Below are 121,896 nucleotides of genomic sequence, written 5' to 3'. Positions count from 1 at the left end.
TGCTTTATTCAACTGCTCTTCGTTTAACGTTAAGAGTGAAAAATCCCACCTGGCAAAAGAGGATGTTTTTCTACATTGGGATGGGAAGTAAACTATTACACCAGGTGATTCTTAATGATTTCTGAGGACCGGTTCGGTCTTGCAACACTGTGCCTCACTGCAGATTCTACACACCTGTGATTCTGCGCACATTGCGCAAAAATCTTGAGCTTTCCAAGGAAAGTGTAGAGTCATCTACCTGGTGGTGTTCTTTTTAGTCTTTATTTTCAGGGTTTTGTGCTCCACCTTTGCACATCTGGGAAACAGTTGAGTGCAAATACTAGGGAAATATATGTGGTGTTCAGTCTCCGTTTTAAAACAGAACAGAGGTGCAATACCAGTTACTTAGTCTACACATGTCTTATTGTAATTTATTCAGAGGAAAAAATAAACTTTCTACAATTTCCAAGGTAACTTAACATTCTTGGCCTTAAACTGCGCATTGCCACAACAACCAGGTCTGAAAAAATGCAATTGAACTTCTTGAGCTGTAAATCTTTAAATGTGAAACCAGTGCCTCTTGGAGCACTCAGGGTGAAGATTAATTTGCTTGACATGCACGTTAAAAAAAAACAAAAGTCAGTGTATCAAAGTTACACATCCTGCCGTCACATCTTTCATGTCTTTCTTCAATCTGCAAAAAAATGGGAGGAAAACCCCTGGCATGGGAAAATTAGAAAACCTGACATACCATTAACAGATTACAAACTCTCACTAAATACATGCTGGCGGCCTGGTGTAAACATGTCATTACTGAAGTTAAACCAAAGATGTAATTATAGGGACAGTCACCAAATCTTTTTATGGCTGCTTCGGGGGAATAATCAGTAATTAAACGTCATTGAATGAACTGCTGCAGAAATAAAAAGAAAATGCACGTTTTCAAAGATTTACTAATAATTTACCACCAGTGGCGACTGCTCTGCTCCTGCCCACCACCAATGCCCAATCACAGGGGACGCTGACCTGCCAGCCTGTCTGCCTGAACACAACACAGTGTGATTTAACAACTGAATTATCAACATAGCCTTCTTTTCAAGGTGCTGGCGTAAGATTTGTGTGTTTGTCCTGAGCGGACACAGCAACTGACCTCTGTTATTACACGATGTTTCCAACCTGCTTTGCTTCAATAACAAAGGGCAAATGGTTGCTTAATTTAACGCATGAAATGTGACCCGTATGGTACTCATATTGGGTTTCAACAGACTCTCAGAATGAAATTTGAAGGAAAAAAAAACGTTCACAGCTGGAAACAAGTTTTGTCTGGTTTATTTAGCACAAAGACCAAACTTAAATATGCCATTGCCAAAACAGAGAGGTGCTGGCACACGATGGCATGTTTGTTCTGATTTCAAGGTGAGCGATCAGTGGAAGACGCCGACTGTCTGTAATTCAGTTGAGAACATTCAAGGCAATCAATATTTACATGGACCCCATAGTAATACAGTCTAAATAATACTAATATAGTTTTGAAAACAATTAAAATCAGTTAATATCAAGAATTCTTATTCTTTATGACAGGAAAAATAAATGTTATGAAGTGGGAAGGTTTCTGTCAGAGTGATTTGATTTTTTTCCAGGAAAGCTGTATTTTGAAATGACAGTCTTCCTTGAGGACTCGCTCTTACAAATTAATGTCATTTAAAAAAAATAAAACTTAAATTATTTTATTTTTTGTGGGAAATGTTTCTTAAATAAGTTCGTAAAAGGCAAAAACTTAAACTTAAAATAATTATATGGTTCTTCACCAGATATCGCGATAGTTCCAAGGACGTAATATTGACGTAATAGTACGCGCGAGATAAAGCTACAGCGCGTCTCCGGACTCAAGGGCACCTGGTCGGCTGAAGGAGCAGAAAGGACCTAAACTTAAAGACTCCTGGTGCAAAAGAAGAAAGTAGTCAACCTGTTCTAGCTGTGTCAAGTGAAGGTGAGCTATTTTAGTATTTTTTAAGTATAATTATACCAAAAACGGGACCAAACTCCCAGATATTATTATTGACTCATTCATTATAATATAAGCACCTCGTGGATACCGCGTTTTGTGCATTACAACAATTCCATTTGTCCTGGTTTACTTTAGTGTTCATAGCAGTGTTAGTGAACCGCATGCAAAGCATCCTAGCGTGCTGTCATGAGGAGTTAGACCCAGTTTGTCGGTACGCCATGTGTCACTCGCTGTCAGGCACATGGAAGCCATGAAGGTGTTCCGGCAGTCACGTTCACATCCCCAGTTAAAAGCGACATCCGGTTCTGCTAATGTCAGAAGCCGGTTAGCCTCGGTGAACCCATTTGCCTGACCTTGTCCAGCACGACACACTGTTCACATGGTGCTGGAGCAGCAACAACACCCCTTCTTCCCTAGATGGAACTGAAAAGTGTCTGATATAGACACGTGAACGCATCATTGTGCATATGTGCAGAGCACGCGAGGCATTTAGGAAAATCGTAAAAGTATAAAAATAATTTTATTTTTTTACTTCTTTTAGAAATCAAATCGTCCAATTTATTTCACTAATATTTATAGTAGTCACAAACAGGTGACATTTTTAGGGATGCTTCTCCTGTCTATAAATGAAATTATGATGGTGTTTGACCGTGCCTCTGCAGGCATAAGCAATAGGATTTGACTCAAACCTCGTTTTCCCATGCAGTAGTCAGAGAGCTTTTCCACAGTGTGACCCTCACATGATTCTCCACAGCACAATGACTCCGAAGTTTCTGCCCCCCCCCCCTGTCCTTATGTTTTTTTTTATTTTTCTTAGCTTTTTTCTTTCTTCTTATTTCCCTTTTTTGCTTTAACACCTGCTTTTGACATCGTTACCCCCCCAAAAAACCCTGCTGTCTCTCTGGATTGCACATCATGTTTATGTAAATTAATCTTCACTTAAAATGCCAAATGTCAAGGTTGAATCCGATTGAAGCAATTCCTTTACTTTATTCAGAAAAATGTATTTTTGTTCATAATATAAGAAATCGTTATTTTTAGTTTTAATTTCAGTTTAAATGACTGGTTATGTGTTGGAAATTTTTCTTTTTGAGAAAATTGTCTTATTTTGGTCTTAAACCAGTTTTTCATGATTAAAGTTGTGATTTTTGTCTTAAATTTTTATTACAAATGTCCTGGATGACAAAGTTTAGTTTTGTCAGGTATTAATGATGATGTCTACAGACTATTTACATTTTTTAACACATAGTCACAGTGCATAGTTTAATATTTTTCATGTGCAGTGCATCCTTTTTGAATAATTTAATGACTGGAATAAAACTCTCTCTCTGCTTATGTAACCCGGATCCTCATTGTTAGCACTTGTTTGGCGCCTTCATGACTTCAGTAGAAGTTACTAGTTAGACAACATTATTTTTTCCTTTAACTTTCTGGTACGTGTGGCTTTCAGGAAGAACATGGACGTTATTTCTCCTTAGAGACCTTACAGTAACAGGAAGATAAATGTTTTTTGTCAGTAAAAAAGAAACAATAAAAGCTTTTGTGGAATGAAGAAGTAAAACATGCACGGAAAGATGTCTCGTCTCCACAACCGTGCAATCTGCAGAGGATGTTTGTTTAGGTGTATAAAGGCAATACAAGGCATTTGTAAACACTAATAAGGCATATTATAAGCTTATGCATTTGCTGAGTACACAGAGGGAGGCAAACAGTCATTATCCATTTGATGGGGGTATTTAAAGGTGTTCTGGAGAAATTCGATCACCCTCCGTCTGCTGCGTTCTCATTGGCCCCTCAAGCTTTTCTCACGTTAAAACTCTTGCAACAACTGTGCTAATCTCTTCATGACGCAACAGGAGGTTTGTTCATTTCCTCAGAACTTTGGGGATGAAGCTGAGTTTGGAACACATCCGGGCTGGTAAACCAGTGATCGATCATGGTTCATCTCTCACCTGGATTTTCTTTTTTTTTCTAATCTAGTAACTTAATGTTTTATTTTGAAAACCTTGGCTCCAAATCAAGGAAATCCAAACTTGTCCTGTTTACGTCCACGCTGCTCTTCTCGCTGTCCTTCTAAGAAAGGCGTGGCTCTAAATGTTCTGACTCCCTATCTTTGTGGTGCACACTCGTTTGCTTGATGCTGAATTCTGCGTTGGCTCCTTCAAAGATGTTCAAATGTTAGACGTCCTCCAGTCTCACAGAGCACACAGTGTACCTGCAGATAATTTGTGTATTCTTTTTTTTAAGGGTGTGTTAGTCCTGAAATTGTGTTGGGTTTTAACGCTTAAATCCATAGGTTTCTAAAATGAACTAATCTGGTTTAAGTACTGTATTAGCTCCTGTCCAGAATGTTTGGTATGCAAGATTATGGACATTTCTACCCACCTGAGAGGGCAGCCAGCTTTTTTTTTTTTTTACTGCCTCTGATCCATGGCAGCTCCAACCATCTGAAGCCCATGTCACCCAGAATGGGTGAAAAAAAAAAGAATCAGACTTGCTGCCATGAGGAGAATTAGTTTTCTATGCCTTTTTGGATTATGGGTGTGTGCAATTGTTTGGTCTTCATGTCCCCTGTGCTCTGCAGGTTGACCTTGCTAAAATTCAAGGTCATCTTCAGCTAGTTGATGTTATAAAGGTTGCTACAATCTGTCATATTTAAGAAATGAAGTGTTTTCATTAGAAAACCATTTGTTTGGCCAAATCTGCTCCTATTTGCTTCTCTTGTAGTTATTAGAAACTAAACATTCGGTTGTTTTATCGCATGCTGACAAATGAGTCCTTCATCGGTTGTGATTGGAGGTTGTTTTACCCATAAAGCACCTAGAAAGGCTCCTCTATGGAGTATATATAATCGAGAGAGCAGTGATTCTCTCTAACCAATGAGTTAACCCGCGGTCATGTACTTCACGCTGTTGGGTTGTTGGTTAAACACTGTTTGACCTTCTGTGGAGCTTGATAAGACCCTGGATTTTTGGTGTTTTGCTTTTTCTTGACTGAAGAGACGTCTGATTATCCATCAATGCTTAAGGAGACTGTGTGCACACAACGTTCTGGATGATGAATCCAGACTTCTCTAAACTGAGCAGCTTCTTTTGGAAGAGTGTTTGTGCTGATCTGTGGATCAATTCCAGGCAGGTTTTAAGTTTCTCTGCAGTGAACATGGTGCAGCTTTTTTTTTTCTTTTCCTGCAGACCTTTACCAGCACGTTTTCACTGCAGTGTTGCAGGTTTAAAACCCGCTGGGGATTGCTGCACTTGAGAAAGTTCCTAAGGTAAATGAATGTTTTCAGTTTGATACCCCCATCTTGCTCAAAGTTCTCCACTGCAGTCCAATAAAAAACAGTAGGGAGCTGTGACAGAAAAGATATGATAAATATTTACTTATTAGTGGTAAACTCATTTTTTTAATGTATTTTAAAAGCCTCCTGCTGGTTGTAGCCAAAAGTATAACAAAAAGGACAGTTTTTGCAGTAGCTTGTGGCAGCCCAGTGTATTTTCTATGCAACAAATATGATCTTGTTTGCCCCTGATTCACAACACTTTGAATTAGGGCTGCACGATATGAGGAAAACTTGCGATATGCGATATTAGAGATTAATATTACGATAACGATATAATTTGCGGTATATAAACAAATATCAAAATAAACAAAAAACATCATTCCCATTTCATTGCAACAGTTTAAAAATTATACTCCAAATGACCCTCGTCAACATAGGTAACAAACATCTAACACAGAGGTGGGCACTGAGGGCTGCAGTCCTGCATGTTTTCCAGCATACCCTGCTCTGGCATGTTCTGATTGGCTGGACACACCTGAACCAGGTAATCAGCCATGAGTAGGGCAAGAGTATCTGGAAATCATGCAGACACACCGGCCCTCGAGCCCTGGAATTGCCCACCCCTGATCTAACATAATAGGCGTCCATCCGATTGGTCAAATGCATAAAGGCATTTTCTTTGATTCGTTAAATGCCTTAAGCTGCCATAAGATTCTTCTAACACATTTAAGGTTTATGATTTAGTGCGATTTTTGCCGGCTTTTGTGATACGGATAATGAAGGGCTAGATATTGCGATAACGATAAATTTGCGGTTTATTGTGCAGGCCTACTTTGAATAAAGAAAGACATTCATTCATTTTCTACCGCGTTGTGCCTTTCGGGGTCACGGGGCTGCCGAGCCTATCCCAGCCACTTGTGGGCGAAGGCAGGGTACACCCTGGACAGGTCGCCACCCATTCACTCTCACGCTCACACCTAGGAAAATGCCCAGCTTTTTCCCTCATCATAGCGATACCACCATCCAGATCTAACCTCCGTCTTGTGGCGATGACTTGCTGGGTTCTCTCCCCACCTGCTGAGGTGTAGAGTATAATGTGTCCGTATTACTGAAGTTTCTTGGCTTTTAAAACTGGTTTTTGCTTTATTTGGCAGCCGCTTTGGAACTAAAGCAAGCGGGATGCTAGTTACTGTGGTATTGTGTTCTGTTGGTTAGTGAGTTCATGGAGTCTGTGCCACACACTGGCCTATTCTGCTCGCCAACAGTGTTGGCTTTCATGCCAACAGTGAAGGAAACCTCAGATGTTTTGAAAAGAAGTGGAACAGTTTTTTTTTCATATTTAAACAGTTTAAAACATCCTACAAATGGAAAAATAAGAATTTATCCAGCTTGCTTCTCTGAAGATTCACTCGTGATGTTTTACGGCTCAATCCACCTGGAAGGGACACAAAGGACGAGTCTTTTTGTTGAAAACATTTTAATGTTGCCACATCTATACATCCATTTCCCGTGGTATGCGACGCACGGGCTGGACATGTGAACGTGGGTTTAACGCAAGTTCTTGACTGCTCTTTTAGGGATGTTCACACTGGACTGTCACTAATTGATACTAACGCATGTACTCACTGTTGGAAGAGGTTTGGTGTGAAATGTTGAAGTGGTCCAAATTTTGCTCCAGGGTTTTTTCTGTCACGGCTCTATTCTGATAAATAAAAGATGTCATGTAATCCCGGCCGGGAACAAACTGCAAATATAAATTTCTCCTTCATGATCAACTTTCAAACGGTTTTAAAAGACACCATCCATTCATACATGCATCTCTACCAAATCAGAGTCTCAGAGTCCCTGATTGGTCGAAGTTCAACCTGGTTTACCTTTTTAACACGCTCACGTTCAATAGCCATGCATTTGTACTCTAAAAACGGACTGAAAACCTGCGTAGTGAAGGCGAGTTTTAGACTTTTCATTGGAAGTGGTTGCTTGACTGGTGTGTCCGTGAACATAGCGTTTACTTTAATCTGTTTCAACTGTTTGCTAATTCTCCAACAGGTGAGACCAAAATCTCCACTAGACAAGATCATTGACATCAAAGAGCTTTAACTCCTCCCCCTTGAAATGTTTGATGTCTTATAGGTGCGCACAATACATCACAAATGTATCGTCATGGCGATGTCAGCCTGTATGATGCACGTATCGCAAGGGTTAAACTGCAATAGTTGGTTATTTAAACGTTAACACACACGCTAATACAATCTAATGGCAGCTTGAAGTAGTAAACAAGTCAAATGGAGCCCTTTATGCATTTGACCAATCGGATGGACCTCCTTCACGTTGTTGACCAATCAAATGGAGCTGTTTTATTAGATACCCCCGTGGGGTCATTTGGAGTATAATTTAAGTTATGTTGACTTTTTTATTTTATTAAAACGGAGTGAAATTATGTATTAGTTGATTTGTTTTGCAATTTCTTCATGTATCGCACGTCATATCCTCATGGAAATATTGATCACATTGCAAGTTTTTCTTAATGTTTTCTTTCTTTTTCAGAGTCCTCTAAAACAACCATGGACCAAGCAAGGTCGACAATATCTAAAATTGTAAGTTTAAAGCCTTTTTAAACATAACTTTTGTATTCTTTATTAGGCATCAGTTTAACAATGACTGTTCTTGTACAATTTTTGGTTTAGGCGAAGGCTTTAAAATTAACTTAAAACATTGTCCTTCACGCAAAAATGCTCAAATTATTTCCTATTTTTGGCAAAACATCTTTCTCGATGCCGTCAGTGTTCAGAATCTTCAAAAAAGTAATCAAGTTAGTAACTCGGTTACTACATCTTACAAGTAATTAGTTACTCAAAGTAACTAATTACTTGTAAGATGGATTAGTTACTCAAAGTACTTTGAGTAACTAATCCATTTACTTTGCCAATTAAAATACAACAATAAATGTAGTGTTTTTCCTCAGCTGCCTGCAAACATGACAAGTATTGAAATGCAACAATTTAATGAAAGTGAAGTGGCGCATCTAGTATTCTGCTGTCGTTCAATTCAATTCAGTTTTTTTTATGTAGCCCAATATTACAAAAATAGTCAGCAGATAAGTTTCATCCAGTTTTACCAATTAATTATGTTTACTTAGAGATGATTGAAGTACAGAAATTTAAATTATCAGAATTAACACACACTGTAATGATTTGTACTAAGTAACGATGTTGAAACGGGGATAAAAGTAATTAGATTACTCTGTTACTAACTTAAAGTAATACAGTTTTGCTTAAACGGCGTTACTCCCAACCCTGGTTACCGCTGACCCAAATACGTTTGTCGCCAATAGTTCAACGGAGAGCCGCACTCGTACACGCGGTTCAACCTGACGCAGAACATGGAGGGCGACAACAGCCACGTGGAGATGAAGCTGTCCTCCGACATCGACGAGGAGGCTGGTGGAAACGGAGTGGGCGGACACCTCAACCACGCCGCCAGCAGCAAACCCTACATCAGCCAAAAACTGGGACGAACGCCCAAGAACCTCTGCTTCACGGCGGCAGCGGTCTTCCTCATCTTCATCATTGGTAGGAGGGAAAAGCTCGTCTTCTCTGAAACTGTGACTAAACGGTTTACCAGCTCTAGTAACTGGAGTTTAAAGACCCCCCCCCCCCCCCCCCCCCCCCCGGAAAATCTGGTTTTTAACTCGCTCTTGTAGCATTTTTCTCAAGATGGAGGACATGATGTATAAAGATAATTAAGGTTAAAACTGTACTTTTGAGTATTTCTTCATTCAAAATGTTGTGAACTCCTGCCGCTCTGCAGAAACTGTCCTAGAAATCTACATAGAATGGATCTTTGCCTCAAAGTGGCATAATCATAATTTAGACCACTGGGAATGCTTTTACAACGGATCAAAAGATAATCGGAGTGAGAGTTTACCTCTTTTTTTTTTTCATGCACATGTTGATTCTCTTCAAAAATAAAGAAGGGTTAGGGTTTTCCATCAAATAACTGTCTGACATTTTTTTTTTGGCCGGCATTGGTCCTGTCTCCGCCTCAGGTGTTTTCCTCTGAAATGTGTTTTTCTGTTTTGCTTGCAGGCTTCTTGATCGGCTACGCGGTTTCTCAGAAAAAGGAGCAGGCTCCTGTCTGTGCTGCCTCCGTCTCCACTGCTGACACCACCTACACCCACGAGACCGGCGCCGCCCCCCTCATGGACTGGGACGATGTCAAACGCCTCTTCGTTCAGAAACTCACCCCTGCCAAATTAGAAAAGACCTTCAGGTTATTAGAAAACCTCTCAAGTCCCCCCCCAAAAAGCGCGTAATTGTTGGCATTGTTGCTATAATCGTTTCCGTTTTTCCTTCAGTGATTTTTCTAAAGAGGACCACAGGGCGGGCTCTCCTGGAGATGAAGAACTCGGCAACAAGGTGATGGACTACTTCAACCTCTTTGGCATGACCACCTGGACAGACGAGCACTTTATCAAGGTTCACGACCCCCCAGCTTCTGGCTTCAACAGAATTCTCTTTAAGGACGGAACAGAGGAGCGTCCTAAGGGTTTTCTGTCCTACAGCGCCACTGGATCCGTGACGGTGAGAAACCACACATTCCAGAAAAAAACATTAGTGCAATGGGGACAAATGTAATAAAAGAAGAAATGTGTTTTTTTTATTTTCTTCAGGGTGGGGCGCTTTATGCTCATTACGGCCAAGAGAGTGAATTCAGGCTACTGCTTGACAAGAATATCAACATTAGTGGCCGAGTCCTGTTGATCAGGACCGGAAAGATCAGCTTTGCCGAGAAGGTGGGTGGAAAATGTCAACAAAAACATTTATGTTTTCATTGTCTTTTCTTTTAGATCACCTTATCTTTTTCGCCTCCAGGTAGCTAACGCCGCCAAAATGAACGCCTCTGCTGTGCTGATCTACCCGGACTCCGCAGATACCTCCATCGACGAAAACACAGAACTTTATGGACATGTGAGGATCACACCACGTACCCCATTGTTGTATAATATAGAAGATGTTAAAAAGAGTTAATAGATCTTTAAATAAAGCAGTTTTAATGCTTGCACCACTCAGCTGGCAAGTAAACGGACCAAAGCGCTGACTCTTAAGGCTTATTGCATCTTATGGAAAATTTAAAAACCAGAAAATGTTACCTTTTTTTAAGTTTGATTAAGAAATTGTCACAACTCCATTTATTATTGTTGTTATTGCCGCAAACCAAAAAATACAATTTTGATCATCAAAAAACACTTTATTTGACTTGTGTTAAAATTTTATTCAATTTTATTTATATACCCCAGTATCACCACACAGTTGTCTCAATGAGTTTCACACCAATAATTGTACAAAAACATAAAATTAGTCGTAAAATATAAACAAGAGCCAATGGCTAAACTAAACAGACCCTGGACATCCCTGCCCTTTGACCCTCCTTCTCTGTGAGGGAAAAAAAAATACTGTTGTATTTGAGACTTGGGAATGAAAGAATAAAAGAAAAAAGGTTGAAATTAAGCAGAAATGCTTATAAGAAAAGGCAGTTTTATTGTTTTTAATGTTATTAATGTCAAAGTAGAAGTCTATCTGATTGTTGTGGTGTTGGCATCCTGCAGGTCCACTTGGGTACCGGCGATCCGTACACCCCAGGCTTCCCCTCCTTCAACCACACGCAGTTCCCTCCTGTGCAGTCGTCAGGCCTGCCTTCCATCCTGGCTCAGACGATCACACGCGCCATGGCAACCAAAATTCTGGGGTGAGGTTTAGGTGCAGTGAAGCAAACCTCTTCAGAGTTCCTTTGAAACAGGTTGTGATGTTGTTTTTTTGTGTTCCACAGTAAGCTTGGGGGTCAGAATCTCCCACAAGGATGGGGTGCTTCTAAGAAGCTGGGAGATGAGGGCGACAGCATCACCGTACAGGTCAACAACGTTCTGGCTGAGAAGAAGATCCATAACGTCTTCGGGGTCATCAAAGGCTTTGTGGATTCTGGTACGATGAAGGTGGAAAGGAATCAGACGGGGTTGACGAGTGATCAATGGGGTCAATATTTGTCCGTCCTCTGCGTTCAGACCGCTACGTGGTCATAGGTGCCCAGAGGGACGCTTGGGGCCCAGGCTTTGCCGCTTCAACTGTCGGCACCAGCGTCCTCGTTGAGCTGGCACGCTCCATCTCTGACATGGTGAAGAACGGTGAGGTTACAGATGAATCATCATCATCATCATCATCGTCCAAAGAACACCAAGGAATAATTTGCACTTTAATTCAACAGATGGATTTAAACCAAGAAGGAGCATTGTGTTTGCCAGCTGGAGTGCTGGAGAATATGGCAGCGTTGGCGCCACCGAGTGGCAGGAGGTGAGAAGTGCATGCTGAACTTTTACATCAACACCAGGTTTTTTTTCCCAGCATCGAATTCAACGTTTTTTTTTGATTGTCAGCAGTTTAAATCAGGTTGTTTTTTAATCTTGCAGGGATATCTGTCATCTCTGAGCATGAAGGCTTTCTCCTACATCAACCTGGATGGAATTGTTGCTGGTAAAGGATAGCAAAACACTTTGAGTTTGCCTTAAGTGTGGCACGAGGGATTTATATTTGTTGTTCAACTATCTGTAATACTGAGTTTGAATTATTTTTGTAGGTCGTAATGGGTTTAAAGTGGCAGCCAGCCCCTTGATGTATAGCTTCATTGAGAATGCTTTGAAAGAGGTACTGTTTTAATGTTCCAGACATTTTTCACATCTAGTAATGTCCATGTGGGACTCACACACTCTGTTTGCCCGCAGGGGTACGGCAAGGACTCGTCGCTCTATAATCTGTACGGAAAGAAGGACTGGGAATTAGATCTGTGAGTCCTGATCCGTAAAGGATGACATTGCTGACCCTTTGCTCTTTCTCTGAATGTGTTTCTTTCATGTCTGTTTCAGCATGGAGCCGATGAAGCTGGACGATGCTGCGTATCCTTTCCTCGTCTTTTCTGGCATTCCGTCCGTCTCCTTCAGATTCACCTACAGTAACTCTGTAAGGCTTTCCTCTTCACAAAGTTACTGCCAAATCATTTTTAAAGACCCACTCCGATCACCTTTGGTCTTTTAATTATTACAATGCCGTTTATAGCGAAAAACCATGCTGACCTGGTTAACGGTTTTATTCTTTTTCTCCTCCTCCAGGATTACCATTACTTTCGGACAATACAGGACACCCGACAGAAACTGAACGCTGCCACGTCCAACCAGGTCGCTGAGGTGGCTGTGACTGCAGGTCGCTTTGCAGGTCACATCGCGCTGAGGCAGGTTCACGACCACCTGCTGCAGATGGACCTGATGAGGTACAACAAGATTATACGCACTCAAGTGGCGAAGATCAACGGAAAGGTCAAAGAGATTAAGAGGGTAGGTTTCCAGCTGCCAATATCTACCTTCCTTTAAAAAAAAAAAGGTTATCTTAACACACGTTGTGTTTTTTTTGCTGCCCAGTAATTGTTTTGATGAGTTTGCATTGATCTGAAATACCCTGATGTTTGTGTGCAGATGCAGCCTCAGCTGCTGCCCTCAGCCCTGACAGTGCAGTGGCTGATGTCCGCCTCGGGCTCCTACAGCCGCGCCGCTCGCAGTCTGGAAAGTGACATCCAGAACAGTGACCTGGAGGACATCCAGATGTGTCGCCTCATCAACGACCGCATCATGACGGTGAGGACGCCGCTGTAGGGCTGCTGATCCTTACTTAGCCGGGGATCCATTCACAAGTCAAGATTTTTGGAAAATTCCTAAATCCATATTTAGCATATTTTATATTTCAATCTTCTATTTTATTTTCATTCAAATCTATTTAATATATTTTTTATATATATTTAAAATAAATTCATTTTTTTAAGAGCTTATTCAAGTAAACTCACTTTTATTTGTTAATCTTTTGTTCAGCCACAAAAAACACTTTTACTTTGAAAAGGAGAAGCTGTACTGACACTTTACCATGAAGGTTTATTTACGTTTGGTCAAAGTAGCACATCTGGTTATATACCTGAATTCTACCATTATTCTGCATTTTAGATGCTAAATGGAATTTACTTGTAAAGCGCTTTTCTGTCTTCCTCAAAGGCTAAACGCCCTTCCGTCATTTTCTCTCACACACACATTCACAACATATAACCACCAGAGGACACTTTGACATCGGGCGGCCGTGGTGCAGTGGTAGGGCGGTCGACCCATGATCGTGTAATTGCAGGTTTGATTCCAGCCTTGCACGCCCATGTGTCGAAGTGTCCTTGGGCAAGACACTGAACCCCACCTTGCCTCTGGTGGGAGGTTGGCGCCAGTGTTTGGCAGCGGAGCCGCCATCAGTGTGTGAGTGTGTGTGAATGGGTCTGTGACTGTAAAGCGATTTGAAAGAAGGTAGAAAGCGCTATATAGGTATGCGCCATTTACCGTATGGGCAGGTAAAGCGGGAATTGAACCTCGTTTAGTTGTCCACCGCTCTACCTCTGCACCACAGCCCATTTAGGGCGCTATTTACATTGCCTGAAGTGCATTTTTACTCAACTCCCTCAGATTTATAAAGATTGGGAATCACTGACCTCAGACGTTAAAAAAAATTCCAAAAATAGATTTAAGATGCGAGTATTCAGATACTCGTTACAGCCCTTTTTAAAAACCTTTGCTAGAACGGCCGATTCGGGGTTAGTTTCTTCCACTTCCTGTCGTTTTAATGAATCCATACTCAAAAATACTCAAACCTTTTGTTTTGAGTGTGATGCTCGCTCAGATTGTTTTATCTGGTAAAATTTTCACAGAGTCCTTAATTTCTCTGAACGTTAGAAAACGGGTGGATTTAGTTTTTAAGCATTTCATACACAAAGTTTTTATTTAACACATTTAATCCAAAATAGTTCTTAACGTCTCTAAATGCTGTTTATTTCAGAAAAGGCTCTTTTTAATATTGTAAATGCTTTCCTTTTTTTGTTGATGTTTTACAGGTGGAAAAGAACTTCCTGTCCCCCTACATTTCTCCCAGAGAGAGCCCCTTTCGCCACATCCTGCTGGGCTCCGGCCCCCACACCCTCAAAGCTCTAGCCGACCACCTCGACGCCCTCAAGACGGACGACCCTGAAGCTGACGCCGACCTGTTCCGCAGCCAGTTCGCCATGACGACCTGGACCATCCAGGGCTGTGCCAACTCCCTAGCTGGAAACATCTGGTCTCTGGATAATGAAATCTAAAGACGGACATGGAATGTCTCCTCCTGCCCCTTTGCCCTGCTCCTGAGTGATTTGAATTTGAAATGAACCAGATAAAGGAGGGGGGAGCATTCAGTTTGCCTCATGTCTTTGCTAAAGCCAAACCGCCTTAAAAAATACAAGATCGATCATTTCTAATTGAAAAAAGAATCTGAAAAAACGTAGCGACTTTCGTTAAACACACATATTCTGCAGCAGTTCAACTAAAATGAGTGGAGAACGCGGTATTGAACCACCATGGAAGTGAACACTAAGGTGCAGAACGGGGCGTCTGCTGTCTGCCTCCACAGCCCCATGATCCTTTTCTCTCTTTTCACGCCATATGGGCTCTGGAAAAACAGCTGATTGCTTTCAGAAGGTGCTGAAAGGGCCCACAGGTTTTCACAACTGCGTCCGTCTCTCCGTGCAGCCCGTTCTTCACTGATCTGTAGCGGCCTCGCACAAAGCCAGGGAGACCCTCCAGACATAGCACTGAAACCGTACGTCTATTTATTGTGTTTTTATTTATTTATCAGTGGCAGGGTTCACTATAAATATTTTTTATCGCCTTTTATAAGATCTAATTATCGGAAGCAGTGCCTTCCATAATAATGACAGTTATACTGTTGAAATGACAAAAGCAGCATCTGCTTACGGAAGTGTGCGCCGACCCCGACGGCCCGTACCGATCGCCGCACTCTGAACTGACCCCGGAGTGGCGTTTGGCTCACACCTGACCAGCACCTCCGAGCGTCCGGGCGGTACCGGCTCCTTGGTTTCGCGCACACTTCCCATCCTGACAGCATTATCGGGAGCAGCGTCTTCCATAATACGAGACAAAAGAAGGTAGTTTTTGCCTACCAGTGTGTGTCCGTATCGGAGGCAGTGCCCTCCATATTTCACTGTAGGGGGAAAGTTTGTTTTTTTTATTATCGGGAACAGTGTTTCTCATAATTTGTATATACAGAACATAGCTTTTTAGATGCCACTCGCATCTTTGTCTTTGTGTGAACCTTCCAAGTATCTTTTTTTTTTTTTTTTAGTTTGTGATCTAAATTTCTTAAATTTAGAGAAGCTGGTTTAAATCATTGTTTGTCTGAAACTGCTAATTCAGGTTGTTCAAAAATCGTTTTACAAATGTCCCCCCCCCCCCCCCATATCATCATTCAACATTTCCATAAAATAATCTTTTTGTTGTTGTTTTTGGATTCCATCAGTTTTAAAGATACAATGACTATTTCTAGTTTATGATCTCTTTGTGCCTTTTTAGAGCTGTGTTTCCTCATTCAACAGACACATTTTGGCTTGCATGATGTTTTTTCTTTGTTTGATGTCATCTGTAATCGACAGTTACTGGTCTAAAAACTTGTTGACCTACTGGGATTTCACAGTTGCTGGATTTCAATTGGGTTTCTCTGAACTTCTAGATAAAAACTGATAACTTTGTACAAATAAATTAAAATTGGCTTCTTAATTGTACTTAAAAAGATTAATCTAATCAGGCACCTCTTATGAATATCAGTGAAATTGTGTGGACTTGTATGTTTGCTAAGCTTTTGAAAATAAGACTTGTTAGAAATGTGGGATTAGTTCATTTTATTTTGTTTTGTTCCTGGCAATTTTTTTTAAAGGAACCTGGCCTTGACATGTCATTGCAATAAAACAGCCACATCCCGACCTCTTTAAGGTTTCTGCTTAATTTATCTTTACATTTTGCCACGGTACTTTAAAAAAAAAATCAAAAAAATTCAAAATGCTAAAATTCCCCAATTATGTTTAGGAAAATGTATTTCTGGGGATTTAAAGTCAAAATGAGTTTTTTGAGGACTCCATATCGAAACTGCAATTGCGACATTTGACCAGAAGGTGGAGAAAAATTGCATTAAAAAACGATTAATTAAATTAAAGGCGAGCTAAAACGTTCTAAGCCTCGCATTTTGAAATTAATACGTTAAGTGAAATAAATGGCATATGATAAACTATGATATTTCTAAAAAAATAGTTATAGAAATCTATTTCTATATACTTTCAATCCATTGTGCATCATGCTTATCACTTTTCTTAAAATACCACTCCAACTATTTACATATTTAGTCTATTGTAAAAGCGTTTCCAGTTGTCTTAATTATGACTGTCGTTTTTAGCCAAAATAGGAACCGTTTCTGCAGAGTGGCAGTAGTTCAATAGAAATTGAGTTGTGGGGAAGACTTTTGGTGCAGAGTGAGCCAGTACTCCATCCCCATCATCCCTTTGTTTACACTCTCACCTGATAGGTTACAGCCCAGGACAGCCCCAACCCAACATTAATGGTGCAACAAATTGGGTGAGCAACATTGGAGCTATCCAGCCGAACGAGGAAAACAAAGACATGTATGGATCTAGTTGACTACAAGTTGATGTATCAGAATGAAGCAGAACAGGGAGCTTGCAAATTGTAGCTTCTACGTGATTACTGAAGGCTCTTTCCAACTGCCTTTTTTCGTCTGCTCCTGATTCACAATGGCTTGAATAAAGATATATTCAGAAATGCATTTTTTATTTTAAATTATTTTATACATGTCCTCCATTATGTGAAAATGCTTCAAGAACATGCCAAAAACACTTTTACTGTGCATTGGTCACATGCATTCATAAAGTCAAAACTGGCAGTGTGCCTTTAAGAGTGGGCACTCAACAGAGTTGTGCACCAGAGATGGAGGGAAAAAGGAGTCTTCACACTTTTTTTTTTAAACTTTTGATTAATAGTTTAAAGGAGGAGCAGAAACTTTTCGTATAGTATTCTTTTAAAAAAAGAGTATACAAATAATGCATTTGACCTCTTATAAAATAAAACAAGTCTATGAAAAGAACAATTTTTTAAGAATTAATTTAAGTGCCCGTTTCATATTTTTTTTTTATAAAAGAAAAAAAGTATCTTAGTGAGGACTTAAAGGTTAGATAATGATTTATATAGAAATAAATATAAACACATATATATATAAAGAAGTTTGACCAAAATATAGTAAATCAAAAACAAGAGCAAAGAGGGTCCTTTTGGATTGAGTGATCACCTCATCCACAAATAGACGATCTTTGCGTTAGCACTGAAGCAGCGAGGATCTGACGCCAGCAGCAGCAGCGCGTGAGAAGTCAAACCGCGGCTGCGCGGCCGGACACCGCCGGTGCATTTATTTTATCCGCTCTCTTTAGCGGCGCTTCAGCTGGAAATTACAAAGCCCAAAGCCGGAACTTCTAGCTTGTTATGGAGACAGCCGGTGACCGGAGCCAAGCCTAAACGGTAGGAGAACAAACTCCATCCATTAAAAAACTCTTGAGTATTGGTTGACAGTGAACATAAAAAAAGAAAAAGAAAAAAAGGTGCGATTTTATAAAAATGAAAACGAAGTTAAACGGTGGTTGCAGTTGGAGGCTGCATAGCGGGAAGGTGGTAGCAGGTGAGGGCTGCTGTCACATCCTCCTCTGTTGCGTAACTTCGCATTGATTGACTGACAGCTTAACCGTTTTGGCCTCTAAATAAGTACAAACCCCAGTTTTTTTCCACACATAAATGTATTAAGACATTTATTAAGTTAGGCACACACATTATAAATCATTTGCCTGTAAATTAATTAAGGTGTCAGTTGAGTTACAAACATCTTACTGTTTTATGCTTTTATTTTGAAATCAAAACAAGCCAAAACAGAACAACCTTGTAAAAATGACGTGTATTTTTTAGTTATATAAAAAAATCCTATTTAGCTAATGTATGCATATGTTTGCGATTATATATTTGGATAAAAATTATCAAATGTGTCTATTTGTACTTTTTGGATAAAGAAAAATGATATATATTTTGCTCATAGTACATTTTTAAACAACACATGAACTTTTGCGCCCAACTAAATATTTCATTATATATGTTTCAAATATCACTTTTATTAAGTCAGTATGACATTGTTTTCAAAGTTTTCATTATACTTAATTTTTTCTTTAGATTCACCTTAAACATAGACTATGTAATATTTCAAATTAAAAGCAGGAAATGTCACAGTATCACAGGACTTCTTTTATATATATATATATATATATATATATTTATATATATATATATATATATATATATATATATATATATATTTATATATATATATATATATATATATATATATATATATATATATATATATATATTTATTTATTTATTTATTTAGCATTATTGTGAAAGAAAACAAGCCACCTAAAAGCCAGCTGATCCTCTTTTGGATCCACATTCATGTACTCCCCTTTCACTCCTCCATTCTTATCTCTCTGCTAAAACTCTTCAGTCATAAAACTCTTTTTGTTGCGATTATCTTCAGATTTGTGAGCAATGTTTATAGTTTTATGCCTGAAATTGTGTAAGACACTCAACTCTGACTTTTATTGGAGAAATTCATTTGTTATTGCTAGCATTTCACAATAAAAGGCGGATTCATCAGCTGTTGTGGGACAGGATAGAGTCCATGCCTCTGCTCTGCAGTGAAAATATAACAAAAGTTTAATTTCAAAAAACATTATTTTGGTTAGGATTTTTAAAAATGAATTGATCACAAAAAGACTTTAAAATAGGGAAAAAATATGATTGGTGCGGACTGCTGCACGCTGCAGGATGATGTGGTAAAATTGATGTCATGGAAACCGTTTTGTGACCTCACTGACTTCTCAGAGTGGTTTCCTGTGACATCAATTAGATCTTCATCACATTTAACACGTGCATATGTCAAATGCACCCTGGAATGAGTTCTGTAGCATCTATAGATCTGAGTATCACTACTACTATCTTGACTTTTATTTAAAATTTAATTATTGTAGTAAAATGGAACTGATGTTTTTTGTTGCTAATTGTTCATGTATTGCAAGTTATATCGTCATCGCAATATTTATCATTAATATAGCAAATTGCAAGTTTTCCTCATATTGGGAAGCCCTAGAACACAGCATGGCTCTTGAGTATCTAAGCCAGACAGCATTAATAACACATTTAGAGACTTCTATATCAGCCTCTACTCAGCTGAAATAAAGGCAGATCACTCTGAGATTCATAATTTCTTATCCTCTTTCTCTGCTTTCCCTTTCCCGCTGGATGAGTTTATTACTAAGGAAGAGATTGTAAAGGTAATCAAGGGTTTCCTATCCGGCAAGGCCCCTGGCCCTGATGGTTCCTCTGCAAATGTTTACAGAGGAACTTTCTCCATTTGTACTTTAAATGTATATCGAGGCTCTGGACCAAGGTTACCTCCCCCCTACGTTTTCAGAGGCACTTATCTCACTTATTTTGAAGAGTGATAAAGATCCTCTAGAGTGCAAAAATCATGGGCCAATTAGTTTGATTAACTTTGTTTGCAAAAATCTTATAAAAAATGTTATCAAGACTAGAGAAAATTAGGACTATTCCATAGTACATCCCGATCAGGTTGGCTTTATTCGGACCTGCTGCTATGTGGATCATGTTCAATGTCTGATCGACATGATGTCGACGGAAAAGAATGACCCTTCGTTGAAGCCCTTTCTCTGGATGGTGAAAAAGCGTTGGATTGGGTGGAATGGCGTTTTTATGTTATCTACCCTGGCGCAAATTACATTTCCTGGGTCAAGTTCATCTAAAATGTTCCAAAAGCCCCTGTTACCACCAACCGTATCTTGTCAAAACTCTTTAGGGACACGAGACAGGGATGTCTCCTGAGCTTTTTGCTCTTGTATTGGAACCTCTTGCTGTCAGAATCTGTAAAGACCTTGATTTCACTAGGGTTTGTGTGCAAATGGTAGCGCTCACAAATTGATGCTATATGCTGATGATGCTCTGGAGTTGGTTACACAACCACAAGGCTCTGTTCCCGCACTTCTTAGAATCATTGATCAATTCTCTCATCTACTGGCCTATAAAGTTAACTGGACTAAATCTAAGGCTCTCCCCTTAACTTCCTCCCGCCCCAGGGTGTTCTTTCTACCGGATGATTTCTGCTGGCCCATCAAGTCAGGAATTAAATATTTTGGTATTGAGTTATCCCACACACTGTCAGACTTAATTCTGGTTAATTTTGAGGCTGTTAGATAGATTTAAAATAGATACAGAGCGATGGTTTGGTTTATTTTGATCTCATTTGGGAAAGATTAATGTAATCAAAATGATTTGAGTTCCCAGATTAACCTACTTGTTGCAGGCCCTCTCATTAAAATACCTGTAGGTTACTTTCGCCAAGTTGATAAACTATGCAATAATTCGTTTTGGAACGGCAAACGCGCCAGACTTAATCTTAAACGAATACTAAGACCTGTGGATTTGGGAGGTTTGGGGGAGCCCAACTTAACTCTCCATCATTGTGCTTTTTGTCTTAGACACATCATCCACTGGGCACTATACCTCCTGAAAGGTGAACAAGAACTTAGAACGTTACTGGGGGGTATTCCAGAAAGCCGGTTTAAACTACCCTTACTTTAACCCTGAACTCTGGCTGAAATCTGCCTGAACTTGCTTACTCCATGTATGTCGGTTCCAAAAGACCGGATATGAGTGAGAGTAATTACGCTCGACTTGGTAACCCTGGGTTAATAAGTGTGCACGGCAAGTACATAAAGACATTGTTAATGGATTGCCGATTTCCGGAGTCACCGTGGAAACGCGTGGAGAAAAATAGAGAGAGGGAGTCAGAGATTTTAATGACGGCGTATGAAGATTATACGGCCATCAAAAAAGTAATACGGCTGAATCCCCCAAAAAAGGGTTTCTGCTGGGAGAAAAATAACGAGTTTCTGATCTAATTTCCATTTTCATTGTGACGCAAAATGCTCTTGGGGATATATATATATATATATATATATATATATATATATATATATATATATATATATATATATATATATATATATATAAAACTTTTCCAACTTGAATGAATTAATAATTAATTTATTTCTATCCAACTCAATAATTGTTTGTACGAATCAATTTTACATATTTATCCAACTAAATGTCATATTACTCCAATTCAAAGAAATGTTTTTCCATCTTAATCTATTGTACTCCTTGAACTCTCATATGTCTAAGTCTGAGGCTGCAGATATTCTCATTTTTATAACAATAAAAGGAATCATAAAGTGTGGATTTTCAATATATAACATGTATCATCAAGACTGACTGTAACTTCAGTTGTTGCATCAGAGTAGTGCACTGGGAGTGCTAAATAAAGTCATCATCCTCTCCCTCCCTCTCACTCGTGGTGCAGAAAGAATTAAACATAACCTACAGGATAACAGCTAAACAACTAAACACATTTGGTCAAAAACCCACACTTTAACCCAAATCCGTCCACACAGGCAAAGGGAATGGTATCCCACAATTCCTTGCGCTGCCAAACTAACCGAAGCACCAATGTTACACCTACTTAATTGAATTAATTTGAATGAAAGTAAAATAACTGTCTGATAACTACGTGTTATTTTTAAGCTAACTCACATAACCTGGGTTTTGGAATACCCCCCTGGAGATGCAAAAAGATTCAGCTCGTCTCAGATCCACAGATTTACGATGCAGTCAGGGGTTGGTGAAAAGCTGGGATATCTAGGCTTTCTCTTTTGAAGTTTTATCAGTTTTTTTTCTACATTCCAAAACATCCATGGTTTGAGAGATAAAGAATAAACAAACAAAAAAAAAGTTACCCAGACTGGACTTGTTTTTTCTTGTTGCTTTGTCATTTAGAAATTTTGAAAGTTTCTAAATGAAACCCTTTTTGAAAGAAAGGGCTGGTCCTCACTCATCTACGTCACAATGTGAGAACCCGCTCTTTTTCCTGGATTAGGACAGGCCCAAAGCACAGGTTTTTAGAGGATTAGTCAGAAATGTGTGAATAGATATAACTACTGCTTAGGGATTGTTGTTTTTTTTGTGAGGAATTAACATTATAATACACTTAAAAGCTCAAAAAGTTGATTTTGCGTGATCAATGCCCTAGCAGCATTCAAATACATGATCTACGCACAAATCTGAAGACTTGATCTGTGCGTAAATGTGATTTTATGTGTGTATCAGGTGATTGCTACATACTATTTATAGCTCTGTATGCGCGGTTTTGAATTTGCAGTTCGTTTTAAGCTCCAGTCATTTCAAAATGTGCGTAAATTGGGTTGCATATTTGTACGTTTTTGATATTTGAGTGTACATACACAATTGCACATTTTATTGCAGAAGTTACAAATCAAGAATTCTACACACACAAATCCAGTGATTGATTTATTTATTTTATTTTTCCTGCAAACAAAAATACATTTTGAAGGAAACAAGTGGTGCATCAAAAACGGCCCAGCTTTCCGACAGCACTTGAATGCAACAGGTCCTATGGTTCATGCACATGGGACTGGGTTTGAACCTGCATTTTAGGAATAAGGTGTTGGGTAAAGCAGAAACATTTGCAACGATAAATGCCAAATTATAAATCAACAAACTTAATCTTTTGTGCTTTTTAAACTGTTGATGTAATTTTGAACATGCCTCTGCAGTACTTCCACTCATTCTTACTTAAATATGAAGTAAATTCAACACTAAATGTGAACAGAAAAAACAGTTGATTCATTTAAATAACTGTGGATTTTCTAGAATCATTTGACCTTTCCTTTGGCTGCTTTCCAATTAAAGTGAATTCAAAGTAAAAGAGAAAATAGAAAGGTTGGTTTACTTTTCTAGCAAGTCATAACGGTGTCTTTTATTTTGTAGATCTTTGTCTGCAATCCTGCCATGATTAAAATCAGAGAAGAGTGATGTCTGCAACCATGTCTCCAAAACTTACTCCATATTTTAAAGATTTATCACTACTGTTTGCTTTCCTGACATTTAAACAGTTCTGAGGTCCCATCAGGAGTTTTGAGTCACCCTATCAAAATAAAAGTCCTTCTTACAGAAATGACAGAAAATGTTCCTTTTTTTTAGTTTTAGTGTCGTTCTGACTGAGTCCTTCTTTTCAGAAAAACTCAAATTGAATTTATATCCAGTTAAAAAGAATTCTTTCAGTAATGTCTGCTGGACAGATCTAAATTTACTGAAAAGGACCCAGAGGTTTAAGGTGCTGGATTCCCTGTTTACCCCCTCTGGAGAGAGTTGTGTTACAGTCTTCGTAAGTCCTCACTACATCTTCCTCGTTGTTGACTGACGGATTTTGTGATGCTCTGCAGCTTTACATCACTTGATACTCCCCTTCCTCCCCTACTGGGGTTTCTTTTTTCTTGAGGTGCTCAAATATGCTCATCGTTCAGTGAGGTTTGTCACTTTTTATACAATTTCATGCAACTTTAGTAAGATGACACTGCTGAGTGTGCAGAGAGAGAGAGAAAAGGCCTGGCTTGAATCCCAGCTAAGCCTTTACTGTGTGGAGTTTGCATGCTCTCCCTTTGCACGCGTGGGTTTCTCTGGGCACCTTTTCGTCCTCCTAAAGTCCAAAAACTCCCTTCACCGGCTAATGAAAGGTTCTAGATTTGCCCTAAGTGTGTATGTTAGTGTGTGGCCCTGCAACAGACTGGTGACCTATCCAGGATGTCCCTACCTTGGCCCAACAGTAGCTGAGTGGCTTCCAGCAACCTTGTGACTCTGAAAGGGATTCGGCAGGTTGGATGGATAGATGGATATAGTCTCCCTTTAGAAAAGTTATTACGTCAACGAGGAGTTGTCAGGTTCTAAACTGAGAAGTTGTTGTGACTCAGTGCTTCTGTGAGAAAACCGTTATCACGCTCGGCTTGAACTTTAGATGACAGAGATGCATAATGTAGTTATGAAGGGAGAGGGGGTGGATCACATGGTATTCATGCTTGTGGCAGCAAGCTGTCATGTAGGGCTGCACGATATGAGGAAAACTCGCGATATGCGATATTGGTGATTAATATTGCGATAACGATATCATTCGCGGTATATAAACAAATAGCAAAACAACCAAAAACATGATTTCCATTTCACTGCAACAGTTTAAAAATTAGACTCCAAATGACCCTCGTCGACGTAGGAGGCAAACATCAAACATAAAAGGGCTCATATGATTGATCAACAACGTAAACGGGTCCTTCTGATTGGTTAAATGCATAAAGGGATTTATTTCATTTGTTCAAAATTTCAATCTGCCATGAGATTGTTTTAGCAAATTTAAGGTAACCATTTATTGCGATTTTTCGCCGTCTTTTGCGGTATGCATATTGCACAGCTTAATGTCCCGATAACGATAAATTTGCGGTATATTGTGCAGGCCTACTGTCATGCATGTCATGTTTTATTTTTAATGCAATCTTTTTACTGATTTTGTAGTCAAAACCCTGAAACTTCCTCTGCTCAAAGCCAGACTTACTCAGAATGACGTTTGAAGCTTTGTGGCAATCCAGCCGGAAGTGGGACTTATGTTACCCTGACAAATCGAAGCGAAATGGAATCAAATCAAATGAAATCTGTTATGTTAAGCATCTTTGGCGCAGCTCGGATCTTTCCCCCCCGTATGATGGATAAATGAAGAAGACATCGGAACCGGATCAACTTTAGCCTCCTCTAGGCATATTTATTAACTATTGTACAGCAAGGACGTCTCCCTTGTACATCACCGTGCATTCGTTTCGTGATGTCATCAACATAAATACATACAGATACAGTAATGACTCATGGGAACAGCAGTGATTCCTGAGAAAAAGAGTAAAAAGAGTAAGAGGTGCAACTGTAAAAAAAACATTCAAAACTTAACAAAATCAAATCGGATCAAATCAAATCAAATCAAGGCACTTCCCTATTTGCCCAAACTGGTTTTAATGTTTATACCCCCAGGCTATACACACACTTATTTATGGTATAAAAACAGACTTTTAGCTTTTAACCCCTTTATTTCCAGCTATAAAAAATCCACCCATGTTTTTGCAGTCACGTAGAGGCTAAATTAAGGTAATCTTGGAGCTAAAGTACTTTTTTAGTGCATATTTGCATTAATAGGTGTCAAGGGGTTAACAGAGGAGCCAACAGGAAATTGCTTCCTCAAGTGGTCATTAAAGGAACTGCAGTATTTGCAACACAAGTCCTTAATATGACTATTATTTAGAATATTATATATTTTGGAATATGACCCGCCTGCTGATGATAATCCACCCTAATGGGCGGGCCATAAAACATTTAAGCATTTTATTAGACATGTAGGACGCATGGAAAGCGTTTTATATGGTCATGTATAGTAATTGTTTTACTATTTAAAGCTCTTGGAGGTGCTCTTTAGTAAGAAAAATGCTATTTAAATAAAGTTGAATTTGAATGTTCCATCCTGACCTACATCTCGACCTCTCTTACTAGTCTATACTTTGGCGGTTTATTTTTGGCCTTTCTCTGAGTCTCTTGGAACAGGGATGTGTTTGTATGCGTCAGGGGAGGGGGGCCGCAGCCACAAACGAGCCTTTTCGCTGTTGCGCAGCACGCAAGTGTAAAAAGCCCTCCGAAATGGCGTGACGGCACTCCCTCGCATGTCCAGGTTGTCGATCAACAGAGAGAGTTGAGTCGACGGCGTTTGTTCCCTTAAAGCCGTCCGTCCGCTGAGCTGTTTGTTCTCACCGTGAGCGTGACTGGTGCACAGACGCTTGGCTTTCTCACAAAGACGTGTTTGTTGAGCGACTGCTCAGTGGGGGTGGGGGGGTGGGGTAGCTTGGTGTTTTCTCCTCCCTGTAGACTCCCTTAGACTCTGTGGGGTTCCAGTCATCCACTTCACTGGCTGGTGGGCGGATCACGTCCTTGTGTGTTTAGAAACGTATTTTATATTTTCATTAATTCATCCATTCATTCATTCATGCGGCCGTCTCGTGCAAAAGCCCCCCTCAAAAATATTTTACGTCTACTTTGGGGTACTAACCCCACTGGAGCCAACACACCCTTATGCACCTTTTAGCTGTTAGTTATATATGAATTTTTGGACAGCTTTAAAAAAGAATATTGTGGATTCAACATTTTGCGTTCAATCATTTTTCAACAATTGAATTGGTTAGTTCAAAAGGGGCCCAAGTCCACAATTTTCAAAATCGAGATATGTTCTATGGTCCTCAAGGGAACAGCAATCTGATTATGTGCAAAAAAGTCCCATGTATTGACTATGCTTGACATTTAAAATGCATTAAGTGCAAAAATTACTGGACTTGGGCCTCTCTTGCATGGGTTTTGCTGTATCCCATAGATGTCAGCACTAGTTTTCCAATATGGCAGCGCCCCTGTTTAGTTCAAGAAGGGCCCAAGTCCAGAGATTTTAGTTTGCTAGTCCTCTGAAATTATAAAAGTCAGGAACTTCTTATTATAGCATTTGTAAGCTATGAACTTAATCATTTGGTGTAGCCTCCCTTTTAGCTATGCAATTAAAATCATTTCCTGGTAAAACAAACCTCTTGGATTTGGGCCGCTTTTGAACTAACCAATTCAATTTTGTTAGACGGATCATAAGGACTGTTTGCTTTTGTTTTGTAACCTGAGTGGGTGTATAGAGGTTGTCAAAGCCTTAATGGAAGGTTTTATTTGTGTCTGAATAAAAATATGCCACAGATCAACCATATTAAGTCATTTTTGGTGAATATTTGGGCAAAAACTGTATCAGCGTTTAGATGTTTTAGCAGGGTTGTGACCTCTATCATTGTATGATTGCTGATAGACGGATGCTTCTGTTTTAGATCATTCCAAGGACAACCATCTGGATCCACTAGCGCCTCGGAGATGAAATCCAACAAGGAGTTTCCAGAAGGTTCCGCTCGGTTCGTTTCGAAGGACTGGGGCCCTCGTCCGCAACCGGCCGACCCGGCAGCGTCCGCCTGAGAGGGGCCGTCTGCAACGTCAGAGCAGATGCGGAAAGAAACGTAGGCTCGAGTGTCGCAGGTATGAGTCTGGCCGAGCCGGCGTGCCCCGCGCTGACCACTGATTGGGTTTATCAGACCAAAGCGCTCCGTGTCGCTGGGTGTGATGCCGCGCCATGCAGGTTTTCGTCATTGTGTACTCTGCAGAGGCATGTAGGGGTTAGTGTGCCAGAAAGTTGATCTGCCTCACTTTCTGTTTGTTCTCGTGTGGCGGTGTGAGTCAGCTATGCAGACGTGAGGTCACTGGAACCCTGTGTGGGGGTGTTTGGTTACAGAACTAGACAGTAGGGTGAAAAATGCTAAAGGTGTGTTTTCTCAAGCTCTTACTTTGTTTACGTGGCTGTTTCCTGGCTCTCATTCATGAATCTCTGTTCCTATTCTAGAGAAACCTTTTCAAAATGACAGCTTACACAGTCAAGGTTGAATTAGAAAATGTTGGAGCTTTGGTTTACATGAAGTATAATGTGTACAACAGTGTGAACGGGGGAAAGGGAGTTGTTCCTGTTTGACTTCTGCAGTACACTTTGTGGTAGTCCTTATAGCAACCCCAAAACTGGAAAACTGAAAAATCCGTACAACACGCATGCGCTTCGCCTACTTCACCAATACTTACCCATCTGTGTTGTTTAAGTGTGCGCCATGACCTTTTGGGTTCTGCATCATGCCCGTAGAAAAATGTGTGCTTGAACCTTTGCGATCTACATGCTCACTGATTGGTCTACGACCTTGATATTTCCTGCAGGCCGCCTTCCTGCCCCGTAGGGGTTTGCCCATTTTTCTTTCGCCCACAGACCCACAGTTTTCACCCGTGAGGGCAGTTGTGACCGAGCCCAACATCACTTGCCAAAACAAAAACAAAGAAAGGAGGCAGACAGACAATGAGTGGATGGATGTCAAGGGGCTAAACTGGAGTCAGAAGAGCAGGAGGAGTTCCCAAAAAAGAAGCAGGGAGGGGGGTGGGGGGTGGGGTGGAGAGAGACTCTGAATGCCTAGAGAGCCTCGGGGCACCAGACTGACAGAGGAGAACCGGGACGACAGGAAGCTGCTGGGACTCTTAAGTTGGGTCGTGGGAGGAGGTTGTTATTTTTACCATAAACCTGCCCCCCCCCCTTCTTCTCTGCAGTCACATCAGTCACTGCCATCGTGGCACCTTAGCTCACCTTTTCATTTTTCTTCACAACTTGTTTTTGTGTCCTTCACACAAAGATTGCATTACACCCCTATTTCTGGTTTAAATGCATTAAGTTTCCTATTTGAGTTGCTATGTAATGGAGAACCTGGTTCCTGGTTTCACACCTTTTCTTGAGTGTCAAACAAAATCTTTCAGGTCTTTATAACTTACAGTTTAAATATATATTAAATATGCTTTTAGGTTCCCAGGTTCCCACTCAGGTTCCCACTACACAATAGGCTTTTTTTTTATTAAAGTAAAATGATAAAAACTCAGCTCTGCATGACTGTTTGGGACGGATGTCTGCTTTCTCTGAAAAAAAAAAAAAAAAAAAAAGCAGACCGATGTGACAAAGGTGATTTGACCTGACTGACCTTAGCCCCACAGGGCTAATCTGTTTTCTAATTACTGAATAACTATGCTAGAAATGCAAATTAAGTGGTTTGATATTTAGTTTCCTGAAGGTTACTTAATTAAATATGGGTACTCATTACTTAAATGCTTTAATACATAAAACAGGGATCATAATCAGACCTTTTCTACTTGACCCATAAACAGAAGCGTTCTCCTGTTTACTGCATCAGGTCGCCCCCTTCTGTCCAGATGGAGTACTACAACAGGCTGTCTTTCCCAGCTGTCTGTGGAGGGATTTTTGTGCAATTATTCCAAGCGCAACACTCACTATTTTAAGCATAGACTGTAAAAACAAACCCCTCCCCCCTCGTGTTCCCAAATTAAAAAAAATAAGTCAAAATCCCAAAGACTTCTATTGAGACATATGGTATTAGTCAATCATTTTATCTGTCACAATAACCATTCTTGCTCAGATACCTTCTTCTCAACATCTTCTTTTCTAATTCTAATATTTTTTAAAAGATATTTTTTTCTTTTTCACAAGTGTTTCCAATGATTAACTGACCAATCAAATGCCTCAGTAAAAATATGTCTGTCTGACGTCGAACTTCTGAGGGGTTTGATTGACAGATTTTGGAAAGCTAATGGCAGCAGACTCCATCCATGTCGTCTGTGAAGGCCTTTTCCTTCTTATTTTGAAATTCTTTTAGGACTGTTTAAAAAAAAAAAAAAAAGATTTTCCCGTGTCTTTCGTAAACACGGGTGAACCAGGAGTGAAAAACAATTAAAATAAGAATAAAGGTTATTAACAAATGCAAAATGACAGATTCAAATGTTGGAATGGTTCTCTCTCAACGGCTTGTACAATTCTCCCATATTAACTGTATATAGTGAAAGCTGAATACAGTCTGTTTCCGTTACACAAATGCGCAAAACTTTATCGAAATTCTAGGACTGTTGAAAAACACAATTTCCCTGTTTCCATTAAATTATATACATGTGATTAAACACAAACCATGGAAGACACGGAGGATGTTTAAATATGGGATTTATTTAATTAAAAAAGCTGTGCAGTTTGCATGATTGAATGACTGAAATATTTCACACTAGTTGGTTTTAAGGCATAAGTATCTGTTTTGTGTACATGTCGACAGGTGGACATTTTTGCAGCTAACAGGTGTGTTTATAACATTTGAGTGTGTGTGTGTGGATAGGCCCCGCCCTTTTTGTACTACATTTGAACCTTACCATAATGATTAACAACCAGTAAACTTGTTGCTTTATGCTGCTTCATGGTCTTACCCCCCTTCCCCTCCTATTATCACCCTCCTACCCCCCCCCCCCCCTCTCTAACGTCCCTCTCTCTTCTTCCCCTCTTTCCTTTTCCGTCCGGTCCAACACCAAAGATTTTCAAACATGATTGAAATTAATAAAGTTTGGCCTCAATTACAAAAGGGGTTTATTCAGACAGACCTTTGGTTTGTCTGAAGATGAATAACCCCTCTTGTTAAAGTAAAATATGTCCAACACAAGAGGCCCTCAGCTCTCATCTGTCCGCCTAGCTGTTGGACAGGACAAGTTAAAAAAAAAAAAAAAAAAACATTAAAAAAGCTGTACAAAAGCATCAGTAATCATGTCTCCATGTCTGGGTTCATTCAGTCTCCCGCTGCAAAAGCATCTTTCAGCCGCTACTTCTGTGTCTCTGTGACCCACATTGGTTCAAGAAGGGGAAAATAAAAACAAGAATTAAACCAGAAGATCTTTGTCTTGATGGAAATAAGAAAAATTCCAAAAGATTTAGGAGGCCCGAGGTGCCTGCCATTCCATCCCACAGCGGCGCTCTCTTTGCGGCCAGCAAGCCGCCACCCGCGTGGCGATCCGGCGGAGCGACTGTAGGCCACCGACCTGTCCAGGCTGTATCCCTCCTTCACCCAACAGTAAATGGGACGGGCTCTGGCAACTCTGTGGTAAAGAAAATGCATTCAAACTGTCTACCTGTGTAGAGTTGTTGGTCACGTGAATCATTTAATTGGAAAAAAGTCTTTCCATTGCAGTTTTGCGAAATGTGTCCATTTAGATTCGCCTCAAAAACCATCTACTCCAGGCAGGCCTTCAAGTGAATGGATCTGATTTGACTAGGGGTGGATTTTATTTTGAAAGGAACTTATAGATTAGCTGTAAACATTAAAATCAGTTTTTTTTTTTTACACATCATTTAATGTAAATATTGAAATTCTACATTTTATAAAGACATAAATTAGTGGCTGCAAAAACAGTGCATTTTTCTAAACAGAATGGCTTTTGTTTTTTTGTTTTTTTTTTACGTTAACGGCTGCAGACCCCCCTGGTTTAGAGCATCCAATATCCTCACGGAGCAGGAAAACAGCAGATTGTGATCCTAAAAAACATAGTGATTTCCCATATGCAGTCTGAAGAGCCCGCCGTCACGTTTGCTTTTCTGGTTCCTGGCTGAAACACAGTTGACTGTCATTCTGAGCCTTTGCAGATCGAGAACATGCTGGATGGGGAGGACATAATCTAGTAACCGCCGTGCCAAAGTCAGCTTTACGCAGCAGTCTGACTTTCCCATTATCTAAATGAACGAGGCTCAGCAGGGAGAGAAAGGCTGCAAAATGTATAAATGATGACAGGGAGGAAGTCAATGCACAACTCACTGGACTGCACCATGTGCTGATTTCCTTAAAAAAAAACACATCTCCCATTTTTGTGTGTTTTTTTGTTGTTTAGCTGTGATTCCTGACAGCAGGGCTGTGATGCATTCAGGCCAGACGGTGTCAATGCGATGATACGTCGGGTGTCACGTTTGTGGCTCAAACACACGCGGTCCGTGGATCAGATGGCACAGCTTGTGATGATTCACAGACCTCGTCACCTGCGACCTTGTCAAAAACAGATTAGGTGAGGACCCCCGCGCCGCTCTGCTCCCCTCCTAATCCGGCGCCAGTCGTTGCTCTGCAGGCACCAGACCGCCCTCGTAAATCCCACCATGACGTGACCTTCGATAGTTCCTAGAAAGACGGGATGGGAGCGGACTGGAGGTCTCAGCCCCTTACCCTTCTGCACACCTGTGTCATTGGGGGGGTTGCTGCACGTGCCCGCATCCTTTCAAATTCAGCTTAAAAGTGAGGATCTTTTCGTGATTAGAGAGGGATTTGTGGAGGGTCAATTTTCCTTCTAAGTCAGCTCAAGTAATGGGAGGCGATGGAACATGTCTGGAGGTCGGACTCTTCCCCAGTGGATTCAAATCACATAGAAAGATTCCCGATTTTGTTTCAGTTCAAATTTAGTTGTAGGAAGGAAACAGAATCATTGCTGTGGCAGGTCACTGATCCAACAAATGGTTAAATGTAAGTTTTGGTGCAGAATGTGAGTGATAGTTTATTTTTTCCTTCATAGTTGCTTGTAATTATTGCGTGGAACTTAATTGGCAAAAAAAATGATTGAACTAAATGTTTAGATAGATCCTCAAAAACTAATGTTTTTGCATAAACCTATCGTTAGTACAACAGTATCTTAGACATTTGTCTAAATTATATTCAGAAAAGTTATTATCATTATTTTTCTTCATTTGACCAACTTATCTGCACTTTGCCACCTTGTGACTCCAGTAGCACATTGCACCCGAGGGCCTAATTGCTGGTCAACAGTCAAGACAAACGTTTAATTTCTTGTCTTTAAAGAGCATTTTTATTCCATAGAAACTTCCAAGAAACTAAAAACCAAGAAAGATTTAGTTTGTGTTAATAGTACTTCAATTTTGTGTTCTTTTCTGAAGCATAAAATGACAGCTTTAAACTTTGTAACAGGTTTTTGTACCTGAAATTAATTTAAAATAACCGAATGATTACCTGATGGTCAGGGAGTTAAAAGTAAAGTCAGCCGTATTCGTTAAACAAAGGGGAAGAACCTTTGAAGTATATTTGGTGAGAGTGAGGATCTGAGGGAAGAAAAGCGTTTCAGTTTTAAATGTACCATCAGGAAGGTCACGACCCCCAGTGAAAATATGGACAATGGAGCTGGAGCGAAATTGCCCCTTACAAAGCCAGATCACTGCAGCAGCAGCACTTCCTGTTCACTTAAACATGGTTTTGATCATTCGGGTTACTAAATACACATTTTTAGCAAAAGTTTGAAGTTTGTGCAACCAAATCCATAGAAAAACATTTAGTTCACCTTTTATAAATAATAGAACAAAACTATTTTACTCTGAAAAAGAGGGAATACTCAAACAACAAAAGAGCCCATGGAAGTACAGGTACAAAAATGCAGCTCACAGGTAAACAATACAAATTATAACAAGTATCAAATATAACACAAAAGTCAAAATTTAGTAGAATAAAATACACATTTAAATAGAAATAAAGCAGGTAAACATGTATAGGCATTAAAATATATTTAAAGTGCCATAAATACATTAAATGCACATTTTTAGCAAACTTTTTTATATAAAACTATAATAACTTGCAGCCTGATTTCTTAAAAAAAAAATCGTCATCAAAAAGAGTTTATTAAAAATGAAAATGATCCATTCATATAATCTGGGGGGAGAGAATATGCTGCTCGGTGAAAGAATCTTATGGATCTGGTTCTGACCCGGACCTCCTCTGTGACTCAAGACCACACAAGTACCAACCCCTCTCATCCGTGGCGAAGAGCCTCGCCGTGGAGACAGAACTTCTCATACCTTTTAAGGAAGAGGCTGTGCGTTTCATCTTTTTAAAAATACTTAAAAACGTATTTTTACTTTGAAATTGGGGTTATTTGCCTCACTGCCCATGCCTGTAGATCTGCGAGGTGTTTCTTTTATTCGCCTCTGACATGGAGGTTCCTCGGGCGCGTCAAACCAGGCGCCACGAGGATCACGTTCGCCCTGTCAGGATTTCAGCTTACTGCTTACCCAGCAGTCATAAAGACGGCGCACAGCCCCTTTTCCAGAACCGGACTCTTAGTGTTCTTTGTATGCTTGGAGTTTTGAAGCTCCTGTGATATTTGGTCTCGGAGCAACGTACCATTACACCCACAGCCTGTCTGCTCCACTTCTCCCTGCTCTTCATCGGGGGGAAACCGAAGGCGTTGCTGCATATTTTCCCAGACTTGCTGGAGGTTCTTCTCACATGAGATGACTGACAAATGGAACAAGTGGGGTCAAAGGGCGCAGTACCAGAACCTCAGTTGAGGGAAAAAGCTCTTCTGCAGGTTTGTGGGCCGAAGTTCATAATGTGCTCGTCCAATTCTGGATTTGAGAATCTCTGTAATTATTGAACATTTTTAAAATGTGTATTCTAACAAAACAAAATCATTTTAAAAAATATTATTTCAAAAGGATTTAGAAAATGTTTAAATATCAGTTATGAGGCTAAATCCATGGGTGTGAAAAGAAGCAAAAATTATGCATCCCTAAATCTTCTTTACATTTTTAAAGATTTTATGTTTATAATAATTATAACTCATCCATATGATAGAGCACTTATACTCCTACAAACCTGAATAAATGTCATTATTTGGTATTTATACTAAAACTACAGTAACTATTCTATTGTCTTTTAAATGAAGTGCACAAATATTGTTAAAGCAGTTAGATAACTTTCACATTGTGGTTGGAATAAGTCACTAGATTATTGTAGAGGGTATTTTAATTCTTATTAATTCTTATTAATTATTAATTATTGTAGAGGGTATTTTAATTTTTTACAAAAAAAAAAAATCAAAATAAAGTCATTAAAAACATGTTGAGCACAAACATGACGATATCAGCTAAATATAAATGAGCAGAATGTTTTCTCAGTGGCAGAGCTTGGAAAACTTGTAAAGATTTAACACAGACAAGCTTTAAGACAGTATTTTAATTGTTTAAGATATTTTATTTTCTGCATGAATTTGACAGCTTGCTTCATAACAAGAAACTTTGCAGGGAAAGCAGAAGCTCAGTAGGAAGGGAAGAGAAGGGACATGCGAAATTTGCCTGAAAACCTCCATGAAAAAAAGGAAAATATCATCCAATCAGTTATTGTATTTACCTGATTTTTTTTTTTAAATCTTATTTTACTTTTCCTGTCCAACAGCTGAGTAAACAGATGAGAGCTGAAGGCCTCTTGGGTTGGACATATTTTACTTTAACAACAGGGGGTTATGAGTCTTCTGACACAGCAGGTGTATAATTAAATAAACCCCTTTTGTAATTTTTACTAAACTTTAATCATATTAATTATAATTGTAACAGTTTTTTGTTGGACCGGACAGGAAAGAAGAGGAGGGAAGAATAGAGAGGTGTGTTAAATAGGAGGAGATTGGGGGTGATTATTGAAAGGGGGGGGGGGGGGGGGATCATGAAGCATCATAAAGCAACATGTTGCTGGATGTTTATTATCACTACTGTCAGGTTTAGATGTATAACAAATCTAAAAGGGGCAGGGCCTGTCCACACACACACTCAAATGTAACAAACATACCTGTTGGCTCCAGTAATGTTCCTATACACACAGGTAAACATGGACATAAAACTACTACTGTTCACACATGCATACTTGTACATTCAGACTAACACATTTGAAACATTTCATTCCATTACGCAAACTATTTGTGCGAAGTTGAGATGGCACCTGTGCTCGAGTTAGTATATATGTTCTTCTGCTCTTCTGAGGTGGATGATGGAATGTAGCAGATAGAGAACAACCGCCCGCCGGGTGATCACATTCGCCACCCAGGCCAGGGCCAGCAGGACCGCCACAGGGGCCCCCAATGCCGGAGAGCAGGGAGTCATAGGGGGACAGAGAGTGCAAGCTCCATCCCGACCAGAAGAGCAGCCCCCCCTGACATGCCAGGAAGGCCCAACGCAGGGACTTGCCCCAGGAGAGCACCCCCAGCCACTAGACGAGCACCACCCTGGAGTTCTGAGCATCCGCACACCCCAAATGAACGAGCCAGGGTCCCCCAAGTGAGACCTGCCCCATGCTCCAGGCAGCCACCCACCCAGCTCACAGCTGGTCCAGGAGAGAGCAAGGCAGGGGGCCGGCCAACCCTGCCCAGGAGGAGGACGCCCCAGAGAAGTGGGAGTCCACAAGGAGTGTTGTAAATATGGCCCGACCAGGCTCACCCACAGTTCAAATTTTGGAGAAGGACGGCGCTCGACCAACTAGGTTTGGTAGAACTCCATTTTTAGCATGACGGTATTTCCTATATTTCTGGTTATCCACCACCGGATTTCGTGATCGCCACCGCAACATGAACAACCACTGCTGAGAACAGCAGCAGAGACAAAAGGGGAGGAGAAACTCTGAATCAATTTCTCCAGCCTTCCTACATACCTGTGTGAAGTTTTCCTGGATGTTGGAGCCAAAGACCTTCCGAATGGAGGGCTTAGCCAGATGTTTCCAGTCAATTGTTACATTTTGTTTGGGTCTGCGAAGTCTTTCCAGCCTCCTTGCCTCCCAGCAAATCCATCTCACCACCAGGTTGTGATCAGAAGTGAACATGGCGTTTGTTAGAGACAAACATGGAAGAGTACAGAAGTCAAACAGCAGAACAGCACTCAGATTCAGATCAAGGAAGCCTTTATTTCCAATCATGCCCCTACCGGTGCCTCCGTTGTTGACCATGCAGACATTGAAGTCCCCAGGAGGACAATGGAGAATCCGGTCTGGGCGCTTTCCTGTATCCCTCCAAGAGACACAAAGAAGGTTGGTTACTCTTAACTGCCAGTGGACCAAAACCAAAGTCCTAGACCAACTCCCCACTATATGGTGAAAGGACATCATCCTCTCATCCACCAGGGTTAACTCCAACACTCGGGGGCTGGTCTGGGGGCTCACGAGTAATCCCACACCAGCCCGCCCCTCTAACCATGAGCAACTCCAGAATGGTAGTGAGTCCAACCCGTCTCGAGGGTTTCAGAGCCCAGACTCTGCATCTGGGCCTCCCTGGAGTAGTTCCCAGGGCTATATTTAACTCATCTCTGTTTGTGATTCACATGTTCAATTTGCTTTGGCACTCACACACCCCTCTGCATTTATCCGGACTTGGGACCAGCACAAGGGAGCCCTGGTGTTTCCTTGTGGTTGCATTACATTCATTCCTTCATTCATACCATTTCATTACACCCGTTACATCTAATGTCAGCTTCCCATCCATCCATTTCATCCATCTATCCATACATTTGTTCAAACATTCATATTCACACCTGAATGACAATTTTAAGTCACCAATAGTGCATAAATGTATTACGGTAAGCAGAAACATTGATACATAATGAGATTGTTTAGGGGAAACCTGAGCATCAGGAGAAAACCCAAGCAGATTAAACGTAAATTAAAAAAACAAAAACAAAATTCTAAAACACACAATGTGGTTCCTAATCTTTTTTCTTAGACCTTTGGAAAAAAACTCAGAAAACCGCTGTGGTGTTTTTTCTTTTAAATACTCCACCTCCTCCTGGAGTTGATCAAGCTTTAACATGAAGACTTCTTGGCAGTGGTTGAGTCTGTCATCCTTTCTCTTGATAACCTCTTTTAGTCGAGAGATTTCTTGGAGAAGTGAGGACTTTTCTTCGTCCAGTTCTGCACAGTTCTGGAAAAGCATTCATTGGACAGATGAAACCAAAATCAACCTCTACCAGAATGATTGCAAGAGAAAAGTATGGAGAAGGCGTGGAGAAGCTCATGATCCAAAGCACACTACATCATCAGTAAAAGACGATGGAGGCAGTGTGATGGTCTGGGCGTGCATGGCTGCTAGTGGCACTGGGACACTAGTGTTTATTGATGCGTGGCACAGGACAGTAGCAGCCCAATGAATCCTGAGGTGTTCAGAGACATACTGTCTGCGCAGATCCAGGTGAATGCAGCCAAACTGATTGGGCAGCGTTTCATAATACAGATGGACAACCACCCAAAACACACAGCCAAAGCAACTCAGGAGTTTAGTAAAGCAAAGAAGTGGAATATTCTTGAATGGCCAAGTCAGTCACCTGACCCAACTGCATTTCACTTGTTGAAGACTAAACTTCAGACAGGCCCACAAACAAAAAGCAACTGAAAGCCGCTGCAGTAAAGGCCTGGCAGAGCATTCAGAAGGAGAAAACCCAGCATCTGGTGATGTCCATGAGTTCAAGACTTCAGGCTGTCATTGCCAACAAAGGATTTTCAACCAAATATTAGTAATGACCATTTTGTTTTCAGTTATTTTATTTGTCCAATTACTTACCAGCCCATGAAATGAAGGGATTGTGTTGCTTTACTTTTTCACATTTCTATGCAATCTTTTTGTTCAACTCATGGAATAAAAGCTACACAAGCTAAAGTCTACACTTTAATGGCATCTGAGTTGCTTTATAAGTCACTCTGGTAATGTACAGAAACCAAATTAGAAAGAATGTGTCTCTGTCCCAATATTTATGGTCATGACTGTAGTTGGTCAAGCGTCTTTTTGTGGTCCTTTTCAGACTTTCTGATTTTGACTTCTTTTTCCTGGATAAGGTTTTTTAATGTAGACATTTCTTGGAGAAAGGAGGACTTTTCTTTTGGTTTTGCAGCGTGGCAGATTGCCCTCATAGCATCACAGCCAGCTGTGAGCAGACACAGATGAAGGAGAAAACCGGAGCCAGCCTGAGGGGAACACCAGGATGGACAGATGAAGGGAACAAAAGGGGAAAAGAACAAGCATTTATGAATGGGACGGATGAAGGATGAGTTTCTTGAATGTAGCATCGGTGCCTGGTGGTGCCGGGACTGTAAAGATGGGGGGGGGGGGGGGGGGGGGGGGGTAGAAACACACCGCCCTTTTATTCTATCTTTGTCCATCCAGATGTCCTCTCCGCACAGATCCAGATGGCCAGGATACTCTCTCCATAGCACAGAGGTGCCCTTGCTGCACAACAAACGCACAAACACACTCGCACACATGGCGGCATAGCTGTATTTTTCTCTCATAGGAAAGATTAACTCCTCTTATTAGGACACTCACCCCCACCTCTCTCCTCTCGTGCATGCTGACCCACCCTCATTTTTCCTGCCTCGCTGTCATTGGCTGCTTCTGACGGGACCAGATTGCTGGACACTGGAGCGGGGAGGAGATGGGATTGGTTGCCACGGCAATAGAGGAGTCGACCACTCACCGTGGCCCTGAGCTGGAGGCTGAAACAGTGGAGGAAGTAAAAGTGACCGGGCCAGAAAAAAGGAGAAAAGGGGAAGAAAGGATTAAACATTGACCGAACAAACGGAAAGTCCCATCAGAGATTTCATCCCAGATCTCAGATGCTCGTACGAGCGAAGCAGAGATCTGATGATCTGGATCTGAAGCACTGATGGATTTAAAACGCTGTTGTTTTCGGTCGATGAGTGGGAGGAGGTGAGCTCGACAGCCTGATGCCTGCGTGAGAACGGGGAGGGGAAGGGGGGGGCTGCGAGGGCAATCATTGGATGTGTCAGCGCAGGATGAAGAACAGCCGGAGAGAGCAGTGACAGCAGAGAGAAACAGCAGGGGGGGTCAGCGAAAGAAAGAAAATCCTCATCCTGAACAGAAGACTTAAATATTACTCCGGAATAATCGCAATTTGAGGAACGCCGGACGCATGGAAATTGCTGGAGCACCTAGGAGCCGTCATTGCTTCAAAAGTAAAAGTGCTGACTCAGCATAAATGACGGCAACGAAGGCGACCTCTCATTAAGATGCGCCAAACTCTTCAAACATCCGGTGCTTTTCGATGACTGGGTTACTCGCTGACCGGGATGTGCGGGCTCTGAGGAGGCACCGGTGAAGGGTCGGATGCTACAGTCCCATCATGGGGGAGACGGCAGAGTACCAGAGGCTGCAGGAGACATCATCCGAATCCGACTGCCAGCATGTGCCCAGCGACGATGAAGAGGTAGAACCTCAACGGTCTCAGCCTTTCAAAAAAAATCCAGAGCGTTCGCAGCTGACCCTAAGGAGTGAATGTCTGTGAGATTGGCAAATATTGTCTTTCTTTAGTCCAGAATGCTTTTTTCCTTCTCCTCGGCTAAGACAAACTCTTTCCTAGATACTTGCATCCAGTTAGCAGGCAAGAAGATCTGCTTGGCATCTCGGTGTCTTGCTGTGGTGTCGACTCATCCTGAAGTCATCTCCTCTGCTCAGTGCACATTTGAAATCCGTTTGTTGAAACGGAAGTCTACTAGAAGATCTGTAAACCTGATGCTCTTCATTCTTGATGAAGCTTTCCCATACGAGCTGAGGGACAGCAATGCTCCGTGAGATGACTCTGAAGTGCCTCTCTGCACAGACCGAGCTCCCTTTAATTTGCTGTTATTAAGGGGTGTAACAATTATTCGACTTAATCAATGAAACGATTTATATTCCTACGACCAGTTCGATCTGTCTGAGAAAGTTGTTAAGCGAATCCACCTAAAACGTTAGAAAATCGGGAAAATGCAGTATGGATTGAGACGGTAGGTCAATTTACTATCACGTAAAAATGACCGAGGGCATCACAGCGAACAACACACATGTGATGTCGGCAAAAACTGATCAGTCCATCATTCCAGTCCATTGTGCGGAAATTTAGCATAAGGACATGTGACCAGTGTGCTAGAATGTTGTAATCATGTTCCCTTTGGATTATTTGGATGAGGAAAATAAATAGTGGCTTGACTTAAGAAAACTAAAATGTCAATGGATTTGGCATTAATACATGTTTGTTTGGAAAATTGACCTGCACTGCTCAGTACCCAGGTATTTATCCCGGTGGTTGAAGTTTTGGTTAAAGTTTTCCTGGACCCATCTTAGGTCAGAAATCAGATCAAATCAGATCAAAAGGACCAACCAAAACCAGTGAATCGAATCGGCAACCACAAATTAAAATCTGAATTGAATCTTTGTAAAAATGAATATATACACAGTGTTAACCTGACCGTGTCTAGTCGATGACTTATATAGGCTAGAGACGCTACGCCAGCCTGTTATTGTTACTCCACGTAATGGTAACGTAGAGATTGACGCCATATTGGAAAGGTCAGTAAACAATCAGACACGGCTTAGCAGACACAGCAAAATAACAATAAAATGCTTATTTTTGGTCCAATTTATAAAAGAAAAAATGGATCATCACAAAAATAAGATGCAGGCCGGGGTATTTGTAGTGTTTCTCCTTTAAATTCACTCTGAATTATTCACCGGACTCTGGATAGCAGTCACCATGCTTTTTATTTCTCTCCCGCCCTTTTTACAACTCCCTGATGACGTCATCACAAATAGCCCGTCTGTTGCAATACACTACATCCCTCCTTTTCTCAGATGACTTGTGCTACAAACAGTAACAGAAAATGAGTTAGCCTCTTATACTAAACTTGTAAACATCGGTCATAACATGAAATGAAATACTCCCAATAAACATATCTTGTCTCAAGTTTAACTGACTTCACAAAATAAGTTCCGTTTTACATCTGAAATGCAATCTTTAGTACTTAACTTAAAATATGCTTCACCACTTAACTTCCATCCAGAACAATGCACATTCTACTTAAAACAATCTGCTTAAACAATTTTTTTTCTTTCCTTTTATAAATGGAGAGGGGTGGACTACCCTTCCATTCAACAACGCCGGGGTTTATTCTGCCCCTTTTGTGGCTTTGTTTGTTTATGTGACAAAGTCCTTAAGATGTGTCGGAGCTTTCTTGACTCTTTGAGGTCGACCTTCCTGCTGCTGCGGTGGATCAGGCATTGATGTAATAGGTTCAGCCCCATCATAAAGCATAGAAGTGTCCTGTTCAGGCTCAACCCATAACTTCACGTGTGATACATGTCTCATCTTCTTTTTCCCGTCTTTCTCCAGCCATACTGATGGACCTTTTCGGCTGATGACAGTGTAGGGTTCAGGTTCAAACGGTGTTGACAGTTTGTTCTGCTTTTGCTGACGTAACAGTACTCTGTCCCCTTGTTTCACTGAACTTTCTTTAGCTTTTCTGTGTTTGTCTGCGTCTGAACGTCCTTTCTCCTTCCTCAGAGCATCGGTCCTCCGAACAGCAGCATCATCTGTCGTTGGAGTTTGTTGGAGATGTGAGAGTTCTGGAAGTTTGGTCCTGATTTTACGGTTGAACAGGAGTTCAGCTGGGCTGCGGCCTGTGACGCAATGAGGAGTGCTACGATAGGCCAACAGAAAAACATCCAGCTCGGCCCGCCAATCCTTTCCTTCAGCATGAGCAGCACGTATAGCCTTACAAAGTGTTTTGTTCTGTCTCTCGACCTCTCCATTAGCTTGAGGCCAATATGGAGTGATACGGCGATGTGAGATTCCATTTTCCTGTAGATACAGCTTAAATTCTTTTGAGATGAATGGCGTGCCATTGTCTGTTACAATACTTTCAGGGAGACCATGAGTGGCAAATAAATGTTTCATACAGTTGGTTATGTTCATAGACGTAGGGTTCTGAAGAACGTCCGCACTCACCCATCTGGAGTAGTAGTCTGTTACTACCAGCAGGTAATGTCCTGATGGAAATGGTCCACACATGTCCATAGCAAGCATCTGCCACGGTTTTGCTGGAAGCTCCGTCCTAACAGTAGGGACATCCTGCGAAGTAGAAGTATTGATTTGACAAGCATGACATGATCTCACCAGGTCTTCTACTTCTCGATCAATTCCAGGCCACCAAACTTTGGTTCTCAGTCTTTGCTTTGTCTTCACTATCCCTTGATGTCCTTCGTGTGCTAGCATCAACGTCTGTCTTTGTGCTGCTAAAGGAATCACAATTCGAGACCCTCTCATCACTATTTTGCCAACCGTGCACAGTTCCGTTTTAACAGTTTGGTAGGCTGGGTCACATTTCTTCCAGTCACCAGTTTCTATACAGCTGCGCACAATATTCAACGTGGGGTCGGCTGCTGACAAATCCTCCATTTGTTGTGGAGTGAAAGCGTGCGGCACTGCATGGTGAGCCACCCAGTATACATGGTCCTCCATAGTTCCACGTTGCACAGGGTGGTTGACTGTTAGCCGTGACAATGAATCAGCAGAATTCTGTGGTCCTGGTTTATACAGAACTTTAAAACTGTAGGGTTGCAGCCGCAGAGCCCATCTTTCAATCCTTGCTGGTGGTTTGGATTTTGGTGAGTAAATGGTTTCCAGGGGTTTATGGTCGGTGACCAAGACAAAGTCCTTTCCGTATAGAAACACGTGAAATTTCTCACATGCCCACACAATAGCCAGAGCTTCTTTTTCAGTTTGGGAGTAGCGCCGCTCCACATCAGACAAAGCTCGACTCGCATAGTAAACAGGTCTGAATGTTCCATCTCTTTGCTGTTGACTCAAAATTGCTCCTAATCCAACAGGGCTAGCATCAACAATCACATGCGTTTCTGCCTCTTGTCTGAAATATGCCATTACATGAGAACTGGTCAACTGCCTTTTTAACTCAACAAATGCAGTTTCCTGCTCAGAACCCCATGTCCACTTGTAAGATTGCCTTGTGAGTTTTCTTAGTGGCTCTGAGGTTGTTGCTAGACCAGGAATGAATCTGCCACAATAGTTCACAAGTCCTAAGAAACTTCTGACTTCTGCAGCATTTGTTGGTCGTCGTGTGTTTTCTACCGCTTCAATCTTTGACTGGGCTGCTCCAATTCCGTTTTTGGATAAGACGTGACCCATGAATTCCAGCTGTGTCATTTGAAATTGACATTTCTTTCTGTTGACTGTCAGGTGATTCTCTTTGAGTCGCTGCAGCACTTGGTGTAATCTCTCGTCATGTTGCTGCATGGTTTCCCCTGAGACAATGATGTCATCCGATATGTTGTGTACTCCGGGAATGCCTTGGAGTACCTGTCCAATGATGTGTTGGTATATCTCAGGTGCGGATGAAATGCCAAACATCAGTCTTTTATAGCGCCACAGCCCTGTGTGTGTGACAAAAGTGGTTATAGACCTGGATTCTGGTTCCAGCTCTATTTGATGATATCCCCATTTCAGGTCTAACTTAGAAAACATTGTGGCTCCTGTCATATTCTCCAAGATTTCATCTATAATGGGGATGGGGTGTCTTTCTCGTATTATGGCCTCATTTGCCCTGCGCATATCCACACAAAGTCTGGGCTCCTTTTTTCCATGCACAACAACCAAGGGTGAGACCCATGGGGTCGGTCCATTTACTCTCTCAATTACATCAGCATCTTCAAGTTGTTTTAGCTTTTCCTCCACTTGCTTCCTTAAGCTAAAAGGAACTCTCCGAACAGGCTGAGCAACTGGCTGCACACTTTTATCTATATGCAGTTTCAGTTGGAAGTCTTTGAGCTTCCCCAAACCCTGAAAACAGTCTTTGTACTTGTGCTCAAGCTCCGAAGTGAAAATTGCAACATCTTTTTGCTGAACTGAGTTCACCTGTTCAAATGGGCCAATGTGTAGAAGTCCCAACTTCATAGCAGTTTGTCTGCCTAATACACAAATTTGTGCTTCTTGCACAACTTGGATCAGTGCAGTGACGGCTTCTGACACCTCATTAGCTCTGAATGTAGCAGAAAAAACACCTTTAACATGGAGCGCTTTCTTTGATCCAAAAGGATAAACTTTCTTCACTGGGTTCTGCAGCTCAATATTGCTTTTTGATTTTAACAGTTGAAAAATGCATTCTGTGACAATATTACATGAAGCTCCAGAATCTATGAGCATTTTTACTGGTTGTTCATTTATTAATACTGTCAAAGTTCCTTCTGCGTCACAGTCTTTGATTGTAAACACATGATCCTCTTCACTATCACTGTGTTCCCTCTGAGTTTCAATGGTGACAACTCTGTTAACTTTATGTGTCATCTTTGTTTTACACATTTTTGCAAAATGTCCTTCTTTTCCACAGTTGTTACACTTTTTGTTTTTTGTTATAGTGCACTCTCGACTTAAGTGCCCTGATCTTCCACACCTGAAACATTTTATTCTGTGTTCACCACCTTCCTGCCTTTGAGTGGTGGGCATTTTGGGTTTACTCATTTGGTCTGCTTTTTTGTAACTTTTCCTCTCCACTGCATTTACTGTTAGTTTTTCCATTCTTGCAGCCTGTTGATCTGCTGTTTCCATAGTTCTTGCAATTTCTAATAGTCCTGCAAGTTTTAGATCTTTCTCACGTAACAACCTTCTGCGTAAGGTGTTTGATGTGCACTTGTCAATCACTTGATCACGAATGAAATCATCTCTGTTGTCTCCGAATTCACAAGTTGCTGCCAGTTTTTTTAATCTGCTCACAAAACTGTCCATTGACTCTCCTTGTGACTGCTCTGCTTGTCTGAACACGTGCCTCTCGTAAGGAATATTCTTTTGTGGTGTGAAATAGGCATTCAACTTGTTAACCGCAGCTTCATAGCTGTCGTCATTCCCAGCATCATCCAGAGTAAAGAAGATGTCTTGAACTTCCGCTCCCGACAAGTGAAGCAGTAAAGCTCTTTTCCGCGCATCCTCACGGACTCCTGACGCAGCTAAATAGAGTTTAAAACTACTTAGCCATTTCTGCCAGCGAACGCCGACGTTAGCTGAATCGCTGAGCACATCAAAGGGAGCGACCGCGGGTAAGTTTAGCGCCATTTCACTCACTTATCCGTTTTCTTGGGATCGTTACTTCTATCTTGAAACTTTATTTCCGTTTTCACCACAAGCAGGATCCCATCCTCGTCGCCATTTGTAGTGTTTCTCCTTTAAATTCACTCTGAATTATTCACCGGACTCTGGATAGCAGTCACCATGCTTTTTATTTCTCTCCCGCCCTTTTTACAACTCCCTGATGACGTCATCACAAATAGCCCGTCTGTTGCAATACACTACAGTATTAATGCAACAGATAAATGACAGTTTTCTATAAATAAACACGTCATTATAGGAAACACGATGTATACCAGATACACAAATGCTAATATTTACGCAAACCATTAGACTCCTTAGTCCAGTGTTTTTCAACCTTTTCTGAGCCACGGCACACTTTAACCTTGAAAAAATCCCGCGGCACACCGGCATCCAAAAATTAAAAAAAAAAAGGAGAAACTCATAGTCTGTATTGATCTACAGCCCCTCTGCAATCTCACATGCATTTTTGAGATAATTGTTGCAGAAAAAGCTGGAAACTGCAGCTGTTTTTTCTAAAAGATGCAATAAAAGTTAAGTTAGAAGATTTAAAAACAGTTTGATGTGTGTTCGTTGGTTTCAAGACGTTTAACAACAGATCTCCGTATGCGCTGTCACTCTCACAACCCAATGCATCATGGGAGATGTAGTGCATAAAACGGCCGGAGATCACTTTTCGGAGCTTCATTGTTTTGTTCACTTGTTCCACGGTCTGATTCCGGATTCTGTGGAAAGCTACACCGCTAAAGACGAGCTTTAGCTGGTATTTCTTTTTAGAACTGAGCGACTTTACGAGCTAAATCGGGACAAGGAAGTGAAGACTTTAACCACTTCTGATTGGTCAGACTGATGACATGTGATTAAGCCTTCAAGAATGATTGGTGGAGAGAGATAAAGGGACGGGACGTTTCCAAAATACAGCCGAAGGTGCAGCTGAATCGCGGTACCTTATCAAAATGTCTTTAATAAAATAAAATAAACGCAAAGAAAAAGTATTTTATGATCTTTTATATTCCCAACTCTTCAGTGTTTTATCAGGGCCTGTTTGGATGAACACAGAGCTGAAATCATGGAGATGGAAAATGTTTTTAGATCAGTTAATGAGGGCAATTTCCCACGGCACACTTGACCATCTCTCACGGCACACTAGTGTGCCGCGGCACACTGGTTGAAAAACACTGCCTTAGTCCATCTTTCAGATGGGTAGCAGACATCGCCGCAGAACCCTTGTGCCCGTTGTTCGGGGGCCTGTCCCCTCCTGGGGCGACGTTGCGGTCGACGGTCGCACCGGGAGCAGGGGTCCCCGTCGCCCGTCCCTCCGCTCATGGGAGAAAAGGGGCAGTGAGCACTTCAGTGCACAGCAACTGTACGGCAAGGTCTGGGTGGGAGGCGCTGCAAAGCAGGCAGCGAATGGGGCCCGCCGAGCCAGGATTGACTTACCACTGCGGGGGAATGCACCCGGCGGTCATGCCTCGCAGCCACAGAGGGAATCCTGGGTTGTTTTTGTTTCTGCTCCGTGCGAAACTATAAAAAAATAGAACAGGGAAATGAGCTGTAAAGAAGCAAGATTTTGAAAGATAGAAACTTTAGGGCTTGACAAAATAAACAATTTCTACATTTTATTTTCACCTTCGGCATCGTTTTTTTTTTTTTTTATCCGGGCTAGGGACCGGCACAGGGAAACCCAGACTTGGACCCCCTTGTTGTCACATAGTTAGGCAGTAGTGTGAAGGGTCTTGCCCAAGGACTCACTCTGGAGGAAGCTTGCTGTACCCCCTGGGAATTGAACCCTGATTTCCTGTGTGCCAGTCCTGCGCTTAACCAATTTGTAGGTCATGTTACCAGGTTGGATATTTGGCATAAAAATAAAAAACTGCACAAAAAAAACTATAGATAGGAAACTACCGGTATTCAAAAGAAAGATGATTGTGAGAAAAGTAAATTAAAGTTTGATAGCTTGAGGGTTTGAATCCCAGCTGTGGGATTTCTGTATCAAAGGTTTCCTCCCACACTCCAAAGGATTGTCGGCACGACTCATTTGAAACTATTTTTCTCTGTTTTTCTTAAATTCATTGGTGATTTCTCAAACTGTTACTCAACAGAAGCGTGGCGGCGCTTTTATCAATAAGCCGCTGTGGAAACAGAAAAGTTGCAGGATTGTGACTCTGCTAGTGGAAGCTCTCCCTGCAGCTGTCCTGGTGGCTGAATCAGATCAGTATCCTCCCACAGTATCCTCTTTTGTCCTAAAGAAGGGGGTTCACCATTTAACCGCATCAGAAAATCAAAAAAACAAAAAAAACAACCCAGAATGAAGTCACAGAACAAAGCCAGCAGGGGCAGAAAAGAGGATTGGAACACTTGACCCTCTTCTGTTTGGATTAAGCCAAACATGTTTTCTTAAGGATCTGCTATATTTTCTTAGAGGATGGAATAAATATTTCTTGCAGAAGATGGAGTTTTAGTACTTTCTTAATTGTCTTCGGTTCAGCTTTAGGAGATTTTTGGGTGTTTTGATTTCCGAGCAGGGTTGATTTTTATGAGCTGGTGTTTTTAGTTACAGGGTATTACTCAGAGTGGGTCAGGCGGAGTAAACAGCTTTTGGTGATGCGGGGGGGGCACACATATGATCCCGTCTTGGCCTAAAAGCTTTTTTACATTTATGTATTTATTTATCCTGTTGTTGTAGTTTATGTGTAGCTCATCATCAGGATGAACGAGGAGGCGGCGCAGACGGCAGAGGATTTAGGAGGCCAGACGTCGGCAGATGGTCTAAATGGCCGTATCACACAGCCACGACATACATTTTGCGCATTTTGAAATTGCTGTCTTCCATGATCCATGCGTGATAAACGTCGCTCATTAGTGTCTCTTGCATTCGGCGATGTGTGCAGATGTCAGTCAAGGGTTTTGGGCCTTTACGTGAATTTGGTTTGCAGCTGCTTAAAAATTTCGGGTAGTTGAGATTTACACACTTTATGCTTATTTAACGTAGTTTATTCGCAATTATAACGTACATTTAAGCAATTTTGGAGCCTGTAGTGTATCAGCTATGCTTTCATACGTGAATAAGAAAGGTTGGAGGTGTGAGGGGATGTAACCTCTTATTTGGCCTCTAATTTTTTTGGTAGATTGGTAACCTTATGCTCCTTCTGAGGGACTTTGCTTCTCCTTGTTGTGTCTTTTGTAAATCCTGGTCTCCTTTATGTTTTTTCTTACCAATACTTACATGTTTCAAGTGACTGTGACTCACCGTGAGGCTTCTGCCAAGCTGATGAAAACATGTCAAACATGTAGAGCAGTGGGTCCTAAAGAACTAGGATGGTAAATAAATGCAGAACCAATGAATTAGTGTTTTATTTGCTGCCTTTTAAATTTAATAAATTATTTTTTTTTTTTTTTTTTTTTTTTTTTTTTAACTTGTCCTGTCCAACAGCTAGGCAGACAGATGAGAGCTGAGGGCCTCTTGGGTTGGACATATTTTACTTTAACAAGAGGGGTTATTAATCTTCAGACAAACCAAAGGTATGTCTGAATAAACCCCTTTTGTAATTGAGGCCAAACTTTATTAATTTCAAACATGTCTGAAAATCTTTGGTGTTGGACCGGACGGAAAAGGAAAGAGGGGAAGAAGAAAGAGGGACGTTAGAGAGAGGGGGGGTAGGGGGTGATAATAGGAGGGGAAGGGGGATAAGACCATGAAGCAGCATAAAGCAACAAGTTTACTGGTTGTTAATCATTATGGTAAGGTTCAAATGTAAAAAAAAAACAAAAAAAAAAGGGCGGAGCCTGTCCACACACACACTCAAATGTTATAAACACACCTGTTAGTTGCAAAAATGTCCACCTGTCGACATGTACACAAAACAGATAGTGTTCACACGCATACTTATGCCTTAAAACCAACTAGTGTGAAATATTTCAGTCATTCAGTCTGTTGAGCTGACACCTGTGCTCAGGTGAGTGTTTATGTTCTTCTAAAATGGATGGTGGAACGTGAAAAGAAGGAGGGAGAGTGCCCAGCCATCCCCACCCCAAGACCCCCACCGCACCAGCAGCGGCAGCCGGATTCCCCCCAACACCACACGGGAACCGGCAGGGAACAACCGCCGCCCGGGCGACCAAGCCCGCCACCCAGGCCAGGGCCAGCAGGGCCGCCGCAAGGCCCCCAGAGCCAGAGAGCAGGGAGGCACGGAGGGAAAGAGGGCGCCGCCCCAGCCCAACCAGGAGAGCAGCCCCCCCGCCGCGCCGGGAGAACCCAACGCAGGGCCCCACCGGAGAAGGACGCCCACAGCCCCAGACGAGCACCCCACCACCACCCAGGAGTTCCGGGCATCCCCCCGCCCCAACCCCAGGTACGGGCCAGGACCCCCCAAGGGAGACCCACTCCGCACTCCAGGCAGCCATCCGCCCGGCCAACGGTTGGTCCAGGGAGGAGCGAGGCAGGGGCCCGCCGCCCCCGCCCAGGAGGGGGGAACCCCGGGGAAAAAAGAGGGCCCACAAGGGGTGTTGTAAATATGGCCCGACCAGGCTCGGCCACAGTTGGAAATTTGGCGGGGCCCAGCACTCAGGAGCAAGGACCAGAACCCACCCCCCAGGGACACGAACACCCCCGGCTCAGATGTAATGTGAACCCCCCCACCGCGCGGAGAGAGCACCGCCGGGCCCAGGAAGCCAGCACCCCGGGGACACAGCCGCCGTTGCAAAGGGGCCCGTACCCCCCACCAGGGAAGAGGCAGGGGACAGATGGTCCTAGGTCCCACCTTCCTTGCAAAATGTGTGTGCGTGTATGTGTGTTTGAGAGAGTGTGTGTGTGCATGTGTGTGTGTTTATGTTGGGATGTATATATTGAGGGGGGAGGGGTGTGTGTACTAAGGGGGGTGCGGTTAAAATTGGCGGGTAGGGCACTAAGGGGACGTCTCCTGATTACTCACAGTGACGTCCCCTCACCCTCCCCACCAAGGGGCCCTAAATGTCTAAGGTGCGGTTAAAATTGGCGGGTAGGGTGCTAGGAGGACATCCGCTGCTTGCTGGCAGTGATGTCCAAGCACCCCCCCTACCAAGGGCCCTACATGTCTAAGGTGCAAATAAAACCGAAAGAGGGGGGGCCCACTCCATACGGCAACCACAGGAGGGGGGTCACTGCCTAGTAAACCCCCCCCCCCAAGGCTCATCGCAGGCTAAGCCCCCCAACCCTTCACCCTATTATGAGGTTATATGAGGAAGGGGGTAAGTTGGGGACAGATGATAGACTGTCCCCCGGTGGTCAAACAGCCGTCCCCCGCCCCCCCCCCCCAGCAAGGGGGCCAGGCCCACCCAGCCCCGGGGCCCCACCCCCGGAGGCGCAGACACCCCAGGCCCAGCACCACCACCCCCACACAGAGAGAGGGGAGCCAGAAAGCGCCGCCCTAAATTTAATAAATTAAACAAAGAGTGAAACACTTTACTAATGTACTTTAAATACATTTGTTTTTTTAGTTTAATATTATATTTTCTTTTAGAACTATTATGTAAAAAAAGAAAAAGTAAGCATTTCAAAAAATTAATATGTTGCATATTTTTCTTTTAATCTGTATACAGATGATCTAGAAATAAATATAGCATTGGAATAACTAATTTTAAGTGGAAAAGTTGCGGTTTGATTGCGTAATTGCTAAAGGTGGTTACTTTAATAACTTTATTGCAGGGAAACCCAATAAACTTGCATAACTTTTAGCAAACGAAGCAGAAGTTTATATAACAATTTCCTTTAAAATGTTATTTGCTCGTTTTATTTATTAGTTTGATTGCGTAACCCATTTAAACTCATTTGTTCAAATCAAATAAGTTTAATTGCATTACGCTATCAAACTTAAGAATAAAACAAGATAAACCTTTTTCTATTTTTAGGCAAATTTGAGGCTTGACATTGCAAAATATATATTTGAAAAAAGTTATGAATGCACATTTGTCGTTTGTTTGTGTTGAATTTCCTTTAAAGTTAAATCATGTGTCGTCACATCAACCATTCCAAGCAAAAGTGCAAGAAAAAAGCTGAAAGTATCGGTATATAAAAAATTCAGTATCAGGGACTTGAGAATGAGTTGGTTGCAACGTTTGGCTCCCTCTAGTGGTACCTCTGCAGTAGTACATACTGACCAACTAATTATTGCTTTAATCCTCTTGGTGAGGAGCAGCTGACAGGCGATGGGACACATTCCTTCCATTGATTTAAAGCCACCAATCATCTGGTGACCTTCTGATTTTTCATGGCGAAGGATAAATGAGCCTCTGCTGAACATTTAGGTTTAGCTCTTGAGAAGGTTCAGTTTTTTCTTTGTGTGGATATTAATTTATGTCATTATTGCAAAACTACCCGTTGGAAGTGGCAAAAATAAACCCAAACAAACCTAAACCTTTCTGAATTGGGACCTTAGAGTGCATTTTTTTAAATAATAAAAATGGCTCTTTAGCCAAAACTCCTGTCCTGTTTATAACTTAAACTAAATTCAGATACTTAGTTACATCTGGATGGTTTTGTTTCTTTTAGCCGAAAGCCTCATCATCATCAGCTCATTTGTGACCAATTTTTTTGGTGAATAAAGTTTCAACTTGAAATCAGAAACTGTAAAAGAACAAGTGAGGTCAGATTTTGGGAAAGCCAAGTCCAACAATGTCATTCGATTGACCTGCAAAGTAAAAAAAAAAGGTCCTCGACGATGCAGAAAAAGCGTTGGAACAAAGAGTTATTCAGAGTCCGAGGGGCAGCGTTGGTTCAGTTTGTTTACAGACGGCAGATTGCTGGAGAGGAGATAACAGTTTTAGAGAAAATTGTGGGCAGATAATATTAAGCAGCACCAGAAATTGCACATTTTTTTCACCTCGACTCCCAGAAAGTGAGGGTTTAAAAAGGAAGAAACATGTGACGGCAAAAGTTTAAAGACCCGCTCCAATGAAATTGGTATTCTTTACCTGTTTTTGTAGCATTTTTCTCATAATTTAGGACAGTAAAGATTAAAATTGAAATTAGTTTTATATAAATATGTCCTCCGTCATCAGAAATGTGATATAAGAATCTCTTAATAACACAATTTTCATTTGAGTGGGTGTTTAAGTTTGACCATGGGGGGGGGGGGGGATCTGGAAAAATAAGTGATGATAAACAGAAACGCCCAAAATTGACCTCAGAATAGCCAACTCCCTATTTGTCTGTTTTTTTTTGCTTTTATCAAAGCAATTTTATATTTATTTTAATTTCTGGTCTGTAAAAAAGCCTCAGATTGGGCAGGAGTGGACTGCAGTGGTTTCAGGGGGGGGGCTTGTGTGTCTGTGCTCGTAAGAGGTTGCATCATAGGAAGCGAACTCCCCATCCTGCCGCTGTATGTGACCCCTTTGGCCTCGGATCAAATGCTTCCTTCTCTGGGCTGAATACCATGAAGCCTCTGTCCTCTTTCAGGCTGCCTGTTCTGGCCCGGCGTGCAGCGGAGAGGAAGGGAGGGGGGAGACTTTAGGAGACAGAGGTGCTGAAGATAAAACAAAAAAACAAATGAGGTGATGAGAATGTTAAAAACGACTAGGTTTGGATTTAGGAAGCAAAGTGGCACCTGAGAAGGGTGCATCCGAAATTACGAAACCGGAGCCGGTTACTCTCAGACGGGCGCTGCCCCCCCCCCTCCTCAACTGCTGAGCAGTTGAATCAGGGAGAAGTCGCTCCTATTTTTAGCGCCATGCTCCACGAAGGGACGGAAAAGCAAACAGTCGGCGGCTGCATGCGCAAACCCCAGAGCCAGAGAGGAGGAGAGGAGAGCCAGAGAGGGAGGAAGGCGGAGTGACTCCTGCGTGGAGTCCTGCAAGTCCAGATCCCTGCCTCATTGCTGCCCGGGAGGCGGGCGCTGAGCTCAGCGGCGTCTCCTTCCAACGCATCCGGCTGTCTCCTCAGTTCCTCGATGAGGCTCGCTGGAGGGTTTCCTCGCCGTGAAACGCTGCCGTTTCGTTTACAGGGTCGCTGGGAGTTTTCCTTCCCGCCCCTGGGGTTCAGAGCCTCGTGCGTGGGTCCAGAATGTGCTCCTCTGTCCTTCCCCACAGACTCGTCCCACAAAAACCCGACTGTTTAAAGGACGAAGCCTTTACCGCCGCTGCTTTTACACCTGTAGCCATTCAGAGGATAGAAAGCAGCATGCGGCGATTTGACAAGCTGAAAAAGAGCTTTCCCCTCCTGGCCCACTTCCATGTGTACCGAGTAAGTTTTTCTTGTTGGTGTATCTTCTCTTCCTTTTTTGAAAGATCTGAACATTTTTGTGGTATTATAAACATCCTTATGGTGCATGAGAGAACGTCTCGGCTCTCCTCTAAGGCTGTTGTTCCTGCAGCAGGACGTGGGAGCAAAACAGATCTGATGGAGGACATAGGTCTTGGCCAGGAGACATGCGAGTGTGTGTCTGTGTGTGTCTGTGTGTGTGTGTGTGTGTGTCTGTGTGTGTCCCAGCCCAGAAACATTTCCCAGCTGAGACTTTGTCATGCACTCTCATTCTTTTCAGCTTTTCCTAATGTTTTTTTCGGAACTTTTTTTTGTTTCTTTTGACTTTTTTTATGGTAAACTTTTCTAGACAAAGTGAAAAAAATAAGATCTAAAATAAGGAAGGAACCCAAATGTAGCTATTTTTAGCCGGCACATTGGATTTGCTGCTGTTTCCCAACCAAAAACATGTGTCTCTGCAGGCAAAAACTAGCAAAGGGATGAGCCCTTACGTAAGCTCGAAGACAGCTTTATGGACGACCTTTTTGCCCTTTGTTGCACAATTTTCCAGTTTCAGAAGAAACTGAAACCGGAACATGAAACTTGACCAAAAACTTTGCATGAAACAGGTGCTTAAGATGACTAAAGAGAAGCAGTTTAGGTGTTTACTTCCGTGCTGAGTCTTCCCCGAGGAGCTCTGCATTTTGAATCTAGAGAAAAACCAAACAAAAAAAAGTGCTTCCTTCATTTTAACCAGCATGCATCAGCGACGACACCGCCATGGAGAGAGCCCCGAGAGGAAGCTGATTTGCGTCTTTTGCACCGTCCAGAGAAATAACACCTCCCTGTTGACTGCCAGTGAGGATGAGATGAGGAGCAGCACTGTGGTGAACTGAACTCCCTGCAGGGAACTGCTCTACATATGACCAGTGGGAATGCAAATGAGCATAGGAATAAGGCAATCAAGTTGCTTTGCCAGCAGCAGATCAGCCAGGCAGACTGTCTTAACTGTGTGGCATGATGAAGCACCATTCAAAATATGGAGGTGGGTTGGAATGACTGCAGCTGTGGTCAGTGTTGGAGCCACAGGCCCCACTGGCACTTTGGATCCCTCCACAATGCTACCAGGCTGTCACCAGCGATCGCGTTACCTCGGGTCGGTCATTGGCGTAGAATGGAGTTTCTGAAAAGTCACTGCAGAGAAACAACCTAAAACCTCGTGGATGTTCAACAGGTCAAAGCTGCAAGTCAAAGTTTTTGGATAACTCTTCTAAATTGATCTACTACGTAGGTCAATTCAGTCAAAGTCAGATTAGCGGACTTGAGTTGTAAAACAAGCCGCTGTCTTTTATAATGAAAAGGCACCAACCTTTAACCAAGCCCCTGAAGAGCGTTTAAATGGCGGGGAGGAAGCTGCCACCCCTGCGACCTCACCCGCACCAGCACAGGAAGTTCCTCATTGACTCGGTGAAGTGAGGACAGTCTGTCACTCCCTGCAGATCCAGAATGGTCGGTCAGTTTTGTTGTCGTCTCCGATCATGTCGGTCCAGAGCTTCGGCTCCTCTGTCACACGCTGTTTTTTCCTCTTAATGTAGCCTAAATTCTGCTGAGACACGATGAAGAGTTCCCTGGAGTTAGTTGCCCCTCTGGGTTTAAGGTGGATTTCAGTTGCATGCCGGGGTAGTTGGAGCTGAGTGTGTTGACGGTGATGGATGATGTTTTAAGATGGGGTTTGTGTTTTGACATTGCATACTGACGCGGCGACTGTTGCATAGACAGATATCCAATAGCGTTGGCAAAATTAGTTGATCCTTTCCACCTTAGTCACTTTTGGACACAAGATGGTTTTGTTTTTTCTGTAGTTATTTTTACTTGTCTGCTTTTGTTCACTTTCCAACCGCCTTAAATCCAATTTGATGTCATTGGACATCTGCAGTCACAGCACTTATTCCAGAGGGCTTTGAAAGCACTTGACTTTTTGGAGACTTAAGTGCTGAGACAGGTGCAATCCACTGACTGATAGGTGGAAAAATCTAAAGAGTTTAAGGATTCTTAAAGAAAGGTGTAAAGTCAAGAAGCGTCACTTTAGACAAATCTTTTAGACAAAAATCTAATTTCTTAAAATGTTTTCTGAAGAAATGACATGACTAGGTGAAAAAAGAGTCCGCAACCAATGATTCCTTTCTTATTTTCACAGAAAACACTTTCACTTTAAAAAAAAATGTATTATTAGAAGGCAGCGGAAGTGGCTTTGATTGACTCTAAATCTTGTTTTTGTTCTTTGGACCTTTTTTGTTTTTTTACTCTCCAGAGATTGGGCGGCAGCATGCAGAGTGAGGAGGGCACAGAATGGCTGCTGGAGCTGTTGATGGAGGTGCAGCTGCAGCAGTACTTCCTGAGGATTCAAGACGACCTGAACGTGACACGGTTGTCCCACTTTGATTACGTCAAGAATGAAGACCTGGAGAAGATCGGCATGGGTCGCCCTGGTGAGATTTAGAAAGCGGATCGCATTTCTGTTGTGATGGTATTATATGTAGTAATATATTTAAGGACCCACGGCGATGGAAAAAGGTGTTTTTGGGTGTTTTTAACATGTTATTGTGGCCTTTTTCTGATGTTATAAAGACAATTAAGCTTAAAATGCACTTTCTAAATCATTGTGAATCAGGAGCAGATGAAAAAAATGTTGTTGGAAAATGATTGTAGCCGTGATGTGGAAAATACAACAGATTAGGTTGGGGTTGTGAGGGGCTGTAAGCTAGTGGGAGAGCGTGTAAACAGAGAGCTCTCGGTTGTGGATGACGGGAAGTGGGGGTGGGCTGCGCCAACAGTCCCGCCCACAATTCCGAGATCATTTTCTGGTGAACTCCTGCCGCTCTTACAGAAACGATGTCCTAAAAAATGGACACAGGTTTTTGGATTTGGGCTAAAAACTCGATAATCTTAGTTAAAAGACCACTTGGAAACGCTTTGAAAACAACTCAATGATGATTGGAGTGGAACTTTCATGATGCCAAAATGATGGCAACTGCAAAAATTTGGTCTCCATCGGCAGAAATATTCTCTTTCAATGAAGTAAAACCTCTTTTTTTTCTACATTTCTCAGAAGTTTTTGCATTTGTTGTTAGCTAAGCAACCATTTGTCCGATTGTTTGGCTTGAAAATATATGTCTACCCAACTAATGAGGAAGTCGGAAGTGTCCCTTTCCCCCGCTTTCACCGTTTAAGACACTTTAATGTACAGAACTGCAGTGTTACCTGTTGAAACAATGGTTTTCTCAGGCTCACATCACAGCACAGAGTCTTCCAGCTTTCTAATCCTTTTTTCTATGGTGTGTTTTTGTTGTTTCTTTAATACGTTTCTTTGAAAAAAAAATTGATTAAATGTGGTTCCCCCTCTCCAAGAATCTTAAAAAACAGGTTTTTGCTGGTTCCATATTGGTGTAATGCCTCATTCTAAAGTGGAAGGAGTTCTGCTCTTAAGTGTCTCATGAATAATGAACTATTCTGTGCAGAAAGGACATTGCTCATGCTCTCACAGACATGTAAAAGTCCAAGTGTACGAACCAGCCTTAACCAGCCTCTGTCTTATACTAGAAATGTTGGCAATTTCAAGATCTGGAGCAATGTGGTGCATTCTCACTGCCCGAAAAAAATTAATAAAAGCACATCAGGAAGGATTTAAAGGAGAAACTGCGCCTGTTAACTGCAACTTTTCCTTTAAAAGTATAAAAAACAACAATAGCTTGTAAGGATTTATGGAGGGAAAAGAAATGCCAAGAACGAGTGGCACAGTTAGGTTTACAAAAAATAAAATAAAAAGAACTTCAGGAATCATTATCATTTGTTTTGTAGGAGAAGAAATTTACTAAGGCATAGAGGTGGAAGAATGGTGGTTTGGGCTTGTTCAGTTTGGGTAGAAGTTATTCTTCTGCAAATTATAATAAGTAACTGAAGAAGAAATCTTTTCAACCCTTATAATTTTACTAAATCTGGGATCTAGAAGAGACCAGCTGCTAAAAGGACACCAGATAATCTATAATAGGAGGGCAAAATATGTCTTTAATCTATAAATATTTGAGACGGTTGAAGTTAGACAGGAAATTGAATACATTTTAGGTTTTGGTAAATGTTTTAAAACCAAAAATTCATGGGGTAATAGTAAAAATGTATTATTATATCTTAAACTTTTTAAACAAATCCTTTTACACCTTATGCTGAAAACCTAACATTCAATACTCATGCTTAAAAACAATAGAAAGAGAAAAGGTTCAGTTCGTCGGTGCTGAATGTTACAGCAGTAAAGGCCTACATTTCTGTACTAAAACCCTCGTGTTTCTGATTACAGAGCTGCTTAAGACTTACTGCTCGCATATTCATTTAAACCTCTCACTGCTCTTCAGGAAGTTCTTAAAGCTGGTTGTTGGTGACTTTTTTCAAAATGGTATATTCCCACTTGAGGGGCTCTTTAGAATAAAAAACAAAAAAACCACTCGATGAATTCTTTGAGTGTTTTTCCACTAAGCAACCTTTAGTGTCTCCTTTCGCTTTGTTTTTGATGAAGGGCAGAGACGACTGTGGGAGGCTGTGAAAAGGAGGAAAGCCATGTGCAAGCGCAAGTCCTGGATGAGCAAGGTATCACACTTTTACACAAAAGCACACACACACACACACATGCTCTCTCCTGTTGCACATGTTACATTACATGCATGATATGGTTTCATCACTCTGGTTTAAATATAGATAAACTTTTAACACAAAGAATTATATCATAAAATTACTTTGCACAAAAATTTTTAACAAAATGAACAAAACAAAAAACTTTAAAATTAGAGTTGATTACATTTTACAGTCAGTACAAAGCTTAATGATTACTAAATATGCAGGTTTTAGCAGAAATGTCCTTCATGTGTTGTCAGTCATGGTGGTAGAGAGGTATTTATTTGGGCTTGTTAGTCTAACACATGCACACCTTAAAGTCCTGGATTAGTAATAAACCACGCAAAGAACATGTAAATCAACGTAGAACATAAACGGTGCGCTGCTTATATGCAATCCATAAGTTAATCATGCGTTAATTACGTAATTTAAACCTGATATATGCACTGTGTACGCATATAAAAGTTATACATAGGTGTTAAGACTTACCTAAGAATTGCAAATAAACTCTGTAAAATACACATAAACTGCGTCATTCTTAATTAACAGAAAATTTGAGCATTTTAAAACCAAAATTCACATAAAGACCTGTCGACTGAAACCCTCGCTGGACATCTGCGCACATCGACTTATTTCAAACACAAGAAACGCGTATTATATCACGCATGTATCATGAAACACCAAAATTCTGTTTGTGGAAAATGAGCAAAATGCAAGTAGTGGCTGTGTGACACAGCCTTCAGGCACTCCGGATTATTATGCCTACTGTTGTTTTTTGGTAAAAATATTAAGGCTTTTAGATGCGCTTTATAGTCTTATGAGTAGGGCTTTATAGTGTCATGATTTACAATAAGTGTAAAATGTGTTTGTTGGATTTTTTATTTGCCAAAAATGAAACACTTCCCCATCAGAGTGCTTTATGTGTTTATCAGATAATGATTTAAATGTGAAGATTACATTTTTTGTCACGCCTTTAAACCAGGGGTGCCAAACTCCAGGTGTCGAGGGTCGGCCTCTTGCTAGTTTTCCAGAAATCCTGTCTTATCTGCTGCTGATGACCTCAATCAGGTGTGTTTGGTCAATAAGGCGCTTCATTGGCAGGTTGGGTGGAAAACATGTCCAGTCGGGCAAAAAAGTATTCAGTCAGCCGCCAACTGTGCAAGTTCTTCCACTTAAAACGATGTGAGACCTGTAATGTTTTTTATAGGTAAACCTCAACTATGAGAGACAATGTGAGAAATAAAATTCAGAAAATCACATTGTCTGATTTTTTTTTAAAGAATTTATTTGTAAATTATGGTGGAAAACAAGTATTTGATCAACAACCAAAGTTCACCTCAATACTTTGCAATAACAGCAGTCAAATATTTACACATTACATTTGGACTATACAGGACACCAGCCCTCGAGGTCTGCATCTTAACACCCATGCTTTGAACAGTGTTGATGTCTGTTTGCTAAAATGGGAGGGTTTATACTTTTAGATTTTTAGCACTGAAGATTTGTGTAAATACTGTAAACAAACAATCACTCTGTGTTCAAACCTTGTCAAGGTATTGCTTGGGTGTTTGATGGAATCTGAAGAACTGCATGTATTTCCAAACACTAACACTAATCAAATCACAAAAGCTAGAAACTCAGAATGATGGTTACTCTGTTTCACTCTTTTTCTTTTTTAAATAAAGGTTACCGGTAGATTATTTCCTGAAGGGGAAAAAAGGGAAAATCATAAAAAACGGTGACAAATAAACGCCTAAGAGAGGCATACAGCCCCATGTGTGTCTGTTAGCTGGATGGAGTCACGGGATGGTGCTTGCAATCTATAATTACACCTGTCTGTTTCCGCCTCTGGCACCATCTGCAGATAGAGTAATCTGCTTCCTCAGCCCGCTCTGTTTTGCATGTGTGTGTGCAGCCTGCTCTCCCATACTCAACATTTAGGCCTCCTATTTGAAACTGAAGGATCACGCCAAGACCACGGGGAGAGGGTGTTTTTAAAACTGGTCTGCAGCATTATGTCATGTCTGGTTGAGCGTGAATGTGAAGCCACATGCCGCTCGCTACTGTTTATATCCAGCAGGTCAAATATGTGTGGCGCACAGGGACTCATTCATGGCTCTTTTTTACAGGTGGCACCATCTGCAGCTGCCGAGCTTCGTTCACGACTTAGCTATGAGCTAACATTCCGTTACATCTGTTAACTTAACACATTGAGACAAACTGCTTGTACTTGAAAGCATTCCTGGACATGCTGCTCTGGGGAAATCTTTTTTTTTTTTTCCAGCATTAGCGCTGGATTTTGTGTGTTGCTAATCTCCTCCTCGCTGGATCTACACAGCATTCACATTGTGTGTGCGGATGGCAAAGAATGGAAAGGAAACGAGATAATTACACACACAGGCATGCAATCACTCAGAGACATTCAGGTCACTTAATCTAATTCACTCCCCAATGAATACTTCCGAACTGCAAAGTCATTCCTGCACTGTGGTTGGTGCCTAGCAAGAGATTTGAGCTCAAACTTTGCTTCCCTATTGCTGCAGAAACTAAAGTTCTTGTGTTGTGTCTTCAGTTTTTAACCCATAAACAGATAATACTTTGAGTATGTACGCACTGAAGTTGAAAATATATACATTTTGGTGGATGTTGTTAATAGCTTCTTTGCTAAGATAGACCCAGACAGTAATTAGCTTTCACAACATTAATGGCTAAAAGTCTGCTTGGTTGAGCTAAGAATATAAATCAACAACTCGTAATATCTTTAAAAGACAATTAAAAAGAAAAAACTAATATCAGTTTAAATATCTGCTGTACAGGACTCCCAGCTGTAAGCTAATGTTGCTTCTGTTAGCTTTAATGGCTCTATAACACTGTAAACACCACCCTCTGCTGGCTAAACTTTAATCATGACAGACATTTATGGAAATACTGGGTTAGCTGGTGGTGCACACTGGAATTCATTGCTAAAAATAATAAAACACATTAAATGCATTTTATTTGTCATTGTTTGGTAATCTTTTGCTTTAAAATGATTATATTGTATAGAAACAATACCAGTATTTTACTTCATTTACATACGAACAATCGTAAATGTGAAGGTGGCTACTGAATTTAATTAAACTTTTCACTTCTCGAAACAAAACATTGCTAAGCTGTGCATATTTAAAAAAGAAAACTGATTAAAAGATCAGTGAAGCAACTAAAAACCTGCAAAAAAACATGTGGATTGTCTTTGCATAAGAGCTCACCATTTACTGTAATTTAAGGCGTCTTTGGAAATAATTTTAGTCCAAATGTTTGGATAGCCACATCAATGATAAATTAGCTGTAACTTATAACCATAACATAAAAAAATCTTATTTTTTGAATGTTTACATTTTGGGAATTAACACAACCAATAGACCAAATTAATGCTAATGTTAGTTAGGATTTCTTACAAGGTCCATTAAAATCCATTAAAACCTATGGAGAAACATGCTGGTTGAAATTTATAATTGTTTTATTCTGCAAAATATATATTTTTGCAGTACTTGGTGCACATGAGGCTTTTTTAAGCCACTCTGACACGCAGCTCCATTATTGTGTTTCTCTCAGGTGTTTAGTGGGAAGCGACCAGATGGAGGAGAGTTTCCGCAGCAGAGCCAACCGGCCTCTTCATTTCGAAAACTGTCTCCTACCCCTCCACTTTGTCTCGGGGAGGGGGTCCTGTCCACACAGTCCGGCGGGGGCACAACACTGGATGTGCAGCAGAAGGCCCTCACTTGCCTCATCTCAGAGAAAGACTTGACACTGTTTGAGAAACTTGGGGATGGCTCCTTTGGAGTTGTGAAGAGAGGGGAGTGGATGACGCCTTCAGGCAAGGTGGGGAGGAGTTCAGAGGAAAAAAGTTAACAATTTACTAAAACTTGTTCTGTATTTTAATTTCAATATAAAGGGCAAAAATATGTTTTTTTAATCTATTTTACTATTTTGATTTAAAACATTCTATTTTTCTTTAATAAAAGAATTATCTCATTAATTGGTGTCATAAATAATTATGTATCAAAAATATCCAAAATAATTACAGTACAATATAGAGACTGTTGTCTCTACGAAAAACTATTTTCTAATATTTTTTTCTGTTGTTTTCTTAAAATGGTTGATATTATGCCTAGCATGCACACTAAGAGTAGAAAAAGGATCATGATTCTATTTATTTGTCAATAAAAAAGAATTAAAGTTGCTAGTAAAAGTTTCTCTCTTTTTTGCAGTTGAATGTTGCTGTAAAGTGTCTGAAGACGGACGTGCTCAGCCAGCCCGACGCTCTGGAGGATTTCATCTGTGAGGTCAACGCCATGCACTCTCTGGACCACCAGAACCTCATTCGCCTCTACGGTGTGGTCCTCACACACCCGATGAAGATGGTAGTTCAAGAACACACACAATAGAAATTCACAGATATTAATCGAACCAACACAACCGGTGCAGCTACTGTAAAGAGTAAAGGCTCATGTTACATTTATATTAATACAAATGAGAAAACAAAAATGAAAAGTTGCTTTTACCCAGAATATGTACCTATTTAGTAACTACAGAGTAAAGATGAGAAGAAACATAATACCCAACTATTGCTAACTGAATACATTTATTCAGTTGTTGTGTTTGCCCTTAGGTTAACTGTGTCAAGAAAGGAGTTCATGCTATTCTGTAAAGTCCTCCAGATCCACCTTAATAGGACAGATCTTTAAAACAGTACAACAGTCGACCTCAGATCTGAAAGTTGTTAGTTCCATTCCCGCTCTCCTTGTTCTTGTGTCAAAGTGTTTCTGGGCCAGACAGTGATGGTGGTCTGGCAAGTGGCGCTGCATGGCACCTCTGCTACCGTCAGTGGGTGAATGGTACTTGTGACCATAAGCCAAGGCAGAAAAAGGTCTTTTTTTTTTCTCTGAAACTGTCACAACCTCAGGTTTAACCATTGACTGTATATGAGAACTGGACTGAGTGATCCCTCCTCCCTGGCATTCCAAAAAGAAAGAACCCTCAGACTCCAAAAAGCCAAATCCCATAGACTTCTTGTGAGAAATAAACAGCTACTCAATCATAATATTCATTAAAATAACCATTCTTGCTCTGATACCATATTCTTGCTAATCCTAAATTTTTTTCAAGATTTGTTTTCTTTATGACAAGTTATAAACTGGCCAATTAGATGCCACAAAGCACGTGGTGCCGCTGGCTTCCACCTCCAACGTTCAAAACATTTGATTGACAGATTCTCGCGAGCTCGATTTCAGTGGAAGGAATGTAGACTTCCGACAACCGTTGATTGGCAACGGTAGTTGCCATAGAAACAGTGACTCAGACCGACTCGGACCAATCATTACACACTATTTGGCTCCAAATGGCGGCGTACGTATTGCAGAAAAATGGTGACTGAATCGACATCATTTGAGTGGAGACCAAAGTAAGCTGGAAAGCGTCACTTTCTCTTGTACAGTCAATGGGTTTAAAGTTCTGTAAAAGATTACCTCAATTTGTAAATACTTGGCAGAAGCTACGTTTACATGGAACAATATACTGCAAATACTGTACAGACAGCACAAAAAATGCATTATCCAACTATTATTTGATAGCTTTATAACTTATTATATGTCGTCTTCTCTCTTTTTTATGTTTTCACTAAAAATAGTATTTTTTAAATAACATTTTTAAATCCTATTTGCTGTATAATCTGCAACAAATCCAGAGAGAGGTGACTCTCTTTAAATAAATAAATGCATGTAACATGAAAAAGTCAGAAAAACACAGAATTGACAGGATTCTGTGTCAGAGCGCTGATTTTTAAAAATGTTTTGGGTCTGTTCTACAGGTGACAGAGCTGGCTCCTCTGGGTTCCCTGCTGGGGCGTTTGCGGTGTCTACAAGGCCCAATTTTGATCTCCACTCTGTGCCAGTATGCCGTCCAGGTGGCTTGTGGGATGGCTTATCTGGAGCAGAGGAGGTTTATCCACAGAGACCTGGCAGCAAGGTACAGGACAGGCTGTTTTAACAGCTCCAGAGAGGCTGTAATGTGCTGTTGTAATGAATTATTCATCCTTTTTGTGTCCTCCACCCAGAAATTTGCAGACCATTACTAAGAAACCTGGCTGCAAAGTCGAATGAGTCAGTTTGCTGGGTGGTCAGAGTTGGTAGACTTACCCAAAGTTTCCCTTTAGTTGAAGTGCTGACACTATTTTGTGAAAGAACAAGCCTAAAAGCTTGAAAAAAAAACATTTTTCCAGTTGAAACAGCAACAAAAAGGTAAATGAATAGATTTTTTTTCTATAAACTTAAACAAAAAAGCTGTTTAAATAATCAGTTTTTCTGCAGAACTCTTTTACGCGGTTACACAAATCAGATGAGTAATCAGATTACTGCAATTATTAGATCAGATGGATTAATATACAATGTTTTATATACAAGTCTGAAGTTTGCTCTTAAAATACGTGCGGCCAATGCAGCCATGTGCCACCTGGGCCACACGCATGTACATGTGGCCAACATGAATTTCCATCAGTTTGTGTTCTAATGATGATTTATAAAAAAAGCACATTAATTATTACACTATTTCATCCCCCCAAAAATTGTTCAAATGCGGTCTATATTTGCTAATTCAGTAAGCATCGATGCACACTGGCTTTTCGCTGAGACTTCTGGGAAATTTCTACGGCACTGGACTTTGGAACTATAGATTCGAACAGCCCCACAAAGATGCGTACACACTATATAGTGCACAAAGTAGTGAGTAGTGAAGGAATTTGGACACAGTCCTACTGTATGATTGTCGTGAATACATGACTGCTTGCAGAATGGGATAAAGACATACTGTCAGTCTGACTGACTGAATGAGCGTAGTTCTTCTTTTACCATCAAAGCACTGACAATCATGCTTTCTCACATTCTTAATGAATATTCAGCCTGAAATACTATTGCTAAAATCAAAATGTTTTTTATTTTAATTTTAAAATATTGCTCAAGAAATTTACTGACCCTTAAAAAACCTTTTTTATTTATTTTTACGTGTGGCGCACTTTTGGTTATTTTTTTGATAATGACTTTATATTTATTTTTTGTATCTGCATATAAATAAAGGCAGATGTTATTCGCATGCATTTGTGTGCGACCAAGCTCGAAAACTGATGGAGATTTATGTCGGCCCTGCATAAAACCAGGCATTGCTGCAGTACAGCAACCCTAACCTCACCCTAAATACGTGTGAATAAGCACTTCCTTTAATACTATCTTTTATTTTGTGGTGCAGTTATGGTGAACTACAAGGGATTGAAGAATGCTGATAGATGATGTCTGTCGTCTCCCACTCTGTTCAGGAACATCCTGCTGGCCTCGGCTCAAAGGGTGAAGATCGGTGACTTTGGCCTGATGAGGGCGCTGCCTAACAACCACGAGCACTATGTCATGCAGGAGCATCGCAAGGTTCCTTTTGCCTGGTGTGTGCACACGTTTAGGTTTAGGATCGGATAAAAAGTGTGACTTTTTAAAGCAAATCTTCTGCTCTGACTGAAAGTCTGCTGCCTTGGTTCTTGCAGGTGCGCTCCAGAAAGCCTGAAGACGAGAACGTTCTCTCATGCTACAGACACGTGGATGTTTGGAGTCACTCTATGGGAGATGTTCACGTACGGCCAGGAGCCGTGGCTGGGCCTCAACGGGAGCCAGGTGAGCACACAAGCACAAAGAAAGTCTCGCGAAGCTGCCAAATGCCAGTTTACGTGTTTCTTTCTTTCTTGCTTTGTTAAAACATTTGAAGATTTTGCACAAGATCGATAAAGAAGGTGAACGGCTCCCTAAACCTGAGGACTGCCCACAAGACATCTATAATGTCATGCTGCAGTGCTGGGCTCAGAAACCAGATGACAGGCCAACTTTTGTCTCCCTCCGTGAGTTTCTGCTTGAGGTAGGAAGGAAGTATTGTTTGAAAAAACAAGATAGAGTTTGTGTTTGTCTAAGATCTACTGGTTATGTGATTTCCATTATTCCTCTGTTCTTTAATTAACAGATTCGTCTCCCATAGTTATTTACGTATCCAAGTTTCAAGTTTGTGGCTGATTAGAAATTGTTTTAAAGTTTGTTATTTTTTTCAATTTCTTTTACCTTTGACCTCATTACAGTTGGATTCAACATCTTATGAAAAAAATAACCTAAAAAAAAGAAAAAAATAAAGTTACTGCTTTTTAAAGCTTTCATTTGATGAATTCAAGTTTGTGGTGTTCCACAGGGCTCTGGACTAAGCCCACTTCTGTTTGTTACCTTTTTTTAAAAACAATAAAACCAAAGCAATAAAATAGAAACTACAGTCCCACTTTCCACTTACCACAAAGGAGCCACACTGCTTTTCCTATCATAGTTCTATATGATCAGAAAATTTTAGCTTAAAATTTGACAAACAATAAGATAATTTCTATTCAGGATTTAGATAGAAATGGCAGTTTTAAAATTACAAAGCCTTAATACCCACTTCTCCCTAAAGCAAAACCATAGAAATTCTTTATACTATGTTAAGCACTTTTAGAATTAAAATATATTTGTGACCTTTTTGTATCTTTTTATGTAACCATAGAGGGGATATTTCCCATTCAGGCCATACAAATGTTTCCGCACTGCAGCAGTGTGTGCGGCTCTTACTTCACTTGGAAGACTTTAAAAAAACTTTCATTTATTTATTTCTTCTTTTGATGTGTTTTCTCTGTAAAAATTTTTGGTTTCATATTTTCATTTGACACATTTTTTTGACAATTTGAGTCTTTGATTAAAGACAAATAATGTTGCCTTTAAAAAACAGTGTCTAAAATGCTGGTCAAAGGGGTGAGCAAATGGACTTTAGCTCCACCTAGTGGACATATTCAAAACCAACAATGTAAAAGTGATGCTTTCAAGCTCTTTCTTTAATTTTGGTTTTACACGCAGCTGTATTTGCTTGTTTTGCAGACTTTGCCCACAGACATGTGCGCTCTGCAGGACTTTGATGAACCCGACAAACTCCAAATCAAAGTCAATGAAGTCATCACTGTCATAGAGGGCAGGTGGGTTATTTATCATTTAGATTTGGTTCTAAATTTAGCATCATCATCATTTTTAAAAGCTTATATGAGATTAAAATACTATTTTTTGTTCATATGAATCCCTAATCTAAATATTAAACAAATCTGGATGAAAGATTTCATATTTTTTTGTAACTATTTCTCTTTATTTGTTCCAAAATGAAACCTTTTTTGAAATGTTGTTTTTATTTTATTTAAAAGCTGCTGGCGGTTTTCATTCACTGTCAACACCTTCACACATTTCAGGGCAGAGAATTACTGGTGGCGAGGTCAGAACAAATGCACCCTTCAGGTCGGACAGTTCCCCAGAAATGTGGTGACGTCAGTCGCTGGACTGTCGGCCCGTGACATCAGCAGGCCCCTGAAGAACAGCTTCATCCACACGGGTCACGGAGACACCAACCCTCATCGCTGCTGGGGCCACCGGGACAAGATTGATGAGTAGGAAACGGTTCTCATCTTTTAGCTTGAGTTCAAATGTAAAACACCATAAAGTTTACAGAAATGCATCAAGTTAAGCTTAATTTTTAAAGACCCACTCCGATTATCTTTTGATTAAAGTGGTCTTTCAATTATGATTGTCATTTTCTTGCCAAATTTTTAAAACCTGTGTGGTATTCTAGGACATAGTTTCTGAGCTAAGAGGTCTCTCATCTTCTCAGAAATGCAGAAATACCAATAAAACATGTTAAAAACCCCAAAAACTCTACTTTCATTGAAGTGGGTCTGTTAATAGTATGCTCACTTACTAATCCCTGCCACTAGATGGCAGTAACATGTCGTTTTGAATGTTGAAGTGGGGCCAGCGTTTTTATATTTATCTGAAATCCGGCTATGTCTTGGCTTTAGTTTGTATCTCGGGAACCCCATGGATCCTCCTGATGTTCTCGGGTTAGAACTGAATGCTGCTCGGCCCACACAGCTACCAGGACGGGCCAAAAGTGAGTGAAAGTTAATCATTGAATCCCCCCCCCCCCTTCTTTTTCTAATCCATTTGCAGCAACCAAAAACTTGCAAATAAATAAACAAAGAAATCGATGCTGAAACCCAAATTTTAAAGGAGGAATTTGTCTTTAAAGCATAAGATGCTCACAGGAATTACTATGTTTTTGTTTTTTCATTACAACTGCTTTCAGAGTGATGAAATTGAATATCCGACATGGTTTTTTGGTTAGAATAACCTCTGCAAAGCCTCTGCATGAGCTTAAATCTTTACTTTTACATACTCCTCAAATTCTTTTTTTTTTTTTGACCATTTGTGGTCTTTTCTGTTGAAGCATTAATTCCTTTGTTCTCCTCGGCCAGCAGTGCTGCTCAGGACGAAGCGTGGTTACTCTGAGCAGCTTCCCTCTCTGTTCCCTCTTAGCTATGTGATCCTGTTGTCTACCTTTACTCCTTTTTTTAAATTGGGACTGTTATTCTAGATTTGTGCCAGTCAATTAAAATGATTTTTCCATGACACCTTCTACTAGGATGCTTGGTTATGTTGTTCTAGTGGTTTGCTCGTTCTAGTAGCTGTTCATCTCTAGCTTTTCTTTATGGGGGACACCACATTAGCAGAGGGAGCTCATGTTCTCGACTGCAATAGCTAACCTGTTCCAAGTAGGACAACCCCTCTGGGAGGCATTTGGAAGGCATCCGTCGTCAGGCCCCTGACCTGCTCTAAATGCAGTATTTTTGTTCCTTTTTAGAACCCTACTACGATCTAGTGACCGAGGAGGAGGACCTGGCCTCTGCTGCTCTGAAAAGACTGTCGCTTCGGAAAACCGGGTCCCTCAAAGGCCTCAGACTCATACCCACCGTGTGGATCTCCGCTTCCAAACAGGGGGACTGCAGGACTTCCAGCTCGGGTCAAAATCCCAACAGCGAAGTGTCCCTCATTGACTTTGGGGAGGAGCTGTCCCCGCCCACACCCTCCCCTTCCCCTGTGGTTGAAGCTCCGATTCCTGCCTTGGCTAAACTAGCTTTGGAAGCAGAAAACATCCTGGACAAAACTCCACCAGAAAGTCCGTCGACATCTCTGCCTCGACCCCTGCACCCTACGCCTGTGGTGGACTGGGACGCCAAGCCATTACCCCCACCTCCTGCGTACGATGAAGTAGCACAAGATGAAGATGATATGGAGGTATGCTAGGGGTCTGATTAACTCTTTACCACTGAGACTTTAGCTCCAGTCTTTACTTTCTTCTGATTCCTATTACTCTAAAGCAACGTTGACTCCGTCCTCTGCAACACGCGTTCAAGCGACCACTGCCAATGAAAGTAAAACATGTATAGTTGCTTTTTCGGGCTTGTGCGTTCAAAACTCTTGTACTGACCTATTGTATAAACCTTAGCAAACGAAAGAGAAGAAGAAGCCCCTCCCATCTTATCCAGTGTAAACACGATGCGCTTAATGCGGATTCAAGAAAGCTTGCTTATTCTGTTCTTAAATGCGCGTCACAAGATTCAAAGGGTGAATATGAAAATGTGATCTAGCCAATCACAATCAAGAAATCGTACATTAAGTTTTTAGAAAGATTTTTATGAAAGGAGTCCGAGGGCTGTTGGAAACTTGAACGCAGGCCGGACTTTGCTTTTGTTTCTTTTTTAACTTGTCTTGTCCAGCAGCGAACAGAGGAGAGCTGAAGGCCACTTGCTTTGGACACATTTTACCATTACAGTAACATCTTTTCACACACTAAGGTGTCTATTTATAGAAACCCATTTTGTATTTGAGGCTAAACTTTATTTATATTTATTATATTTGTGTACATTTTGTGTGTTGGAGAGAAAAAAAACGAGAGAAGAGTGGGACGTTAGATGGGGTAGTAAGGGCACTTACTACCCCATCGTCGCTGGCAGCATCGAAGGGTTAAAGCAGATTTATTTCCACTTTTTGAAATCTTGAAAGTAGAAACGATTGCTGTATTCTCTTTCTTCTCATAGGTCAGCTCCATCAATGGTTCAGACCAACATCTTGAGGAAGAGTCCATTTGTGTCCATAATCCAAATGAAGCTCCTTTTTCTAGGCTAAGGCTGCAAGGGGAAGGCATCTTCTCAAAAGAAGTAGACATGGAATCTGTGGAGGACAACCTCTTTCTTCCCAGCCAGGGGAGTCGGGGTACGTCCACCTCTTTCTCTCAGTCTGCTGAGATCTTTCTGGAACTCCAGCGGGAGTGCATGCGGAGGCTCAATGCCCCCAAAGGAACTCTGTGTCATTTACCAGCATCTCCAAACTCGCAGACCCAAGACGGACCGCTGTTTTCTTCTTCCGGCGAGGATAAACCTCAGATCCCGCCTCGTGTTCCCATCCCCCCTCGCCCCATATGGAGGGCCGACCAAACATGCGCTCGCTGGTCACGGGAGCTCTCTGTTTCTCCAACTGACAACTCAGAAGGGGTTGCAGGCTCAGATCCGGGCCGCCCGCCTCAAATCCCTCCCAGAGACCCCCTGTCACAGCCAGCATCCAGGACGCCAAGCCCGATGGGTCTAGTGGTGGGCTCCCCCCAGCAGAGGCTGCACTCGGCCAGCCCCCCTACCCAGCAGGCTTTGCTCTCCTCCTGCGCCGCTGCACATGCATACAGCTCCTACCTCTCTACCTCTCCAGGTAAACTCATGCCAACCACACACAGCTTCGCCTCAGACCCCAAATATGCCGCCCCCAAAGTGATCCAAGTGCAAGGCAAGGACAAAGGCCCCTGTATTCTGCCCATCGTCCGCGACGGCAGGAAAGTCAGCAGCACTCATTACTACCTCCTGCCAGAGAGGCCGCCTTACCTTGATCGCTTCGGCCACTTCCTCCGGGAGGCGGAGCACCTCCCCACCAGCGCGACGGACGACAGGCACGTCCGGCACGCCAACACCGCCACGGTCAGACCCATGGTGGTCAGCGCTCAGACAGTCCAGGGACACACCCAAGGGCAGAGTCTGCTCCAAGCGGAGGATCTGAAGGCCAACTTCTCCTCCAATAACAACAGCAGCCTGGGCGGGCCGCAGTCAGAGGTGAAGACATCCGTTAGCCTCCCACGCGTGTGCTCAGACGGGGTGACAACCGCCGTCATTCCCGCTTCCTGTCTGCGGGCGGACAGTGGAGGAAATGGCCCTGACAAAGTCAAAGTGGTATGTGGGGATGAGATGTTTAAAATACTATTTTACACCATAATCTGAAATTATTATCTTTAGAATTAAATACATCAACTATGAGGTTATAAATGTGATTTTGCTGCAGGGAAAGACTTCATCTGCTCTTATTTGACTTATTATTAACATGAATTTGTGTAATTATTTTGGATGAATGTGTGACTCCAGCTCTTCTTTAAAAAACATTTTTTTATTGCAAGGTTAAGATTTTTTTCAATTTAGATTTATTTGACAGAAAATGATCCAGCTGTATGTGTTTTAAAATAACATCTTCATCTGATGGAATAAAAAGCATAAAAGTGGATAAATCTGGATTTCAGAAATTACTGTTGATTATTGAATCTACTTCAGGCTAAAGCTTTTTGATGCACACGTTTTTGATTTTACGACTAATAGCATAACATTTTTTTTTTAAATCAAAATGAGTCCCACCCATCTACCTATAAACAAACATAAAATAATAATAAAAAAAAGATATCTGATATGACGTAGCAAAAAAACAAAAAATGATTGAGTGATTAAAAGCTAAAAAATAATAATTAAACAGTGGAGAAGGGTAAAAACATGTCACGTTAACATTTTAAATATATATGGCGGGTGAGGAGGCTTTTAGAGGGTAGAGTAGTGAGGGTGGGGGGTGGGGGGTGGGGCTGTGGGTGCGCCGTGATTTCTGGGTTGCTTGGGTCGTGTGCCAGGGCTGGCTTGCAGAGACGGGGCTCCGGCTCATGGGTTCTCGGTGTCCGGCGCCCGGTGGCCCCCATTGCTGCTTGGGTCTCATTCCTGAGGAGCTCCCGGCCTGCCCCCCCCTGGTCTGGCTGGTCGGGCTGGGGAGGATCTGGTTCCCCTTATGAACACACGATTCACTTCGGCAGCATGCATGTATCTCCACCCCCACGTGCACGTGCAGACTGCCACACTGTGTCTGCTTCATACCTCCTCCTAACCCACAGTGTATTGATGGACAGATATTTTCCGCTCATCTTCGTGTCAGAATTTCACCTTTGATGTAATATTTGCCTTTCCAGCAATTCTGGTATAATTGTTACACAGCTTAAAATAATAACTTATTCAAATCAGTGCTTGTATCCCCCACATTCTCCACCTCTTTTCCTTTTACTCTCTTCCACCCCCCTCATATTCTTCCTAACAAAAAGGTGTTTATATACATTTACACTTTGGTTTTTTGAAGTTATATAACCTCTTTTTGTGATAGTAAAACCTGTCCAACACAAAAGGCCTTCAGCTCTAATCTGTTTGCTCAGTTGTTGGACAGAACAAGTAAAAAATATATAAATACATTTTTAAATATTTACAGTAAAAACAAAATGTAGAGAATCTGAAACAGCATAAATGCATCCTAAAACTAAATCAACCCAAAAAAAAAAATTCTAATTATTGAAAGATAAAGGAATTGATCTGGGAGGTTGAGGGTCGTGCACATTCAATTTGATCTGAAAAGAAATCAAATAAATGAAGGATTTGCTTGCAGACTTTCTTATGAGGATCCCCATCAAGTAAGAATAAAACTCAAACTGCTAGGAAAGTTTCTAAAGTTGGAGTCGTTTTAGACGGCAAACATGCACTCGTCTGTTGGCTACGCTCCTTTTATTTCTTTCTAATTCCTCCCCAAATTCTCCAACGTGAGCTGGGCCTGATTGGCATCCACTCTACGGCGGACGCCGGCTCCTCATAAATACTGCACTCGCTCTTTCTTCGGAATTTGTTTGGAGTTCTGCTCAACACCTGACCAATTGGATTCTTTTGAGCTTTCAGACGAAGCAGCAGCGGAGTCGGTTGTTGGTCTTGATGGTCCGATCTGAATTATTAAAGTCAAGTCCAGGCAGGCATATTTCATTACCGGGAGACGCTCCCTTCATGTCTGCTCCACTAACACGAGTGAGATGGCGTAGATTAAAAGACCGTGCTGCGTGTTTCAGGTTCAGGAGGCCGTGCACGGCGTGACGCTGGAGGAGTGTCAAGCTGCTCTGCAGAACCAAAACTGGAGCGTCCAGAAAGCTGTCCATTTCCTGAAGGTGAGACGGCCCAGACTCACTGATTACAGCTGTTAATAGTTTTCCTGAGGGGGGAGAGAAAAAAAGGTGACAAAGGATATGAAATCTTTCCCACCCGTCACATAACTGATGGTTCTTTCACTGTAATGAATCTGTAATTGAGTTTTTTTCAGTCCTCAATGAGGTGTTTCAATTGATTTTTTTTTCTTGCTTTTTCATTCCCACTTAGAAAGGATTGAATTGATTTTACCTGCTTTCCTTTTGTGTCTATTGCACATTTAATTATTTATAGATTGTCCAATGTCTGTCTGCCATATTTTGATCCTATTTATGCAAACTAGGGACAACGGGGGCGGGGCCAGACATGTAAATTGAAGTGAATCTTCATGGGTCCCATGGAAATGTATGTGTGAGCAGGGAACCAATGACTATTATTACACTATATACAATATTAGTGTTTTTTTCCTTTCCACTTGTCTAAAAAGACTAAAAATATGCCAACAAGACAGTTATGACATTATGGCTTTTAATTTGTTTTAGTTCTCTAGAGCTGAGGCAGGATAAACACAAAATTAGTTTTTATTGTTTCCTTCAAATAACCCTTACAAATGAATAATTCTCTACCTTATTGCCAGGTTTAATCAGGCCATATAAAGTTTTCTCCAGTGCATCCTATAGCTTCTTGAAGAAATGACTTTTCCTACATTTTTAAGCCTGAACATAGAAAACACAAAACTATTCCTTTGAAATTATTTCCTATAGGGAAGATTTAAAGATTTAAAGTGACTACAAATAGTTAAAACAGTAGAATGGCTCTTCCTTAAAGTTCTTCAAAGAACTGAATCATACCAGTCTTGAAATGTAGGTAATGATTTGTATTTTGGCATATTTCAACAAAGTGTTTGGCCCATTTTATTTCTTTCTAAGAGAGGAAGTTGATGCAATAATACCCTGTGAGTCATGTGACCGGACAGGACAGAATCCAGGTTCTAAAATGTATTGCTTCTCCACATTTCTCCTTCTAACCTTAAACCTTTACTGTCACACTGTCAGTGACTGAGATTCGGATGAATTTCTAATGATGGGATCTTGGTTCCTAATCACACTCTATAAATTACATTTGGTACAGTAAGTAACATAAAAAAAAGAAGCAGCTCTTCATGTTTTGACCAATACTTTCTCCAAAACAAAATGTTTTTCCTGAAGAATTTGAACAAATCAAATCAACAAATCTTTTTAAACTTTATCCCTGAGTTACCCCCAAAAATTGGATTTTGTTGCACTTTTTCTAAAGATGTAAACCTCTTAGCAGTAGTTGTTGGTGTAAGAGTATACTTTAATGTCTGTTGTCAACCGCAGTGATCTGCATAATGGCTTCTGTGCATTAAAATCATTAAGAATATTTAACTCTTGTGCTATCTTAGATGACCCCACCCTTATATTGACGTGTTCTCCCTACCATGACAAAGGTTGATAAAGGTGGAAAGATTTCATGTAATCCATGGACACCAGTGAAGATCACAAATCATTGAAGAAAAAAGGGTTCAGAGCACTGTCTAGTGGGTGTAGATGACCCAACTCCCAATGTTAAAGTGCCTAGGATGGCACAAACATTAACACAAACATTTTATGCTTATTTCTTCAGGGTATTGGGTACATTTAACAAACCTAGATGCGTGTGAAAAAAGATAGTTGTATAAAAAATGCTATAGTGTAGAATAGTGGCTGAATATGACTTCTCTTTACAGTTTTATAGACATAAATAGGTCTGAGATTGAGTTAACACAGACATTTGCAGGCTCTAAAGTTTAACACCCGAGAAATATGTCAGTCTTTGAAGCCGCGAAAGAATCAATTAGCACAGAAAGAGGGACCACACATTTCAATGTTTGTTCATTTGCTCCGTGTTCTTATAAAAACGTCCTAGATAGAAGATGACTGCATTTATTGAATATTAACTCAGAGAAAACCGAAAGTGTGGCTGCAGTAACAGGAAAAGTGTTTGGATCACACATTAAGAATTCCTTCTTCATTTCAGGAAATTTCAGGAAGCAACCGAGATATTCCAGATCAGATTTAGAGATGTGAGCTAAATTTTTCAGAAGGACGACTCTTTTCTTTCTCCCCCCTCATAACTGCTTTGTGGTTAATCCTCCTTCACTTGTCTTTGTTCTTGAGGTGGAGCAGCTCTTCTGTTTGGGTCTGAAGAGCAGGTCCGATTGTCTAAAGCTGCTGGAGACGTGTGATTGGAACCTGGAGGTGGCCAGTACTCGAATGCTAGAAAACTATGGATCCACAACATGGCAAGGGTACGGCAATCCACACACACCACATTTAAAGTAACACCTTTAGATTCTTTATATATATATATACATATACACATATATATAATGAATTACTAGTATTTGTATTTTATTTATGATCCAAAGAGGTTTCTTATCTATACTGAGAAGGTTATTAATGCGTGGATCCAGTTCTAGAAAATGGTTACGTCAGATAAGTTGTTACCCGCAAATTGATTCGTGTCCCCTCGTGACCCTATCCTTTCTCCTGACACAAAGTCTGTCTTGTCATCTGCATTTTCAGAAATCTATTAACATTTCCTCTTTGAGAGATTCTCCAAATATCTTCTCACAGCAGGCTGTCTTTACCTGTCAAACTGGCAGACAGCAGCAGGATGCAGCTTGAGCCCTGGTGGGCCACACAGCTCTAGTGCCTCAGACTGAAAAAGATCATATTTTGTGCTGAGTTTTGGTATCCCCCCCCCTAAAGTTTTATATATATATTTTTAAAGCCTGTTGATGTTCGAATCCTTAGTTTTACCCCACATTTCTCTTCATATGTCAAGGTGACACCTTCACCTTGTGCTGCATCTGTAGATTCTTCTGTCCTCTCAAGCTACGTTCACATTTGATGCACATTCAAGAACGTCTTTTCTTTTTTTGTTTTTTTCTACTGTTTACTAGCTCATATCCGCCACCTACAGTTGGAAGAGGGTTGATGCGAAATCTCAAACTCTCGTGAATCTTCCTTTAGGCTTTTTCTTTCACAGCTCCATTCCGATTTGTAAAAGACTTGCTGTCATACAATTTCGGCCGAACACAAACCGTAATTATTATTTTCTCCTTCATAATTAAACAGTTTTTGATTCTGTGAATTAAAAGGGGACGCCAGCCATATGTCACTAGCCAATCTGAGTCCCTGATTGGTCAAAGTTCGTCCTGGTTTATCCTTTAATGTGCGTTCAATGACTGTGCATTTAGAAAACGAAGCTTAAATGTCCTACTTTTTCTTAGCTAACTTTTTCCTCTAAACACACTCCGGAACTTCTTCATTTCAATGCCAAATCTCCTTATCAGCTTTCTTTATTCCAGATCACACACCAGGTACCTTCCTCTCCGTCTCCTCAATCACTTCAGCTGTAGCTGTCCAGTCATCTGATCTCTGTTTTAACTCCTCCTTAAAAGCCACACATCACTCTTCCTAATCAACGTCTCCCCCTTAGTCCTCTGCTCTGCCCTTGTCCTCTTCCTTTTCCTCACCGCCGGTCATCCTACACACTGCCGCCATATGGCGTCTGGTTACACTCCCCCCAGACACCACCAGTTGCTGATCTCTTAGATTTTCGATGTCTGCACTAGAGGTTATCAACTTGTTTGTCATCTGGACTGCTGATACATTCAGTTCTGGATGCCCTAAAGGTGGCACTTGTTTAGTGTCAAAGCTGAATGTTAATTAACAAATTGATTTGCCTGAAAAATGTAAAAAAATTGACGAGTAACCTGACATTTGTCACATTTAGTTTTTATTAGAAGCAGCAGGATATGACTTATGTGCTCTCATGCCCTTCTCTATCACAGTCATAAACCAAGAAGACAACATTATGATGATGAATTTCAACCTAACTATATTGTTTTGTTGACTTTTTGGTTGTATTCATATAAATTTATCCACATTGGCACGGGATGGAAAAATCTTTAGTGGGCAAATGCAGTTGTGTGAGGAGATGTAGGCAGTACATGACAGTTTAAGGGAAAAATGTGCAACTCCAAGCCTCAAGGGGCCACCGTGCTGCTTCTTTTTTCAAACAACCCTGTCATTGCAGCTTCTGACTAGTTCAGCACACCTGAACCAGGTAATAAGCAATAGGTAGGACAGGGATAGCTAGTTAAAAACAGGACAGTGGCCCCTGGAGGCCTGGAGTTAAACATCTTCCTAGCTTTTTTTCTTTTTTCCAGTTCTGATCTGAGCTTATTTCAGGCGGTGCTGCCCCCTAATGAGCATCTGTAAGAGCTCCAAAACGTTTCTGGAGGTTCTGGTTAATTGTTTGCGCCTATGAGGACTTTGTGAAGGGGCACCAAAGCAAACCAAGCAGAAAAACACCCATTCTGATTGTCGGCCTATCCCACTGACACTAATCAACCAAACCTGAATGATGGCCTTGATAAATACATTTACCCATAATGCATTAGGATGTCTTCTTATGGAAGTTACAGTATTTTCCGCACTATAGGGCACACGGGCCAACAATGAATGCTCTATTTTTTGAACTTTTGTCATACATAAGGAGCAGTAAGCGAGACAGAAGAGTCAGAGAAAAGTCCGTCAGTCGCTCAGTCAGACTTTATTAACTACATTCAGAATAAATCTAGAACTTGTTTATAACCCTGTTAGAGTATTCACAATAACATCCAACCTTGTTGGGATCTTGTAAAAGAAAAACAGACTGATACTGCTAAGCGAAGTTACTGTGACAACGTTAATTCCCAACTTTGATAGTAAAATGTAAAAAAAAAAAGAAAAAAAGTGCACAGTCCAACGCTACATTTTAGTCACACTAGTGTAATCACAGTAGCACCTAACCTGGGTGGCAACTTGCAAAAACACCAGACTATCATTGACAGAGCACTGTGTAACAGTAAGCACAACCAGAATGAATCCATGTATAGCTATAAAGGTCGCGTCAGACAGCCGCTACGTACATTTATCGCATATTGCATGGATGAAAAATAGTCATACGTGGAAAAACTGAGAAAAGTCGGGGTACCTTTCTACAGATGTATCACGAATGAACCACGTTAAAACCTCGGAAGAAGTGCGAATAAACTGTGCAAAAAGCACGTCAATCAGTGTAGAACATGAACCATGTGTGCTTATTGCTCTGTCTATATGCAATTCATTTGTGATTTGTGCTCCACTTATGTCATTCTAACGGGATACCGGCGCCGTGTACGCCATAGAAAAGTCACACATCGGTTAGACATACGGGGAACCGTTGTGGATGGCCACAAATTTTCGTATGCATCTCGCAAGGATCACACACAATCGCATAAGATTTATATAATGATTGCATATAAAATACCTGTACACTGAGTAATTCTCAACCGGCCAAAAATTTTGAACAGCTCAAAACCGAATCCATTAATTCTTTTGATAAAAAATAGATTTACAGTTCGACAGTAATTCACACATCAACAACGCAAGAATCACTTATGAATGACGTATCACGCGGGTAAAACGAACAACCAAAATTTCAAACGTGGAAAGTGTACGTAGTGGCTGTGTGACACGGCCTTCAGGCATTCTGGATTATTATGTTGTTTTTTTGTAAAATATTTATGGTTTTTAGGTGCACTTTGTTGTGCAGAAAATATATTAGTTCCTGTAAAGACCCTGCCATCACGGTTCAGAGTGTGCCCTGCCTTTGTCGTGCTGCATCTGGGATAGGCTCCAGCAACCATAAAAGGGATTAAATGTACTAAAACAATCTTATGGCAGAAGTAGTTAACGAATCAAATAAATCCATTTACCCTAATTTCTGGGACTATACATCGCACCTGATTATAAGCTGCACCCATTACATTTGTAAAGGATAAAGCATTTTGTACATAAGCCGCACCTGTCGATAGGCTGCATGTGCCCACATTGAAACATGTGTTGTAGAATGAAGAAGTGTATGTGCTGAAACCGCGCGTGTGTAAGAAAGGGGAGGAAGGGGAAAGAGTGAAGGGGAACTGTAATAAATGAAGGTTTTCCCCAGAAGAACGGTGAATGAATCCTTATTAACTCGCTCTGGAGGCTCTGAAGGCAGTGAACCCCGAAGGAAGATCCGCCTTCGAAGAGGATCTCCCCTGCATTTTCCGACCACCGTCAGAAAGAAAAAAAAAGCAATCGCAGGAAAGGTTCAATACATGATATATTTACAAAGAAAGACGGTACAGAAGAAGAGAGTTTTAATAGTTTTAATAAGTTTTAATAATATACCTGAGCTTTTCTTTCCAAACAGTGCCTGTGACGCGGCAACAACACGGCAGCAATATGGTAGTAACAGGGCTGGTAAAAAAAAACATACCGGTAAAAGTCACTGGGAGAGAAAGAAAACCAAAAAGTCACTATGAGCAGCAATAATTTACTAGCGCACGCGCTGCGCACCACTTGCCTCTGCGTGGCACCACCTCAGCGCAGAGGCAAGTGTCTGAAGTTTTCTTCCACAACAGTGACACACTGTAAAACAGCCCTAACAGGGCTGTTTTAAAATACAAAAACGTAAAAGTCACTGAGAGCTTTCTTCATCTTCCTCCTGCACTGAAACCATGGAAGTCTTCCTCCTCAGTGTGGGATTGGAGTAGCATCAGACATTCTTCGCCAAACACTCCTTCAGTCTCTCTTTCGTTGTCGCTGTCAGTGTCACTCTCATCCTTAGGCGACTTCTCTTCTGAGTTTGCTGTCCTCTCCGTCACGCAGTAGACCGGCTTTTCCAAACCCGTTGGTGATGGTGGATTTTTTCACACTGCTTTTAACGAATGCTTTTTTTCTTGAAAGCTGCGTCATATGCATTTTTCTTGCGTTTTCCATGATGGGTGTCTGTCCGTGCTATTCATTCACCAAGCAGGAATTTACATTAAACTTCCTCGACACATAAACCGTATTCACCCTGTCTCCCTCTTACCCTTTTTGCTCGAGCGCCCCTAGTGGTCATTAGAAAAAATGCATTAAAATTTTTTAAAAAAATGCATAAATTAGCCACATCATTGAAGAAGCCGCAGGGTTGAAAGCTGGCTTATAATCCGTAAATTACAGTATGCTTTTGACCAATCAGATGGAGCCCTTTTATGTTAGATGTTCACCTCCTATGTAGACGAGGGTCATTTGGAGTAAAATTTAAGTTATGTTGACTCTTATTTAAACTGTTGCAGTGAAATGGGAATGATGTATTTGGTTGTTTTGCTATCTGTTGATCTATTGCAAGTTATATCATCATCGCAATATTGATCACTAGCATCGCAAGTCTTCCTCATATGGTGGAGCTCTACTGGTGGTAAATGTATATATGATTAAGGAAAACACAACCATTACCATGAAATAGCCTCTTAAGTAAACTGCTGCTGAAACATTTTATGCCTCATGAAGCCACTGTAAGTATCATTAAAATCCCCATTCAAGAGCATGTGCTGATTATTATGCAGTGTTTTACATTGTAAACATGTATTTTGTGGGGCAGCAAGTTGCAGAAATCTTTTACCAAAAGAGAACTTTTCTGTGAATTTTTGAGCTAAACAGCCTAACTTAAAACCTCTAGATGACAATGGGAAGGTCATGAAAAAATATTTTAGGAGGGTTTAGTGTTTAATCTCATAATTTTCCTCCTTCTAATCTGAAGCTTCTTAATATTTGCAGGCGGTGACAAAAGCTGCTGAGCCCCAACTGGAACTTCATCCTCAGTGAAACATCATCAGACGGCAAATCTCCCCATTCTTCTGTTTGCCGCTTCACTCCCACCTCCAATCAAGCAGACTTTCATTTCAGAATAGAGAGCATAACACAATTTGGTAACCCCTCCACTCCACCCCGTCCGTCATGGTCCCACTTCCATTACCATGTGGGCGGAAAAGTCTCTGTGAAGGTTGTTCTGTTGTTTTGGTCAAAGAGTGCGTTTCCATCAAACACCAGACAGGGAAAAAGAAATGGGAACGCACTGATGTGAGGGACTGACAGTCTCCGTCACTGCCACACTGGGGTATGCATCAAGCTTTTGTTTTCAAGTCGATCATAAGGAAGCAAAAACGAAATGACAAGCAGAAGTATATTTTGAAAAACATCGTCTCCTTGCCTGGAAAGCATCAGATTAAACTAAAAAGAGAGTATTTAGTTCATGTAGAGCAGGGGTGTCAAACATACGGCCCGCGGGCCTTATCCGGCCCGCCAGGTGGTTTACTCCGGCCCACACATGAAGAGTAAAATTCATAAGGATGATTAAAAAAGAAAGCAAGTTTCTAGTCCATTCCTGTGGAAAGTTATGATTTTTTAAAGAAATAACCGAAATGTGCAATTCCGCCACTAGGGGGAGCAAAGGAAAGGAAAAACAGTTGAAACAGCATATCTCTGCACGTGCCAAAAGCGAAACATAACAGCTCTGCGTCTGGGTAGGATGAACCTTGGTTCCCTATGAGCCTTACCGATGTTATCTTGCTATAAGGATGATCATTAGCGACACCCTAACGACCAAAATCTTGTCGAACGTGAAGTGGAGTGATGAGCCTTCCAGGAAAAATGGACAGTTTTTTCTTTCTTTCACGAAGCTGAATGCAAAACCCAAATGCTTTGTATGTCATCAACATCGCAGTGCTCAAAGAATATGACATTCAGCACCGCTAAGAGACTTACCATAAAGAAAAGTTTTTGGATTGCTTCAGTGTCAGATGTAAAATATTCAGTCTGTATTAATTTGAATAGACCAACTTTTCTTTAATTGAAATTAATTTTATTTGAGATCCATTGGCCCCAAGTGATTAGGCTACTATGTTGATTGAGGCATTTTCTCCAAAAGAAAAACTAAAACAATGCTGTTATTTTGCTTTTATGTTACTGGTTCGGCCCACTTGAGATCAGACGGGTTAAATGTGGCCCCCGAACCAAAATGAGTTTGACACCCCTGATGTAGAGTATATATAATTCAAACAATAATTCAATAATTTGTGTGTATATATATATATATATATATATATATATATATATATATATATATATATATATATATATATATATATATATATATATATATATATATATATATATATATATATATTTTTTTTTTACAGAATGCTGTGTCATTGAATAAAGCTAATTATAAATGACTTAAGCATAACAAAATTAAAGTAGTTAGTTGAGGTTTAAATGATGGCAGTGGAAAACATACACAGCTGCAAAGCTATTTCTGCACAGTCAACTGGAACGAGAGAAAAAGTCCAGCTAAGTCAAAAAGTTTGAGAGAAGACCTTTAAATCTTCAAGATAAAGTTAATATCCAAGAGCCCCACGTAACCGCTTTCTATACTTTTAGGTAAAAAAAGAACAGTTTAAAAGGAAAAAGGAAAGAGGCATGCACATATTTGGATAGGTGGCATTTCTATAGAAAAGCAAATACGATTTCTAATGTATTTTAAGCCTGTTCCTCGTGTGTGTTGCAGGTTACAGTATTTTTAGGTTTAGTTCTTCCTCCCTTGCAACAAGCAAAAAAACAAAACAAAAACAAAAAACAAAGAAGCAACCAATTTATGGAAATTTCCCCAATAGATAGTTCCTCATTTGTTCCCTGGAAGCACTTTCCCCAACCCCCACAGAGCTCCTGTGCATCAACTGAAAACTTTTGCTTAGGCAGAGTTTCGTTGGAGCGCAGGTTCAGTGTCAGCAGCTATTAAGGATTCAGAAATCATCTTAAAACTTCTACTCTTCCTTTTTGGTTTACAGGCAATAATATAAAAAAGCGTTTTTTTTCGCCCATATATTGGTGAAAAATGCGGTAATACAAGGTGGAAAAAGTGAGAAAAGTTGTGGTCTTTACGTGAAATTTTCACAGACGAATGAACCGTGTTAAAACTACAGAAGAAGTACAAATACACTATGCATAGAACAGGTAAATCAGCATAGAACATGAACCGTTTGTGATTATTCCGCTGTTTCTATACAATACATTAGTGATTCGTGCATCAATTACAGAATTTGAACATATGTGCAACGTATACACATATAAAAGTTATACATCTGTGTTACATGTGTGAAAAGTCTGTTAGACATATGTGGAACAGTTGTGGAAAACCACTACAATGCGTATGCATTTTGCAAAAATCACGCGCAACTGCATACGATTTTCTTAATAATTCTGTATAAAGTATGTTGAATACGCGTAAACTGCGTAGTTGTCAACCCACCAAAAATTTTGATTTTGCTCAAAACAGAATTTACGCAAAAACCAGTCGGTTGAAACCCTCAACCTACAACTGCGCACATTTACGAACGCAAGAAACACTTATGAATGACGTGAGTCACGCATGAATCACGAAAGACCAAAATTTCATTCGTAAAAAATGTACAAAATGTAGGTAGTGGCTATAGGACTCGACTTTTAGTATGATTGGCCGCCAATGTAAGATTTGGGTTTGAAACAAATTCTAGTTTCTGAAACTGCAGTTTAAAATTAAAGAAAATGAAACAAAAGAAATTCTGTTTGAAAACTCTGACCCAGGAAAAGTGTTTTTTCAAAGTAAAAGTCAAATTTTTCTTTCAGGAAATGTGTATAAAGAATTTTCTGCAATCTCTGCTTTAGTATCTATAGTTTTTTCTTTTTTTTTCTTGAAGAGAAGCCAAAGGAGGTATGGTGGGTGTAAGCTGCCTGTTCGTCTCAGTCTTTAGAGTAAGATGCTGTAGTTAAATTAGGATTGTGTTTTAAGTAACCCGAAGGATCTTTTTCCAGTTGAGACGACCTGCTTATTTTGGTTAATGCTCCTGCCCCCCACCCATCCACCACCACCACCATTTTTGTTTAAATATAAAACTGTAAAGATTGTCTTTGTTATTTCTCTCCTTTTGGCGTTTGTGGAATTGAAGTTCATGCTGCCGAATTGTAAATCAATTTTTTATTAAAATATTTATTTTCTACAAATTTTTGATATTTTTTTTTTTTACCTAACGGGTAGGAAATAATTATATACACAAAAGCACAATAGTAAAATATTCCTATTTATTTGACAATTATTCCAATGTCTTTAGAAAAAATGTTACAATCTAACAGGCTCATATTTTTACTGACTGTTTTAATAAGCACCGATGTCAGCCCTGCTAATAATGCAGTTGTCTTATTGGCCAATCACATCGCAGCAGGTCTGATCATAGAATGACCTGCTGAAGTTTAAATCAGACATCAAAATGGTAAACAACAGAGGTTTAAATGCACTTTTGGAACCACAAAAACCATCTGCCTTTTTTCCTTCATTTTAGGAATGCCAACAGTATGGTTTTTTCCTGTAATTTCTACAATTAAGAGGAGGAGAGGAGCACTGTTTCCTCCTCTGCTCTCGCCACTTCCTGTTGGTGGAACGCATCTGGTTCTGGTTATCAGCAGTAGGTGTGGCAAAGGGAAAAATGAAAGACTAGCAGGACACCAGAGAGAAGGATCAGACACCTTTCAGTCCTACAAAGAACAACATAATAATATGTATTTTCCAGATTTTAATCAAGGGACTAAACTTGTTTAAGACTAAGGGCATTCTTAACCCTTGTGCTATTCTATGGGGTCCAGGTGACCATTGACATGTTCTCCCTACCATGACAAAGGTGGATAAAGGTGAAGAGGATTTCATGTAATCCATGGACACCAGTGAAGATCACAAATCATTGAAGAAAAAAGTTCAGTCCTGTCTGATCCTAAAACGTTTGGGACATAGCTTGGAACAATAAAGATACAGAACCGTACATTTTATAAAGCAAATGAACATCTATACCAGTGCTTGTTGGCCAATATAGTGGCTTTTTTTGTTTTCATTTAAATAGTTAGGAATATTAAACAAATTACAAATATTATTTAAAACAATCAGATCCTACCAAATGATCTAAATCCATAAGAATCCAGACACATTTTCCCTTGACATAAAAATTATGTGGGATTTGGGAAAATGGGGATTTAAATTTGAGTGTTCATGTGACTTTTACAGATTTTCTACAGTGTTAGAAGAGGAGAACTACGGAAGCTCTGAGCTGCCACTGCGAAAAATATTTTTTGGAACAGCTTCTCGTAATAACGACATAGTTGTTTACAGTAAAACGTCATCTTCTCGCGGGACATTTCATTCTCGTCTTGATGACCTGTGGGAAAAGATGGAGAATCAGCGGGAGCCTCTTTATTCCTTTTTAAGGGATAGAAATGTGTCAGAGGACAGAATTTCCACCATGAGGAATGACAAAGTAAGTTATACTTATGAAAAACATAGTTTACGTGAGTTTCATATCGATTTAATTTATTTTTTTGTTACTGAATGAGCCTGCCGTGTACTGCGTAGACCTGAGACCAAGACCTCGTTAACTTAAGTATTGTAGTAGCTGCAAGGAAGCTCCTTAGGCGGGCGGTTGTCAAACAGCTCTTTATTAATGTTTCTGTATCTCAGAACGGTTACAGCACGAACCAACAGGCACAGCGAGCTTCTTCTAACTCCAGCGACAACGATCACCGAACGCACACGCACACACACCCACAGGTAGACCCCGCCCCCTCTCTCCCACCAGTCATCAGCCCACCGCTGATTGACACACACTGTGGTCTAGCATCTTGCAGAAAGAGGGGGGCGCCGGCCACCTGCAGCTCTGTCCAAACTCTGGGTCGTCACAGTATGTAATGTTTTAGAGTTGCAGGGTATAACTCTCTTCAGTATGAACGCTAATCATAGCGTATACTTTTATCCTGCAGAAATGACGAGTTGAGGATGATTATTTACAATTTATTAGGTGTCAACATCAAGCAGTTAATGTAGAACTTTATGTTGATAGCATTCATTAGCAAGTGAGTGAAACCTATTTTATTATTGGCTTCATCATGACATAAGAAGCCATGCCAACTAGTTATGTTTGATATTATGTGTAAAAACCACAACTGGAGCAAAAGCGCGTCCTGGTGGTGTGATGTAAAGCCCTGCGCGGGACTATTTTCTTCATCCCGCTCCCGCCCGCGTCCGCTGAATTTCTGACCAATCCCGCCCGCTCCCGCAACGTATGCGTTACACTCCCGCCCACACCCGCAATATGTATGTCCACTCCCGCCCGCACCCGCAAAACTCATAGAATTTAGTCCCGCACAGTAATAGAGATGCATTGATTTTGTATCGTCTCCCGTCCCGCAGGAAAAAAAACACGTATTTGTATTGATATTATTAAAGAGATTCATGTCCCTCCTCCAGCCTCATCTTTTCATGCATTCCTCTTTTGTGTAATTTGCAACTTAATTATTAAATATATTTTCACAAATCCCGTTCAGTTAAAAGTGTGCGTGTGTGCGCGCGCAGACAGACGGCCTGAAGCGCGCTCTTAGTAAGAGCCGGGGCGGGGCGCACCCCCAACAACAGGTTAGATGACAGAGGCCATTGGGCGTCTCTACCTGGTGCCTTCACGGAGCTTCAGTACATTAGACTCTAACAGCCGCTCAGCCTAACGTAGTCCGCTAATATATATTCATGAGATATTCATGGCAGCACTGATCCCGCGGGTTTTTTTTCTGCCGCCCGCTCCCGCCCGCAGCACAATTCAAACCGCCCAATCCCGCGAGATTTGGGTTGGGTCCCGCGGGACCCGGCGGGACCCAATCCCAATGCAGCCCTCTAGTGTGATGCACGTAGTGTAGCTCCAGATAGTCACAAACTGTCTTGATGCTTCTTGATGAATATGTTGCGTATACAATCCTACTGTTTTTTAAGGTACAGTAAACCACTGTTTAGTCCAGTTTAAAACAATTACTTTTACCATGAATAACTAATAATAAATTTTTTCTGTAGATTGACATATCAGTTATTGGAAGCATGGATGATGACAGCTTGGCCACCTACGTTCCAATCTACGGTGACAGGATTGCCACACGAAGGTTTTGCTCTGAATATAAAAAGAAAGGTGAGAGAGATGCACAACGCCAGTCATTGCTTCAAAAACTAAAAAGAAAGATGGGATTTGACACACAACCAGAAGGCCCTGACCATGGAGAACATGATACAACTCAAACACATCCAAGGGCATATTTGAAGAACAACAAGCTGGCTGTGACAAAGACCAAAAAAGTTGAGTTAGGATGGATACACGAAGGAAAGCAGCTACGCAAGAAAAATGGAGGTGGAACAAGGAGAATAGATTTGCCAAAGGAAGCAAAAAAGGCTGACATTTTAAGCATTGCAAAGGAACTATTTTTTCCAAATGGAAGATCTAAAAAGGGACAACTGGAGGATTTTACTTTTGATATTTTAGATTACCAAGAGGATGCAGTATTAGATGAAAACACCACAGTAGGAGAACTTTATTCCCTGCTAAAAATGGGAACGTTAAGATTTTATCTTTGCACAAGAGAACGGAAGGAATCAAGAATCCCAGAAATCAGTATTCCAGATGACCGCATGGACCACGATGAGCCAGAGGATGAAAACAGCTCCTCATATTCATCTAACTTCTCAGAGGTCCTGATAGGTCCTCACACTGGTGAACCTCTGGCATGGCAACTGGAAGACACTCTGCCCATTTCATCAAGTGATGAAGGGGAATCTGTGAGTCTTAATCTTACTTCAGCCACCCTGAACTTAAGTTCTGTGAACCAGTTTGTCTCAAACAACTCTGCACCAACGATAGCTACCTCCACTGAAGAGCCTGAACCTGCTCTTATGCTCCCACCATCTGCTGTGTCTATTTTGTCAAGTTATGAAGGAGACTCGGCAGTTCTTCTTATTCCTTCTTCTGCCCTTGAGCTGGCAAGTCAAAGCAATATCACAACCAGTGATGTGCCATCTACATCCAGTGTTACTGAGCAGCCTGCATCTACCTCTGTGTCCCACATACCTAGTATGACTTCATCAGATAATGAAGCACACAGTAATACTGAGCTGTCCGGATATGACACGATTAATGTTATTATTAAACTTCATAGGACAATGCTTATGGATGAACTGATAACACAGTTCAAAGATCCCAGCTTGCTCACCTGTCCTTTAAAATTTAGTTTTATCGATGAAATAGGAGCAGATGCAGATGGAGTTTCTAGAGATGTCTATTCTGCTTTCTGGACAGAGTTTTTAGACAGTGCTGCTGAAGGGCAAGACATGAGAGTTCCATTACTTTCCCCAAAGTGGCAGGAGGAAGAATGGAAATCTGTTGGACGGATCCTTGTAAAGGGGTTCCTAGACCATGGCTATTTCCCAAGCCGCCTTGCACCAGCTTTCACAGTGGCGCTGGTTTTTGGTGAGCACTTGGTGTCACCTGACTTGCTATTTGAGTCACTCCTCTTTTACATCAGTCCAGAAGAGAGAGATCTTGTGAACAAGGCTTTGCTGGAGGATCTTCTTGGTGAAGAGCATGAGGAACTGCTTGATTTATTAGATCGTGTGGGTGCTAAATTTATCCCAACAAGAGAAAACTTGAAAGCTGTGCTTTTAAATGTTGCACATAAGCTGATCATTCAACAGCCAAAATATGCTCTTGATAAAATGTCAGAAGTTGCAAGAACAACATTTGCACATGTCTTCAAGAGCCAACTAAAAATTCAAGAAATGTATGAAAACATGAAACCTACAGCAAGAAAGGTTCTGAAATTATTAGATGCTAATCCTACTACACAAGCTGAGAGCCAGAGTCTGAGGTACTTACAGCAGTACATCAGAGGACTTGATCAGGCAGGTCTCAGAAGGTTTCTGCGATTTACAACTGGCTCAGATGTGCTTTGTGTTACTAAAATCGAAGTTCTCTTCACACCCTTAGATGGAGTAGCACGGCGGCTAGTAGCACATACATGTGGTCCAGTTCTGGAGCTACCTTGGACATACTTGTCCTTCCCAGAGCTGCGTGTGGAGCTCGACAATATACTGAGCAGCAACAGCTGCTATGTTATGAACATTGCGTAATATTAAAAATAAGGTGCCTGTTGAAATCTTTTTTTTTATGTTGAAATGTTTCACAGAAATAACAGAAATGTGCACAAATAAATCTAAAGTGTTTTGGTAACGTTTTGGTTATTACTATGTAACATATTCCAAAAGAAGTTTTTTTTATTTGAAGTAAGAATAGAGACAATATCAGGAGAATTTACAAATGCGATGTACCACTGTAAAATTCATATTCAACAGTTTTTGTTATTGATGCCAATGGAAAAGAATCACTTATTGAGAAGGAAGACTGGTTAAAAGAATACTGTGAAAGACGAGCATTTGAGGTAACATTAACACTGTTCATAAAAAGATTTCCAAGTTAAGCAGGTTAAGCTTGAAGAATGCATCTACATATCTTTTTTTCTTTTTACAGGGCAGTATTATATGTTATATTCCTTTCTGGTTTGATGTGCATTAAGCACAATGATGTCCTGGTTCACAACAAAAGTATTTATTTTTGTACTCGTTTTTAATGTATGTGAAGTTTCTCATGTTCACTTTAGAGATTTGGTTTTTCAGATTTAAAACATATCTGCTCTACAGTTTTGCACTTTGATGGAGAGAACCTCCTCCCAATAGAACATTTTAGAGCACTTGTTAAATGAACATTTTGTTTACCATGTCAAAGCACATGTAGCAACATTTCTGAATGTTATGAGGAAAAGAACAAAATTGTTGGTTTGATCACCCAAATTGTTTATTTTGTGATGATTAAAACATTACACATTCAACATAATGAGTCCTTGATTTTTCAACTTTTTATCATAGCTGCATTTCCAGATTAGTTGTCAGTTTAAAACTGACCTCAGTCACCAGGTACAGAGAACTTTAAGGATAGTTGTTGTGTTAGACATAATGAAAAGTATATTTTATGTATTTACTGAGGTGGGGTGTGGTTTATAAATTGGACCAAATTTGAATAGGTTGTGTACTGTATTATAGATTTAACATTTTTAATGACATTTTCTAAATTGTTCTCCAACATGTACACTTAAATGTATATTATGTACAATTTACATATCTAAATATCTTACACATTTATGAGAAAACTGAGTAAACCTAGATCCATATCTTACTAACATTCCACTACTCTTATGTCATAGCATTTTTTCAGTCATACACAACAGCAAAAAGTTTCAAGTTCTGTAAACAAAATATATGAAGGTGCATGAAAGGACAATATGACACCAATTATGAGTACGCAGAAGTTGATTGTAAAGAAAGCAGGAAACTGTTGATTTGAACCAGTGTTACACGTCTGACAGGTTTGAACGTATGGAAGCTCTTAAAAATAGATACAGTTCAATTGCTTCATTTGGTGTGGTCGGTGCATGAAGACAGTTTTCTGCCATCAGGAGGCAGGATAGTGAGAAGACGGTTTCATCACATGTGTCTGGTCCCCTCTGAAGACAATGTGCTTTGCAAGTTGCCACTGCTTGCTCGGAAACTTGCTTCAAATAATCTTGTCCACCAAAAAGCTGCGGGAGGGTATACATCATGCATGGTCGGCCACTTGGAGCAATCGCATTTCTGCTCTGACGAATGATGTGAGTGTTCCATAAATGAACAACATTTTGAAGCTCTTCCTGAAAGGGAAGCAAAAAAAAACATGTTTATACATTACATATCCCTTATTTAAAAGCATATCCTTATCATATATTATTTTCTCTCTCAAATACATGTACACACCTCAATGATCTTCAAACAGGTGAAAAGAATCAGCTGCTTGTCCAAGAAGTCCCCAGTGAAATCATCTGAATCCTTCAGTTTTTGAAAAACGTTAATCCAGTACTGTGCATGGTGTTTCCTTAAGAAAGCCCACCAGCTCTCTATTCGCTGATTGTGGGTGCTGGATCCTAAAATGAAGCAATTTCTGGCAAAGCTGTCATCATTATCAAGGCGTAAAATTCTTTGAATGTCTTCCATTGTACCGTTCTCTGTCCCCATGTCTGTACGGACTCTGGCTGCAGTACCACCTCTTTTCTCAACTTCTGAAATGAAATATCCAGCAATAATTTTAGGATTACTGTTTGTAGAGTATGCATGAAGCCAGATAACCATTCTGGAAAACCCATCCACAGCCCCATTCAGACAAATTCCATATGGTTTCAGTTTATCATAAGAGTCCACATGCCAAATAAAGTTTGGTCCAGGATTACAATACAGTCGACGACGGAGACGATTACGTTGTCTCAACTCAACACCTCTGGGATCCAGAATTTTGATTAACTGTCTCACTGTGTTCTGGGTGACAACAAATCCCTCCTGTATACATCTAAGATGTTGCAGTTTGTATCCATTAAGTTGACCATAAGTCTGCAGTTGTCCAATAAGAAATAATGCAATGTCAAGAACGTCACTTTGGTTTTTTCTTCTGTGAAGTCTCAGTGTTGACAAGATTCTTCGAAGAGTCCGAAGGCTGATTATTATTCTATCAACAGCGCTGAGTGAAAGCAGTATTTCTCTATGGTTTAACCCCATTGAAAAGTACACTTTAATTGGAGAATGCAAATGTCCTCTATCTGCATCCATGAAGGAAGTCAGTCAGTAGGTTTTCTTAATCCTCTCAAAATCTTCAGGTAGTGTTTCTTCGTCCAGCCTCAGAGATGTCGATCTGTAAAAACAACAAAATTATTGGTGCTATGTTTTTTTCTTTTTTAAATAACAGTTTAAATAAGTGATTTTACTGAACTTTTCTACACGTTAAGCTTCACACAAAGTTTGCCTTTGTTTTTGAAAGAAATGTCAGAAGTTCAAGTCTTCAAAATTTAAGGTTGCTTGAAAATAGGCACTGTGAATTTTAAGAGTTTAAATATTAATTCAAATAAGTATGCATTCCAAAACGTAAAATAGAACCTTGTTTTCTCTGCATCTTTTGACGGATTATTGATACAGCCATCATCCTGTTCCTCTCCAGCGCGTCAAAAAAGCGCACGTATACGTGCATCACACCACCAGGACGCGCTTTTGCTCCAGTTGTGGTTTTTACACATAATATCAAACATAACTAGTTGGCATGGCTTCTTATGTCATGATGAAGCCAATAATAAAATAGGTTTCACTCACTTGCTAATGAATGCTATCAACATAAAGTTCTACATTAACTGCTTGATGTTGACACCTAATAAATTGTAAATAATCATCCTCAACTCGTCATTTCTGCAGGATAAAAGTATACGCTATGATTAGCTTAGGATAACAGCATTAATCGAGGTGTACTTTGTAATATTTTGATATACGTTTATCCTACTGCACTCGAATGCATCTCCGTTACGGTAAAGATGTATTGACAATAAGAATAATGCATTATGGGATATGAACGAAGCACGAAGCCTTCTGTTAAAAGCGATTGCTACCAGTTATGTTAATAAAAGATGTTAACACAGCACGTTCATACTGAAGAGAGTTATACCCTGCAACTCTAAAACATTACATACTGTGACGACCCAGAGTTTGGACAGAGCTGCAGGTGGCCGGCGCCCCCCTCTTTCTGCAAGATGCTAGACCACAGTGTGTGTCAATCAGCGGTGGGCTGATGACTGGTGGGAGAGAGGGGGCGGGGTCTACCTGTGGGTGTGTGTGCGTGTGCGTTCGGTGAACGTTGTCGCTGGAGTTAGAAGAAGCTCGCTGTGCCTGTTGGTTCGTGCTGTAACCGTTCTGAGATACAGAAACATTAATAAAGAGCTGTTTGACAACCGCCCGCCTAAGGAGCTTCCTTGCAGCTACTACAATACTTAAGTTAACGAGGTCTTGGTCTCAGGTCTACGCAGTACACGGCAGGCTCATTCAGTAACAAAAAAATAAATTAAATCGATATGAAACTCACGTAAACTATGTTTTTCATAAGTATAACTTACTTTGTCATTCCTCATGGTGGAAATTCTGTCCTCTGACACATTTCTATCCCTTAAAAAGGAATAAAGAGGCTCCCGCTGATTCTCCATCTTTTCCCACAGGTCATCAAGACGAGAATGAAATGTCCCGCGAGAAGATGACGTTTTACTGTAAACAACTATGTCGTTATTACGAGAAAGTATCTCGTTATAACGTGATAGGTTTCTCGTAATAACGAGATAAGTTTCTCGTTATTACGAGAAACGTATCACGTTATAACGAGATACTTTCTCGTTATTACGAGAAGCTGTTCCAAAAAATATTTTTCGCAGTGGCAGCTCAGAGCTTCCGTAGAGAAGGACTGGAGGATTTCTGAATTTATTATCGCGATATCAGGCTGTGCAATACGGAGATCACAAAAGACGGTAAAAATTGTCAGAAATGGTTACCTTAAATGTGCTAAAACAATCTTTTGACAGAAATATTTAATGAATTAAATAAATTATTTATGCATTTGACCAATCAGATGGACTCCTTTACACCACTGACCAATGAGATGGAGCCCTTTTATGTTAGATGTTCGCCTCCTATGTAGGCGAGGGTCATTTGTAGTATAATTTAAGCTATGTTGACTCTTATTTGGATTTACGAACATAATCATGTCATTAAAACAAGAAATTGAAACATTTCCAAGAAAATCTTGAAAATAAATGAATTCATTTTTCTAAAATACACCATCTCTTTCACTGTTATTGATAACAGAAAGAGTAAATGTGCACGAATCACATGGTTGCTTACAGGCAGACAGTGTTTTTGAGCTAATAATTAAAGTATGAACAGCAAAATACATTTATGCCATGGATACCGAAAATACATTACAAACCTAAAAAATGTGTAGAAAAAGCAATGAATGCAATAAAAACCATCAAGATCAGCTCCAAAGTAAAAAGACCGACAACAATTTGGAGTCAACATTTTTAAAGGAGGCGCAGAAAATAGAATGTTTGTCAATGCAAAAAGTAAGCATGTGAGGATAACAGATTGTTTAACCTTTTGGGAAAGCAAAAAAACTTCATTATATACGGATGGCATTTTCTACATGTGTGCTGTAATGCAAACACAGAGCAGATCAGATAACATTTTAAAATGTAAAGTTAAACAAATCAAAAACTATACTGAGAAATTTTGTTTTTCCTTTCGCTGGATGTGATTAGCAGAGTAAATAAAAATAAAAATGTTCTATGTAGGGTCATTAAATGTATTAGAGAGAAGAGGGCTGCTAACAGCTCGCGACTCACGAGACTTGAGTTACAAACCGCAGTTATTGATCTCTGCCATAAATTGAGCGTCGGAGCATCAAAGCGGGTCAAAGTTCTGCGGAACCTCACAGCAATAGATTCTAATTCAGTGACCTGATGGATCAAAATGATGTGTACAGCGCTCTGAAAAAAGGCCAGCGGCGTAGCGATGAGTGGTGAAATCCATGTTTCCTTTGGCGTGTGAGAAAACTGAACTGCAGCTGCAGTCCAGAATGTCATGTAAAGAAAGCATCTTAGCCACAAGGCGCTCTCCTTCACCCTGTCTTGCTGCCCCATCACCACACTTCATTGTTTCTGGAAAGAATGGGTGTTTTTCTCCCCCTTCATTTTTGAAGCACTGTTCAGGCTCCTGAACCATTTAAAAGTACAGGAGAAGCTATATTTAGCAATGTTGGAAACAAGCAGAGCTTTATTTCCTAAATCATACTTTTAGAACTTAATTGGTTCAAGCACATTCATTCTATTTTTTTAATGCTGAAAGTAAGCAGTATACTGAAATCAAACAATGTTGAGTGTTCCCTGTAACCCTTGTGCTATCCTAGGCCCTTTAACATTGGGAGTTGGGTCATCTAGACCCACTAGACAGATCTCTGAACCTTTTTTCTTCAATGATTTGTGATCTTCACTGGTGTCCATGGATTACATGAAATCTTTCCACCTTTATCCACCTTTGTCATGGTAGGGAGAACACATCAATGTAAAGGTAAGGTCATCTAAGATAGCACAAGGGTTAAGAACAAATGTATTTTAAGTTACCAAAATAAAAGCACCATGAATTTCTTTGGGTAAAAGCAACTTGTATATGAGACACAGTTGCAGTGCTTTATGTTGTGTTCATTAAATAAAATGAATGTCACCATTCTATTACAATTAAAGGCGTATTAATATTCAGGTAGAGGTTTTTTTCTCAGTCGTACTCTGTAAAAAAAATCCAAATGTGTTCCGTTACGATATCGCGATACATATTATATCGTTAGCCGTGTATCGGGATACGTATCGTGTTGCCAGACTCTTGCCAATACACACCCCTAGTATAGACTCCAGCAAGTTTGTGAGTACCTTAGATTGAAATGAATGGGGTCTGGCTCTCTTGCGGGATGGAGTAGAGGTAAGGGAACATTTAAGTTACCACCAAGAAGACAAGTTGATGGGATGTGATTAGTGAGTGTCTTCCTTAGAAATGTTGAGAAAAAAATCGGCTAGCTTATGTTAAATATTGTACAGTATCCTTTAGGTAATTTATGACCTCTTTCTGCTCAGCTCCGTTTGCTATGTGGGTGTTATCGATCTTATGTCTTTCTGTTTGTGGTCATTGATGCCTCAGCCTTGAGAAAACAAACGGTAGACGTTGCACGTGTAAACCATATTGATCTCTGCACACCATCAGTCAATTGACCTTCACGTTGTGGAAATACGTTGCCCTAGCAACACCGTAAGTTTCTTTAGATATCTGAAAGTAAGTATCAAAGAATCATTTGTTTATTGATGCTACAGTGAGAATCAGCATAATCGAAAAAGGAACGTCTTGTGGTCAGTATAACAAAAGAAATCCAACCTCATTTTTTTTTTTTCCACTCTACACACAAACAGATAAAAGGAATCCCTGCTTACTTATGGAAGACCCGTCCAGACCTTTGTTCATCTTTGGGCTGTGTTTGTTTGTATGCAGTATCATAACTTTGTCTCCTGGCAAAATTATTCATGTCTGGTATTTCACTTGTTTTAGGCTCCTGACAACATCTAAAGAAAAGAAAAAAATCTAAAAAAAAAAGAGTGTAAACAAAGAGAGAAAAAAAGTGCCAAACAGCATGAAAACATAAAAAAAGTATTTATACATGTGCGAGCAACCTTAAAGGTTTTTATTATTATTATTTTTATAAACTATGACCTCAAAAACTGTCTTTACTCTCCATAGCTTAGTATATTTCCTTCTCAAAAGAAATATCTATCTACATTTTTTTTCTGTCTTTTTGTGCTCTCTTCCTCACCCTCTCCTTTGTTGTTCAGAGTTGAAAGGACGACGGAGTGAAGTGCACACGGTGGCGCACACAAACCTACAGCGCTAGCTGCATCTGCTGGCTGAGGAGCCCAGAAAGACAGAGAGGTGACAGGATGCCGGGGAACGGATGATGTGCACAAATGAGTGACATGTGAGGAGCTGCAGCAGAAAGAGGAAGAACAATCAGGATGCAGAAGGATGGACCTGTGTCTCAAAAATAAAAACTAAAAAAAGGGAAATGTGAGAGAGCTGTGCCATAGTGTTTCCTTTGCTTTCTATTGCTGTCTTTGTTTATTACAGTGCTTTAGCAGCGCCACATTACCTATTTTAACCGCCAACTAAAATGGGTGGATTTTTATATTAGATTTGATTCTAAAACGAGATTTTAAAAGTGAACCTCGTGTGAAATTAAACTATCTCTCTTTCAAAAACACCCAAGAGTCTGTAATTACATTTGGGCGCCTGGGAAAAGTGCAGAAAATTGAAAGATGCAGTGGAATAAAAACACTAAAACAGGACAGACTGCCTAAACTAAAGCAAAAACAAGAACAACAACAGAAAAAGTCATGGAGGTAATGGAAGAGAGGCAGATGTGTCTTCTTTACCACTTTTAAGTGCTCACACCAACAAACAATGGAGATGGTCACTTTTTGGGTAAAACCTGCAAAAGTCTCAGCTGTTTTTCTTAGCACAGATGATGCTAAATCCAGGCAGTCAAAGAGTAAGGTGGTCATTTTTTTAAAACTGGAAAGTGGAAAAAAGGTAGTTGTTCCGGTAATCCTTAACTTCCTGGTTAGAATCCCGGCTTGGACCTTTCTGTGTTGAGGTTACCGGTACATGTTCTCCTCATGCATGCGTGGGTTTTCTTGGGGCACGCCGGCTACCTCCCACAGTCCTATACCAGGCTACATCTGTTAATTGGTATCTCTAAACATCTACACTCCCCTTAAAATGTCTCTTAGACCCTCCACAGGCTTGGACAACCCCAAAACTTGCAACCCCCCCTACGGGCCGGCTAAAGCACAAGTTGCATACAAGAACGGTTTGCTTAATCTAATCCTACAATGCTAAATGGTTGATTCTGTTACCAACTTTTGTTTGTGTGTTCTGAAGTTTGGAAGGACTTTGTGTTTGTGGATTGTTGTCACCATTCCTGTTGTAATTTATTTTTCCCCACTTTTAAAATCTAAGCTTGCTCTGACCTCGTCCTTCTCAACACATTTATAATTCTTGACATTGCAAATTTTTACCTCTGTTTTGAACATTTTCAATGTCAAAACAAAGACATTTCTAGTGCAAGTATTTTCGCCAAAGGTTTGAGTTTAAAGTTTCCAACCAAGTTGGTTAAAAACTTTAATTATTCAGAAATTTCTAAATTTGCTTCATTCATAGAAAAAAGTAGATTTTGCACAAAGAACAAATTGAACTGCATGTCTCTCTGTAGCTCCCCTTGTCGTTCCGTATCCTCTGACTTTGTTTACTGGTTCTCTTCTCGGGTTCCTTAACAATTCCCAAAAGTGCACACTGTAGATCAATAAGATGTTGGAGGACGATATGCTATTGCCTGCATAAGTTCACTTGGGTAGCAGAGTGAGAGCACAGAAAGTTGGGTCGAGTTTTGTCATTGAGAGCACGGCCACAGTAATGAACTTCCATGGAGAAAACATCAATTAATCATTGTGCTTTCGGCTAGAGGTAGCCTTTTGTTCACTGTCCCTCCGTGCTTGTTCATTATTATAGAATCATCTAACCTTTGGCAACTACAACACCTCCACCAGAACTTCTCTGAGTCTCCCCCTTTTTTTTTTTTTACATTTTTTATTATTTCATTATGTGGTTTGACCTCATTATCAATGTAAACCATTGTTGTGGCACCAACATTAATTTTCCAAGAGTTCTTTTTAAATCTAATGTTATACATATATGGATAGTGTAGAGGTTATCAGCAATTCTTTGTTTTAAAAAAACAAAACCCAAAAAAACGAAATCATTCTTCCGCCAGTAAGTCTAACAGGGGCGTTTGAGATTTCAGCCCAACTGAAATATTTTGTTTCTACCGGACATCTCCACTTTGGTCAAAGCTGTCCGTAAGAATCCAGCTTTCAGAAAACCAGGTGGGCCCTCATGTCCTGCTTTGCTTGCAAACATTTGAAACAAATTGTTCAGTATGAGATCTGCTGCAGTTTTTCTAAAAAAAAATAAAAGATGACATATTGAGTAACTTTAAATAGTGCATGCCTGGGGTTGTGCCAAAGTGCCACATGTAGTTAGGTTTTCTTATTTTTTGAACATAAAGCAGATAACAAAAAAGGGGTACACAAACACAGGAATGGTAAATTTTGGATATTTTAAAACATAAATCTGATCATTCACATTCTCTCAAAGAGGGTTTTGTATTGTTTTTGCGCTTCAAGGGGTAAACCGATTTAAAAGAAGAATGACATTCTATACATTCATGTTTTTTTCAGGAAAAACAAAAGAAATAGATACTTTTCCAAATGTGATTACACTTTAAAGTTTATTTTCAATGTGACGGAAGGTTTGGCTAAACACTGTCAGCTCTTTTTCCTCCAGCAGGAAAGAAAACTACAGTGCTTCATTAATCATGTTGCCTCTCTCCAAGCAGTATCAGTGGCTCACACTCGCTGACTTTATCTCCTTCTTCTTCCTGTTTCTATTGCTTTAACTTAGTTACTTATAATCTTTGGTGCAAAAGATACCAAAGGAGTTTAGGAAACGGATTATCTTTCTATAAAAAAAAACAGCTTTTTTTTATGTGAATTTATAGCTAATGAGTAGGTTTGTTTACAAAACGGTCATGAACTGTATTTGATGTATAGCATCTGTATCTCTGTTAATGAACAGAATCTGAAAGCACACTCGGATTCATCAGTTAGAAAATCAAAATGAATAAGAAAAAACCCCACATTTAAGCATAATTTGTATTCTGGAGTCTGCTGGCTGCTTTCAGCGTTGTCTGCCAACAGATGCAGGTGAGCAAACTAATCTGCTTGCAGACGGGATGCGTTTTGTTTGTGCGTGCGCTCAGAGAGAAATAATAAATACGGAGAAAGGCTCCTTCATCTCTTGTCCGTGTTGCTCTTTTCCTCTTTAAACTTTCATGGGTTCACCTCTTTCACCATCTGATCCTGCTCCGTACACACAGTGATGGTGATCTGCGAGGCTTAGAACAATTTGTGCCCAAAAAGGAAAACAAATAGACTCAGCCATGGCTACAGAAAGGTTATGTTTTAGATTCTAGAGAGAAAAACAGTTGTAAAGGCCTCCCTCTACCACACAGTTTTTGCTACAACTTGTGTAATTTTTCAATCAGCATATTATGAAAGTTTATGTCTGCTGATGACAAGTGGAAGCAGGTTAAAAAGTGTGGGACCATGGATGGAGCCTTGTGGCACACCACGTCAGTCTGTGCGACCCAGATGACGGTTTATTTACATCGACAAGAAAAATTCTTCCTCTGCTATGGTAAGATTCAAACTACAGTAACTCTTCAGTAGTTGATGCAATTAACATAATTCCAACTGATTATGTAGCGGAGAAAAGTGCCTTGCTTGGATATGTAGCACTTAACAGTTATAAAGTACTTATGTAATCAACGTAAATCAGCTGATTCTGGCGAGGAAAAAAGCGACTTTGTGCCGGTACACAACACTTTACGAATGTTAAATGTCAAGTTTTGCATAAAAGTACAAAACCGCTATTCTCTGCATCCAAATCCCCGGATTCACGATGATCACATAACTGGGCGAGAAGTTATGGGCCAAATCCAATTTCTTTCCCTACCCCTCCGGCTTCTCCCTATACCTACATGTAGCCCTCCAAAATGGAGAGATATGGAAAAGCATTGTCTTCAAATTCGGACGTTACTATTGCGTTCCCACAAGATACTATTCCGTTCCCACAAGATACTATTCCGTTCCCTAAAATACTATTCCGTTCCTTCGAAACGATAAACGCGTGCGAACGCAATGATAAATATGTTTGAACGCAATAATTATTCACGTCATAAGTCATTCACGCGGATATGCTCTCTGTACGCCGGCAAAAGCCGCTTTCAGCGGTAACTTCTGTGTCTCTGTGAGCATTCAATAGGGGTAAAAATAAAAGCAAGAATGGTCGATCTGTTATTGTCTCGTTGAAAATCTGAAAAATATCATATTAAGCTGGCTGCTTCAACTAATGCACCTACCTTTAGCTTGTAGAGTAACAACAATAGCAGTACGTCACCATTGGCCAATCACCGTGTAACCGAGGTGTAAAAACAAGACCAATGATTGGCCGCAAAGGGGAAACGTGACGTACTGCTATTGTTGTTATGCTACGAGCTAAAGGTAAGTGCATTAGGTGAAGCAGCCAGCTTAATATGATATTTTTCAGATTTTCATCGAGACAATAACAGATCGACCATTCTTGCTTTTATTTTTACCCCTATTGAATGCTCACAGAGACACGGAAGTAGCGGCAGGAAGCGGCTTTTGCAGCAAGATGACGGAGGGCGTACCAGATGTGAATGAACGTGAATAAGATGGATGCTTTTGTACTTTTTAAAATAAATACATTTGTTCTCTAAACATCCTCCGTGTCTTCGATGCAATGTAATGAGACACACACAGACAGAAATGTGAAGGTATCTGCTGTAAATCTATGACGTAAATGAATAACAGGATCAATGATCGGCTAGTCAGTTAGCATGTAGCCTAATAGCCTTCGCATGTAAAGCGACTGACTGCTAAAGTTAATAAAAGACAAGTCCTGAATATTATTATTCCTATTCGACCCAAAACTACAATATCAGCTGTCTGTCTGTCATCCGACCAGCCAGTTGCCCAAATACCGGCATACATCAAAGAGCTCTGCGGCGGCGCTAGTAGTAGCCTAGCAGGAGCTATCGTATGACAAAGCAGCCTAGTTATCATAAATCTTTTGATATTTTTCTTATATTCATTGAGACAGTGTTAAAGTGATCATTTTTGTTTTTTATGTTCCTTTTTTGAACAAATGTGGGTCACAGAGACACGGAAGTTACCGCTGAAAGCGGCTTTTGCCGGCGTACAGAGAGCATATCCGCGTGAATGACTTATGACGTGAATAATTATTTCGTTCGAACGAATTAATTATTACGTTCGTACGAGTTAATCATTTCGAGGGAACGAAATAGTATTTTGAGGGAACGGAATAGCATCTTGTGGGAACGGAATAGTATTTCGTGCGAACGAGATAATAATCTGTGGGAACAAGATATATTTTAGTATCTTGATGTCAGGAGACGGGCTCCGTAGATACAAGACTTTGCTGCCAAAAAAACCCAAACTTAAAATTATCTTTAGTTCTTTGGCAGTATTAAAGCAAGCTTTTCTTTTATTTTAGTGTTGGTGAACTCATTTATATCATGAGTTTAAAGTCTGTGTCTTGGCTTTCACTTCTCCCATGACCCTTGATCTATCCCTAATTAGTATGATTCTATTTATTTTAGGACCATCGGTTATTAGTTTGCAAACTGCCGTCCTGTGTCCAATAATTTCATGACTTAATTTCAACTGGCATCTACATCTTAACCCCCAAGCAAGAAGTAATGAAATGCTATGCTTATCAGAGGGACGCATTGCAGAATTGGAGACTAGACATTCCAGGTCTGCAATTTTTATTCTTATTTGAGCTGGAATTGGTTACCTTTCCAACCTGAGGACAAAATATTCAATCATTTCTCTTTCTCCAAATGTTATTATATTAGTGGTTCATCTGCCTGAAGCAGTTTTGGCCAGGCAGCTATTCAGATTGTGCAATAAAAAATGCAATCATGTCAAACAGATGTGGAGCATGGAGGAAGCTGAAAAGCTTGAGGCTTTGAAAGTGGGAAGGTCTTTGCATTTCTGCACACATGCTTTTTAAGCTCTGTCCTCCAATAAAAACTAATTTGTTGAAATGTCCACCAAGAATCTCTTGCAAGGCTTCAGCTGACAGCTGCTATGGCGGAACAGCATATAAAAAATAGATTTCTCAGTTCTTGGGATTTTCTGCTACAGAACCGCTGAAAAAAGCCTCACAGTCTTTCAAATTTGTCTTTAAAATTCTTTTTAAGTTTCACTTTAATACCGTATTTTCTGGACTATAAGTCGCACTTTTTTTCATAGTTTGGCAAGGGCTGCGACTTATATTAGAAATAAATTGAAATAAATACATTGTTAACCCTCCTGTTATGTGCATTTGTGAGGAACAGAGATGATGTTCCTGGGTCAATTTGATGTTTGAGGTATGTTAAGTGTTAAGAGGATGTTAAGTGACTCAGAGAATCAGCAAACTTTTTTTTACAATAAGATCTTGAAGGCTAACAACATAATATTCTATTTTCCAATGATTTCATAGATTCAGAAATGCAATAAAAGTGAAAACATTTTCTACAAATACAGGATGAAAACAGAGTATTAGTTAGCCAATGATGCTTCATGAAAAGAATAAATAAATAAGTTTGAGAAAAAATTACTGTGAAATTATTAAATAAACAGTCTGCTATGATTGTGTCATATAAGGTTGTGAAAGTTAAAATGCGACTTATAGTCCAGTGCGACTTATCTGTGTTTTTTTCTACTTTATAATGCATTTTTGGGCTGGTGCGACTTATACTCCGGTGCGACTTATAGTCCGGAAAATACGGTAGCTTTAGGAATATAAAGATGATCTCTGTCAATTTAAGCTCCAATACTGCCATCTTTTTAAAAACAGACCTGCCTTTCAGCCCAACAAAATTGTCATGAAATATTTATGTCAAACTGGCCTCATCTTGTGCAGAAGTACTCACGCACAGACTTGACGCTGACATGCAGTAATCATTTGACAGCATCCGTGATTTCATGCTGTTTGCTGAGCATGACAATGACTTTGTTGGCATTTCAGCCCGGATGCACTGAGAAGTGAATCCGCATGGCGTAAGGTCTATGTCACAGCAGGAATGAGCAGGAAGAAGGCAATTTGTGTTATTTATTTTTTATATCAACTGTTGAATATTCTAAAACCATTCATCCATCCACCCATCTCCAGAAGCTGCTTAGTCCCTACTGGAGCCAACCTTACTGTAGCTGCTTTTGGGTGAAGATGGGGTCACCAGTCTTGTGCGGGGCCCTTCTTAAAACAATTCATTTTATTTCAATTCAGTTCAATTACTTCATTCATTCATCTTCTTTACCGTTTTATCCCTTTTAGGGTCACGGGGCTGCTGGGGCCTATCCCAGCAACTTGTGGGCAAAGGCAGGGACACCCTGGACAGGTCGCCAGTCTGTCGCACAACCTGCGCGTGCATGGGGAGAACATGCTTACTCCACACAGAATGTTCATACTGATGTTCTGTTTCAGGTCCCCCAGCCGGGACTTTATCCGGGGCCCTTCTTGCTGTGAGGCAAGAGCGCCACCGTACAATAATAATTTCTTCCATTTCTAATTTCCTTAACTGTAATTTAGGAATGCCTTACTTGAGTGATCAACTGTGAAGAGGAAATTGGTCTTTAAAAGAAAAGAAAAGAAAAGAAAGGAGGAAAACCTTCAGCAAATCCAGACTCTGTCATGACCCCGAATCATCCACAAAATACTTGAACATCTGTCGCAGCACAAAAAAATATGGATCAGTAACTGGTAGGGGTGTAATGGTAAACGTAGTTAGACCGAACCATTTCGATACGACAATTTCGGTTCGGATCACTTTTGTGCTGTTTCGTTTTTTTGTCTGTTTATTTCTTCCCCACCAAATGTATTAACTTTGCACCGAGGCAGAACTAATGTTAACCGCGAGTTTCCACCAAAACGCTCAATGGTGTTGGCGCTCACACGCGTTTAGGAAGAAGGGGGGGGGGCAGAGCGTGGCAGCGTGCAGCGCAAGAGTGTGTGTGTGAGCGCACGTTCAGGGTGTGCTGCTCAGTTCGCCGGAACAGTACTAAAAAAAAGTTTCCCCTAAAAGAACAGAGACTGGTTCTTTTATTAACCCGCTCTGGAGGCTCTGAGGGTCCGAACGGGGAAGTGAAACCCGAAGGAAGATCCACCTACGGCGGAGAGGCTCTCCCCTGCGTTTTCCGACCACGGTCAGAGACCTCATTTCAGGAGGTTTAACAGCTAATAGCTGACGGAGGTGACAGTGAGCATGTCAACAGTATCATGCGGACCAGCCAGAGCTGGAGGAACAACCCCCATCTCCTTACGCTCGCCTGTGTGGGAACACTTTGGAGAAAGGAAAAGACAACTGGATAAGTCGAATGCTGTGTTTCAACGTTTTATTGTTACATGAAGATAGCATATGCCACAGTAACACATCTAATCTGTTAATGCACTTAAAATGGCATGACTTGACTGTAAAAATCGGGTCTACAAGAAAAAAATGTGCAACTTAAAGAGTTTTTTTTTCAGGCCAGTGTTTGTTTCCAAAGTGTTTGGTTCCTGACAGCTAATAGTTGTATTATTTTATATAGCAGATCACCTACATAGGTTAATTTTATTATTGTTATATAAAACCAATTAATATGTTTTGCAAGAATTTTTTTTCTGCTTTTTTTGTACAGAAAAAATACCAAAAACATATCGAACGAGCACTATGAAATTCTGAACCAAACCGAATTGAGATTTTAGTGTACCGTTAGTAACTGGAGAGAACATGGCGTATACTTATACAGTATAGCGCTTTTCTACCTACAAGGACAAAGCGCTTTACAGTCACAGACCCATTCACCCAGTCACACACACATTCACACACTGGTGGCTGCTCTGCTGCCAAACACAGGTGCCTGCCTACCACCAGAGGCAAGGTGGGGTTCAGTGTCTTGCCCAAGGACACTTCGACTCATGGGCGTGCAAGGCGGGAATTGAACCTGTAATCTTATGATCATGGGTCGACCGCCCTACCGCTCCAGCACGGCCGCCCAAGCAGACATTCAAATAACTCCAATAATGTGAGAACAGGATGGACAGGGGTGGAATTATCACTTGGCAAAGAAAGGCAATTGCCTAGGGCCGCAACTATTTGAGGGCCCAGAGCTGAATACTTATTCAAATGTCTAAAATTATTGCCACACCTATTATTATTGAGCCCAGTCATAAAATTAAAAAAATAACTCAAGTGGCATTGGACTGTTCATATGAAGGTGTTTCGTCCTCCTCCATCCCTGCAATAAACTATTCCATCAATTGCAACAGCAAGTTACAGCAGAGAGAGAGAATCTTCAAAGACATTAAAAACAGAAAGTGGTCAGATGAAGCGTCTAGTTGTCGGAGCAGCTGGCAAAGAGAAAGCAAGAAATGGGTCGCCCAAGTTCCTAAAGTGAAGGAAAAAGAACAGAATCAAAATAACTCAAAAAGAAAATTAAGAAAGTACAAAAAGGACAGAAAAAAAAGTCTAAGGGAGGGGCAGAAAATAGTCATTTTAATAGTATTTCTTTTTTTTTGGGACCCCACCATTCAAGTATTTCGTTTTTTTATTTGCATTCTTTAGTAAAACCGAACAAAAAAACAAAAACTGAAGAGCATATTTCTTTTCTACTAGAAAGTGAGTGGGTAACACATTAGAGCATTTAATAAATTCAGTGTTCTTTTTAAGTAAAATAGTGAATATGAAATACATTTGTTTAACATTTGTTTGGATTCTTGACATTTATGCTGTCTAAAGTTGGACAAGTGAAGAAGGTATTTGACTGAAGTTTTATCCTTTAGGTAAGGATTAAAAAAAAAAGAAGAAAAATCGTTGCAGAGAGCCTCCATGTGATTGTTCACCCAAGGCCCCCAAACTGCTACGGCCGCCACTGAGGATATAGACTAGCAAACCATTAATCCCTGATACAACAGGTGTTGGATCGAAAGAATAGGTTGCTTTTTGTAGTAATGAAAGAACAGAAAGTAGATGAGCATATAAAATCTGAAGAATGAGAAAGTAATGAGATAGAACCCTGAGGAGTTTTTTTTGGAGAGATAATTGAGCAGAGATCAATACTAGTCTTTCACAATTTGCTGTTTGGATGCTTACTAAACCACCCAGGGTTGATTAGTACTTGCCAGCTTAACAGCCGAGTGGTTAAGCTTCTGCCCGCAGACAGGAAGGCTGCAGTTAAAATCTACAGTGAGCAAAAGACTCAGTAAAAAAAAAAAAGAAGACCCCGTTCTTTTCTTCTTAAAACTTGGAATCAGAGGTTTCCTCTTAAATGAGGTGTTTTTTAATGGTGAATCTGGATTGACCTGGAATGAATGGGATTATGACACTTATAATTAATAGAAGTGAATTGCTTTGCCGTTTTTGTCTGTGTTAAACAAAAAAGGGTAGGAATAAGAATTGGTGGGTGTTAGACCAAAATGGAGGCAGTTAGTAAAGTAATTCTGCATTTATTGGTACAAGCAGCAAATTTGGCATGGATGTACCTTAGGATCCCCTCTTTCAGAAAAGCATGTTTGTCATGAGCAAATTCCAAGATTATGAAATATATATATTGTACAATAGTATGCAGTAGGTTGCCCTAAAGTTTAAAGACTGCATTTTGGGCATGAACAGCTCACACTGTTGAGAATGGGGCAAATAAATGTCAAATATTTTTGTACCAGTGGCCGATCTTTACAATTGCCTGTCATTTTGGATTTCGTGGCTAACATGCTTTTTTAACCCTTGTGCTATCCTAGGCACTTTAACATTGGGAGTTGGGTCATCTAGACCCACTAGACAGTGCTCTGAACCTTTTTTCTTCAATGATTTGTGATCTTTACTGGTCTCCATGGATTACATGAAATCTTTCCACCTTTATCCACCTTTGTCATGGTAGGGAGAACACGTCAATGCAAGGGTGAGGTCATCTAAGATAGCACAAAGGTTAAAAAAGGGGAGTTTAAGGTCCATCTCTGCCAAAGTAAGTGCTTGTACTATAAAAAGTACAATTTGAAATATCAACCTGCAAACACCAAATGATTCTTGAATGTGGCAGTGACTGAGGATCCCAGGTCCTCCAGAAAACGAGTCCAATTCAGAGAAATCTTTTTTGCACACCCTAGTGTCTTAGCAACTAATGAGACCTCACTGGCAGAGTTTGAAGAAGAAGGAATTATCATAACCACTTTTTTTTGTTTTAACACCAATTTGCAGCATTATAAGAGTGCTTTCACACTCGCATAGTCCAGTAGATTTGGTTTAAATGGGCCAAAAAACAGCAGGGACAGTTTGACTATCATACATTCTATTTCTTGAATTGAATTAAGAGCCAGTCACAAAGACTTTTGGGGTCTTGTGAACAGAGAGAATGTCCCCTTTTCCTTCCTGAGTTGCAAAGATCAAACCTTATATTATTTTTTGGCTCCACACACCTCTGTAAGATGCTGTTTTACTCATGAAAAAAATACAATGTTGCACAGGACCTACCTGACTGACAAACAGCTCACTGTGTAAAAATAAGTGTCTCCAGCCATTAGGCCAATCACAGTGCACGGACAGATCGGCCGCTGGCACAACCATCACACTAACGTGTCCTGTAGTGACAGCGTTTTTGTGTGTGTTTACTGTTGATTAGCAGATGTTGTTTTATTTACAGTTATGGGGTCAGTAGAACAAAATGTATGTAAAAGAGGCATGCTGTCCCTTTGCATTTAAATATGCAAATGCCTGTGCTGATGTGGAACTGTGAGAATTCTCAATCCTATATCGTTTCATTGAAAAGGTTTTCAAACATGACCCATTTGTTCTGTTGATCTTTATGTCATGCCTTCATATATGCAACCAAATCTCAACATTGTCAAATTAGAATGATATGATTTGAAAAAAGTTTTATGCATTTTTTATAGCAAATTAAACTCCAGGATTTTTACTCATTTATACTTATATTGCTCTTAGCTGCTCATCGCAGCCATCACATGTGGTAAGAAGGTTTTGCAATCAAATAATACAAGTCTTTTCCATTTTTAATATAAAATAAAAGGTTATTATATCCATTTGAAGGGACAGTGGATCTTATGCACGAAGCAGCAGACTTTGTACACTATATTTGAAAACATCAACTGTCTTTAAACTACAATACCTGCTGGGTAGTGAAGGCAGTAGTTCCCAGACATTGTTGTCATAGATTCAGGAGCAAAAAGGGTTCAAAATCCAGAGGTCACCATCTCAGGATTGACGATGTAATCTCATAGCTGAATGCAAAAGTAGAGGTTGACAAAATATCAGACAGCTGACTTTAGTGTCAGTTTGGAGAGGTCACAAAAGGCGTCTTTCAAATACTACGCGAGAACGTTGCAGTTAGCATAGGGACCTCATGGTGAACCGTGTCATTTTACGCCAGTCTTTTCTTGTCACATCACAGCTAGAACCCAGGGTTGCTCTGAGGCTATAAACATCTTCCTGTGAGAATGTTCATGCAGATAAATGCATGTGAAATTAGGAAGAAGACTTTGAAACGCTCAGTGAAACTCTGAGGTCAACGTGTCCTGTGGAATTAACAGACTATCTGAAGTGTTTCATTGAATTATGTCAAATTTCTTTCGTCTGCCTGATTCTGCGAGAACACTCGGGAACATAATGAGCACAAAGAAATTCCAGGGAAAAAAAAGAGGCTTGATTTATGACATGCAGCGGGACAAAAAAAGTCTTTGGAAGTCACTGATTCTGCAAGATGTCCCACTTAAAAAGATGTGCGAGGTCTGTAATATTCACTTTAACTCCAATAGATAGAATATATTTAAAGAAATGAGTCCAGGAAATCACATTGTATGATTTTTAAGGAACATATTTTTATACATTCCACTGCTGGAGAGTCCAGTGGTGTGCTTTACACCCGTACTCCCCAAACCTTGTTTAGGTCAGACCAGTCTGAACAGGGAGGAATTTGGCCTTCCGGTTTCAAAAAAATCTGTTTGTCAAATTAAAATGCAACCACTTGAAATTCAGTTTAAAAAGACAACTCGAAACTGAAGATATTCTACAGATGATTAAAATCCAATGAAGCAAAATTGTTGATATCCAGAAGACGTTTCTAATCTTGGCTAGAGTAGTTGATCGCGCTCTCGTCTCACAGCGAGAAAGTCCTGGGCCTTTCCATGTGCAGTTTGCTTGTTCTCCCTGCACATGCGACTCTGGCTTCCTCCCACAGTCTAAAAACATGCTTCATAGGTTAATTGGTTACTCTAAAGTGTCCATAGGTGTGTGTGGGAGTGCTTGTTTGGCCCTGTGACAGACTGGTGGGATGTCCAGGGTGTACCTTGCCTTTACCCAACAGTAGCTGGGATAAGCTCCGGCGACCCTGTCCCATAAGAGTCAGTCCCTGCATATTATGCAAAGTGGACTTTATACAAGGGAACTACTCTTGTAATAAATCTATATTTATAAACAGACTCCAGTTTTGTCTGAAGTAGCAGATTTTTTTTCCCTTTGAAGTCGAAGTCTTCCTCCATTTCCTAAATAGCTTCTTTCTCTCCAAAGAGAATTGGGAGATGGACGTCTGGTCCTCGCTGGTCCATGTTAACAGCCCTCGTCGAATGCCCGCGCTCCAATTGTTAGAAATCGTACGATGGCAGTGGGACGGCAGCAAAGGGGGGGCTGGACGGTGGCAGGTTGAAATCGGTCAATCATTAGACGATTTGGGGGACCTTGGAGACCCTCCTATCAGTCAATTATTGCACCGCTACTTTCCTGCCACCGGACTGCAACCATGTGATCTGCAAATGGGCCCGGGCAGCCATTGACTTATGTCAACAAATCATCCAGTCGCAGTTTAACCCTTGTGCTAGCCTAGGCACTTTAACATTGGGAGTTGGGTCATCTAGACCCACTAGACAGTGCTCTGAACCTTTTTTCTTCAATGATTTGTGAACCTCACTGGTGTCCATGGATTACATGAAATCTTTCCACCTTTATCCACCTTTGTCATGATAGGGAGAACACGTCAATGTAAGGGTGGGGTCATCTAAGATAGCACAAGGGTTAATGTAAACTCGTTCTCAAAACCGCCGCGTGGCGTGTCAAAATATGACTGGCGCAGCCCGATTACAACTGCCACCATGCGGCCGATTTGGCAGACAAAAATTGCATTTCGGTGGCCATGATGTGGCCTTTGGGGATATATGACTGTAGTCTCAACTGAAAGAAAGAAATTTCAGTGTAGCACATTCTTTTCCATTTTGATGACTAAAATTACGTATTTAATGACAAAATAATGCAATAAATGGAGGACATCCACTTTCCTTGGAATTTCAATGTGTCATTTTTAGCCAGTTGGAATTGTGTAAACAGTTTTTGATGAGTATTAAGTTGTTCACAAAATGAAGTAGATAAAGGACATCTCTTCAGATGTAACAAATGACACCGTTAATTGTGAGTAGCAGCATATAAAACCCCATGAACCGATCAACAAACTGCCCATCCGATCTAAAGGAACAAAGTAGAACAAAGAGGATGTGACAGTAACGCTAAAATCGGTGAGTACTTCTCCTCACACTATCCCTTTCTCATTTTAAACAGGCGTAATTAGATTTCTTAAACATTTACACTCTGGGAAAGTTTTCCAAAGCTGAAGAGTGGGGGAAAAAAATAGACCCCGGGGGAATGGATGCAGCAGTTTTATGTTTATGTTTGCCTGGTGTTATCTCACTTTACGTCACATTGTTGCAGTGTTATTTCACCTCTCTTGCCTGCAGCACGGATACAGTTGGCCACAAATAATACATTTTTGCAGCAATTTGAAATCAATCTAAAGTCACTTTAGACTTCAGACAGCCCAGATCGTGAGTCATAATTTCCTTGTTTTATGTATTAATGCCTGCTTCTATGTCCATTCTCAAGCTGTGTTTTCTTTTTTGTAATTCTAAGTCACGTTGCAAAAATCAATAATTGTTTGGCTTCCCTGCTGACGAACATTGCCTGGATGATTGGGTCAAACAGGAGCACTTGACACCTGAACAGAAAAACGAGAGCAAACAAACACCACCTGCTGTGTGCCCACTGTGCTGCCTTGCCCATGGGGCTCCAATATTGATCCGTCTCCCTTTTGCACCACCACTCAAATACCTCAATCGTCTGTTTCTTCCTGTGGATTCCTCCTCCTCTCTCTGTGCCCCATTAGTGCTGTGAACAGCCGCCAGGGATGCCTGGGGCTGCTGGGTAACACACTGAGCAGTGCTGACAGGGGAGACTGAGCAGAGGCCAGCAGGAGAAAAAAGGAAAACATTTTTCACTAAAGCAGACAGACTGATGAGAGCATGTGAGGCATGAGGTAAACTCAATAAAAGACTCTTCTGAAGTGGTTTAAAAGACAGAGGTATTGTTTTCCATAAAATCTTTATCACATATAACCTTTTTTATGCACCCTCATTTTTCTCTGCTTTCAAACTATAGTGTAAATGTGTTAAAAGTCTCCCTTTTATATCCTTGGAATTGGAATCCTCTTTATTATTGGGGTGCATATAGTGGCCATTCACTTGCTGAAAATAAAATGAAAAAAAATTGTCTGTGATCGTTTGTTGGTGTGATAGTGGCAGAAATCCAGAAATGTTACTTTTTTGACAGTCAATGTGGAAGGAGTGATCTCAGCAGAAACAGAACATAAGAGGCAGTGGACTAGTGAAGGCTGGGATCTCCTGCACCAAATAAGAACAAGTGTGCATGCTGTGCTAAGATTTTCACAAGACATGGTGGATGCAAGCAGACTTGACATATGTCATGACAGTAATCAAAAAGTAATCATGCTGAGTGTTCCAAAGTCAAACAAAAGAGCCAACCACCTCAAACATTTCGACGATGATTTTTAATACCTTTGACTTGCCATAACACAAATTCCATTTCCAGTCAATGGACTGATTATATGGACTTGGTTATGTGGCAATTCAAAGGCATCAATAAACCCATTGACTATATTTAGAGATGGACAAAGCAGCTGTGACGTCACCCATTGAAAATGCCTCACCTCCGGCTCCAGTGAAATGAAGCCAAGTAATTCACCATTTTTCCATGATACGGGCGCTGCCATTTGGAGCCAGTCGACAGTGATTCGCATGACTCAGTCTGAGTCAACGTTTTTTTGGGCAACTACTGTCGCTAAACATTAGTAAGTTTGTTCGAAGTACACACCTCTTCCACGGATGCGGGTTGGGAGAATCTGTCAACCAAACGTTTGAGGTGGGGGCCAGTGGGCAACACATACTTATACTGAGGCATCTGATTGGTCCGTTTATCACGGGAATAACTTGCAATAAAGAAAAAATGTCATGACAAAAAAACTTGGATTAGCAAGAAGATAATAAGAAAACACAGAACCCTGGAAGGATTGCTTATGCTTGTTAATCCCTTGTGCTATCCTAGGCACTTTAACATTGGGAGTTGGGTCATCTAGACCCACTATACAGTGCTCTGAACCTTTTTTCTTCAATGATTCGTGAACCTTACTGGTGTCCGTGGATTACATGAAATCTTTCCACCTTTATCAACCTTTGTCATGGTAGGAATAACACGTCAATGTAAGGGTGGGGTCATAGGATAGCACAAGGGTTAAAAAGACTGGAATTGGTCACTTCAAGATGCATTGCAGAGGGTGGTGTGAACGTATCTTAAAGCGCTTTAGACTTTAATCAAGGTAGCAATAAATAAATACACGCCATAAAAAGCTTCTGGAGATCAATACTTTAATTTTTTTTTCTTCGCAGGGTCAAGTGTTCACTGGATTATTTCCAGGTGATCCTCTAGGATAAAAAAAAAAACCTTTGGCATTGATGCAAGTGTTAATTTATAGCATGTGAGCAAGTATACATCAGATGCACATCATCAAAGTATAAAAAGGGTTGTAGTTGATATCTTATATTTCCATGGACATGTAAAAGTGTCAATTTTGCTCATTTTTCATGTTCAAAACAAAAAAGGAAGAATTTTTTTTTTTTTATCTAAACCATCATTGCAGGAATTTATGGAAGACGTTGTTCCTGTTTGGTCTTTAGCTGCAGTCAAACATGAAAGACTTCTCTTTTAACCATCAAAGATCCACTATATGAAAGCGATGGCTTACTCCTCTTTCATTTGGCACCTAACATTTAGTTCAAACATCTGACATTGCTCATCAAAGTGGAACAGAGAGGGGTCAAAACACCCTGATACCTTTAACTAAATTCTGTTTGGTAATGAGACTGTTAGAAGCCATTAGGTGATGATGATGTGTCGCTCATGTGTGACTTAAAAAACCTAAGTTGTACCAAAACTCCTTTGAGTTTTACTTCTTTCTCAGCAGGATGGCTGAAACTATTAAATTAATTTATTTATCAAAAACAAATAAACTGCTTGCTCAGGTATTCTTGTTTTTTTTTTCAGATGCAGGTTATCCACCACGACTTTGTCATTCATGATGGGCCCATATAATTTAATATTAAACTTTTTATTTCATGTACTTCTATTTTCAAGAAAAAAAGTTTGTTGCTAACAATTAACCACTTTTTTGTTGTTGGAACACCTTTGAACTTAGTTATTTCCGGTTTGAATAGAACCACATTTGTAAAGAAAATGGATTTGTGGGGAGAGCAGCAGAGCTGAGAGTGGAAGTTAGTCCTATAATGGAAGGGTCTGTCAGCAGGCCTGAACTCAACCCTAATGAATATTTGTGTGATCAGCCAGGCTGTGCAGCCTGCACTGGCTGAGATGTAACAAATACGGATAAAGGAATAGAATGCCAACCCAAATACAGTGTGTGACCATGTTCAAAAGTTGTTAATGCTCCTGTTTGTTGAACTGAAACATTGTGAAATTATTAACATGTTGTTTCAAAGCAACACCCAATCCACCACCAAACACAACTTTCAATCAATATCAAAAATAAGAGTTTGGATGTTAGATACATTGTGGCAAAGTTTTCATGAAAGGGAAGTAAGTGGATCAACAAACCTCACCTGAGAGCACGTTTCTTTCCAAGTGTGGAAGAATATGTTATTTGGAGAAGTCCAATTTTCCCAAAGAGCAGTTATTCTAAATCAAGGTAAGTTCATTTTACTCCGCCTTTGTGATCTCAATGATTGAAAAGTATTTGATCAGTGGCTGGACTGCTCAATTGGCTGCAGGCAGGACTGGTCCAACCTGACCCCAACCTTGCATTGACATGTTCTCCCTACCATGACAAAGGTGGATAAAGGTGGAAAGATTTCATGTAATCCATGGACACCAGTGAAGATCACAAATCATTGAAGAAAAAAGGTTCAGCGCACTGTCTAGTGGGTCTAGAGGACCCAACTCCCAACGTTAAAGTGCCTAGGATAGCACAAGGGTTAACAAAGTTAAAACATGCTTCACACAGTTAGAATGAGGTAGACTTTAAAATTGGACTGTGAGCTTATTTTGTATTCCAAGTAAGCAACAATCCACATCTGGTAAAAGAATAAAAAATCGTGCAAATAATAATAACACATGCTGGAAGCAGTACAAAATCTCGCTCTTCCCGATGAGTGGAACCTCTTCCAGTTTCTTTTTCTTTCCCAGTGCTTTCTCGCACACACCCATTTATCCTTACAGTGCAAGAGCTCACAGACAAGTGAAAGGCAAGTATATATGTGAAACAGAATTCTAATTCTAGAAGTTTTCACCCCAGAGTCTTCCTCACCGGTCTCCTACTGACACCATGATAAATGGCTTTGAATTTGCTGGATGTGGTGGTCTAGGTGTTCCTGCTTGTGGTTGTGTGTCATTAAATGGGTCTGAGGCACAGTCAGAACACTGTCACCCCTAGTTCTCTAATTAGCCGCCTCTGGATAATTACACCTAATTTTGAAAAGTGTCAATGTGGTGTGTTTTTTTTTTTATTATTCTTTTCGCTGCGAGGAGGGTTGGATTTTGCCAAGCAAGACAAATATGGGGACATGATCCCCGTTGCTGACATGTAACAAGGTCTTACTCTTTTATAGCATGTTGTGTGTGAGTTTATAGCATGTTGTCAACAGTTGTGACAAATTTTGCCTTCTAGCAAAATATCAATATGGGATCTTTCTTACCCACGAACTTGTAATCCTCAAACTGACGAGGTAACCAGGCAGGATCTGAGAAAAAGCCTGTGAACCACTCTCCTGAGAGTAAAAAGGTCTCTCCAAGTACACATTTTATATAAAAAAATTAAATAAATAAAAAACATTCTCCTGTTTGAATGGAAAATAGAAACATTTGTAAACACAAATACTCTGTTTTACTACAAATAAAGACAAAAAATTTAATTAAAAATTAATTTTTAAATATGAGTGTGGTGAAAAATTACATTATTTTGCCTTGTAAAGTTTTCAGTTTTACCAACATTAAGACAATCATCTACAAGACTGGAAATAAAGCAAATCCCACTCCTATCATCTTTTGATATTGTAAAAGTGTTCCCAGGGGTCTTTTAATTATGATTATGCTGTTTTTAGTTTTGAATTAAATAAATAAAAAAATACTCAGAAATAAACTTATTTTTCTTATAAAATGTCCTACATACCACAAGAACATGTTAAAAACACCTAAACATAATTTTCCTGAGTCCTTCTTTAAGACTGTTTTGCACGTCTACCAACAAAAGAAACACTTTGGCAGCAGCAGCCATGTCACTGAAAGCATTTATCTGCATGAAGGCTGACAGGAAAAATAGGGCCTGAAGTGTCAACTGTGTCATTGTCATAAAACATTTCAAATGAAGTCGCAGTGGGCTCTGAAGGTAATTAATTGCAGCCCACTGCTTTTCCTTCTGACTTTTTCAAGCGGTCATGCCACTAACTACAATGTTGCTATCACTTATATGTAACTTTCTATGGTAAATTTGGGAATGTTAAAAATCTACAGAAATCTTGGAATAAATTTCAGAAATTGAATGACAATACTGTAAATGAGCACTAAACCTTCAATGCAGATTCAGTCTGTAAACAAAATGATTAATTGGTATATTTAAATTCTAAAGGCCAATCATTTCAATCTGATGTGGTTTTTATTTCATTCACAAATATAAGAAAACCCAAAATAAAGTCACACAGAAAAAGAAAAAAGATCTGTAGTTTCAGGTCATACACAAAGTTGGCACCATCAATATATATTTATATACATTGCTTATAATTCTTGATGTCGTCCATAGGCATAATTGAAGCCTAATGTGGGATGCTCACATGACTCACAATGATTAGAGTTTTCTTCGCCTACCTTAACAATGTTCTCAAAACAGCAACTGGGAGAGACAAAGTAAAATTTGTTAGGCTTATTGTGGTTACTCACCTGCCAATCAAAGAATTCTTTTATTAATTTTAGCTCCAACAAACACACAAACAAACAAACAGATAAATAAATTAATAAAACACCCTGTTCATTTTCAAAGCAATACAAACCCAAAAGTTTAAACCAAGCTGTAATTAAGTTTAAAATCCCCTTTATGCAGCTTAGTTGGTTAAGTACACGACTGGCACCTCCCAAATCAGAGTTTGATTCCCAGGGGGCGCAATGAGCTTCATCCAGTGTGAGTCTTTGGCAAGACCCTTCGAGCTACTGCCTAAAATGTAGCCACAAGGGGGTTTAAGTCTGAATTTCCCTTTGCCGGTCCCCAACACGGATAAAATCTGTATCAGGAAAGGCATCAGACTTAAAAATCTCTGCCAAAACACCTGTGTGAATCAGTTGAAGCTGATCCGCTATGGCGACTCCTGAGGAACTGCAACAATTTGGCACTTACTTACTGGTTTGCATTATATTTGGTTAAAGAAAGGGGTTATTGGTAAGGAGACTCTAGTGGTAATTAAGGGAAATGCAATATTTAATACCTTTGCATTTGCTTTAAATTTGGAAAAGGAATGTTGGAGCTTCCTTTCACAACCACAGAAGGCTTTCCTGAAGCATCATTCCATTTTAAAACATGAATTTTGCTAAAAAATCAATTGTTGCAAATTCAGGCCTGGAAATGCAGCAAACTCTAACCTTTAGATTAAGTTTTGTTAATCTATAACATAAAAAAGATATTTAGCTTAGAAATACAACATTAGAGTCAGTCTTTAAAAAAATAAAGAGGATAATAATAATAACAACAATAAAATGATAATAATAACAGCAAAAATTTGATCTCTTAGATGTTTTTTTCAATTATCAAAGGTGTAAATTCAAGCCACTTTGAATTGATGCTTATTCAGTAATATGAAGACAATTTGAATAGAAGTTTGCTGATGACAAGTGATAATGTGATGGATGAAGCACTATTTATTGGAGTCTTTCAAAGCCCGGGTGGATAGGCATTTGAAAACATTTCGTGTTCTTCTATTGAGTTGCCTATTGACTTTACAGATACTGTACAGCAGTGAACAAAACACCTCATTACCAAACTTATTTGTACGAGCAGTACATAAGTTATTATCAAAACCAACTTTGATCCCCAAAGGGCAACAGAAGATCACTCTATCAATACTCTTGTCCTCATTCCTCTGAAACAGAATTTCAAAAGATATTTTAAAAAACTAACCTGTGCAGTGGATCATTGTCAGACATGCATTATGGTGTATTTAATTTATGATGCCTGCCCTATGAGTTGCCATAAAGAATAGGCGTGTGAGGTGGAGTATGTGCTGAAGTATTCCCACAATGTGCTGGCTCCACTTTATGTTTAATGCACAGGTCCCATGGTAAACCATTACTGTGTCTTCTGTTATAGAGCCTCCACTCTGGGGAGAGCTGCAGCCAATTAAAAAAGGAGAATAACATACAGGTCTGTGACAGGTGGGGAAGGGCGCCACATTCAGTTTCAGTTCAAGTTTTCATGCATTTTGTAATGTGGGCATCGTAAAACAGGAGTTCGGAGTGTTGGCCCCACTGCATCTGTGCTAACTGCTGAGATGAAAATACATGGGAAAGTAAATTGGTCATGAGGCGGATGGGCGGATAGGTGGGTGGTTGGGGGGTGTCATGACAATTTCTGTTTATAAATGGCTCATTGTATCCATATTCTGAAACCTGTCACTTGCTCTCTGACAGTGAGTAATGAGCTTCACTCCTGTCTGGGTTTCATTGACTGGACAAACCTCTCTCCATCAATTTATGTTTCACAGTTCCTGATGTTGCCTTGATCAGCTGAAGGCAGCTCTTTCACACCAGGGAGCACAAGTTAACATAAACATATTTACCATAAATATATATTAAATATATATATATATATATATATATATATATATATATATATATATATATATATATATATATATATATATATATATATATATATATATTAAATATATATATATATATATATATATATATATATATTTAAACAAACAAATAATTGCTAAATCTAATTTCAGAGAGCCACGGCATCTCGTTAAAGTGATAGAAAACGTTCACTTATAAGAGATTTTAAAGTGAACAACTCATCCATTATGTATTTTGATTGTGAAATTTAATTGAGCTGCTTCTTTGACGCAATACTGTTTAATATATAAACTGTTTATTTCACATGCAGTGTCAAAGACATTCCCATTCTAACACATCATTACTGTTCACATCAGTTCTGATTTGAAGTTCCTTTTCAAATTGCATTCAATGTTGCAAATGTTTTGGGGAAGATGATCCTTTTTCTGTCCCAAAATCTGGTGGATGAGCAGTGTCATGAGAGTCCATTATGGGTCTCTTTCTGGGGACATATATTTATCAGCTAACTTTTGATATTTATCAAAATATATTTATCAGCTACTTTACGTCTTTCCAGTACAAGGTTGGACTTAAGTCTTGAGAACTGCCTTAATCCTTGGTGGCATAGATTTTACATGGTACTGGAAACATTCGTCAGAGAGTTTTGTCCATAATGACTTGATAGCATCACACAGTTGCTGCAGATTTGTTGGCTGCACATCCATGTTGCCAATCACCCATTGTACCACATCCCAACAGTTCTCTATTGGGTTGAGATGTGGTAACTGTGGAGACCATTTGAGTCCAGTGAACTCATGGTTAGTTCAAGAAACCAATCTGAGATGATTACCAGCTTGACCTGGTGCATCTGTTGTAACCATGCTCTTTTGGTACCAAGAGGCCCAAAGTGTGCCCAAAAATATTTCCACACACTACATTACCATCACCAGTCTGAACTGTTGATATAAGGCAGGATGGATCCATGATTTCATGTTGTTGATGCCAAATGTTGCAGCAGATATGGAGAATCATCAGACCAGACATCATTTTTCCAATCTTCTATTTTCCAATTGTGGTGAGCCTGTGGGAATTGTAGCCTCATTTTCCTGTTTTTAGCTGACAGAAGTGACATGCGGTGTGGTCTTCTGCTGCTGTACGCATCTGCTTCAAGGTTGGACGTTTTGTATGTTCAGAGATGCTCTTCTGTAAACCCTAGAGATGGTTGTGGGTGAAAATCCCAGTAGATCAGCAGTTTCTAGTATCCTCAGACCAGCTTGTCAGGCACCAACAACCATGACACGTTCAAAGTCACTTCAATCACCTTTCTTCTCCATTCTGATGCTCAGTTTGAACTGCAGCAGATCATCTTGACCATGTCTGAAAGCCTAAATGCATTGCGTTGCCGCCATGCGATTGGCTTATTGGAAATTTATTACAGAGCACTTAGACAGGTGTGCCTAAAAAAGTGTCTATGATGGCTTTTCAGTGCTGTATACCTTAACTGATAGATACTAAGTACTTTAAAAATGAGAACTTTACTAGTGAAAGTTTTAGTAGTGATACACTAATAACATTTATGCTTTTTCATGCAATGAATTTGCATACATCTCTTGCGTATTTTAAGCATGGAACTTAATCTAGCTTTTGTGGCAGTTCTTTTCTGCATTTCTAAGGAAATTGTCAGAAACAGATTTGCATAAAAATGGATGCTGAAAAACTAAAAGGCACGTCAGAGCAAAGGTTCTCCAGTGGAGTACTACTGTACAAAGAAACGATCTGTGTCCTGCTGCTAGTTTTGAATGCTGTGGCTATGTGGAGCATGTTGATGTACTATTGAAATGTTTTTGTATGCTGGTTCATTAGACTAAGTAGATGAAATCTGGCAACAACATTATCAAACAGCATTAAAATGACTGGTCCTACTGTTTGTGCAGCACTTCCTCGCTGATCTGAAGGTAACACTTAACAAAAAGTTTCTTAATGGCCCCACAAAACAAAAGAACTCAAGTCAAACTTGCTTTTTTTCATTTTTTATTTCTAATAATGACAAATCCGTAGGTAACTTTGCTCTTATGGCTTTTTTTGAAAAATAGAGTTGTAAAGTGGTTTAGATTTTCAAAAATATTTAACATAAAGTTATTACTGCAGTTCCCAATGTTTTTGAATTTTTAATGTAATACAGTACTCCAGTAACTTTGACAGAATCTGTTGTTCATAACAGTTGTCACCTGTTTTGTAAGCAATTAAAATTGTTTTTTTTTCATTTCCATGATATGCACTGTCAGTTTAACCTGCCTCTCACCCACTTTTCAATTGACCCTCATAAAATTAGTGAAATACATTATTCTCAAACTTCTTTTGTTAAATTAAGCTGGTCATATTATTTTAGAATGCACTGGTTGTTCTTCTTCACACCTTCTTAAGGTCGGGTCTTACAGCCACAACATAAATGAACATGAACTGTGCTTGATTTTTGCGCTGTTTATATGCAATTAATTTGTGATTTATGTATGAATTACATAACTTTTCTGTGATATGTGTGCCGTATACATGATATAAAAGTTATACCTGCCTGTTTTCTATTCTTTCACTGCTGCATTGACTAACTTGTCTTTTCTGCTACAGCCTTGTAGTCACATGCATCCGTAAGGGGATGACTTTGCTTGTCTTAAACTTCTATTAATATTCTCTCCAACAAGGCCTCCAGCGCTGAAGCCCTTCCAGGTTTTCAAAAACATCCTTTTGCTTTTTAGCAATGGTTTTTTTTAATGCGTCGCAAGTCCAATTGGTTTCGCTGCATTTCCAAGGTTGGCTGGAACAAATATAGGATTTTTGAGTCAGGACATAGGAAGATTTCCATGTTAATGCTGATTTACTTTCTTTAAGAAGAGCTCATTATGATGTTATTTTCAGGCTCTTATTTACTCTATTCTGTGTTGTCTGGTTTCACCTGTCTTCAATGGTTTCTTTGAGTTTACCCTATCCATGTCACCCTTATACAACCAATTGTTTTTAATGCTAGCCAAAAAGAAATTGAAGCATCTGGCATTTTTGTTTAAATAAGAGGCTTGTCACAATTGTTATATCTTTCATTACCCAAGACTAGCATTTTCTACAAAAAACAGACAGTTATATTGTGCAATTTCTTTTATGTCAGCATGCAGACAGATGTAGCAATGCCAACCTCTTTTGAGCAACATAATCCAACTGCT

General features: G+C 40.3%; 4 protein-coding genes and 1 long non-coding RNA gene across 10 annotated transcripts; 3 read left to right on the top strand and 2 right to left on the bottom strand.

Moving 5' to 3' along the window:
• The first annotated feature begins 1,840 nt into the window (after positions 1 to 1,840).
• On the top strand, positions 1,841 to 16,149 carry tfrc (transferrin receptor). Of its 2 annotated transcripts, XM_023964918.1 has the most exons (19): positions 1,846 to 1,969; positions 5,179 to 5,258; positions 7,815 to 7,864; positions 8,602 to 8,839; positions 9,356 to 9,539; positions 9,625 to 9,850; positions 9,940 to 10,062; positions 10,142 to 10,237; positions 10,876 to 11,015; positions 11,097 to 11,248; positions 11,329 to 11,448; positions 11,529 to 11,614; positions 11,731 to 11,794; positions 11,898 to 11,965; positions 12,043 to 12,104; positions 12,184 to 12,277; positions 12,427 to 12,648; positions 12,787 to 12,945; positions 14,229 to 16,149. In XM_023964918.1, the coding sequence occupies exons 3-19, from the start codon at positions 7,832 to 7,834 to the stop codon at positions 14,469 to 14,471; spliced, it is 2,310 nt and encodes a 769-aa protein (XP_023820686.1). In that variant the 5' UTR covers positions 1,846 to 1,969; positions 5,179 to 5,258; positions 7,815 to 7,831; the 3' UTR covers positions 14,472 to 16,149. The 2 variants fall into 2 exon arrangements, with proteins under 2 accessions (XP_023820685.1, XP_023820686.1); XM_023964917.1 differs by lacking the exon at positions 5,179 to 5,258 and having other exon boundaries at positions 1,841 to 1,969.
• A 1,330-nt stretch (positions 16,150 to 17,479) lies between these two features.
• On the top strand, positions 17,480 to 81,749 carry LOC101170708 (activated CDC42 kinase 1). Of its 4 annotated transcripts, XM_011486458.3 has the most exons (18): positions 17,480 to 17,745; positions 27,132 to 27,333; positions 55,942 to 56,119; positions 58,198 to 58,268; positions 61,887 to 62,153; positions 62,543 to 62,695; positions 64,141 to 64,298; positions 65,638 to 65,757; positions 65,857 to 65,983; positions 66,075 to 66,221; positions 67,253 to 67,347; positions 67,612 to 67,806; positions 68,215 to 68,306; positions 69,057 to 69,490; positions 70,294 to 71,466; positions 73,425 to 73,520; positions 75,678 to 75,808; positions 81,177 to 81,749. In XM_011486458.3, the coding sequence occupies exons 3-18, from the start codon at positions 55,957 to 55,959 to the stop codon at positions 81,181 to 81,183; spliced, it is 3,429 nt and encodes a 1,142-aa protein (XP_011484760.1). In that variant the 5' UTR covers positions 17,480 to 17,745; positions 27,132 to 27,333; positions 55,942 to 55,956; the 3' UTR covers positions 81,184 to 81,749. The 4 variants fall into 4 exon arrangements, with proteins under 4 accessions (XP_011484760.1, XP_023820821.1, XP_020566543.1 ...); XM_023965053.1 differs by lacking the exons at positions 17,480 to 17,745; positions 27,132 to 27,333 and adding an exon at positions 39,003 to 39,715; XM_020710884.2 differs by lacking the exons at positions 17,480 to 17,745; positions 27,132 to 27,333 and adding an exon at positions 52,706 to 53,633.
• Positions 30,424 to 37,491, bottom strand: LOC110016841. Of its 2 annotated transcripts, XR_002292164.2 has the most exons (4): positions 37,279 to 37,491; positions 36,431 to 36,505; positions 36,162 to 36,297; positions 30,424 to 30,798 (listed from the first exon to the last, which is right to left on the bottom strand). It is a non-coding gene; the product is annotated as an uncharacterized LOC110016841 (long non-coding RNA). The 2 variants fall into 2 exon arrangements; XR_002292163.2 differs by having other exon boundaries at positions 36,162 to 36,505.
• A 3,826-nt stretch (positions 81,750 to 85,575) lies between the features above and the next one.
• On the top strand, positions 85,576 to 90,167 carry LOC111949095. The gene is made up of 2 exons (XM_023965436.1): positions 85,576 to 85,735; positions 87,313 to 90,167. Exons 1-2 carry the CDS (start codon positions 85,649 to 85,651, stop codon positions 89,410 to 89,412), a joined length of 2,187 nt encoding a protein of 728 aa, XP_023821204.1. The 5' UTR covers positions 85,576 to 85,648; the 3' UTR covers positions 89,413 to 90,167.
• Positions 89,551 to 93,467, bottom strand: LOC111946300. Its single transcript, XM_023965438.1, has 3 exons — positions 93,294 to 93,467; positions 91,126 to 92,050; positions 89,551 to 91,022 (listed from the first exon to the last, which is right to left on the bottom strand). The coding sequence occupies exons 2-3, from the start codon at positions 91,966 to 91,968 to the stop codon at positions 90,687 to 90,689; spliced, it is 1,179 nt and encodes a 392-aa protein (XP_023821206.1). The 5' UTR covers positions 91,969 to 92,050; positions 93,294 to 93,467; the 3' UTR covers positions 89,551 to 90,686.
• Positions 93,468 to 121,896: the final 28,429 nt, after the last annotated feature.

The sequence above is a fragment of the Oryzias latipes genome, chromosome 17, assembly GCF_002234675.1.
Source record: "Oryzias latipes chromosome 17, ASM223467v1".
Taxonomy (NCBI): Eukaryota; Metazoa; Chordata; class Actinopteri; order Beloniformes; family Adrianichthyidae; genus Oryzias; species Oryzias latipes.
The sequence above is the reverse complement of the archived record's forward strand: the minus strand, read 5'-3'. Positions and strand labels throughout refer to the sequence as shown.

Excerpts from the sequence above, each read along its gene's own strand:
- LOC111946300 (XM_023965438.1), bottom strand. The coding sequence starts at position 91,968 with ATGGATGCAGATAGAGGACATTTGCATTCTCCAATTAAAGTGTACTTT. Across the intron at positions 91,023-91,125 it reads CCTGTTTGAAGATCATTGAG|GAAGAGCTTCAAAATGTTGT; the intron begins GTGTGTACATGT and ends CTTCCCTTTCAG.
- tfrc (XM_023964917.1), top strand. The coding sequence starts at position 7,832 with ATGGACCAAGCAAGGTCGACAATATCTAAAATT. Across the intron at positions 7,865-8,601 it reads GGTCGACAATATCTAAAATT|TTCAACGGAGAGCCGCACTC; the intron begins GTAAGTTTAAAG and ends TGTCGCCAATAG. Across the intron at positions 10,063-10,141 it reads AGATCAGCTTTGCCGAGAAG|GTAGCTAACGCCGCCAAAAT; the intron begins GTGGGTGGAAAA and ends TTTCGCCTCCAG.
- LOC101170708 (XM_020710884.2), top strand. The coding sequence starts at position 53,454 with ATGTGCTCCTCTGTCCTTCCCCACAGACTCGTCCCACAAAAACCCGAC. Across the intron at positions 58,269-61,886 it reads GCAAGTCCTGGATGAGCAAG|GTGTTTAGTGGGAAGCGACC; the intron begins GTATCACACTTT and ends TGTTTCTCTCAG. Across the intron at positions 64,299-65,637 it reads CACAGAGACCTGGCAGCAAG|GAACATCCTGCTGGCCTCGG; the intron begins GTACAGGACAGG and ends CACTCTGTTCAG.
- LOC111949095 (XM_023965436.1), top strand. The coding sequence starts at position 85,649 with ATGGAGAATCAGCGGGAGCCTCTTTATTCCTTTTTAAGGGATAGAAAT. Across the intron at positions 85,736-87,312 it reads CCACCATGAGGAATGACAAA|ATTGACATATCAGTTATTGG; the intron begins GTAAGTTATACT and ends TTTTTTCTGTAG.